The following is a 144,179-nucleotide window of genomic DNA, read 5'->3' as shown; positions in this document are numbered from 1 at the left end:
TCTGCAATCTTTGTCCCGTTGCTACGGCCAGTAGCGTGACCAGTTTCTTGGATAATTGTAATATGGTTAATACGCTATTTTGCTCCAAATAATTCAAAACAACGTGTGGATCCCACGTTAATTTATATTTGGGTCGTGATGGCCTAATCCTAAATACTCCTTTTAAAGATCTTTTAATTAAAATATTCATACTTCACCTCCTTAGATCGCAGTTCATCCTGTAAAAAAGATAAAACTGCTGGAACTCCTGCATCAAAAGGTGAAAATTTTTTCAATGAGCAGAATTTCCACCAGTATTTAAAAGTAGAGTTATATTGGTTCACTGTAGACTTAGATAGAGATTTCAAGGTAGTCTCTATTGTCTCCTCAGGGTACCCCTGTCTTCTGAGTGCTTCCCTGATAACCTCATTGCCACCAGGGTAAGGGATGAATGTAGAGGGTGATCTAGCCTGCAAGGAGAAGAAAGAAGTGTTACATTAGGTTGAAACTTTAAGATTTTTGATACAATTAGTTCCTGCAGAACTGGATACCAAGCTTGGGATGGACAATCTGGTACAAGGATAATACCCTCAGCTTTATCTAATATCTTTTTTAATGTCCTCAATATTAATGAAAACGGAGGGAAAGCATAAAAATAAAATTCTCCCCAATCTATTGTGAACGCATCAGGACACATTGCACTTGTGATTTCCTTTCGATGCAAATAAGTCTATATCTGGTTTCCCTAACTCATCTACAATCTTTGTAAATGCCCAGTCTGACAATTCCCATTCAGTCTCTTTAGGTAATATTCTAGACACCTGATCTGCTTTATTATCAGCCGATTGAACATAGGACGCGAATAACCAAATATTTCTACTTTCACACCATTGCCAAATTTCCCTAGATATTTTATTTGACTCTGCATGCTGAATACTACCATCTTGTTAACATAGGCGATAGCAGTGGTATTGAGCGTCATAAAGTTAGCGAAACGGTTTTTTCAAAGTCGTTATTTTGACTTCTACCATAGCTCAAAAAATTGCACCTCGTTTGCGGATAATTGCACCATTCAAAATTTCATTTGCGGAGTTTCCGTTTTCGAGATATAAGCAAATCAAAAATGGAGATTTCGGCGCAGAGCTAAAAATTAATGTCGATTTTCAGGGTATAAAATGCCGTAAAGTCACTAAATAACCATATCAAAAAATTGCACCTCGTTTGCGGATTATGAATAAACTGGTTTTAATTGAAAATTGTGAAAATTGAAAATGTTATAAAGGAAAAACGATTTTAATGTTGGTTGCCTATACTGTAGGGGCAAAGGAATGCCAGAATAATTTTCACTTTTGGTAAACCTAAACTGTAAGGCTAAAAGTAGTATGTACCATAGTCAAAATATCTCCTCCTGACTTAAAGGTAATCCCTCCTTTGAAATTTCATTTGGGGATTTTCCGTTTTCGAGATATAACCAAATAAAAAGTTGAGATTTCGAATAAATTTTCATTTTCTGGGTATAAAAAGCCGTAAAATTGCTAAATAACCATATCACCTAATTGCTCCTCGTTTGCGGATTAAGTTGGATTTATAGTTTGACGTAGCGTAGACGTAGACGCAACGCAGACGGAAGAAACGGACTGGAAACGTAAGAAAATAATATGCCAATTTATAATTCGACGTAGCGGAATAATTTTTGCGCATGAGTAGAAAGAATGACTTAGTTCAACAACATAGCCTATGCCCTATGCCTATGCTATAAATTATACATTATACGAACCGTAAACAAACTTTGTGTTTATTTATTTATACTATTATTTATTATAATATATAGGTATCCGTTTTGGTGTTACATGGATTAGGAAATACACGAAGGTATGCTCCTTAGTGCCGTGGTATTTCCAACTATTTTGTTTCATTTCCTACTATTTAAAATATTTAATGTTTATTGGATTTACCTATCGTATATGTGTGGATACCCCAGAATTAGACTAATAAACAACTCATGTTTATCTGAAATATTGAAACTACACCATGATATATTTTTTATTAAATTAATAACTTAAGGCCCGGTCTTTTCACCTCCGAATAACTATTTATTGGGAAGTTTATCCGGCAGATTTCATGTAAATCTGTCAAATAAACCTCCGAATAATAGTTTAATAAATACTTTTATTCGAAGGTGAAAAGACCGGGCCTAATTGTAACAAATAATTAACAAAATTCAAATATGTTAATAAACACCTTAACCTTACAAAATGGATGAGGGCGTGTCCACTTTGGGCTTTGGGTGACAGAACAAAATTCTTGATTTTGATTGGCCAGACATAAGAAACGCACTGTAAAAGATGAAAGTTGGTCAACTCTTCCGTTACGCTACGTTTCTCTTACGTTCCGTCAGGCGCTTGCGTTCATTTATAAACAAGAGTACACAAAACTCGGTGTTGAACTTTTCCAGTGCGTCTACGTTACGTCTACGTCTATGCTACGTCAAACTATAAATCCAACTTTATAAATAAACTGGCTTTAATTGAAAATAATGAAAATTGAAAATTTTATAAAGAAAAACGATATTAACGTCGGTTGTGGTTGCCTACACTGTAGGGGCAATGCAAAGGAATTATTATTCATAGTAGTGATGTTTGATTATAGTTACTTTCGAGGATTCGTTACAAATCGTTACTTTTGTATAAAGTAATCATTTACAGTTACAGTATTCGTTACTTTGGATTACTATGATTACTTTTGTATTTGAGTACCGGTAATCATATCGAGAATCGTATTTCTCTCAGTAGGTAGATATTTTGTATAGGTATTTCGATATAATAACGACCTTCACCGATCTGTTTAAGGGATAAATCGTTACTTTTGTATAAAGTAATCATTTACAGTATTCGTTACTTTGATTACTATATGATTACTTTTGTTACTTTTGTATTCGAGTACCGATAATCATATCGAGAATCGTATTTCTCAGTAGGAAGGTATTTTGTATAGGTATTCTGTCACACCCTTAAAACGCTTCATACCGATAACGATATTCCATAACACTCGTAAAATACCGGTCCCGTCCGTTACTCGCTAGGATACGATTGGTATTTTTTTTATAGAAAGTAATCAAGTGTACTGGTTGTAGATACAATAGTCGTTACCCGCTCTGATACGATTGGTACAAAGTAACGAAGTAATCAGAGTAATAAAAGTAACGATTTGCCTCTCTGTATAGTAATCGGTACTTTCGGTATTCGTAAGTAACGAGTACTTTGTAACGAATAGTTACTTTTTCAACATCACTATATAGGTACACCATGGCCAGAATAATTTTCACTTTTAACTTAACACATTTAATTTCTCCTGGTTTGAGGATTATGAATAAACCTGGTTTTAACTTAACTAAAAATCCGCTGTGTCTAGGTACACGCTAGCGTGTACGCAAATAAAAAAGTTGTCTATTCGGTTGACTTACAACGGTTAGGAATTAATAAAGAAACAAACGAATCGGCAGGTCGATTGTAATATTTTAGGTATACCAGTTAAGCGTAGATCTCGGGTGCGTAGAGGGTCAATATCTATTTAATTATTAAATTTTTAGTAATTTTTTTTATTAAAATATAATAAACAAGATAACTTAAGGAAAAATAATCAGATGGATAATAAAATACAATGCACCCTTGTTAGAAATACCTTTCTTAGCAAAAACTTAATATGTACTAAATTAGAAGAGACTTCCTTGAATAAAAGAACAATTAGGATTCACCCGCAAGTAATATTTTAAATACGAAAAAATATATAGATTAGTGCCGATTCGATATGCGGTCTAGAGCAGAGTAGCTAATTCGTTATGTGGTCTATCATCATCATCAGTAGCTCGACAACCCTTTTGGGTCCTGGCTTATTCTAAGAATTTCCTCCATTCTGTTCTGTTCCTTGCTTTGTTCTTCCAGTGGGTAATCTCAAGTGTTTTCAGATCTTGTTCCATGTATCTAAGTTTGGGTCTTCCCTTTGACCTTCTCCCTACTGGTGTTTGCCTCATTATATGTTTTGGTGTTTCGGTCTCCAACATCCGTTCAACATGGCCTACCCAGCGCAGACGTCCGATCTTTATGGATGTTATGACGTCAGATTCGTTGTATTCTGCGTATAGTTCAAAATTATATCTTCTGCACCATACGTTATTTTCTTTCACTTCCTTATACAGGGTGTCTGCGTAACTTGGAACCATATGGGAAACTTTTTTAATATCAATTTCACGAAAAAAAGTCATTCTTTATAAAATGCTCTGCATAGTCTAAAACCTAAGATGCAATCATCAGATATCAAATTTTGTCAACAGTATACGAGGTATGTCAAAAACTATGAATTTCGCTCAAGAGCAAACTACCTTTATATTTCAAAATATCACAAAATTTTATTATGAAAAGTTATTTGTAATTAAAAACCATATTCAAATATGCAATAACAGCCTTCTACTTGAAAAAAAAATTCTGAAATGTTCCTAAATTACCGATTCCGAACATCATGTTTATTTATTAGACATGTAATAACTCTTTTATTAATAATTTTAGGAAAAAAAGTTATTCTTCATAAAAATCTGTGCATGGTCTAAACTTCAAGATGCAACCATCAGTTATCCAAGTTTGTTAATTTTATACGAGGTGTGTCAAATAATATGAATTTAGAAATTCTTCCTTTCTTTGACACACCTCGTATAAAATTAACAAACTTGTTACTGATGGTTGCATCTTGAGGTTTAGACCATGCACAGATTTTTATGAAGAATAACTTTTGTCCTAAAATTATTAATAAAAGTGCTATTACATGTCTAATAAATAAAAATGATGCTCGGATTCGGTAATTTAGGAAAATTTCAGAATTTTTTTTTCAAGTAGAAGGCTGTTATTGCATATTTGAATATAGTTTTTAATTACAAATAACTTTTCATAATAAATTTTTTTGATATTTTGAAATATAAAGGTAGTTTGCTCTTGAGCGAAATTCATATTTTTTGATATACCTCGTATACTGTTGACAAAATTTGATATTTGATGATTGCGTCTTAGGTTTTAGACTGGGCAGAGCACTTTATAAAGAATGACTTTTTTTCGTAAAATTGATATTAAAAAAGTTTCCCATATGGTTCCAAGTTACGCAGACACCCTGTATATGTGTCTGAGGATTTTTCGTTCAAACGTACCTAATAAGTTCTCATCGCTTTTCGACAGTGTCCATGTCTCTGATCCATATATAAGGACCGGTTTTATCAGGGTTTTGTATATTTTGCATTTGGTTTTTCTCGTGATGTTGTTAGATCCTAGATGTTTAATTAGTCCATTATGTGGTCTATCACAGAGTAGTTATTTCGATATGCGGCCACCACTAAATAATGTTAATGCATTTAGTAAATTTTGCATCTACTCGTATATACAGTAGGGTGCAAATGAAAGGAATAAATTTGTTATTTCGTAAACCGATGACATTAGGGAAAATCCCGAAAGAGGCCGATTTTTGTTTTTAAATTATATTTTGGCATACATATCATACTAGTGTCGTCATCCATCTGGGTGTGATGACGTAATCGATGATTTTTTTAAATGAGAATAGGGGGAATTTGGTGACATCGGCAGAACAAATTTATGGCAAGTCCTACATAACATAGGATTCAAATTTAAAAAAGAGGATAACAGAAAAGCGCTTTGTGAAAGAAGTTCTGTTGTACACAAGAGAATTGAGTTTCTGAGAAAATATAACAAATTTAAAGAAAAAGAGTCAACTTTTATATATTTAGACGAAACATGGATATTTTCTAAGGGTGCTACCAAGAGAATATGGTAAGATGACAACATAAAATCGATCAAGCATACTAGTGGAGAAGGGAAGCGACATATAATTCTGCACGCGGGAGGGAAGACAAGATATATAAAAGGTGCTAATTTAATATTTTCGTCTACATAAAAAACAGTGACTATCATGACAATATGAACACGGAAATGTTTGTGAAATGGTTGCGTGAAAAACTTCATCCCGGATTAAGTGAGCCCAGCGTAATTATTTTATACAATGCGCCTTACCATTCAGAAATACTAAACAAAGGTCCAGCAAATTCGTGGAATGTAGATAAAATTAAAGAATGGCTAACAAATGAACGCATATCTATTCCACAGCTTATATTAAAGTCTGAGTTGTTACGTTTGGCAAAAGAACATGCGAAACCAAAAATCTTTCTGGTGGTTCAAGTTATTGAAAGTTACGGGCATCAAGTTTTACATCTTCCACCACACCACTGCCAGTTTAATCCCATCGAAAATATATGGGGAACAGCAAAACAATATTACGACAACCATATTATGGTCCTAGTGGTTATACTGACACTGACGAAACGGTTTGGGAAACTTGGCGAGAAGCACTTTCAATTGCAACTCCAGAAGTATGGCGGAACTGTATATCCAAGTGCGAAAAATTAATTAAGGATTGGTGGATTCGTGAAAATAAAATTAACGAAATAAACCCAATCATAATAACAATTAATGGTGACCCCAGCGATGAAGATAATAGTGTGAACAATAAAGACTAAATCATTTTAGTAAAAAAAATTGGTACGTATATTGACTTAATAATATTTAGGAGTTTACTTGAATATTTGATGTTTATATGATGCCCTGCTCTAGGATTTCCGGATTCTTTTCAAGGCGTGATCATTTTAGTAAGTGTGATTTGTTTGAAATTGAAACTATTTGTAGATATTGTAGTTACATACATATTATAATACTGTTTTTAATAATTTTTATTTACGGGGAAAATACCCCATTATACATAAAAACTATTAAATATACATAACTTACATAGAAAACTTATTGACTATAGGCTGCATTGCGGCCGCTTTAATATATCACTTAAATTGATTGTGACTTTATATAAAACCATTTTAGAGATTAAATTAAAACATCAACAATACAGCAACGTTTAGCCTTCTACCTTTTATAAGTTAGAATTTGTTTTATTTTTATTATGTGGATATTCATGCAACAATTAAAATTAGGTATATTGATTTTTTGCTACGGGTAATGAACTGTTGTAAAGAATCATGAAATTATATCGTTTAGGCTTGTGAGGCTAAAATTTTAAAATATTTCCCTAACAACACAAAACATTCCAGGAATGTACTACTAAAGTTCTATCAATATTTGAATGTCCTGGACATTTAGGGAACATTCGGTGAACATCTGTTTAAATTATTCCTGGAATGTTACCATAAGACATTCTGTGAACATACTACCAATGTTCCTATATTTTAAGTTGCGAAATAATACATACGTGTAACAGATACAACATTACTTATAACATACCAGACAAACTAAGTGACATTTTAGGCCTACAGTGCAATAATATGTCAAATTTAAAGAGTTTCCCAAGTTCAATTAACATTTTATACAATATTATAAACATACAAATGTAATAAAAATTATTGTTCGCGAATATCCAATTTGGAATGCGATTTTGTTAATAAAAAAAATACTTATAACTTGTGCAAAACCCAAGAGAGGCATTTATATTTATTTCTTTTGCGTTCATTTTCAAATTCGCCGTGCATATATTTTTGTGCATGGCGCTTGAGAGGGCATCACGTGACTAAAAACGACCAACCAACGACCTCGCTTCGGCCATCTTGGCATCTTCATCTTGGCCACTTTGCCTTGCCGTGGATCGTTGTTTGTATTATTTGTGCTTTTTAAGAATATTTTTTTAATTCGGATACTTTTATACCCACATAACAATTTCATGTTCTTAGTAGATTCATAGAACATACTTTTCAGAAAAAGTATATACTGAGAATGTGCGTAATTACCATTGCGAATGTGCAGAGCAGATACTGAGTATATACTACATTACAGTACTTAAACGTTCTATGTATATACTTAGAATGTACTACCGCACTTCTTTTCAGTATATACCAAGAATGTTCTTTTTAGAACATTCCAAGGACGTGCTATAAACCTTCTATGTGTATACTTAGAACATACTACCGCACATCTTTTTAGTTTATACCAAGAAGGTACTTTTTAGAATATTCCAAGGAAGTGCTATAAACCTTCTATTTATATACTAAGAACGTACTACCGCACATCTTTGTATGGGAAGAATATTATATTTTTAAGAATATTCTAAGAAAGTGCTATCAAGTGCTATATTGCTTAGAAGTATGTTTTCAGCATCACCTAATCTCATCTTAGGTTCTACCAAATATCTATTTACATATTTTAATTGCAAATGAGAATGTAGTTAGTACCTACATTCTACAATATTACTTAAAAAGTAAGTACATATTTATAAATTTTAGTTATTTATATAAATCATTATATAATATTTAGCTAAACTAAACTATGCATAATAAGTAACTAAAATTTATATAATACTTATATGTACTTACCTATTTAAGTAATATTGAGTTATCAAAATAGATTATATGTATTTTGAAGCACCGCAAACAAAATAAACAGATTATGTATGTTCTTTAGTCCTAGTACTACATCATTCGCCTTCATCCTTAACACTGCATAGATCCATAGATGATACAAATAATGAAATAATGCCTGTTTTCTTTTTCATATTTTACGGTTTTTTCCTATCCCTGATCCATTCAGGTAAGAATAGAAATGGTCAGAATATGATGGGGGGGGGTTATGAATGTATTGTGGAACAACAAAATCGGTGGTCAGTGTTGCCAAACGGAGAGAAATTTCCCTTTTTGCGGGAATTTTCAACAAAAAAGGTGATAAAGGGAAAAAGTTAACTCAAAAGGGAATTATTGTTCCAGTCCAAATTGTAAAATATTAAGAAAAAATCAAAATATTTGAAAATAATTCAACATATCTTCTCAGATTTTGTAAACAGGAGGGAAGTTTTTTTTTATAAAAGTGGGAATTTTTAAGGTAAGTTGACGGAAAAAGCTTACTCGACGGTTGGCAACGCCAAAGCCTTTGGTTGCTTTGGTTGTGCAGTTTGGCACGTTTTGGTTCTGCGAAATGGCCTATTGAATTGAATGTACCTAAATTCAAATTCCAAGGATGTAAAAATACTAATGATTCATGATAAACTCGAAATGGTAAAGTCATTTCAATTATGAAAACGAATTTTTAATAGTATCTATGTAAACGTTAATACAATTAATGTTTAAACTTTTTTACCCTACAACAATTTTGAAATGAAATTCGTCCAATACTACCTACATACATAAATTTTATTAATTATGTATTCTAAAAAATAACGAAGTTGATAATCTATAAGGCTAATATTATACTTCCTATACATACAAATTATTTTTAAGATATTTTAAAAGTATCTACTTATAAGTATGTGTTAAGAATGTACTTATAAGTATGTGTTAAGAATATTCGATAAAGGTATATTCTAAGAATAAACTTTTACGAATATTCCGAGATCCTACGTACACGAATATACTTAGTATATTCGGTACGAGAATATACTTTGAAGTATATGCAAAGAACATGAAATTTAGAATGTTTTTTAAGGTAGATGCTATGCTTGTACTACACATATACTAAAAAGAATATACTCCGACGAATGTTGGTAGTATATGCTTAGAACATGATGCGAACATCATTGTTATGTGGGTAATAGCTTTAATAGTATTATTAACATAGTGCATAAAATGGTGTCCTGTTTTTAACGCAGTTGGAGTAGCAGAAACAAATGTAGATAAAAAAATCTGCAGGAATAACATTTCAATTATAACCGAAGCTCGAAACAAATGACTGTGAATATGAAAAGCCCTATTCAAAGCCATTCAAAGGTTAGTATGCAAATATGTAAACGAAAGGCATGCCCTGTATTTCAGAAAATAAATTAATACTATTAATACCCTAATAATACTATTCATAAAAAATCTTTTAAGTAACGTAGATATAACAAAGTGAATAAAAGGCATAAATCAGAAGAATTATTATTTTATTTTATAAGTTAATAATTGGTCATATCCATTTATTATTTTAATAATAATTGTGAATAAGCCCCAAACTACAAACTTCGCTTATTCCTAACTAAAATAGTAAATAGAGATAATAACAAAAGGATTTGTAAAACTAAAATAATTCTTTTTGCGTTTTTGCTAATGTATGCGTTTATAAATAGGATGGTAGACCACACGCTATAATATGCAGTACCAACTAATGAATACACAGAATATTATAGTCAATTTGCTAAACTCAGTCTCAGTACTACTGAGTCTCAGACACAACTGGCTAGTGATTTTAGTAAATAATTTTGCCAATTTGGTAAAATTGGCAAAAAAAATAATAACTAAATAGTTAATAATTACTGTAATTTTGCAAAATTGGCCAAAAACAAAAAAAAAATTATCTACTAAAATCACTAGCCAGTTGTGAGTTTGGGGAACCGACTATACTAATAAACAATTTCTAAGCTGTTTTATAATATTTTGTGAGTTCATTAATCATATTTTTTATTTAAAACTAAAATTTGTTAGTAATGCATATATTTTGTATTTTTAGCTTTCCAGAAGATCCTGCGAAGAAGACATGAAGTATAGATCAGATTTGTTAATAGAGGAGTATGTTCAAAACACTTTTTAGAAAAAGATATTGACAGAAATTCACTTTCATCTGTGCGTTTGAGAGACTGTACAGTTCCAATAGCTTATGTCACACAGGTATGTGCATAACCTAATTAATAATACAGTCTGTACAATATAGATACTGTTGTAATTCATTATCTACATCGGAGATCTAAGTTGACATTGTTGCCCAACTACAAAAAATTTTTGAATTCATTTTAAGTCAAAGATATCACATAATTTTTGCGAAGTAGATTATACAACAAAACAGATTAATATTCAATGTAAATAAATAAAAACATCAGAAATAGAAAACAATAATTAAGGTATAATCTTATGTTACAGTTATTAAGGTACCAAGGGTATTATAAGGATAATAACGCTTGAGGTCAATGGTGTTTTTAACAAGGGCCTTCGGCCTGAGGGATATACGTTGACCGAAAGCGTTATTATTATAATACCTGTGGTGCCTTCAACTTTTAATGTCCGTCTAAATTATTCTTTATATGCGAAAAATTTGAATTAATTTTGAATTGATTAGTTTTTAAATAAGTTACCAGTAACAGTAGTAACGTAATTGTGGTAACCATAGTTTTACTTAGGTTGATATTTGTCAACTTGACAGTATCTAAGTCATTATTTAAATTTAATGCCCAAGGGCGTTATATCGTACTTAACAGACTTCGAAATGTCATTATTTGTCAAATAATGTACCAGTAGGACATTAAAGTAAATAATAAAAACAATAAATATAATGAATACTAAATACTTATTTGTTTGTGAAAAATCGATTTCTTTGTGGCTTTTTGTAATTAACGATTCTAATGGGGAAATAAGCCACAATTTACTTGAAAAAATAATTTTATTAAGGTTTCTACTTCCACATCGGATGTCGTTGTCAAAATACAAAATGTTCATTATTATTATTTTATTTATTAAATATTATTTATTATTTATTTAAATATTATTTAATATTTATTTTTTTATTATTATTATTTATGCGTATTATTACCTGTAAATAATATTTCTTCTAATTGTTAATTGTAAAGGATAGAAAAATTACCTTTTATTTTATTTTCTTTTAGAATCAGCTGAGAGAAGTGGTCTACAAAAAACCAGAAAGGAAACGGAATATGTGGCTACGAAAAGCAAAAGAAAGGTTTACAAAGCAAATGTGACACATTTTTTTATAATATTTAGGAATGTCAGTAAATTACATTAAAAAATGTATGTAAAGATTTTTTGCAATAAAAATGTTTATATTTATCAAGGATGTATTATTTGGTATGGCCACATATCGTCAGTGATGTGACAATACCTCCTATCTGTTTTTTTCAAGAGATTTGTAAGATAGACTAAAAACTTGTTTCGGCCACCTCCTGTTTTCATATATTTTTTTACTTGTTTTGCAGTAAATTTAACTATGTATTTACTACAAAAAAAGTCAGAATACGTACGAAAACAGAAAGTGACCTTAAAAAATGTTTTTCGTCTCCTGCAAACCTCATGAAAAAACATATAGGAGGTATTGTCACATTACTGACGATATATTTCAGTGAATGTCTAAAAAATATACTGTGAATGTTCAAAGAATGTTCGTAGACATTCATGAAATGTTCCAACAAGACATTCAGTCTAAAAAATATACTGTGAATGTCCAAAGAACATTCATGGAATGTTCCAACAAGACATTCAGTCTAAAAAATATACTGTGAATGTCCAAAGAACATTCGTAGACATTCATGGAATGTTCCAACAGAACATTCTAAGAATATTTAAAATGCTGACACAGCACTTTCCTGGGACTTTCCAGGGACATTCGTGTGCATTTGGGGACATTCCAGGAATGTTTTCAATGTCCTGTGTGTACATTCTAGGAACATTCATGGAATGTTTTGTGTTATTAGGGTTGATTTATATAAGAACATCCCCTCAAATAAAAAATGACTGCGCCAATGTGTAAATAGTCAAACTACAGCGGACCAGTCAATTCGTTCATTTCTTTCTTAATCCTTGACCGGTGTAATGTAACGGAACGTTACTTAATGAAAATATTTTAATTAAAAATCAATAATTTAATATTTATAAAATGCTACTTTTCCATCTTGCAACACCGCCAACACTGGACATTAGTTCCACGAGTAGCCGCTGTCGCAAGTATCAAGAAGAACTGTCATTTTTAAAAAAGTTTCACTGTTAGCTGAACCTCCAAATAAATAAGTTCCAAGTGGTCGGTGGCTTTTTTGAACAAAAAAAGAATCACCTTTTAGTTATTTTTTTATACGGAAGCTATCGTAATTAAGTTGAAGGAGGAGAAAGTTTTGTTTTGTTGAAGAAGAAAAGTATTAATTTGGTAAAAATTTGGGATGATTGCTATCGGGTAAGTTGTATTATTCATTCATATAGGAAGCCATATTGGTGACCGGAAAATTTATAATTTCCATAAATTCTTTTCATTTCTTCTTGTCTTTATTATATATTTCGACTAACTATCTATACATACAATTTTTAATATCATTCCTAGCTCTAAATCCACATGTTTCTATATAAAATTCCATAAAGTTATTCAAGGTCAAGTGGAACCTATGTTTTTGGCACAGAAAAAAAACAACACTTCTTTTAATGGATCCTGACCAGTTTTTATTGGAAGTTTAACTTCCAACTTATTTCCTAATTCCATAAAAATTGATTACCCAAATTAACAATGGGTTTGTATCTTTTAGCCACTTGGAACCACTTAAATGTTCATCCCACTAACATCAGGGATGAAATAAAAAAAAACAGCAGCAGTCACGGGGTAGCCTAGGAGCTGGAATCGTCTTTTGAGTTGGTTTTTGGACTATCATTATTTTGTTTGGAACTTTGGAAAAAACTTTACGTTAGTTGGTGTTGGACAGTGATTAAGTATTTTTTTTATTATTATTCTCAAGAACATTAATTTTTTCTAAATAATTGGAACATTCAATATCTATTAAAAATATAAAATTAAATAAGTTTACATTATACTCCACTAAGTTATTCATAATTTTTTTCAAACAAAAACAAAAGAAATAATTTAAATATTTTCAATTTTTAATAATAAATAATACCTCCTCTTCAAGGCTTCAAATTTGCATTTTTCTAATAAATTAATTTCTTTTGTTTCTTTTCTCACGTGTAAAGGTAATTGAGCTCAACTATCCGGAGAAAATTTGGTAATTTTTTTTATATATTATAATTAATGAACCTTGGCTTTCGTCCCCCTCAGGGTAATTGACCATTTAACTTGTTTTTTATTATTGTAACCGCACATGAAGTTAGAGTTTTACCTCGAGTAGTGTGTCGGTTCATTTTTGTACCATAAATTGGATTTGACATTTCAAACCAATTTTTAGGGGTGGACTTTGTTCCTCTTTTGTTTAAACTACTCTGTAGACTGTAAATTGTACATACTTTATTAGTAAAACATTTTTTATTAATTTTAGGGTATACCTTGTTGGTACATATACGAATTTTTTGTACATATAAGTAAAAGCTAAATACACTATTGATTGGGTTGTATAATATTTCTTTTATTACCTAGTGGTTGTCATATGTTTCTAGGTTTACTAATTTTATTGTCATAGCAACTAACTAGTACGAGTGCAGCAGTATAGGATACCTGGTAGAGCCATAGTCTACGCTCTACTGGCGCCCACGATTTATTGTTATTTTTCTATATTTTCGAGTCTTTGTTCATCTTGATATTCCCTTTATATCCATCATCTATATTCTGTAGATTTACTGTCTTTGACGGCGCGAAAATTGGCCGAACTATCCTTGAGTATCAAGGGCTCATTCTCTTCTATACCCTGCTAGCTTAACTACATTCAGTTTCATCCATCTACTTCTGTTTCTGTCAATAGTTTACCATCTGACTCTTTCATTTCACATTCCCATACAAGTACTACTTGTACGCTAAGGTAGTATTTGTTACATTTGCTTCCCAACGTAGAAGCCCCTTCATTCCAATATATTTGCTTCCCCTTCTTTGCCTACTTCGGTTGGAGTTTAGATATTTCTCCCAACGGTTACTCAAACAGAAGTACCCCACATTTTTGTTACAGTGGCGCCCAACGTGGGGCCATCTTAGGTCAAAGACAGTATTTTCTTTACGTCATATTTTCTCTTTTATCTAAGTTTCTGTATTATTTTCTGTTGGTATTCCCTCACATCTTGTTGTTGGTTTATTTTATCCCTAATTTTGTTATTACTATTTTTCAGGTACTCTTATATTGCTGTATTGTTAGATAAATATTTAAATACCCTATTTTTTGCTTATAGTTGTACAGCTGGCAGTCTATATTGGAGTTTATAATTTATTAGGAGTTTATATAATATATATTTAACCTAACAATAAATAACTAAAACATATATTATTCTATACATTTGAATACATTCAGACAATATTGGTATATTTTTAGGATCAACTAATTGTTGACCAAATATATAGGTACATATTTTTTTCAGAGCTATTTTTGAACATAACTGAAAATTATTTTCAGTACTCACATTCACATTGATAACCTGATTAAATTTATTGGTGAGATTTGTTGACTCTGTTGGTGTGTTGCTAATATTTTCTTCATAGATACTTTTACAAACTTAAATATACCTTGCTGGTCACATTTTTATTTTGATCGTACTTTTTTTTCTCCTCTCATCATGTGTGCTTTTAAAGCAGATCACCTCTTAGTTAAAGAAGTGGATTATGAGTTGAGGATAAGGGAGGTCGAAGTTGAAGAATCTGCCAAGGTCGAGGCGGAACGTAAACTATTGCGAGGTGCTCTTCAACAAGAACAAGGGAATAGAAGTTTCCGACAAATTTCTGCTGCAGCTATTCCTTTTCCTGAACAACAACAAGGGATAAACGAGACAATTGAGGATCTTGCTAAAAAGATATCTGAGTTTAGAGGGACTGTACATGATAGCATGTATTCTAGGTACATCTCACGTCTTGCCCATATCTCTGGTCGTGTTCATTTACTAACTTGTGCTGATGAGGAACAACAAACTTACAAGCGCTCTATGTCTGTTAGGATTCTCGGGTTAGAAGGCGAACTTGATTCTCGAGTAAGTCCTGTAGCCACCTCCACTCCTACTTCTTCTGTTCAAGTAGCTAACTCTTTCTTACACCCCAAACCTATTCACATACATAAGTGGGGAATTTCATTTTCTGGTCAAGGTCACTACGATCAAGTAATTACATTTTTGGAAAGAGTGGAATGTCTCCGTATTTCAAGAGGTGTGAGTGAGGATGATCTTTTTGCAGCTTCTGCTGAATTATTTACAGGTCCTGCATTTACTTGGTATATGAATAATCGTAATAGTTTTTCCACTTGGTCTGAGTTAGCTCAGAAATTAAAATCTGATTTTCTCCCTTATTCTTTTCAAGATGACCTCTTAGACGAAATAAAGAACCATAAACAGAAACCAAATGAACCTGTGACTATGTTTATTAACACAATTTTAGGCATGTGTAGTCGACTTGAGACTTCTCTAACAGACTCTGCCAAAATAAAAATCATTCTCAAATGTCTGTTACCTTCTTACCATAAGCAATTAGCTTTGATGGACATTCAAAGTATCACAGACCTCACTGAAAAGTGCAAACGTTTGGAGGAAACGTTATCTTGGTCTTCTCCACCTTCTTCCTCATCCCGACAATCGCCTATTTCTTCCTCTCAGCCAAATTCTTTTAGACACCGTTCATGGCAAAATAAGGGTCCTGAACGGAATGTTTCGGCATTGAGTTCTGTTGTCTGCTAGAATTGTCATCTTCCGGGTCACACGTTTGTTGGGTGTGAGATCCCTCAAAATCGTATTTTCTGCCACGGTTGTGGTCGAGAAAATACCCTCAAACGGAACTGTTTCAAATGTTCGGGAAACGGAACGTTGGAGGTCCGTCCCCTGAGCGTTTCTCCTTCCACTTCCCTATCAGGGAACCAAACCCCAGCATCAACAGAATCTGCAAGTCCAAGCACGTCAAGCAACACAAACCCATCTCCCAGTCGGAAAGGGAAAGGGGTGTCATCAAAAAGATCAGCACGCACCACAGATCAAAATCAATCAACACAGTAAGCTCTAATTGTGATATATTAAGTCCACATTGTTCAAGTGATCATAGATGGTCATCCATAAATACTCCTTTAGTTGATAGTGTTGAACATAATGGTAAGTGTAGTAGTGAAGTAGTTCCCTTGTCTATACCCGTTTCTAGTTTTGTTAGTAATGATAATATGTCTGTGTTGTTACCCCATAATTTTGATAACCAAGCAGATCCTTTAGATTTTGATATAAATTCTTTATTAGTCAGAAAACACAATGATAACCGACCGTATCTTGAAATTGAGATATTAGGACAATCATGCTTAGCTCTATTAGATAGTGGCTCAAATATTTCTTTAATAGGTTCTTATTCATTAAAGTTACTAGAAAATACTGATATTACTATTATGCCTATTTCTTCTTTGCAAGTGTCTACTGCAGATGGTACAGTTCAGTCAATTACAGGTAAATTTGAGACAGACATCTTAGTTGCTAATATTCGGAAAACAATTACATTTTATATCATACCTTCTGTTCGAAACTCCATAATTCTTGGCATGGATTTCTTAAATACATTTAACAGCACATTGAACTGTTCTGACTTTTCAGTTTCTATATCATCATTCAATTTGTCAACCCTCAGTGCTATTCGTGAGTTTTCTAGTTTGTCTGTCAGGGAACAAAAACAACTAGAGAATATCATTTCTAAATTTTCATCGATTTCTTCTAAAGATAAATTAGGCCGTACTCATCTAATGTCTCATACTATTGAAGTGAATACTTCAACCCCTTTTCGACAATATCAGTATCCCATACCTCAATCATGGCAGGCAGATTTAGAAAAGGAGGTTGATTCGATGCTCTCCTTAAATATTATCGAACCGTCCAAGTCTTGTTATTGCAGTCCGCTTTGGCTCATAAAAAAGAAGGATGGATCCTTTAGAGTTTGTTTCGATGGTCGAAAATTAAATAGTATCACTACTAATAGGGACGCTTATCCTATCCCCAGAATAGATGTTATCTTAAGCAAACTTCAGAATGCTAAATACATCTCTTCCATTGATCTATCTAAGGCCTTCTTACAAATTCCTTTGAGTGAAGAGAGTAAGAAGTATACCGCTTTTGCTGTCAGTGGGAAAGGGCTATTTCAATTTGTTACCATGCCTTTCGGTCTTGTTTCTGCTCCCCAGACAATGTGTCGTTTAATGGACTTGGTTATCGGTCCACAACTTGAGCCATATGTCTTCTATTATCTAGATGATATTTTAGTTGTTACTCCTGATTTTGATTTACATATTGAAATATTAGGCAAGCTATTTTCACGCCTTAAAGAGGCTAATCTTACGGTGAATTTAGATAAATGTAATTTTTGTCGTCCTAATTTGAAATTTCTAGGATACGTTGTTGATAGTCAGGGTCTTAGGACAAATCCGGATAAAGTATCTGCTATTAAGGACTTCCCCATACCTAAAACCACCACCCAGTTACGTAGGATCTTGGGAATGTGTGGATACTATCGCCGGTTTGTGCCTTCTTACTCTACTTTGTTGTCACCTCTTACTGACCTTCTTAAGAATAGGAAAAAGGGCCAGACTATTACCTGGACTCCTGAGGCTGATGATGCTTTCCATCGCATTAAAGAAGCCCTTACCAGTGCTCCAGTCATGACCTCTCCTGATTTCAAGGAACATTTTTACCTCATGACTGATTGTTCGAATACAGCTTCAGGTGGTGTACTCTTTCAGATGAAAGACGGTTCAGAACACCCCATAGCTTACACAAGCAAGAAGCTGAACAAGGCTCAGAAAAATTACTCCACTACTGAACGTGAACTGCTTGCCATCATTCATGGCTTGGAGGCATTTTGTTATTATTTGGAAGGTCGTAAGTGCACACTTATAACTGATCATAGTTCGTTGTTGTGGTTGCATTCTATGCGTAATCCATCCCAACGATTATCTCGTTGGATTTGTAAGTTATCAGCGTTTGACTATAATATCGTACATCGCAAGGCTAATGGTGTTGTAGTAGCTGATGCACTGTCTCGAACGTTTGATGTCAACCTTCTTGACATATCCACCTTAGTTCCGGATACATGGTATCAGAATATGTTGGAGAAAGTTACCCAAGAACCTGGTCAGTACCCTGATTTCAGAGTAGAGAATAATGTCCTATATAAACATGTTATCAGTCCTATAGAGTCACTGTCGAATATGTCTGACTGGAAAATAGTAGTTCCCACACCTAATAGAGAAGAAGTCTTGAGAAATTTTCATGATGATGTGACATCAGGTCACTTCGGGTTTTATAAAACTTTTTGTAAAATAGCTGAGTTATATTACTGGCCTGGTCTGCGCAATTCGGTCAAGAAATACATCTCTAGATGTAGAGTTTGTGCAACCTGCAAGCCAAGTAACCTACCTCAAGCTGGACTCATGGGTTCCTTCAGGAACATTAATTTTCCTTGGCAAATGATATCATTAGATCTTATTGGACCATATCCACGTAGCTATAAGGGTAATACATGTTGTTTGGTAGTTGTGGATTATTTCACTAAGTTTCCCTTAGTTTTTCCTCTTCGTCAGGCCACAACTCCAGCCATTTTAAAATATTTAGAAGAACAAGTTTTCTTACTATTTGGGGTTCCTCAAATAGTATCATGTGATAATGGACCACAATTTGTGTCCAAAGCTTTTAAAGATCTCTTGAGTAAATACAAGGTCCAAAAGATTTTTTATAATGCTGCCTACCATCCGCAGGCAAACCATACTGAGCGTGTTAATCGCAGTATCGTAACTGCACTAAGGTCTTACACTGATATGGATCATAGAGCTTGGGATCAATATATTCATTCAGTCGCTCAGGCCATTCGTACTTCTGTTCATGAAGTCACCCAATGTTCTCCAGCCTATCTTAATTTTGGAAGAAATGTTCCATTGTCTGGTGACTATTTTGGATTAATTTCTGAGAATCGTACTACTCTTCCTCAGATTTCGGAGAATCTCCATCATCTGGAAGATCTCCAACAGTTACCCCCCATTTTTGCTGACATTAGGAAAAGGTTAAAAACTTCTTACCTCAGGAATCAGAGTCAGTATAATTTAAGGAAACGAGATTTGCGATTCTTTGTTGGTGATCGGGTCTTAAAGCGTAATTTTGTAAAATCCAGTAAGGGTGATGCCATTTCTGCAAAGTTTTGTCAGAAATATATCCCGTGCACGGTCGTGAGGGTATTATCTCCTTTAGTGTATGAATTAAAGGACAATTCGACGAACAAACGAATTGGTCAGTTTCACATAAAGGATTTACTGCCTGATAATACCATGGACGAGGTTGGTTCTTCCTCTTCAGATGAAAATTAGCTAAACAGAGTTGTTTAAGCTAATATATTCCTCTGTTGTCTTTAGCTCGATTTTTACTGCGGTTTGTTATTTTAATCTAATGTTGTTTTGTCACCAGATAGGTTTTAGTTACATGGATTAATTTTTATCTTTTGGCAGTTTTTGGAGACTTCAATTTATTAGGTAATTATTGGATATGTAGTACCATATGTGTGAGTTCATCATTTTTTTTGTAATATAAATTGTGCATTTTAATTACTATCAGTTAATAAGCTTACTAGGTACTAGTCCTGTCATCAGCAATATAAAATAAATAGGGACTCAGACTTATTTCTTTTTGTTCTTTTTGATATACATCCATTACATAGGAAGGATGATTTATATGTTTATATAATATATCTGGCAATGTAGACTCATACAACTACTCATATTTAACTGCAATGGGACTACGTTGTACACTACTATATCTTGACTTGTGTGTTACCTTTTGATATTTGATTATCTGCTATTTGTTTTATATCCTGTTATTGGATTTGCCATATTGGAAAGATGTTACAGTTTAATTTGCTATTGGTTTACCTTATCTATGTTGTCACGGATGTCCTAAATACTTCACAATAATTTATACCCTTATTAATATACAGTATGAACCTGGAATTAGTTGTAATTTAGATTTAGGTATGGATTCTTGTGTCTTTCATATTATTTCCTCTAAGAATTAGTCTGTGTGTACTAGGATTTAGTGAATACGTGGGTTCGAAGTTGTTGTTCGGTACGTGGCCAGTGCTGTTCGATTAAATTTCGTAATCTATGTCTTTCATGGCAGAGTACACAGATGTTTATTCGTCATAACCATGTTCAATCATGAAATGATTGATCCTTTTTTGTTGGATAATGACAACCATTTTTAGTGTAATTATCTAATTATTCCAGTTACCTTGTTACAGGTTGATAGGGAAGTTTTTTAGTTTATATTATGTCTCTTATTCATAGAGTTTGTGCTTTGACTATCCCTATACCTAGCAAGTTCATTTGATTCCATATTTAGGGTATTTAGACAGATGAGTTGTTATTGTCATTATATTGTTACTTCTTTCCTTAGGCAAAAGTTGTTGTTTAGATTCAGGTATATTTCCTAGATAATCCTACATATGTGAGAACATATCATAAATCTACAGTTTTATTTAAAATTGTTTGCTTGTTCTCGACATTTTTCTGTTACCCAGATAGTGGTATCACAGAACAGAATATTAGTTCACCACTTTATTTTTACTTATTATTGTGTCTGGTTATTGGCATACATCTGCTGTAGCAACATGCTATAACTAGCGAATACCATCACGAATCAATTTTATTTAGTCACTGAATTCCTTTAGTCGATATACTTTAGGTATTTATCTTATTATCGGTTTAATTGATTACATCTCTGTTGGTTAGTATGGATAAGTGTGACATACATTACCTCACACTTTGTTCATTTTTTTTTGTTTATTAGATTGGGTTCATGGATGCTATGGTAACTCGATATAAGGATGGAATCGATCTATGGCTGTCCTTTTGTTCTAAACCATAAATTCTATATCTATATCCAATAGATTAGTTTGGTATAAGGTTTAGGTAGACCTAAGTTATTTATTTTATATAGTGTTAATGAGAATTGGTCCATAAATCTTCCTGATCGTTCTTCTCTGGATATGCTTTTATGAATCTGGTGTCCATTGTTAGTCCGATTTTGGATAGCGTCCGATTGCTCACTTATTTTGTGTTAATTATTTCCTTGTTATATTAGTATTATTTGGTATTAGTGAGAATTGTTCCAAAAATCTTCCTGGTTGTTCTTCTCTGGATATGCTGTTATAAATCTGGTGTCAATTGTGAGTTCAATTTTGGATTAAGTGTTCAATTCTTCATTTTCTTCAGTCAATCATTACTATGATTTTATTTTAGTATAGCTACTAGTTCCTTATTGTGCGAATTGGATCACATTTTGCCTGGTTGTTCGTCCTTGGATATGCCATCATAAATTTGATGTCCATGGATATTTCAATTTTGGACCTAGTGCCCAATTCGACACTTATTTGTCACTATAAATTTATTACTATAATCGAGTCAATGTTTTGGTTTCTTCACTAATGGTTTATACAGACATTTAATATGACTTTGAGTCATCTTATGGAATCTGAAGAAGTCCATACTTTTTTCTTGATAAAATTGTCTTAATCTTGTTAATCAATGTGTAATGAAGAAATAGAACACTATGGTTAGTGATATTTAAGTTTAGAAAAAAAAATTTGTACCTGAATTTTTTTTCATCAAGTTGGAGGGGAATGTAACGGAACGTTACTTAATGAAAATATTTTAATTAAAAATCAATAATTTAATATTTATAAAATGCTACTTTTCCATCTTGCAACACCGCCAACACTGGACATTAGTTCCACGAGTAGCCGCTGTCGCAAGTATCAAGAAGAACTGTCATTTTTAAAAAAGTTTCACTGTTAGCTGAACCTCCAAATAAATAAGTTCCAAGTGGTCGGTGGCTTTTTTAAACAAAAAATGAATCACCTTTTAGTTATTTTTTTATACGGAAGCTATCGTAATTAAGTTGAAGGAGGAGAAAGTTTTGTTTTGTTGAAGAAGAAAAGTATTAATTTGGTAAAAATTTGGGATGATTGCTATCGGGTAAGTTGTATTATTCATTCATATAGGAAGCCATATTGATGACCGGAAAATTTATAATTTCCATAAATTCTTTTCATTTCTTCTTGTCTTTATTATATATTTCGACTAACTATCTATACATACAATTTTTAATATCATTCCTAGCTCTAAATCCACATGTTTCTATATAAAATTCCATAAAGTTATTCAAGGTCAAGTAGAACCTATGTTTTTGGCACAGAAAAAAAAACAACACTTCTTTTAATGGATCCTGACCAGTTTTTATTGGAAGTTTAACTTCCAACTTATTTCCTAATTCCATAAAAATTGATTACCCAAATTAACAATGGGTTTGTATCTTTTAGCCACTTGGAACCACTTAAATGTTCATCCCACTAACATCAGGGATGAAATAAAAAAAAACAGCAGCAGTCACGGGGTAGCCTAGGAGCTGGAATCGTCTTTTGAGTTGGTTTTTGGACTATCATTATTTTGTTTGGAACTTTGGAAAAAACTTTACGTTAGTTGGTGTTGGACAGTGATTAAGTATTTTTTTTATTATTATTCTCAAGAACATTAATTTTTTCTAAATAATTGGAACATTCAATATCTATTAAAAATATAAAATTAAATAAGTTTACATTATACTCCACTAAGTTATTCATAATTTTTTTCAAACAAAAACAAAAGAAATAATTTAAATATTTTCAATTTTTAATAATAAATAATACCTCCTCTTCAAGGCTTCAAATTTGCATTTTTCTAATAAATTAATTTCTTTTGTTTCTTTTCTCACGTGTAAAGGTAATTGAGCTCAACTATCCGGAGAAAATTTGGTAATTTTTTTTTATATATTATAATTAATGAACCTTGGCTTTCGTCCCCCTCAGGGTAATTGACCATTTAACTTGTTTTTTATTATTGTAACCGCACATGAAGTTAGAGTTTTACCTCGAGTAGTGTGTCGGTTCATTTTTGTACCATAAATTGGATTTGACATTTCAAACCAATTTTTAGGGGTGGACTTTGTTCCTCTTTTGTTTAAACTACTCTGTAGACTGTAAATTGTACATACTTAATTAGTAAAACATTTTTTATTAATTTTAGGGTATACCTTGTTGGTACATATACGAATTTTTTGTACATATAAGTAAAAGCTAAATACACTATTGATTGGGTTGTATAATATTTCTTTTATTACCTAGTGGTTGTCATATGTTTCTAGGTTTACTAATTTTATTGTCATAGCAACTAACTAGTACGAGTGCAGCAGTATAGGATACCTGGTAGAGCCATAGTCTACGCTCTACTGGCGCCCACGATTTATTGTTATTTTTCTATATTTTCGAGTCTTTGTTCATCTTGATATTCCCTTTATATCCATAATCTATATTCTGTAGATTTACTGTCTTTGACGGCGCGAAAATTGGCCGAACTATCCTTGAGTATCAAGGGCTCATTCTCTTCTATACCCTGCTAGCTTAACTACATTCAGTTTCATCCATCTACTTCTGTTTCTGTCAATAGTTTACCATCTGACTCTTTCATTTCACATTCCCATACAAGTACTACTTGTACGCTAAGGTAGTATTTGTTACATTTGCTTCCCAACGTAGAAGCCCCTTCATTCCAATATATTTGCTTCCTCTTCTTTGCCTACTTCGGTTGGAGTTTAGATATTTCTCCCAACGGTTACTCAAACAGAAGTACCCCACATTTTTGTTACAGTAAGCCTACCGAATAGACAGTAACTTTTTTATTTGTGTACACGTTAGCGTGTACCTAGACACAGCGGATTTTTAGTTAAGTTAAAACCAGGTTTATTCATAATCCTCAAACCAGGAGAAATTAAATGTGTTAAGTTAAAAGTGAAAATTATTCTGGCCATGGTGTATATAGTGATGTTGAAAAAGTAACTATTCGTTACAAAGTACTCGTTACTTACGAATACCGAAAGTACCGATTATTATACAGAGAGGCAAATCGTTACTTTGATTACTCTGATTACTTCGTTACTTTGTACCAATCGTATCAGAGCGGGTAACGACTATTGTATCTACAACCAGTACACTTGATTACTTTCTATAAAAAAAATACCAATCGTATCCTAGCGAGTAACGGACGGGACCGGTATTTTACGAGTGTTATGGAATATCGTTATCGGTATGAAGCGTTTTAAGGGTGTGACAGAATACCTATACAAAATACCTTCCTACTGAGAAATACGATTCTCGATATGATTATCGGTACTCGAATACAAAAGTAACAAAAGTAATCATATAGTAATCAAAGTAACGAATACTGTAAATGATTACTTTATACAAAAGTAACGATTTATCCCTTAAACAGATCGGTGAAGGTCGTTGTTATATCGAAATACCTATACAAAATATCTACCTACTGAGAGAAATACGATTCTCGATATGATTACCGGTACTCAAATACAAAAATAATCATAGTAATCCAAAGTAACGAATACTGTAACTGTAAATGATTACTTTATACAAAAGTAACGATTTGTAACGAATCCTCGAAAGTAACTATAATCAAACATCACTACAATGAATAATAATTCCTTTGCATTGCCCCTACAGTGTAGCCAACCACAACCGACGTTAATATCGTTTTTCTTTATAAAATTTTCAATTTTCATTATTTTCAATTAAAGCCAGTTTATTTATAATCCGCAAACGAGGAGCAATTAGGTGATATGGTTATTTAGCAATTTTACGGCTTTTTATACCCAGAAAATGAAAATTTATTCGAAATCTCAACTTTTTATTTGGTTATATCTCGAAAACGGAAAATCCCCAAATGAATTTTCAAAGGAGGGATTACCTTTAAGTCAGGAGGAGTTAAGGCCCCGTCTCACCATCAAATAATTGACAGTTATTTGATCAAATTTGACAGTTAGTGACACAAAGTGACAGTTAGTATGTATAGTTTGTGTCACTAGTCAAGTTTGACTGTCAAGTTTGATCAAATAACTGTCAATTATTTGATGGTGAGACGGGGCCTTTATTTTGACTATGGTACATACTACTTTTAGCCTTACAGTTTAGGTTTACCAAAAGTGAAAATTATTCTGGCATTCCTTTGCCCCTACAGTATAGGCAACCAACATTAATATCGTTTTTCCTTTATAACATTTTCAATTTTCACAATTTTAAATTTAAACCAGTTTATTCATAATCCGCAAACGAGGTGCAATTTTTTGATATGGTTATTTAGTGACTTTACGGCATTTTATACCCTGAAAATCGACATTTATTTTTAGCGCTGCGCCGAAATCTCCACTTTTGATTTGCTCATATCTCGAAAACGGAAACTCCGCAAATGAAATTTTGAATGGTGCAATTATCCGCAAACGAGGTGCAATTTTTTGAGCTATGGTAGAAGTCAAAATAACGACTTTGAAAAAACCGTTTCGCTTATTTTATGACGCTGTGGTATTGTCCATTCTTAACAAGATGTCAGCATCTTTCAAGTTTTTCGTAAAACATTTTATTGCATAATAAGCTGCAAGCAATTCAAGATAATTAATGTGTAGAGACGCTAAAGGGCTAGTCCACCATCCATGAGTAGTATTCCCTTTACAATAGGCACCCCACCCAGTTTTCGAAGAATCTGAATATATTTCCAAATTAAAAATATCCTGTCTTATATTATTCTTTGCCAGAGGGGCTTGAACTTTCTAGCAAAGGAGATCTTGTCTTAAACTATTTCCCAGGCAACCAAGTGACGTCATATAACGTTGAGGAAACGTCAGTTAATGGTTGAATATAACACGTGTTTGAACATTACGTCATATAGACGTCTTTTGTAGGTGATTCTAAATACGTTAGATTAATGACGTTAAAATTACGTTTAAAAAACGTTTTAATTTCAGGCCTAAGTCTGACGTCACAAAATTGGAAGGAGCTTGCTTGTTTGTATTGACTCCAAACAATTTCGTTTAGGTATAGATAACGCTAAATGTTCATAAGAAATTTCTCATTTATTGTTTACGTGGTTTTTGCCTTGTGTGATAAAATAAGACTTTTCATTTAGATATTTAGTTGAAGAAACGTGTAAATTAAGCGATTTTTATGTGTATTTGCTCAGTGAGTTAGTTTAATGCAGTAATTCTTCTTGACAACTAGTTGAGGTTATGTTTATTTGTTTTTAATTAAGCGTTAAATGAAGATATTAAGACAGCGTTAAATTAAGATATTAGTATGCTAGATAACTTGTTAATAAATAATTTATTAGTTTCATATATATGTTGTTTCAGTTTTGACACAGTAAGTAGGAATTCTAAAATGTGAGGGCTGGTACAATCATGCAGAATCAATGATGCTTCTAGCCTAGCGCACAAGCGATCTTAAACAAGTGGTAGTACTTATATCTTCGACACATGGGACGTAGGCCTATAGGTTTCATGTTATGTACCTATTTTTTATACTATTTTGAAACATCTGAAAGAGGTCACTTTTTGAAAGTATTAAAGACGTGATTTTACCGATGTGAAAAAAACGTAGATACGATTACGTTTTAAAATCGTCAAAATTATGACGTCAAGTCGATGAGACAAATACACGTGATTTTCAACGTTAGTACTACGTCATAGAAACACGTCAATTGGTCATTTTTATGACGTGTTATCTACGTTATAAAAACGTCGTTTGGTTGCCTGGGTTGTTATTGACATTACTTTATTAAAATTTTGATTGTTTCTCTTTAGAGCGAGAAATTTCTTTGTCTCAAAAATTTTTGTATAAACTTTACCGTACTTAAATCCTGGACAAACAGAAATCAGAGTACCAATAAATTGTGCAAAATCCCTAATTTTAATGGAATATTGACCTTTCAGTCTTGTTATCCATTGGATAATTTTTTACGCTTGTCTGGAGTAATTTCAGTAGTCATATCTAATAAATTAAAATTAAATCCCAAATACACACATTCTTGGGCTGGCTCTAAATAACTTTTTTCTTTATTTACTATGAACCCAAGCTTTTTTAATAAGTCTAAGGTATAATTCACAGATTCTTGGCATACAACTTTAGAATCTTCCATGATCCACAGATCATCAAGATATATAACACATTTAATACCGTGTTCACGTAATTTTCTTACTACTGGCCTCATGAGCTTTGTGTATAAGACGTGTATGCAGCTTCACTCATTACTACAGTGAGTGATATTATGAGATATATTTTAGTATATAGGTCTGGATCCCGCGTATGAAAAAAAAGTTGATTAATAACAAGCTGAAAATTTGTTAATAGCTTAAGGGTGTCAAGTCGGACAAACTTTGATATATGGGAACACTGGAACAGGGGCAGTTTTAATTGTGGAACAGGTTAAAAATTTGGAACGGTCAGACCACGAAAACGGCACATGTATTTTGTCCGACAGAACAGACTTAAACTCTCCGAACAGAGATTAAACTCTCATGCAAAAATCAGACTGCTATTTATCACCAAATGGGCGTTTTAATGAATGGAACATGTAGAATATGTTAAATGACAGGTGATAAATAGCAGTCTGATTTTTGCATGAGAGTTTGATCACTGTTCGGAGAGTTTAAGTCTATTCTGTCGGACAAAATAAATGTGCCGTTTTCGTGGTCTGACCGTTCCAAATTTTTAACCTGTTCCACAGTTAAAACTGCCCCTGTTCCAGTGTTCCCATATATCAAAGTTTATCCGACTAGACACCCTTAAGCTATTAACAAATTTTCAGCTTGCTATTAATCAACTTTTTTGTCATACGCGGGATCCAGACCTAATAGCTCCCCGTGCGTGACAAGCTTAACACAAAAATTTTTATAAGGTTGTCAAACATCTTAACTTCAGTAAATTCAATAATTTAGCTTATTTCTGGTCTATATGTACTTATAGCAATTCATTTTCAAAATTGTCTTCATTTTCATCTCTCTCTATGTTATAAATATATTGCTTCAGTGTAAGATGGGACAATTGAATCAATTTAATTGTTTTGTTTTCTGCCATATACAAAAAGGGATGTATTTGTGGACTCGTTAAAAATGGTTACAGGAACGATCAGAATCTCCAAATAACAACCCATTGCTATGATCTGAATTTAAACAGCAATAATACAGAATTATTTATATTTGGCACAAAAAATATTAGTAAGAAGGTAATAAAATAAATAATAATAAAAGGTAATAAATATTTAAAACATATTCAGGGAGTATTACGAAATTGTCAGAATATAAAATCAGTCTTCCTCATATTCTATAGATTTATTGAAAATTTTGAGAATTTCATGATACACCCAGTATGTTTTGGATACTTAACTCTGCAGCTTTTTTTTCAAGGTAGGTATCTACTGTTTTTAAGAACCATGTGCATACATAATTCTAGTTACTATATATCAATACCTTTCATTTTGGAATCGTAAAATATTTGGCCATTCAAAGAAACCATTCTTTTAAAAATGAGAAAAATAAACAATTTTTTAACAAAACTAGAGGTAAACTTCCCAATAACTTTTATTCGGAGGTGAAAAGACCGGGCCTTAAAACAATAATTAAAGACAAGTTGTAACTCATTTATATTTTTTACGTACCATCTGTGTATTTTTTATACAAGAAACTATCAAATTAGAAAAAATAGATTTGATTCACTTTTAGAACGTGTAAAGTAAAACAACATAATTGATGGATTCGACCGTTACTTGATGGAAGTTCATTTTATCTAACAATAAAACACTGAAAACGTTTGTTTTCTATACTTCCACAAAATTTATTGCAACTATCTGACTACAGCTGTTTCGGCAGAGTGCCCTTCTAAAGTGATATAGTTTACAATAGAGATCAAACTGAAAAACTATGACACCGTCACTGTTTTCTTCGTTATAACATACAGGAATCTCGCTCATTTTAATGCAAGTAAATAATACTTTAGTAAAATACTTTAAAACTGTTTTCATCAAAACGTACAACAATAAAGGTACGGATAGATGTTACAACCCATTCCGCTGTGTTGCCAAATTTTTAATCAGTATCGAAACGCGGCAGATTTAAAAACATGTCAAAATATGTTGTTTTATCTAACAATAAAACACTGAAAACGTTTGTTTTCTATACTTCCACAAAATTTATTACAACTATCTGACTACAGCTGTTTCGGCAGAGTGCCTTTCTCAAGTGATATAGTTTACAATGTGTTTGCTTTTTTAAGTCTTTAACTGAAGATGTTGAGGAGTGGGGAGCTGTTTGTCTCGAGTTGGTCATTCAAGGCCGCGTCCCACCATCAAATAATTTGATCAAACTGGTTTGAGCAAACTGAAAGTGACAGTTAGTGATGTCACATCCTGAGTGTTCATTGTGGATAATAATGAAAAATTTTAATTTTAAATAAAGTACAAACAAGTTAGACAAACTCAATTCAAAAAATTTGATCAAACTAGACTGATAGTGAGAGCACATATTTTTAGAATTTCAAAAAAACTGCAATTGTGACGTCACTTTGACGTACTTCCGGAGTTTGCTCAAATTATTTGATGGTGAGACGCGGCCTTCAGAATTATACCTGTATTTTTCAGTTTTAGACCAGGGCGCATATGTAAAAATATTAGTACATTTGGACGTTGAGAGGTGACTCAAATTTTTTTGCAGAAATTGCTTGAAAATAACTCAAATAATAATATTTGAGTTATCCTCCCTCTCAAAAAGGTCCGGAACATTGTTTAAATAATCAAAATGTCAAAAAATGAAGGAAAAATTCGATTTTTTTCTTCGTTTTTTGATTATAACTTTAAAAGTATTCATTTCCGAGAAAAGTTGTACCCACATAAAAGTTGCGTAATTAAATTTCCTACAATATAGAATTGGTTAAAAATTTAAAAAATAGTCACCCTTGTTGCAAAATAGCAATAATTGCGAAAAAAAAACATACAAAAACAAGTATTCGCATTTTACGTTTTTCAACCATTTATGCTAAACTTAGGACCTTCATATTTCACCCAGAAAAACTTTATGATACAGTAAAACAATACTGTAAATTTCATTAAGATCGGTTTAATAGATTTTGCAATCCAGCTTTCGCAAAAAAATTCATTTTTTCAAAATGTTACAGGACTGAAAATAAAACAGATAGCAAGTTGAATTTTTTTTGCGAATAGAAGTGTACTGTGCCTTTCATTTGCAATTTGCAAAATTAAAATCGATTAACTACCACGGCGTCATGAATTTTTTAAAATAAACAATAATTATTGGTGCTACGCGCAGGACAGCGGATAGTTTGCTCTGATTGGGCATTCCAATGACCTTTGATAATGATTGATACATTTTAATTTTTATTACATTTCGATATAAATAAATAAATTTGTTTATTGAAAATAAAAACACATACTCTATCCTTTGAAATCACACTTTTTTTAGCAAAAACTTTCTTTGTTCATATATTTTAACTTAGAAAATAAAAGTGCATTATTTTTAAACATATGCAATTGTTTAAACAATTTTTTACAAACAATAATCAAATTAGTTTGATTTTTGTGGAATTAAAATATTAAAATACAACAAAATATAGAGTAAAGTCTCTCTTATGCGATTGTCGCATGCGATTGACGCAAGCAGCAGTCGCAAGCAATTAACGCAGTGATTGGGGTGGTCTCTCTTGTGCGTTTAGACGCATCAGATAGAACAGCTGACGAAAAGCGGGAATTTTAAAAATAATAGGTTATGTTATATTGTATTATCTAATAGCACCCATAACATTGATTCATAGTAATTTAGAATAATATTGATATTTAGTATTTTATAATAATGGTAATACTTAGTAATTAATAATAATAGGTATATTTAGTAATTTATAATAATAGTAATACTTAGTAATTAATAATATTCATTAGTAATTTATAATTAGTAGTAGTAGTAATTATTAGTAATAGTAGTAAGTAGTAATTAATTTAGTGATAATAATAATTAGTAGTAATTATTAGTAATAGTAGTAAGTAGTAATTAATTTAGTGATAATAATAATGGAGCATCTACAGAGACAGGTTTATCTTCACATATTGAACGAGCAAGAATTGGAGGAGAACATTTTAAAAATGATGCTCTCAGATGAAGATAAACCAAAGAGTAAAACTGATGAAATGTATGTGAATAGGGTTGAAGAAGGATACCAAACTGATATGTATTGAATTAAATAGCGTACTATGATGAAATTGACTTTATTTTAGATCACAAGAGATACATGGTTCTTAACCTAAAACCTAAGAAGTAAGCGCGCTTTTCTACCTTTCATCCTCGACATCTGTCATCTGTCACGACTCGCAAGGTGGGTTCCGTTATACACAACATTTCTCCCCTTCTATAAAGAAAGCTTGTTGGGTGGTTTCACAGCTCTCCCATATCTGGTAACCACTGGCAAAAGTGTCTGCTCAGATTCTAGAAGAGGGGAAACAGGGCTTCTAGATGTCGCATCAGTTTGACTATGCCTAGGTGAACTACTAGTAACAGTGTCATTATAACTAGAATGTGGAATTGCAGTATTGTTTTCCTCCACCTGAAGGTCCATGTCATCACTTACATCAATATTAGGCAGGCGGGTGGCTGCAGATGTGCTCTCATCAACATTTAAAGGCGCTATTTGAATCACTGCACTCTCACTCACTTCACTCACTTCACTTCTAGGTTTTTCCTTAGCTAGACGTATGCTGTCAGCATGCACAAATTTTATAACATTATTAACATTTACAAGGTAAGTACAATAACTTAAAACTTTAACTACATTTCCCAAGTCCCATACATGTGTACGAGTATTTTTGACATATACTTGGTCATTTGTATTATACAATTTAATATTTCGAACTGGTTGATCAGAGTTTACAAAATTACCATTTTCAGATGGTCTTAATAAATCATATCTGGTTCGAGGTCTGATTTTAAACATACACTGAGCTGGAGAAATGCCTGTTGTAGTAGAAGGAGTATTGCGGTAGGTGAAGAGGAAATTAGTTAACTTAATTTTCACAACAGTTAATGTTATATTTTCTGAACATGAAAATAAATTGCGCTCTAATGCTTTCTTTACTGTTTGGACCCCTCTCTCTGCTAGTCCATTTGATTGTGGATGATATGGTGGGGATTTAATTGGTTTTATTCCATTACTCTGACAGAAGGAAACAAACTCTGCTGAATTGAATGGAGGCCCATTATCAGAAACTAGCTCTACTGGTAATCCAAAAATGGCGAAAACATCCCTTAGTACCATTATGACCTCCCTAGCTACTGTACCATTTTCCATTAACCTGACTTCTATCCATTTAGACTTATTGTCCACTAAAATAAGGAAGGTAAAATTTTGCTTCTGGAAAAAATCAACATTTACCCTATAAAAATTATGGGGTGCTAATGCCCATGGTATGCCATTTGACCTATTAGGAAAATTCTGAGTAGACTGACAAACATTACACGATTGAACAAACTTATCAATACTTTCATTCATTCCAGGCCACCAGCAATAGGATCGCATTAACATTTTTAGTCTTACTATGCCTGTATGTTGTTCATGGAACAAATTAAGTACTCTAACCCTGAGTGAGAATGGAATTACTACTTTAGTACCTAAAACCAAACAATCTCGTTCAACCGAAAAGTTATTTCTAAGTTTAAAATATGGTTTTAAATCATCTCCCTGTACATAGTTTGGCCAACCAGATAGGGTTAACTCAACTACTTTGGACAATAAATTATCCTGCTTGGTTGCTTTGGCTACATCTTCAAAGTCCAAAGGGACTTCACTTAACATGTTAAATGAAAATATTTCACCAGACACCTTAGTACTATCCTTACAAGGTAAACGGGAAAGGGAATCTGCATTGGAAATTGAACTTCCCTTCTTATATTCTATGGTATAATCATATGCTGACAATGTAAGGGCCCATCTAGTTATTCTTGACGCGACTGTTACTGGAATGCCTCTGTTAGCTCCAAAAATGTACTGCAAAGGCTGATGATCACTGACAAGGGTGAACTTCCGACCATATAAATATTTATGAAACTTACGAAGAGCAAACATTATAGCTAATGCTTCCCTCTCTATATTTGAATACTTTTGTTCTGCTGATGATAAGGTTCCCGAGGCAAAACAAACAGGCCTATCCTCCCCATCTACTCTGTGACTCAGTACAGCTCCTACTCCAAAACCACTACTGTCACAAGTGACATATATTGGAAGTAAAGGGTTATATAAGGTGAGTACTTGGTTTGACAAAAGCAGTACCTTACTGTTGTCAAAAACCTTCTGACAATCTGTTGACCATACAAAAGAAACATTCGACCTACATAACTTGTACAACGGACCTAGTTCACAGGACAGCATAGGCAGAAATTTAGAATAATAGTTAAGAAGACCTAAATATGATTTAAGTTCCGTTAAGTTATGTGGGGGTTTAGCTTTCTTAATACACTCTACTTTTTCTTCCGTAGGGTGTACCCCTGACTCATCAATTCTATGGCCCAAAAATTCAACACTTGTTTCAAAAAATTTAAATTTTCCTTCATTAATTTTTACATTAAATTCTTCTAGACGTGAAAGAACATTAATTACATTATTATGACAATTTTCAAGAGATTTACCATAAATTAATATGTCATCGATATAGCATTTGGTGTTTGGTATACCTGCAAGAATATTTTCCATTACTGTCTGGAAAATTCCAGGTGCTGAACTAATGCCATATGTTAATCGATTAAAAGTAAACAACCCTAAATGTGTGTTGATGGTAAGTAATTCTCTTGATTTTTCACTAACTTCTAGTTGCTGATAAGCTCCCTTTAAGTCTTAGGGCCGGTTGTTCGAACGCTAATCAACAATGATCATTATCAAATAATTAATTACTGTCAATGTCAACTTTGTTTGGGTTGTTAAAAAGTCTGTGGAGTCTATAATCAATTAATATAACAATAATTATTAACATAATTAATAATAAATCTCATAATTGTGATTAATTATGTTTTCAGCAACCCAAACAAAGTTGACATTGACAGTTTTGGTGACAGTAATTAAATATTTGATAATGATCATTGTTGATTAGCGTTCGAACAACCGGCCCTAAGACTGTAAAAAATTTATTTCCCGACAATTCTGAAAATATGTCCTCTGGTAGAGGTAATACACAGTGATCTGACTCAATAACCTGATTTACTGTTTTCTTGAAATCTACACATATTCTAAAAGATGTTTTCTCTCTCTTCGGAACAACCACTATAGGACTGGCCCACGAACTAATTTTAGTTTTAGTTAAAATTCCTGACTCTACCATCCGATTCAACTCCTCCTCTACCTTAGACTTAAGGGCATATGGCATATCATATGCTCTATGAAAAATAGGACGTACATTATCTTTTAGTTTAAATTCAACTTTAATATTTCTTATATGGGAGTTGGGGTCATCTTTAAATACATTGGAATACTGTGACTTCAACTCTGATATAAGGTGACTTTTATGCTGATTATAACTACAATCATTTACAACATAATTTAGTTTTGATTGCATGTCTGACTTTAACAAATTCTGATCTATACCCATTAAACTTAAATTATTCTTACTTCCATTATTTTCACTGCTTGATACACTATAATCAAGTGTTAACTGATTAAACAAGGCTGTCTTCCAAGAAGGATTGAAAACATTTAGCCAATTCCTTCCTATCAAAGGCAAAAACCTATTTGAGCTTTCAATAACTAATAATGGCAACAAGGTTAACTGGCTTTTATACAAGACATTTACATAAATTTGACCTACAACTGAAATGTTATTGCCAGTAACTGCTCTTAACTTAACATTAGTACTGTTCATCTTGCATTTACTAAAATATTTTGAAAAATCACTTACGTGGATGACTGACTTACATGCACCACTATCGATTTCCATAACTAAGGGCACACCTTCAACTTGCACATTCACTTTCCAGGGCTTTTCCATACCCGTTCACTTCTACCTGATTAACTTTTTTTCTTTTACAGACTCTACTGGTGTGTCCCACTTTTTGACAGAAAAAACATTCCCAATTAACTGCTGGGCATGTTTCTGGTTGATGTCGTCTTCCACATCGAAAGCATGGTTTCAACACTGACTGGTTCCTGGACTCTGACTGACTTTTGACTGACTACGATATTGCTTACTAGACATTTGTAGTTTGCCTACTGATACTGCTGCCACCCCTTGAACAAGCTTGCTTTGACATTCAGCTGCTTCTTGACTTAAGGCTTTCTTACAAGCATCTTCAAACGTTAGGGTCTCAGCTTCGCTAAGTAACTTAGTCCGAATATTAGTATTACTAATACCGCAAACTAACCTGTCTCGTAGGGCTTGATCGAGGAATTTCTCAAATTTACAAGACTTTGACAGTGCTTTTACTTCTTTTACATACTGCTCTAGCGATTCTTCTGCTTGTTGGTTTCTACTATGAAATTTGTATCTTTCATAGATTACACTTGTAGCTGGTGCATATCTGGCTTTAAGTATCGTTACTAACTGATCGTATGTTTTCATTGCAGGGGTATCTGGGAATAAATATGTTTTCAACGTATCATACGTTTTCGCACCCATAAATGTTATTAAATTTGCTACATTTTTTTCATTTTCAGTGTCGTTCACTATGAAATACTGCTGCAAGCGCTCTTCCCAGGCTTCAAACGATTCCTTCACAGCATTAAACTCGTCGAACTTTGGCATATTGACTACTGTCCTGAACACAAAATTTGCAATGACTTATACCTGCTTATACCAACGTGGCGTTCTTTCCGAATCGTCGCCAATATGATATGTATTGAATTAAATAGCGTACTATGATGAAATTGACTTTATTTTAGATCACAAGAGATACATGGTTCTTAACCTAAAACCTAAGAAGTAAGCGCGCTTTTCTACCTTTCATCCTCGACATCTGTCATCTGTCACGACTCGCAAGGTGGGTTCCGTTATACACAACACAAACCACTTTAATAAATAAATATATGGTTGATATTGGGTGCATTCAGCAGACTCAATCGATGACTAATCGCTTAGTGATTTTCTGCTGAATGCCACATAAATTCGCACCTTGAAAACCATAGGGCAGTAACTGCAAAAATCATAATATCGAGTTATGAGCATTTTAAGTTTTTGTAAAGTTAATTTTATTTCCTGTAGTTCCAAAAATTAAGCTACAAACCTGATATTTAGTATAATTGTCTTTAATTTTGCATATTTTTATATGAATTAAGAAGTACATAAAATTTCCTCTAGGAAATAGGTATTTTAGCACATACGGCCGTATGGTTTTAAAAAATATATCAATTTTCGCAAATGACGCAGTAAAAATGCATATCAAATAACCGTTTTTTTATTTAAGATTGTACAAATTTTTAGTGTTAACACTTAATCAGAGTCTTGCATATTATAATCTGTCTGTTCGGTTTCTATTGTTGCATTGGTCACGTGTAAATCTGCATAAAACCTATGATAGTGCTCTTGAATAATATTAGCCTTACATAGTGAGAGTCTACGTCTATATCTTGTTTTCTGAGATTGCATATTCCTGGTGGATGCGAATATGTTTTAGTTAGTTCCATATCAGCCACCATCCCTCGTTGCCTTTACCTTATATTACTGGTTCTGAACTCTGTATCGCTGAAGCTTGCCTTAACGACGTTCTACACCTTCGTTGCGGGTTATGCCTCTCAGAGGAAAGGGGGGAAACTTATATGGAAGAGAAAGTTGGTAACAATGCATTTATAGCAGAATACTTAAATCATATGTTTCAGTATTGAATACTTTATAAAAATAAATTATAATAAATTACGAAAATTACGGAATAAATTACGGAATTAATTATAATAAATAAATTAAAAATAAATGGTACGGTACACAATCCTCATTTTTTAATATGTTATTCCTTACAAAAAAACCTTTAATTTAAGCACAAATAATTAAAATTCGTAAATTTGGGTCAAAAGTTTTTAAGAATTCCCATAAGAGCCCATGTTAAAACTTAACTTTGACCCTTAATAGTAATTAAACGGCACGGTAAAACAATTTTTAAAAAATCAAGTCTTAGTTTTTTGAAGTAAACTATAACATACCAAAATTTCATTCAAATCCTTAATTCTTTGCCGAAGGTGTAGAACGTCGTTAACCTAAAACTTATTTTTAAATGTCTTTTCCACCTAGCTCATCTTATGTCATTCCAGACGATCTGATTTCCTTCTTCGTCAATGTTATAATTGTTCCCCATTTCCTTACATCGTTTTTAAAGTCCAATATATCCGATGTACACCTTTTATTAATTTTATATAAGGTTCACCTGGCTTTTTCGCTGTTTGAACTACTGTGAACCATTGCGCAGCCACGTAAATTGGTCATCTTTTAAAGCCTTTTTTTGTTTCTCAATCAAAGAATTCACGTTGTCTCCTGTATTTTGGGAGTGGCCCGTTATCAAAAATTTGTGGGTGGTTTTAGGTATGTTCAATTTCTGTTCTGCATATTGATAAAGATAGACAATATATTTGTTCTTATTTTGCCCATAGTAGTTATCTGAGTATAATATTATTTCTTTTTCCCTGGCATGGTTCCTCAGAAATTGTTACAGGAACGACGCTATTTCATTTGAATCACGATTAGCAATTCGCTCGAACCAAAGACAGAAGTGTCCTGCATTTGTGGTTAGGTAAAAAATTGTGAAATTAAATAATGTTGATAACCTCCTTTTGTAATAAAATAAAGAGACTTCACCTGAAGGCGTCGGTAATAATGATTGTAAATCAAAACAAGCAGTGATGCAAGTGTCGGATTTTGCATATTTTAAGTCATTTATTTCTCTTTCCTATTGAGTTCCACTTCCTGACGGTGAGTATTATAGGCTCTTTCTAATGTCGATTTATCTAATTAATTTATGTAACTTTCTCACAGCAACCAAAGGTATTATAGGGCTTAAAGAAGTCTATAGTAAATTCCATGTGAAATATGGTCATCATCGTAGCGTAATTTCCGAACACCGAACCTTTTTCTTTGCAAAATTTTATATAATCGCGATGAATATCAGCAAGAGTTTTGTCATCGCTGACGAATTATCTGGTAGTTTGTTTCCTTAGTTAGTGAGATTCCACTCTAGGAATGGACTCGATGTAAATCATTATGTTTTTTTCACGACTTCGTTGATTCTTTTTCCATTCTTACGAGTTCCTCGCTTTTCTTTTGGGATAAACCCATCTGCAGTACGTCGTTGTATATTAATTTGTTATAGTCTTGTCGCTTATTTCCAGTGTTGCAATGAAATCTCTATGCAGCACTCTATGTTTTGTTGCATTCAAAGGATTTTTCCTTAGTACATCTTGCTTTTATTTTACGAGCGTGGGTCACATTTTGCACATATATTGCCATATAGATCTGAGTTTCTGTTTCAATTTTAGAACCGTAGAGCATCAACTGCAAATAATGCCTAATGGTATAAAAAGAAGAATCGATTTTTGAAAAAAGCCATAGGGATGTATCTTTCTGGTGCCGAACTTAAAATGTTTTCCAGATGCTGCTATATAGCATTAAAAAATATATTTTTTTCCTATTAGACTGCATTCAAAGGTCATTTCATGAAAAAATTGCAGTTATTGCCATATGGTTTTCAAGGTGCGAATTGTCGATTAGTTATCATTCGATGGCTTATCGGTCGCCATTTTAAACATCGGTTTTGAAATATGATTTCTTAGCAAATCAAAATAAGATTGACGTATGACGTGTGTCTAACACGTATATTTTAAGTTATGTATCTTAAAAAAACATGAATTGAAGGCAAGGAAGGCTGAAAGGCATATAAATCACGCTGATAAATATCTGAGCTGCTTTGTTGGATAATTCGTATGTACCTATTAGGTTTACCTATGTCGCAAGAAATTCAAGAATTTGAAAATATGTATGAATTAAATGGGGTTATTTATAAATTACCATTTCATAATAATTTTTATTTCTGTTCTTGGGGTGTCTTTCACGTATTTGCAAATCATTTTGAAAAATGTGACAGTTGTCATAACCTATTTCGTATGTACAAGAAAGTATACCATTCAGAAGAATCGTTAGCGATTACACATCGCTAAGTAATCGATTAGTCATCGCAGTTTTCTGCTGAATGCAGCCAATGAAACCAAGTTCCATAGTTTCTTTCGCGTGACGAAGAACCAGTTCCATTTCTTGTTATGTGCTATTAAGGAAGACATAACGAAATCTCCTACAAGAATGGTAAGGAGAGTGATAACACCAGAAGAAAAACTTGGTGTCACCTTAAGGCTATGGGTACATAATTCGCAAATATTTTACGTGTATCCCTACTTTATCTGTCTTTACACGGCAAATTACGTGTAGTAAAATTCACACTGGTATGGATATGTAAACATTACTAAAATGTCATTCTACTTGAAAATGTCATCATTAATTTAAAGAGATGGCTTTTGAATGTTTTTGGATAACTGTTATTTTTATAATTGCAAATTATTAATTCAGTTAAAAAATGTGATAATTTTTTCACTAACTATGTATTCAGTGATTGTAATAATTTATTTGTACAACAAAAACTAATACTCAATCGAGAAAAGAGGAAAAGTGTTAAAGTGATTTTTTAATAATATATTGTTATGGAACGCTTACAATTTTGAACATCTTTAACAACAAAATACTTGGATCACAGAATATATTATTATCCTGATGTATTCTCTGCTTGGATCTTCCACAAATAATGCACAATAAATAACTTTTTATTAAGTTCACGTATTAAATCAATTATCAAATATATCAATAATATTTAATCAATAACTTAAAATATTCCCGATGCTATGTCAAATATTTAAAATTGTCGTGATTGTCACTGATTGTCAGTGTCTGACTGACAATATATGCTGACAATATTATATTCGGCTGAGTGCGTTGTAAGACAGAGATAGATTTGGAAAATATTACCACGGCATTGTGTTCATTTTTTTCGAATCCTGAAAAAACCAATAAATATTTTTGAAAAATTTAAACGCAGAATGAAAGACTAAATTATTACCGAGGGCCGAAAGTCCCTTAGAATAAATAAAAAGTTTATTTTGAATGAGATATTTGGAATTAAAAATCACACTAAATTTTTTCTTAGTTTTTCACCCCTGTAACTTATTAAAATAAACATTATAGAAGTTCTCAGGGACTTTCGGCCCTCGCTAATAACGTAATCTTTCATTCTGCGTTTAAATTTTTCAAAAATACTTATTAATTTTCTCAGGATTCGAAAAAAATGAATCCCCATTTGAATAGCATTGCAGCCGAAAATACGTACCGATCCTCTTAAGGTTAGTTAGTTATTATGTTAGTAATTATGAAAACAACAGCATTGCTTATTTATATCTGGAAATTACATATTATTAAAATATTAATTAATGCTTGTGTCTTGTTTCAGATTCTTGACAACAGGAGAATTGTTCCATTCTTTGAGGTTTCAATTTAGAATATCCCACAATTACATAAGTGTGTTTGTCTCTGATGTACTAACAGCTATATGTAAGAGACTAAAAAATGTGTTAATGCCTGCACCGACAGAAGACACATGGAAAGCAAATTCAATAGAATTCTGGGAAAGATGGAATTTTCCAAATTGTGTCGGTGCAATTGATGGAAAGCATGTTAGAATAGTGTGCCCTTCCAAAAGTGGCTCTCAATTTTTTAATTATAAAAATTATTTTTCAATAGTTTTGTTAGCCATAGTGGATGCAGAGTATAAATTTACAGCTGTTGATGTAGGCTCCTATGGTAGAGAGGGTGACAGCAGCATATTTACTAAGTCTGCATTAGGCAAAAGTTTGTATGAAAATACAATTAATTTCCCTCAAGATGCTGCATTACCTGGCTCACAGAAAGTGTTACCTTTTGTAATTGTTGGAGACGAAGCCTTTCGGCTTCACAAAAACTTAATGAAGCCCTACAATAGAGTGCAGGCCAAGGATGACTTCCAAAAGGCAATCTTTAATTACCATCTATGTAGAGCCAGGCGGGTTTCTGAAAATGCTTTTGGAATTCTCTGTCAAATATTTAGAGTGTTTCACACTCCAATCGCTGTTAAAGCAAAAACATGTGACTTTATAATTTTAGGTGCATGTCTTATCCATAACTTAATAAGAAATGATGCTCGAATATCCTCGCATCAGAGCAACGAAGCTGGTAGCAGTACAAAAAATATGATTCCTTTGAATAGAAGTGGAGGTTTTGCCCAAAGTGAAGGATTTAATGTGTGAGATGCATTTAAAGAGTTTTTTGCAGCTGAGGGTAAAGTAGAATGGCAGGAAAGAAAAATAGGAAGGATGGAAAGAGAATAAATCAATAAAATATTACATGATAAATTGTTTTTTTTTTTAATGTAAGGTAAACGATGATTATTACAAGTAGAAACTTTTAATACCAACTACTATAGGTTACACAGAATAAACCACAATATTTAGAATTATCTTTTATTCTACTTATCAGTTTTCAGTTCAGAAATTGTTATCAAAATAAAAATTCAATAAACTATATTTTTATGTGATAATGATTTCCTATGTGGAAATTAAAATATCTAATAAAACATAATTTTGGATATTAGTTTTGTTTATTCCTAGTAAATATTAGTATTTACTATTAAACAGATGGGCAGAGTATTTCAGTATGGACTATACAACAATAGTGAGACCAACAATGTTGTATACATGTGAAACAGATAATGAATTAGAAAGAAGAAAAAAAGATAAGAGATTTGTGAGATAAAAATTTTTCGTGGTACAAAGAATGGGGCTAATGGTGCAGAACAAATCAAGAGGTAATGGAGTAAAATAATACAGAAAATCAGGGGGGTGCAGAGTTAGATGGTTGGGATATATGTCACAAATGGCACAAGACAGAAACATTCTATGAGTTTTGTTATCAGGAGAACAAGGTAAGAAGAGGGGGACCACGAAGGGAGTCGTTTGATGCTGTTTGGACACTATCACTAATACGCAATAAATAGTGTTGCAAAGACAAATTTTTTATTATTAAAATCTACAAATTAAATATTTTAAATTAAATTACTTACTATATTTTTATACTTATATTACACTTATTATTATACTATGTACACTAGATTACACTTATCTACGTTACTATACAGTGATGAGTACACTAAGAACCGGCAAAATAATGCAAGAGATAGAAAACATAATACATTGTGAAATAGACAGAGATGAAACTGTAGATGTGGGCAATTATCAATAAAAACCAATAAATGTACATTATATTGACAGTTTCCCACCTTTAGACATATCGGAGGAGTTTGACAACTCCCACTGTGCAGGAGAATTTTATAATATTCTCTGTAACAGTTTGACTCCGATACGCCTAAAGGTGGGAAACTCTCAACTTAATATAAATTTATAGGTTTCTATTGATAATAATTCCCCACCTCTAATACTTTCATCTCTTTTTATTTTACAACGTATTATGTTGTTATTTTGCAGGATATTAGCACATTCATCACTGTATTTTTATACTACAATAAGAAGATTTTCAATCAAATATTTTTAATTCTAGTATAATACACATTATATATATACCGGGTGTCCACTTATATTTTCCCCCATTTTAACTGCCTATAACTTCTAAACGGCTCAAGATAGAAATATGCGGTTTTCGCTGAAATGTTTTATTTTAGTAAAAGTTTTGTCTGAATGGATTGAATTTTTTATATCCCTTTCAAATACGAAAATAAAAATGGCGGATTTTTGAAACAAACGTTGTTGACTTTTTTTTTAATGGAACACCCAGTATATTTTTTTGTAAATTGAAATAAAGGTCATTCACCTATCCAGCGATATAAAATTTTTCAAAATCGGTTGTCAAATCACTAAGTAATTAATTTTTAAAATGAGAGGTGCAACGTGGATATCACATACCTAAATAACATAACTAAGCAAATTGATATTATGGTATGTGATTTCCACATTGCCTCCTTGTAACGGTCACGTTACGAAATTAGCTCTTTAATTATTATTATAATTATTTTTCCTCGGTCTCCATTTAAATTCTCTAATTTCTCGTATAGGACTACTGGGGTGACGTCATACCTCGGTGATGGAACGTACTCCACCTATCGAGAATGATTTCGTTTTCTGAGAGAATTTGACGTTTACCTTGGCGGAGAAACGCCTCTCGTTCTTTACTTGACTGTGAGCTGTGGTGTCGAATAGATATACCATATAGAATGGCGGATGATTTCCTCCAACTTATTTTATCACATAATAAATTTAACGTAAAGTAAAAAGTTACCACCAGGGATTGTCTGGAGTGAGGAGACATGTGGGTGACAACTCCTGTTGGAGTATAAATAGGAATCATTCGGTGAGATCTACTTTTTCATAGTAATTTTTTTTGTATAGCCTTGGTTTTTGTGATGGAACCTTTGAGATATTAGGTTCACTGTTAAATTTCTTAGTCAACTCATTATTTGGATTTTATGTAGATTATTTCGATTATTGAATATTCATTCAAGGAAAATTATATATTAATATATTTTTTGGTTAGGCATAACCAAACATATGCAATTCTCAATTAATATTAGAAATAATTATCATTTCTCTGTAGGTTTTAAATTATTCAACATCCAATATTTTATAAATTCAATATATTTTTACAGATATTTCCTCAAATAAATCATTTCAATGTCATTTGTCCATGTATTCACACTCAAAACAGTTCAAGGTTACCTGAGATTGGTTTTTGTTCCAGTTTTAATGGTCGGTTTTTCTATACTATTGCTTCTAAAAAGTTCCTCAATTATTTCTTCTTCCCTTTACTTTTTGCTCATGTTTAAAATGAGAAATAAAACTGGGAATGTTTTTTAGCCATTTGGGAGAAACCCTACCATGAAGTCATAGACCTTATTTGACCACCTAGAGAAACCACTACAGCCACAGTCAAGTCATCATGGGAATACGTCTTTTTGGGAACAAGCTATGGGAGCGTTCCAGCTCAATTTTCGTCTTGGCACCTGGGCCTACAGGAGTCATGGGGTCGCACCATCCTGGTGCATCATTTTCTAGGATGTAACCGCAACCTCGTTTGGGAACATTTAGTGAGGTGTTTTAGTAACTATTGTTTTTTTTTATATTTCAGACTATCTGTTAAATACACTATGTTTTTTTTCCAGATTTAGGTTACCTCTGGTTTTTTTTTGACATATTTGTATATTAGATTATTTGGTTCCCAAACTTTGTATATACGGTAACTTCTTGTGCACAGGAATAAGCCTAGAGAAAATTAGGTTTTTAATACTTTATTATTGCTTTGATATTGGTTTATGTAATTCGGGTAAATTTATTTTGTAATATTACTAGCTTGTTTCCCAAATATTTTACTGTTATTCGCTTTATTCCGTTTGTTCGGTTAATTTAGGTCATCGTCGGTATTTATCTCAACTTCATTTCTACTTTATTCATTGTATATCTAACTTTGCTTAATTCATTTAGTATTTTCCCTTAGTTAGGCTCATGCCTATTTACATATATTTATTTATATTACTTTTAATATTCATTGGTTTTCCTTTAGTTGTACGTAGCAGGCGTACTATAACCATTTGGTAGAAGACTTATGTAATTTTGTACCCTATATGTTAGTGAAAGGTATTTATACCTGTAATTTTGTAACAGGTAACATTGTTGTTATCTTAGGTTGAACATAACTTTTGCAAACTTTTGTCATGTTAGAGTCACATAATATGAACTTGTTTAACTCAGAGATTGTTAAAAATCTGGTAGTTCATTTTAATAAATGTTTATTTATTTTGTATATCATTTATTTTTTTATTACTCCTTTATGTTCATTATTACAGGTTTAATATATTTAATATTTGACAGCAGTGTAAGATACGTGGGAGAATGATCGAAGATCATTTTCATGGCGCCCATGATTAGTTAGTTTTATTTATTTTGTTCGTTTTTAGTCATTAGTCATCTCCATTCATTTTCAGTACATTATTCTTATTTTATTATTTCATCTTTTAGTCATCATTACTATCTATATAGAGCTACTGTTCTTCGACAGGCATGCAAACGAGCCGTATCCATCCTTGAGTGTCAAGTGGTTTTCTTGCATCTCTTGCTAGCCAACTCTATTCCGTTTGCCTCTGTCTCTTCCCACTCCTACTTCTATCCCTTCTAATTCCCCTTTCTTCAGTACTGCACTTTAGTAGTATTTTTTTTTATTTTTCCTATTGCGGCTTCTCAACGTAGAAGCCATCTCACCTTTCTCTTTTCATCCCAACTATTTAGTTACTTAGTCTTTTTTTTTCCTTACTTCTGTTGGAGTACCTATATCTTTCTTTTTACTTTCACTCCAACAGAAGTTTTCTTATTTTTGTTACACTGGCGCCCAACGTGGGGCCAACCGTTTATGGTTTTAAGACAGTAGTCCTTTTAGTTCATTTTTATTTTATTGGAATTTTTGTATTATTAACTTTTTGATATCTTTGTATACATGTTACTTCTGATTTATTTTTGGTCTTTAAAATTTTATTAATACTAAACAGGTAGACTTATACTGCTCTTGGTTTTGATTAATTTATTTCGATACCTCATTTTTAGTTTTAGTGGTACAGCACATATGTTAGTTTGGATTTTGTATTTTTATTGGAAACTTATTTATGTATTTAGATTGAGTATACATAACTGACATTATGTTCTATTAGTTAAATTTTTAGTCCTTCTACCAATGGTAGTATGTTTGCACGTACAATTAATTATTGACTATATGCATATATTTTTTTTCTAGTGTGGTTATATTTTACACCTAACTAGAAATTATTTTCAGTATTTAGGTATTTTATTTAATTTATTGATTTGATTATTTATATATTTTGCTGGCATTTTGATTTGTTGGTGTGTCGCTAATATTTTCTCCATATGTATCTTTGTCTTAAACAAACTTTAGATTATATTTTATATTTGTTATTTTTGATATTTGGGTTGTTTGGTAAGACAGGCACACACCACAAAGCAATATCGGTCCACAACATTAGCTTCTATACATGATACGTTGAATTCGCATGGTTCGGATGATTATAGATCCAATTTTTTTTCATCCCATTTTTTTTCTTTAATTGGTAGTGTTAAGATAATCATTATTGTATAGTAAAGTAGTTCCATTATCCATCTCATCTTCTAGTTTGTTAATGTTGATAATAATATTATATCAAGGTGGGTACCATAATATAATGCTTATATAAATCAGATGCTTTGGGTTGAGATTTAAATATAAATTTTTGTTAGCTAAGAAGCATTGATAATAGTCCTTATTTGTCTATTAAGTTTTAGAACAATACTCAGAAGAAGATTGACTTAACAGTGGTTGAGCCAATCTCTTCTTTGGTTTGCCTTTAGCTCAATTTTTATTGTTATATTTTAATCTAATGTTTTTAATCATCAGGTAGTGCAGGTACCTACATTACTCGATTTCATTTTTGGCTTTGTTGTCGATGACTTTTAATTTATTATTTATTAATTTAATTATTATGTAGTACTCTGGTTTATGAGCTTATCATTTTGTTGCATTATTAATGGTGCATTTTTCAATATGTAAGCTCAGACAAGTACGTTGGTTTAATATTGATATTTTGTATGGAACTATGGAACTTATCATAATGTACACTACTATATCTCAGTTTATGTGTTATATTTTGAATATTTGATTACTTACTATTTTTTTTATATTATTTCTATATCTTGTTCTTGGATTTGCCATAGTGGAAAGATGTTGTGGTTTATAATTTGTTATTGGGTTACTCTATTAACATTTGTCTCCAATATCTTAAACACTTTATAATAATTTATATCCTTATATCCTACACACTATGATTCTGGAATTAGTTTGGAAGTTTGAGGTATGTACGGATTCTTAAGTCTCTAAGTCTGAATGTATGCATGGTATGTGGTTGTATGCATAATGTATGTATGTATGGATGATGTATGTAGGTATGGATAATGTATGTATGTATGAATGAGATAGGTATGTATGGATGATGTATGTATTGATTTCTTCTTTTGGACTAGTTTGTCATTACTCTGTTGATACTCTGATTTGTGAATGCGTGGGTTCGAGGTTGTTGCTCAGCAACTGATCACTGCTGTTCGATTGACTTCGTGATCTATGTCTTTCATGGCTGAGTACGCAGATGTTTTTTTTTTCATCATAATATTTCTGGTCAGGAAATGTTGGCCACATTTCCTAACCATTCTTCTGTAATTAGTCCAATTATTCCAGTTACATTTTTACCATTAGATAGGGAAGTATTTAGTTCATATTAGGTCTTTTACTTCATAGTATGTTTGTACTTTGAGTTGATGAATAAACAGGGATAAATATCTTGCGCACTTGTTTATAAATCAATGCATAGGCCATCCCTATACATAGTAGGTTCGTTAACTCAGTATTTGGAGTGTTTAGACAAATGAGTTGTTCTTCAGACCTATATTCCCATTTCTTTCCTTAGGCATTAGTTTTGTTATTTAGATTTTGAAACACTTCCTGAATAATTCCATGTATGTGAGAATGCATGAATCTGCAGTTTTATTTAAAACTTGTTGCTCGTTCTCGTCAATTTTTTTTCTTATCACTTATCCTATTTTTTTTCCTATCACCTATCACATATTTTTTTTTCCTATCACTTATCATAGTGTCATAGAACTTATGAGTTCATCATGTATTCTTTTTCTTTCTTACTTATTCTTACGTTATTAGTACTTTATCTGTGTCTGGTTATTCTCATACATCTGTTGTAGCAACATGCTATAGTTCGCGAATACCAGCATGAATTAAGTTATGTATTTTCTAGAATACTTTAGTCAATACACTTTAGGTATTTATCGTACCCTTGATTTAGTTTGGTTACCTCTCTGTTACTTAGTCTGTTAGTAATTTTTTTTTCTGACTTATTTTGGATGACTTACTTTGGATAGGTTCATATTACCGGATGAGGGTGTATGTAGACCTAATTTATTTATTTTGTTCAGTATTAGTTACCATTGGATCCAATAATTTAGTATATTTAGTATTAGTAAGAATTGGTCCATAAATTTGCCTGATCGTTCTTCTTTGGATATACTCCTATATAAATCTGGTGTCCATTGATAGTCCGATTCTGGATAAGTGTCCGATTCTTCATTTATTTTGTGTATTTGGTTGGATAGGTTCGTATTACCGGATGTGGGTGTACGTAGACCTGATCTGTTTATGTGGTTTAGTATTGGTGTGAATTGGTCCATAAATTTGCCTGGTCGTTCTTCTTTGGATATGCCTTTTATGAATCTGGTGTCCACTGATGGTTCGACTTTGGATTACGTGTCCGATTCCACATTTATTTTGGTTATTGAGTTTTGGATTCCTTTGGTATGTTTATTATTGCTATTATTTGGCATTAGTGAGAGTTGTTCCATAAATCTTCCTGATTGTTCTTCTCTGGATATACTATTATGAATCTGGTGTCCATTGTTAGTTCAATTTTGGATTAAGTGTTCAATTCTTTACTTATTTTAGTTACTGATTTTTTTATTCACTTTGGTACATTTACTTTTGATATGGTTCGAATTGGCTCACACCTTTCCTGGTTGTTCCGTCCTTGGATATATCCTTTATAAATCTGATGTCCATGGATAGCTCAATTTTGGTTTTAGTGCCCAATTCGACACTTAGTTATTATTATGAACTTTAGTACAATATTTAGTTTGTTTGGTTTTTGAAGCAATATTAATATTGGTAACAGAGAGTAACATAGTAACATTTTAGTATGAATTTGAGTCATATATTTCTTGCGTATATAGTAATCTTGCGAATCAACGTGGATTGTTAGACTATTGTAAATTTAGTCGTTAATATTTTGAAGTTTAGAAAAAAAATTTTATGGATAAAATTTTTTTTTCCCGAGTAGAAGGGGATTGTAACGGTCACGTTACGAAATTAGCTCTTTAATTATTATTATAATTATTTTTCCTCGGTCTCCATTTAAATTCTCTAATTTCTCGTATAGGACTACTGGGGTGACGTCATACCTCGGTGATGGAACGTACTCCACCTATCGAGAATGATTTCGTTTTCTGAGAGAATTTGACGTTTACCTTGGCGGAGAAACGCCTCTCGTTCTTTACTTGACTGTGAGCTGTGGTGTCGAATAGATATACCATATAGAATGGCGGATGATTTCCTCCAACTTATTTTATCACATAAGAAATTTAACGTAAAGTAAAAAGTTACCACCAGGGATTGTCTGGAGTGAGGAGACATGTGGGTGACAACTCCTGTTGGAGTATAAATAGGAATCATTCGGTGAGATCTACTTTTTCATAGTAATTTTTTTATTATTTTATTAAATTTAAAAATTAATTGCTCAGTCATTTGACAACCGATTTCAAAAACATTTATATCGCTGGATGGGTAAATGACCGTTTTTTCAAGCTACAAAAAAATATACTGGGTGTTTCAATAAAAAAAGTCAACAACGTTTTTTTTCAAAAATCCGCCATTTTTTATTTAAAAGCGATATAAACAATGGTCATTTACCTAAAAACTTGAAAAACGGTCATTTACCTATCCAACGATGTAAATGTTTTTAAAATCGGTTGTCAAATGACTAAGCAATTAATTTTTAAAATGAGAGAGGTAATGTGGAAATCACATAACATAATATCAATTTGCTTAGGTATGTGATATCCACGTTGCACCTCTCATTTTAAAAATTAATTACTCAGTGATTTGACAACCGATTTTGAAAAATTTTATATCGCTGGATAGGTGAATGACCTTTCTTTCAATTTACAAAAAAATATACTGGGTGTTCCATTAAAAAAAAGTCAACAACGTTTTTTTCAAAAATCCGCCATTTTTCTTTTTGTATTTGAAAGTGATATAAAAAATTCAATCCATTCAGACAAAACTTTTACTAAAATAAAACATTTCAGCGAAAACCGCATATTTCTATCTTGAGCCGTTTAGAAGTTATAGGCAGTTAAAATGGAGGAAAATATAAGTGGACACCCGGTATATATTATAAAAATTAAAAATTTTTGATTATAAATCTTCTGATTGTATGTATATAATTTCCTCTGCTGCACATTCCTCTTGCAGCTCTTGCAACATTACCAACGTACGCATTTTAGCTTTTGTTTGCGCATGCCTTGGTAATTCTTTTATGGAAATGGCAATGCTGTCAAAAAAATGGTCTATATCATCTTTTTTTTGTGTGGTCGAAATTGCCTCCAGGAGAATCTGCCGTTCATTTTTTGAGCTTTGCAAGAGCCCCATCATGGCTTTCCGGGAAGGCGTCTTCAGTACCGATCCAGAAGGTGTACTGGTCCCACTAGTACCAGCTATGGCCCTGTCTCCTGCCGAAGAGGGTGCACTAGTCCCACTAGTCTCACTCTCTTCAATAATAGTTTTCCCACTAGTCGAAGTCCCACTCTCTTCAATAATTTGTTGTTCTTCCTCCTCCACATATTCGGCGTTTGGTTCCTCACCTAAATTTCCCATTGTAGTTCTTTCTTCAGAAACATTGTCTAGGAAACCTAGGTAAGGAGTCAAATGCCAAAGCTTTCTTTTTTTGGGAACAGCGGAACCAGTTTTAAATTTGCCTTCCCTTTTAAGGCACTTCCAAGTATCCCTAATGGACCTCCACCGCTTTTTGCAGTCTTCCCCTACAAGATTAAAAATAGTTATTAAAATGTGCATAATTTAATACATTTTTAATTTATTTATTTATTAATTTATTAAATGGTAAAACCTTTTTTTTACAATCATACATAAAATACTGAAATAGAACATACAGAAATAGTTAAAAGACTAGAACAAATAACTAAAAAGTATTACAATATTTGTCAATACAGTGTAACACATGGTTAGGTATTGGAAATTGTATAATATACTTTAAGATAGATAATGAATATTTACAATTATAAAATTGATAGTTTATTTATTTAATTACAGGCAAGCCCAATTCAAAAAAAGATTAATTACAAACAAAATATTACAAAGAAAAAAATAGTGTCAACACAAAGAACAAATGTTACAATATGTATTAGATAACTAAGCTATTAACACATTGCGTGCCACGCTAAAATTCAGGATACTACTCGCAGGGACCACATATCCACAGCCATGAAAGTTAGTCATAGGTGTATATCAAAAATGAGTGACGTGGCCCTGGCAAAATATCTGTGTCTCTCATATATGAGCGACACGGCAAGCAATGTGTAAACAAAGAATGTGAACGTTAACAGAAGGGTACTGCCCTGTAATGCTTCAGCATAGGATTTTGTGCACCTACTGAGTAGGTGCATGTTGCCTGATAATGACTACGGTATTTTCAAGGGACAAATAAACGTGACCATCTGTTCCATTCAAACTCTTCTTCTACGAGAGTATATATTCTTTGCTATTCAGTTGAAGGAAAAAAAGACAAGAGACACACAATATAAAAAACAAACAATGGTTGTAAAGGAAGAACGGTTTGTTTCAAGGTACCTACAATAATACCACACACTTGCAAAAATGCAAACAAAATGAAGGAAATAAATGAATTGCCTATAAGAAATAAACATAACCCATTACAATATATTGTAAGGCAGATAATGAATATTTACAATTGTAAAATTGATAGTTGTAAAGGAAGAACGTTTAACAGTTTGTTTGAAGGTACATACAATAATACCACACTTGCAAAAATGCAAACAAAATAAAGGAAATAAATAGAATTGCATATAAAATGTAAACATGACCCTTCAACCACGTGCATCTTCTTTTAGGATTTACAATATTTTATTTATACTCAGTAGTTTTATTTATTGGTGTGGTGTGCTACAAAGCACTGACTGCGTTCACCAGATGCAAACACACTGGCTGCATTCAGCAGAAAACTGCGATGACTAATCGATTACTTAGGCTACGGCTCCACGGGCGGGAAATTGACGCTAGCAGTAGCAGTAAAATGAATTTAAGGTTCCGCGGAACGGAATAGGGATAGCCGAACTGTACCGACTACAGGACTTGTGCGTAGTCGGTTCAGTTCGGCTATTCCCATTCCGTTCCGCGGAACCTTAAGTTCATTTTACTGCTACTGCTAGCGTCAATTTCCCGCCCGTGGAGCCGTAGCCTTAGCTATGTGTAATCGCTAACGATTCTTCTGAATGGTATACTTTCATGTACATACGAAATAGGTTATGACAACTGTCACATTTTTCAAAATGATTTGCAAATACGTGAAAGACACCTCAAGAACAGAAATGAAAATTATTATAGAATGGTAATTTATCGATAACCCCGTTTAATTCATACATAGCCCCGTATTCATAGTCGGTACTCAACCCGTACTTGAGGTCGTGCTCAGCCAAGTCGAACTGGGAGAGATTAAATGTCCAGCAAACGACGGCACTGTTGCCAGATTTACCTTTTTCCTTTTAGCGGGAATTTTAAAATTAGTCTAATGCCACTTTGATTTTAAAAGAGAGTTCGTATTCTTAAATTTTAATATAACCTTACTTTTACAAGTAATTAGGATTATTTTATTTACATGTAAATATTGAAACAAGTATTGTACTATGTCATAATTTAAAACTCATGTTGCAGTGTTTTGAAAAAAAAAATGAAGCTCAAAAGAAATATACAGTACAAATTATTTTTTAATGGGAATGGAAATTTACGATTTCAAAGGTGAAAATGTGTTGGGATAGTATAGATGGACACTTTTTTATTTTAGTATTAAGTGGTTACATAATTATTCAGAATATTAATAAAATTACTAGTAATTTGAATTAGTTTTAATATGTATTATAATAGTATTATTTCTCATCATGTATCTGGCTAAATAGCTAAGTGCTAAAGCCGCAAAATAAAAAAAATTGAAAAAAACATTCTTAGTGTCCTAGCACCTTTACTTTGCCTGGGGGCGAGGCGAGTTAATAAATTCTATTTTCTTATTGCAGTCATTTTGTGACGGCTTAAGAAGTTACATAAATGATGTCTTTAGGCTGTGAAATTTTAACCGTAGAAAGACATCTTTATGACTTGTATTTACATGATATAGGGCTTTTCACTCAGTCATTTGTTTCGAGCTTCTGTCATGTGTTGTCTAATATTAATATATCTATGTCATATGTTATTGATATTGCCAATGATACAAACCAAAGACATATGATGTAGATATATTAATATTATGTGACACTTGACTGAAGCTCGAAACAAATGACAATCGATGAAAAGCCCTATTCAATAGGGTATTTCATTCAGTCATTTGTTTCGAGCTTCTGTCATGTGTCACATAATATTAATATATCTACGTCGTACGTTATTGGTATATACCAATGATACAAACCAAAGACGTATGATGTAGATACATTAATATTATGTGACTCATGACAGAAGCTCGAAACAAATGACAATCGATGAAAAGCCCTATTGGCGTCTGCATATCAGGATCCGGTAATACTATATTATTTATCTATGATCAGGATATTGCTAGGTGTACACAAGTAAACAACACTTTTTTGATTAAAAGGTTTATTTCATTAAATCAAAACTTACATGGATACAATTTAAATAAGATATTTTTTCTATTGAAGGCAATATAATATAAGATATATATTTTAGTATAACTCTCCTACATTAACAAGCTTTAACACATTCAGTGGCCATGACGTATGGGTAGCATCACGAAGGTTTTACGGAAGGTACTGACGACACATAAGTTATGTGAGTAGTACTGTGTAACTAAATAAATGATTTAAGTATGTGGTACCAGCCAAGTGGAGCTTGTTCGAGATGGGCACCAAACATGTTAATCTGGTCATGCACAGAGACTTATACTATAATATGTTACATCTCATATTGCTCACTATTGTAATGAGTGAGCCTGCATACACGAACTATAATATATTATTATGGTTCGGTGTATGCAGGCTCACTCATTACTAGGTACTGTAGTGAACAATATGAGATGTAATATTATGAGATATACCTATTATATATTATGGTATAGCTCTCCATGAGTGCCAAGTTTTAAACTTAACTGATAACAACTAATGGATACCCTTTTATCCAAAATTTTATGAAAATTTTGAATGGTCATATTGGTATTAATTCCACAACCCCTTCCTATAACAATAGGCCCATTGTTGGATGTTATTGCAGTAGTTCTACTGGAAATACTTACTAAAATTGTATGTATCTGCATCACTTAGAAGTCTACCCAAAAAGCTATTAATACTCTCTAAACCATCATTAATACATCTTGTATACATAATAGGATTTTTTTCAGAATCAGATATTTTATTAAGATTTACTTAGCATGCCCTATTTATGTGCCAGGCACTTAACAGTCTATTAGGAGCAATACCCATTACATTTGACGAGGCATTGTAAAAGGTGTCGCTTATGCCTGATATGAAAACATTTGACTATACATATAATACCAACACAGACATGTATTTAAAAAAATTGGTAAATTAAAGTAGGTATCTTTTCTATTTGAAAATAAGAAAGCAGTACAAAATCCATTCCCAAATTCATCTTTTACTAATACTGTCATAAGTTCAAAGTCATAGGAATTGAGCCCATGAGTTCCATCGATTGCGATAAAGGATTTACCAAACTTTTGGCACAGTATTAAGGAACATAAGACAAAAATCATAAATGTTAAATTCATAATGAATATCCATTAGTATGCCCTGTTGTTTGTAAAATAATATTGGACATGAGTCTGTAAGCATTCAACCCAAAAATAAACACTGGTTGCATCATCATTGTACATATACCCATCTTTCAAATCAATGCCATAAGAGAGTTTAATGTTTGTGATATCTTTTCTTGTAAGTAAATCAATTCTTTTTAATTCGCCTCCTATGCTATTATGCTATCCTGTACAGTCTGAAGTTTACTAAAAAAGTAAAATATAGGTATAGGATACTCAAACACACTAGTTTGAAATTGTAAACTCTAGTAAATATTCATGAGTAATATTTAAAAAGTGGTTTAGTGGTAACATTCTTGTTTTAAATTATATTGTGTATATCGATGGCGGAAAGGCAGGACCTCATAATATAGTCTGTTCTCTAAACTCAGACGCAACTTTCTAGATATTTTAATCGGTAATTTTGCCAATTGTAGTAAGATTGCCAAAAAATAATTACTAAATAGTTAATAATCACTAAATAGTTAGTAATTTTGCAAAGTTCTGCAAAATTGGCAAAGAACAAAAAAATTATCGACTAAAATATCTAGCCAGTTGGGTCTGAGTTTAGCGAACCGACTATAACTGAAAAATTTGTATAAAATGAGTTACTTCGGTTTTCGCTTTAGAATAAGTGTATCAGCACCTATTAAACAGCTTTTAGAGCTGGGAAAGCCTTTTGGAAGCCTTCCGGAAACTTTCCCAGCTGTAATCGCTGTTTAATAGCTGCCGATACACTTATTCTAAAGTGAAAAGTGAAGTAACTCATGTTATAAAAATTTTTCAGTTACGAAGTGCTGCCTTTCCGCCGTCGATATGCAAATATTTTACTTACATTTTTGAAGAAAGTCTCAAAATAAACTTTGAAGAGATATTTATCTGATTTTGGTATTTATGTAAGTGCTCTACATCATCCTCATGCCCATAAAATAGTTTCAATATTTTTAGATACTATTATTCGACTAGTACACCAAATAAACATTTTGCAGGATCCTTGGGATTTTAAAGCTTTCTCTATCTTGTTTTGTAAAATAATTTTTTGAGGATCACATACATATACAGTGGAACCCCGTTAACTCGGATTAATTGGGACCGCGGCCGATCCGGGTTATCGAAAATCCGGGTTAGCCGGAGAAAATGGTAAAAATTAATAAAATATGGTATGCTTACAGATAAACTCCGTTATAATTGTCACACAGACACTGGTAAACCACGTTCGCATTCCACACAAAACCACACATACAAAGCGTCGTCAAAAGTCTCATTCTTAGCTTTATTAGCTTTGCACCGATTGTCCAAACTGTCTTTTGTTATCATTTTGAAAAAAAAAAAATCTTCGATTTTAGTTCTATTTTTCTTCCAATCCGATACTGTAGATGTACCGACACCATAATATAATGCTGCAAGATTCACCTTTATCAATTCTACTTAATGCTTCTACTTTCTTTTCCATTGTCACTACAACATTTTTACGTTTTGTTGCCCTTATAGACAAAAGACACGCAAACACAAAATCTGAATAAATTTACGAACGATTACAAAACACGACTTTACTACACACAATACCGTCTCTGATGTTATGTTACATATTTAATAATAGTGATGACTAAGACCATTGTTAAAAAAAGAATTTTAATAGTCTTTTCTAAACAATGTTTCAACTAAGACAGTTTCAAATAAAGGATAATACAGGTGCCTGTTGTTTTCGACAATGAATGTGGTGTGCCATGAGTAATTTTTACTATGGTATATGTAGTTCAATCCGGTTCCATTATCTCTCAAATATATTACATAGAGTTGGTACAAAACCTCGTGAACCTTGAAAATGCGTATGTATAACCGAAATAAAATGAAGCCAAAAACATACGACTATTTTATTTGCTGCGAATTGCGCGACAGGGTCCCATCTGCACCCTGATATTTTCAGTAATGTCGGATTCATCAATCGTTTCGTTCGTATATTGACGTCACCAAATGAATGAATTAGGTTCACGAAATTTTGTAACAGCAGTACATTTTTATTGTTGAAATGTTTGTCTGATAAAAATCGGTCCGGGTTAGCCGGAGTTCCGGGTTATCGGGGGCCGACTTATCGGGGTTCCACTGTACATTTATAATAGGATGTTTCATGTTCTTGTACTCTTGTTTCTCTTCCTGTGCCATCCATACAGTGCAAATCTAAAAAAACAACATAACAGGTGATTACATGGGCAGTTATACTACTTACAGCTTACTTTGTATCTAATCTATTGTCTAGTATTACTCTATTAGTATCTACCTACATAAAACTTTTGAAATCTAAATTTTGGATATCAACATCAACCTTAATACTTAAAAAATAAATAATAATGTGGTTACGCCCGGTTTCATAATCAGTTAAAGTGGACTTTAAATTTTAAGTTGGTACCTTTATCAATGCAATTCATATGGGTAAAATGTCAACCTTAAAGTGAACTTTAGTTAATAGGGAGTTTTTGTTGCTACGTAACGTACGCATCTCCGTATACGTAAAGCAACTAACGTGTCGTAGAGGATGAATGTTAAAATAGGTAGTTTTTGTAACTGCCTTAACGTAACGTAAAGCAAATCGTAAAGTCATTTTTAAATTCCGTTGACATTCAAAAAAATAAAACAATGTTCACACAATATACAATTAATATACAAATGTAAAAAAAGATAAATGAATGATGAAATTGTATGGTTTTAATTGCTTCTATTTAAATATAAAAATATTATTAGGTTAAAAATTTTTTATTTTTGTTTATACCTACTTTTTAGTTGTAAATTATTGTATACCTACATCAGAATTCCAGTAGGTATAATGTAAATAGTGTGGTAATATTTATTTGAAAATTTTACTGAAACTAGGTCATTTGTTTATCTAGTTATTAATTGTGGTGATCACTGTATTTCTTAAATTAATACAAGATTTGTTTGTTTTGCTTTATTAATAGACAACTTAAAAACAATAAAATTTTAAATCTATTATGAAGTTCCAATTACAAACACAGAATAATTTTACTCAAATAGACTAAACCAATAATAACCAATATAACCTTAAAATGTTTATAAACGGGTAGTACGCTGATGAAATGTTCATTTGGTAGGTAATCGGTCAAGATCCTCGTGTGCATTCGGTGACTTTCGGCTCGATAGGGATGCGTATGAACCTAACGTACCAGCCCGTGACCTTAGGTAATACGTATCGCGATACGGGAGTTCAACCATTAATGCGCAAGCGTATATGTCAAAAAGATGCGTTACGTTTACGTATTTGTGTGCACAAAAACTCCCTAATGTTCACTTTAAGTTGATTATGAAACCGGGCATTAATCTCTCCCAGTCGAACTTACGGTAGCGTCGTACTCAAGTTTTCGTTCTGTTTCATAAACGATACTTCGGGTTTTCTCGGGTAAGGTTGTGCTCAAGCATTGAAATTGACATAGGACACCAAATAAAATGCAGAATCTGTCATGTCAATCATCTTTGACTTTGCAATATTTTTATTTACATAATTTGTTTTTTGAAAATAAATTATTTAAATGCTTAAGTTAAAGAAAATTTATTATATGGGTGGGAAGATAACATTTTTATTTTTTCTAATTCAATAATGTGCTATTATTTCAGAGGTTATTGGTAATCGGTATATCCGTAATCTCTTATAGTTTTCATTATTATTTGTGTTTGTGATAAATGATTGCATTGTAAATTTGGATCTTTAAAACAATGGTTTTATGTAAATAAAAGCCCTAACCTACATGTAAATAATGTTCTGTTTATACTTATGTTAATATAAATATACCTATGTATCTATTTTTATTTTGGAGTTAATGTAGGTATTCAAGATAAATGTATGATATTGAAAACATGAATCTGTTTTAAATTCCAAATGTCAATGCTATTTGTGGATATTGATAATAGAGAGATATCGCAAATGCATTTTTATCGCACGCTAATAGCGGAATACGCTATTTTGACATGTACGCAAGCGCAGAATGAATGTTACGCTAATACCGGATAGCGTGTCCCGCTATTTAGGTTGAAATAAGGGACGGTAATAACGTTAACGCTAATTTGACATTTGGGATGAAACATAAAAATAATGTATAGAATACAAATTTTATAAACTAAATACTGTGAATCATCTTATGTTGAGAAATACGTGCACTTTTATTTTGTCTACAATAGACTACTTTTTGTGGTTAGGATATTATTTATTCAGATATTTTATATTATTTTTATACTAACCATTAAAATTAAAATGCATGTCAACCAGCTCAATATCCAAATTCATTTTTCAAAAACAAACAATTACAGTATTCCTCAAAATTAATTTCTAGGTTACATTGTAATACCAAACGTCGGTTGTCATAATAACGTTAAGCCCCGCCCCAGAACATTTGCGATAACTCTCTTGTTGCCTGTGCTGAAATAGAACGTTATACGTTATTTACGTCTTGACACGATATTATCGTTTGCATTTGCGATATCTCTCTATTACCCCACTAAAAATGACAAAATAGTGTGATATTACTTTATTTTTGTTGGGGAGTAATGGGTACTAATCAAATATTCAAAGAACATAGAGAAAACACTAGGAGATACCCTTTATTTCTCACTGAAAGGAAGGAAAAACTTTGGTGCTTGATAGTATGTACCTACCGTTTTATTAGGTTTGTTCTAGCATCAGTTTCAAACGGTTTGAAACCATCAGCGAATAGTGGACCAGCGTGAGTAGAGGGGATAGCACTGGTGACTATTATGTTTTCTCACTGGCCAACTGTTTGCTGGTGGTTTCTGACTAGTTTGACTGTTTGCTAGAACAAACCTATAATGGTGTCAGCTTTCTTCTGTTTATATACTTCATCAGACTTAACACTACAAAACAAAGAACTAACGAACAAACCATGACATTGGAACATAATATAAAATGCAATTTACAATTTCCGTGGGAATAAGTCACAATTTAAGTTTGAAATTAAATTTATTTGATGTTTAAATTTTTAAAGACAAATCACATGCTATGATTTTTCTGATGGATATTCTTAAGTTAAATTTGATTTTATGTAATCGAATGAACTATCTTTCAATAAAATCGTCCCTTGTCAATATGAATGAGTCAGATAAATTTAAATTATTAGAAGGATTTTGTACCAAGCACCAAAAACAATATTGATATAAAATATTAACAATCTTACCCAAATAACAGCACAAAAGTATATATTTGTGAATATTACCCCAGTATAACAAAATACTGTGATATTACTTTATTCTTGGTGGGGAGTAATGGGTACTAATGAAATATTATTCGAAGTATGTACATAGAGAAAACACTGGGAAATCTCCTTTATTTCTTACTGAGCAAATAAAACTCTGGTGCCTAAATCCACTAAAAATTTCTTACAATACTTTTCTTTTCTAGATGTCTACTTTCATTTCATCTTTCTTATTTATTGTCCAATTGTCACAATCATATGAAGCCACTGGTCAAATGCCTGTTTCATATATTACCTACATATTTGAATTATAGCTGCCCTACATACATTTTTGACTTCAATCTTATACCATTGTTCTGCTTCCTTTTCTTCTTATTGTGCTGTCTTCTAACGAAGGTTGGCAATCACTTCTTTAAACAGTTCTCTATCTTTTGCAATATGAAATATCTGTTCAACGCTGAGGTTAGTGCAATCTCTGATATTCCTCAGCTATGCTTCCTTTTAGAAGTATGTTTTATATTTCTTCTTCCTTCTTCTATATTTATCAATTATTGTCACTCCCAAACACTTGAATTGAAATGCCAAATACTGGAATTTTCAATTCTGCACCTCGGAGGTAAACTACACTATGTTGACATGGTGTTATTTTAAACAAGTTCCTTTAATCCACTTATTTTATTAGTTGGATTATACAAATTGGTAATGTATTATCATTAAAATATGGTCATATTGACTTTCAACCAATTATGGGATATATCACATCTTTATTAACATTCTAAGTGCTCGAAATGACATAGTGTAGTTTACCTCAGAGGTCCAGAATTGTGTATCCCTTTGTTCCTGTTTTTAGTGTGACAAATTTATTCTATTTTATCTCTCCACACATTTCAATATATTTTGTTCTGGTTTCGTTTGTAGACATGCATTTTCTTTCTTCACCTTTCAAGTTCCTAACAAACTTCAGTTTTTTCTTATTAAGACAACAATGTCATCTGCATAAATAGTATGGGCCATTCCACGAACATACACCTGTTTTGGATTACTTCGACAACGAATATTTTACTGTGCAACATAAGAAGTACGAAAGTAAATGGCGCTAATAATTATTCCAATAAACAACAATGTAATTTGCAATTTACTTTCGTTCTTCTTATTTTGTACAGTAAAATATTCGTTGTCGAAGTAATCCAAAACAGGCGTATGTTCGTGGAATAGGGTATATATTGCTGTTTACATGCATAATTAACTTTATAATTGGTAAGGAAAGGTTTAACACTTATTTAAAAGGAGGGAAACTCATACTCATTTATTTTAAAATAAAATATAAAAATACATATTGAGAAATAAAATAAAAAGAATGTAAGTATCTAACATAATACAAGGATTCAATAATAATAATATATAGGAATCAATAATATATTCTCAGAATAAATAAACAAATTCCAGTTGAATGTAGAACAAGAGAAAGACACAAAATTACTTTCCAGTTTAGCTCTTGGATCTGCTAATGAACTTGGATCAAATATTAAGATGTCTTGATAAGTGTTCTTGAAAAACAATATACATAATCTCCCTTCGAGAACCTGTACATTAGGAAAATGGGCAACCTCATAAAACTGGTTATATTCCTCTAAGTAGCATACAATCTTTGTTGTTAAGTTAATGCTCTGATGAAATTCAATATTAAAACTCCATTGGATTTTAGATATAATTTTATCACGAATTTGTCCGGGCGATTTTCTTCTTCAACACAATCAATAAACTCTAAAAATTCTTCAACTTCTTCATACATTTTTTATTGTAATTAGAAAAACGAAAAATATGGATTGGAAGTAGAACTGAATTGGAAAAAATTAATATTCAATCGAGATTCAAACATAAACAAACAAAGTTAGGTTAGAAACGCATACATAAGGTAGGTCTATCTATGGAGACCTGTAAGAAGGAGTGGAACATAGAAAAAAGTGTTGTCTGATTTGGTAGAATGCGATCTTATCCTTCAAAAAATATGTCACGTATTTCAGCACCTGGGAAATTGGAAGGATACTACAAATCTGGCCTCCACATAAGTGGTCTGTAGCTTCAACATGATAGGTGTGAAATTTTAAACGTTCTTGCTGTTGATTGGATAGGAAGGGTAGCGTTATCTAGCCTCCACGCTAGGTACACCATAGCCTCCATACGGTACTTCCAATATTTAATATTATTTTATTAAAGTGGCCAATAAAGGTAAAACACAAACAACTTTTGTTTCTTAATTATTTATTTATACAATAATGTGACATTTTACATAGAAATATTAGTATTTAATTTCGATTAAATATATGTTTACTTGTTGAATTTATCGGCTGCACACAACAGCTGATCGGCCATTAGACCCAACAACAAAACGCGAAATAAAATGTGTATTTTAAAACTGTTGGATAAACAGTACCTACAATCAGAAAAACTTACCTTTAAAAAGGTACTCGATTATGAAATAACAAAAATATCAAAAAACACGACTGAATATCAGCTTTTTATGGTAACACAAACACAAACCAAACACCAAACACATCACATCATGACCGACCATATAAAATAAGTGAACGACAACGAACGAACGAACACGAACACAGATTACAGATTCACAGATAGCGCACGATTTGTCAAAAGTCATGTTCGACCAATCACAATGCCGACATCAGCGCCTCTGACTAAACGGAAGGAAAATAAATACGATTACATGTTTTTTATTAGAGTTAGCGGGGCATGGAGTGGAAACGCAATGCATCGTTTGTGGGCTAACTTTTCAACATCTAATTCAACTTTCAACAATCGCCGCTAGAGGCGCAAGTGTTCGAATAGGTGCTACAAATACATTAGCTCTTATGGACTTATTTAATATTTAACTCATTTTATTTTTGTTTTTAGCGTAATTAGACATTAATTTATTGGTGGATTGTAGCTGAATATGTTTTATGCCAAAAATAAATTATTTTAACCTTATAACATATCGACGTGTGGTAAAAAGTGTATTCTTTTTATACCATTGTAGATGGAGATGTGACTTCAAATTTAAATTTGTCATTACTTTAATATGTAGGACAGCTTATTTTGAAGCGGAAATATTTTGTCACATTATCTAACTGCCACGTTATATACCAATGGTATTTCAACTGCAAATTGATTTTTTAATATCTTTGTAACTGATATCAAAAAGTTTGTTAGTTGAAAAAATTGACAACTGTACGTAATTGTTTTTAAAAAGTTTAAAAAGTTATTTAAATAATTTGAAGTTTATTGATAATTTTTTTTTAATTATTCTTTTTATCAAAATTTAAACTGCTTTTTCTTTTGAATACTTCATTTATCTATATTCTGAAAGCTTACCTATCAGATGTTTAAATTTAGTTAATAAAAATATATGTCTATAAACTACGCAGCCGATAGTCTGACTTTTATAAAATTAATGTTAATTTTTGTGAAATATTTTGTCTCAAAAAATGCATTGTTTCGACAGAGAAACTTTCCAAGATCCTCCTACTATTATCACTATAATTTTCAGGTTAAAATAAAAACCAATAGGCACAAATTTTATTTACACAGAAGGAAATAACATACAAACGAATAAACCAGTGATATGGGAGGGAGACTCCCTCCCATATCACTGAACTAAACCAAACAACAAGAGCTGTCAATAGTGTCAATGAGACGCACAACATGGCCGAAGTGATCCCATCCTCTCTTTCCTTGTCTAAGATCCCATCTACCACACCACATGTCATATCCCCTCCCTCCCATATCACTGGAATAAACCATGGTACAATAAACTTTCGGCAGGTATGGCACGTAATATTCCAAAATCGTTCGCTTTCGCGCATGACGTAGTAAAGATCTTTCTTCACGCAATATTTGAACGTAGTTTTATAGGGGACTTTTTAATTATATTTTTTTAATATAATTTGGCTAATTTAATTATAGTAATTATACTACATTCGCTCTCGCGAGATTTTTTTTGACACAGACGTTAGTAATTTCTTTTTTGAAAAATTCAGTTGTCAGAAGTGACTGGGAATTACTACAAAACCAACGCACCTGCTCATATCCAATATTATTAATAGTAAACAGACATAAAAATAACATAAACCTTACGCCAATCAATATTTATTTATTTAAACCATTATAATGTATTGATAGCAAATGAGAAAATTATTTATTGCACAAAATAAAAATATTTTGTAGAAATAAACTTCACAAAATTTTATGAGATTAGTAGACACTCCCACTATTTCTAATAATTCTTCTTTTTTTAATGAAAGATTAAGTTGATTTGAGTTGATTTTAGCAGTTAATAGTGCGAGGTAGGAATTTTTGTGTTGTACGTTTCCTATTCCGAATGTCTCAAAAAAAATCTCGCGAGAGCGAATGTAGTATATAAAGAAATGATAAAGTTGTGTTATTATAATATGTAATAATAAAAAATATTTTGTAGCTAATTTAATTTTGTTGATTTTCGGGTAGTTATTTTACCGAGGTTTTGAAACTGATATTTTAGAAACTTGTTATTTTCTTAGCATAGATATCCATTATAAAACATTTTTTAATTATTATTTGTTTATTATACATACAGGTTGATCAAGTGGTATAGGAAAGGCTGCAAATATGGGCTGGTCTTGTAATATGGGCTAGGTGGGTTTCACAGCTATTCGTTGCAGATCTCTACATTTTGTCTATTGCAAACGGTATTTGACGAAGTTAAACTATCACCGTAGCGATGGCACCACTGTGGTAGATATTTCACAGTTTATAATAATTGTTTGTCGGTTGGTGCGAGTGTCAAAACTTTTTCGAGTAAGTTGATAAATTCCAGTATTTAAAAATAAACACGAATTTCAAAAAAACGTCTGTGTCACGTTGAAGCTCTATTATTAGTCTTTGATATATGCTAATGAGTTTTCTTCAAATTGTCTGCTTTTAGACATAACTTCTTTTGTTGTGCAAAGCAAGCGTGTTTACAATATGGGCTATGCCTCTGTTTTCATTATGGGCTAGTGGCCCATATTTAGAACAATGTAGCAATGTAGGCAAAACGAAGTAGGAAGAGGCAAAGAAAAAAGAAAAGGAAAAGAAATAAAAAAAGGAAAACGTAAGCAGCTCTTACCAAAGTCACAAATAACGAGGATGAGGAGGAATATGTGCCTGCAGATGATGAGAGCGATTACAATGAGTTTCCTTCTACACAGCCTCCACAAGACGCAGCTGACGTAACGTGTATGTTTTGCGAAGCACTTTTTTCATAGGATAATCTTGGTGAAATATGGGTCATGTGCTTATGTTCCATTTGTGGGTGCATAACGAGTGCGCTGGGGCCGAAAAAGAAGAATATGTGTGTGACTTTTCCAAATAGTTTTAGCCTATGAGTTATTTAATATATTTTTTGTATTTTAGATAATAAAATATATTTGTCACGCATTTATCTCATTTCACACAAATTTAAGACACATTTTTCGAGGTAGCCCATATTTAGGATCATTATTCAAACGGCGCAAAAGTACAATTTTTCATTATTTATACATTTAAAACAGTTGTATATTTTTTAATCAATTTGAAATCTTTTTAAACAATAAGTAACTAAATGTAGGTATTCTTGCATACCTTTGTAAATAAAATAAAATTTTTATTCTTTTTTTACAAAGAAAAATAAAATGGGTAGCCCATATTTGCATCCTTTCCTCTACTCCAGAGTTCGATATTCCAATTGTTTAAAGATACAAAAAAAGGAATATCCTCATAAAAATGGGTTAAGTATAGCTACAAATTTTAAAATTATTTTCAAATACAGGGTATCCCACTTCTTAATTTGGTAATGATCACTTTATAATTTAAGTACTCAAAATTTGTAGCTATATAATAAACTAAACACAAAATCGAAATAAATAATTATAATGTTGTTCTGAAGCTATTTCCTTGTGGCATTTTTATGATTAATTATTTATATGGGAAATAAGCCACAATTAAAATGAAAAAATTTTTTTTTTTCATTTTAATTGTGGCTTATTTCCCATATAAATAATTAATCACAAATAATTATAAAGTAAACTTTATTTAGATCGGATGAGCTAGCTGGCCATCGAATATGAGCACAGCGACGTCATGCAATATTACACAATGTATTATATGAAATCTTTTATAATTTTGACAGTTAAAATTATCTTGGTTTTGTTTAAATATACGTTCGAAGGAAAATTAAAAACTAGATAGATTTATTCATGTAAATTTCTACATTATTACATTCGTTAAACATAAACTATATAAAAATAAATAAAAACGAATACATAGTAAAATTTCCATTCATTATTCATCTAACATTCTTCTAACAATCATAGAGAATTACTACTCAATTCAGATATACATGAGACAGATATTCATCAACAGCGGTGAATAGCCTTTAACACTACGTTTAAATGATAGGGTAGGTGGGGGCAAAGGTACGCATTTTCTAAATTTTCATCTCTAGTGAATCTCCTAATGCTTGAACTGGCACAGAGTATAGATGAAAGTGAAATTGATACATTTTATAATCATATTAGGCAAATGGAAATTCTTCAATATTATTTTTGTAGTGTTGATAACTTTTTGAAAAAAAATTGTAAATGCGGACCTTTGCCCCACCCAATGGGGCAAAAGTACGCACGTGCGTACTTTTGCGGGTTTTAGACATTTTGCAATTCAGACAAAATTAGCTGATAGAATATCAAGCTCAACTTGATATTCACTTTGAAGATTGACTTGAAACATGCATTTGCCAAGTCTACCTCACTGGGGGCAAAGGTACGCACTGCGAACGTTTGTCCCATTTCAACGTTCGCAGTGCGTACCTTTGCCCCATTTGTGTGAGTACTTTTGCCCCATCCGGCAACCAATAATATATCTAACTTCAATATGAAACTATGCACATATGAACTTCAAACTGTTATGTAGAAGAAGACTTCTAACAATAAATTTTCAACATGCCTAACCAATAATAATCTGAGTTTGAAAGATTAAGAATTAGAATCAATCAATTTTTAAGAAAAATTAGATCAAAAGGTACAAAAATAATTTTCACCGTATTTTTGTTGTTGTGTTCGCCCTGATTGCGCCAAAGTTTCTCATCCAATGCTACTGAGTAGTACAAACATATGCCACAAGATGTTGTCGCCAACATATATGAAGTTACTGAAAAATGTAGGTGCGTACCTTTGCCCCGTGCGTACTTTTACCCCCCCCTACCCTAACTGTTTATAATAAAGAATTCTGGGTCTTCGTTAATCTACAAAATGGAAGACATATCATCATCATCATTGGCTCTACAACCCATGGTGGATCTTGGCCTGTCCTAAAATTAGCTTCTACTCCTTCGCCTTGGTTTTCCAATTTCGTATTCTTAATTTAATTCTCTCTGTGGCCTAGCCATCTGTTTATTTTTATAGACCTACCCATACGAGGCTCAAATTATAGCTTCTACCGTCTCGAGGATTGTACGTCCAAAACAGCTTAACCGTTCTTAATCACTTTTTGTCATTGTCCATCTTTTTGACTAGTGAGGACGGGCTTGATTAGAGTTCTGTATATCAATATTTTTGTTTTTTTTGTGACTATGTTTGATGTTGTTTCTTTAATCCATAGTACTTTCTATTTGCTAGATATATACATCTGTTAATTTCTGCAGTTACTGCATCACTTTGGTTGATTTGTGAGCCTAGATAACTTTTTTACGAAATATATGTTCCAACCGTGATACCTTCGGGTTTTTCTAATGACAGTAGTAGGTAGCGGGTCCAATGGAAATTCGTTTTAGTACTAAGCACATTCTAGTCTGGTCCAAATGTCGAGCTGCCAAACACCCACCGATGATTATTTAACATTCATCGGATGTCTGGTGGATTTCTACTTCTATTATTGTATTTTAGGAAATAAAAAATAAATTTTTAAAGGAACTTTATTTCATAATACATTAATTTATTATTTTAATAATAATGAAATACCATAAGCTCAAGAGATCAACACAAAAGGATCACCTGAAATTTGTCACAATTAGTTAATTTGATATTAACACACCAATTCGCAAAACTTCCCAATAATTTCTGTAACCAAATACATACAATAATCAGAATGATATAGATCTAGAATAATTCGAAATAATTTTATGTCATGTGCATATGCCAAAGACTTCACAATCAGTCAATGATCTGATAGCATCATCAACAAAAGCTGCAAAGCGAATAGGTACCAAATTGGCATCTTGGACCACTCCAGAGGAAAGTATTCAGTTGAAGTAAAACCCTTCAGTTTGACACACAAAGATCAGTCTTGCATATAACTTTTCAATCAGTAAAGAAGTTTGCCACACACTCCAAAAAATTTCAGTTTATGCAATAAAAGGCAATGATCTACCCTTTCAAATTCTTTAGACAAGTCAGTATAAACGTACCCATCCGAGAAATTCCAATGCATTTATAATGTAATCAGGGTAATAACTAGTAGATTAGTAGAAGTTAAACAATCAGGCAGGAAACCATGCTGACCAGTATGAAGCTGGCTCTTCAGATTAACTGTCAAAAATTCAGTTACTGAACCCTCAAAAATTTTAGGAATAGCAAAAAGAATTGATGGAATAATAATAAGAAATATATGATTTATCACCCGATTTGTATATGAGCAAAGACTCTTAAATTGTCATAGAAAATTACTTTTGTTCAGAAATTTATCAAAATCAGCCACAGAGGTCTAATGTCACAAATTTTAATAGGTAAGGAGTGAATATGGTTGTGTGTGACTGACTATGGCTCTATGACTCCATTTGTATAGACAGCAAGAACAGGGATTGTGACGACTGTGTGTGAACAATTGATTGTGGCTTACTAAAACCAGAATCATTCAACTTCATGCAATATGGAATATTAAAATTATTTCTCTTACAATTAAACAAATTCTAAAAAGATATATTGTAATTTAGCGATTCCAATATAAATTTGGCTAAATAACATCAGGTATGCAGATGACACCATAGTATTTTCGGACAACCTAGAAAACCTATAAGTCCTTATGAACAAAATCATGTATTCCGGTTAACAATATGGACTGAATATAAACGTAAAGAAGACAAAACTTATGATCATTAGCAAGAAAAAGATAGATAACACAACATCAACTAAACCCCTGTAGAAAGAGTGATGCACTACAATTACCTTGGCACCATAATTGAAAAATGGACCAACAACCAAGAGATAAGAGCACACATCAGAAAGGCTAGATCCACCTTCAACTGAATGGGGGGGGGACCTTCTTTAAGAGACACAAACCCTCGCTTGGCATGAAAGTGAGAATACTGCGATGTTACGTTTTTTCTGTCCTTTTTTATGGTGTTGAATTGTGGACCTTGATCGAAGATAAGTGCAGAAAATTGGAAGCATCTGAGATGTGGCTGTACCAGAGAATATTTAAAATTCCGTGGCTGACCGGGTCACAAATGAGGAGGTCCTCCGAAGAATGAAAAAGAACAAAGAGGTAGTGACCAGTGACCACCATCAAATCTGGAAAGTTAAAATACTTTGGATACATTATGTGAAATGAATCCATATATGCCCTCCTACAAGCCATCCTATGAGGAAAAATATTTGGAAAGCAAGGTCCAAGAAGAAGAACATCCTGGTTAAAGAACCTCAGAACCTGGTTCAACACAATATCTATGCAACTTTTCTGCACTGCTGCAAATCAAATAAAGATTAATGATGATGATCACCAACATTCGTCACAGCACATTAAGAAGAAGAAAACAAGCATTACTTTAAAATTTTTGAAATTTTTCTTTTGGTTTTTGTCTTACTGTCCTTTAAATTAAGATTCAATTCCTTAATTCTAAAATACATTCGTGACCTAAAAAAAAGTGTCTTTATTTTATCATCACAATCAACATCATTTGCTGATGTTAATAGCCTTTTTAAGAAATTCTTTCCAGGTTTAAGCCCATTTCCATGAATCTGGTTGAAAATTCTCTCCAGTTCAACTGTTTTTGTAACCATTTCTTCTGGTGGCTTTTTTAAACCTCCCTCGGAAACCTGGTCTGTCCATGTAAAATGGGAAGTATCCGTTGATAAAGGCAGTTTCAATTAATGGCAAATATATCCACTTAGGTGTTCTACAGCATCATATTTTAGCTGATCCAGCTCGGTAGTTGTAATGACTGGATCTGGAACATCAAATGGATCTGGACCATCAAATGATTCAGCCAAATCAGCTAAAAATTCTCCACTTAAAATAATTTCGCCTAAATTTTGGACAGGTCCCTCATTGACTGTATCGGTCTCTGTATTGCCTGCATCTGTTAAGGCTCCTTCATTTTTACCTAAAATATAATTTTTCATCCTGCACCTAAATTCTATAGGGTCAGGATGATCGTGTAGGCCACCTCGTCGTCTAATTGAGGAAAAAAAAATTTTCAAGAACATCTTGATTTAAATTATACGTTAAAATATATTTTACATTAAACTTTTCCCTCATTTCTGCATATAAATTTTTTAGCGCAGTACTGGTCTGTATTATTCCTAAAACAAAGAATGATTGTGTTAAATATAGGAAAACAATTAATGGCAACATCACGCTTTTTTCTCAATAGTGCATTAAAAGAGAAATTTATTAGTTTATAAATTACAACTCACCCTTTTGGAAAGGCATCAGTGAATGTTTTCCTTTAACAGATAAATGGGCTATGGAATTACTCATTCTGTCAATTATGTCATACTGCACTTCAGGTTTTAGTCCAAAACCTTGCATGCGGTCTCTGCTGTCAGGGTAAGGCACTCTTACATTGAGGCAATCAAACCAGTCATTTACCTTAAAAGAAACAAGTTATATGAAAAGAAAATTAAAGTCGATTCCTCTTAAGTCAACAAAGAAAAACAGAAGAGACACTTTTACTTAAATGAAAAAGACAAGTGTGGTGAGCAAAAAAAAACAAATCATCGGTATTATGTGTCTTATATAAAGCTAGAATTATTTAATTAATAAATGACTATTAAAAAATTATTGTTAAGTATTAACAATTGAAAATTTGAATAAGATATAACAATACGTATATTCTAGGGTGCTCGGTAAAAAGAGCATAAGTCAAAAATGGTCAAAATATTATTTTTTTTATACTTCTTTTACCGAGCTCCCTAGATGAGTTTGATTCTTGAACGGAGAAAAAAAAATATATATATAGGTACAACCTTCTCAAAAATATGAGGGTTACAAAAAGAGACAGATATTAAAAAAAATTACCAATTTGAAAAAGTTGGCACACTCCATCCAGTTTTCTTTGTCAAAATAACCCAGAGTTCCACATCTGTTAATTGCTTGCGCAATGGTGTTCGAAAACAGTTTAGCAGCATACTTTACTTTTTGTCTTTGGGCTCCACTTACTTCTAACATTTCTCGTGTCAGTTTATATGTTATACGAAGATCTGACTGTGATGTTAATTGTAACAATTTAAATAGAATATCTTTATTGACCTCCTGCCCATTAATTATAAACCCATGATCCAAAAAATTGTTTCTTATCAATTTTAAGAGGTGCGGCGTATCACACAGTACATGTACTATGTGATTCGTTGGACCTGCAAAATAAGGTTCTTCTGGACTTATTTCAAGGCTATTGTGTAATCCCCTATTTCCTCCTCCTAGATCACTAACAATAGCCGATACATAAAAACCTGCATCTTCGACAATTTCAATGATTTTAAACAGAAGCTCTTTATCCATTTTTCTATCAAAATCAAAAAATATAGGTTGCTTCCATGAATCCAACAAACCTCTCAACATGGCAACCTCCACATAATTGTAGGGTTTCAAGAGCTCGTCATTAGCTTTGTCGAAGACATAGGCTCTTCGTACTTTCATTTCGTCGAATGACAGTACACAAACTTTCTGCCAATCTGTCAAGTCTGACCTCTTTATAATATTAATTACAGGTTTTATAACTCCCGGCATGATTTTAATTTTTCTTGTCCAAGTTCTCAACGTTGAAACAGCAGGCAAGGGATATCCTTTTTTTAATAGTAAACGGTAGGCTTTACTACCAGCTGAATATATTGTTATGGCTTGAGATATTTCTTCCACAGACCATACAGTACGGACTTTTGGATTTTGCAGACGTTTCAGTTGTATTGGTGTGAATAGTCTCTCTACTGCTGATTTAGTTTTAAGTAGTTCATTCACTTGTTGGTTTAAAAGTTTATTTTGTTCTCTCAAATGTATAAGTTCCAAAGCCTGATTGGTAGGATCAGTGTTTACCCTAAAAAATTAAGTGTATTAGCATTGTTTATATAGTAAAAGCTGGTCAACACAACACATAAATTTGTTTGATTCTAATTGAGATACATATTAAGAATAAAACAATATGAAAAAAAATTTTTAAGAAACGCTTTTCTTTAGTTTCTGGTGACTAAAATTAAAAATATAAAAAAAATCAACTAAAAAGCAAAAAATAAAAAAAAACTGAAAAAATCTAACACATTCGTTAAAGAAAAGCGTGGCGCGTCTTCATCGAATAAACGGTTTTTGCCCCACGCTTTTCTTTAACGAATGTGTTAGATTTTTTCAGTTTTTTTTTATTTTTTGCTTTTTAGTTGATCTTTTTTATAATATTTTTAATTTTAGTCACTCGAAACTAAAGAAAAGCGTTTCTTAAATTTTTTTTTTCATATTTTTTATTTTTTACTTTTAGTCTTACACTTTTTAAACATTAAAATATATCGTCATGTTTATTAAAATATGTATAAAACATATAATGTACTAATATGAAAAGTAGTCGGAATCGGCAAAAAATTTTAAACTTTATTGTTTATTTATGAAGCATAACATAAACAATTAACGTAAAAAGTGAAATTATGTATAGTTCATATCATTAGCTACAATCCGTCAAAGTTTCAAGTTTTTACATTGTAAAAAACAAGAGAATTTAAGCATTTTCCATTAAAATCGTTTTTTTATTTAAACAGTTAATAAACATAAAAAATTTTTTATTGATTATTCGTGTATTGTTCCCGTGAATGCTATTGTCTGCAAATTTTCATTCATTTGCATTGGAGAAAAGGCAGTCAAATTAACATCTAAAGATTTGACGCAAACTATTGAACTAAATAAAAGCGTTTAAAAATATGGAATTAAGAGAAATATGGAAGAATAGATTTAGAAATTGAATTAATGACATCATGCCATTATAATATGTATAATGTAGAGCTTAGAGTACTAAATATATTCTTTCATATATTTATTTTTCTTAATATGTGTGCAAGTTTGTGTGTTATGAATAGGGTGGTATACAACTTTGTGTATATGCATTTTGCATATTTTAGTTAATGTGTCACATTGCAATCCTGACAGAAATGGTGGTGAATGTTTCAATTATTAGAATCAAACAAATTTACCCATTGCGTTGACCAACTAGTACTATATAAACACTGGTATTAGTGTGCATATTTTTTTAAATAAATTTTAGAAAACAGTCTAGTTGCAACTGGAAAAAACAAACAACATACCCTATTGAATTAGATGTAGATGGTACATCTTTAATATCTGCTTGGCTACAGTGTTCTTCCTGAACTCGAACTTGGAGTTGGCTGAAAAAATAACACATATTTTTTTATTAAGACTAAAATGAGTAGTGAATTGATGTCAGCCACCATCATGCATTGGGCTCTGATGCCTCTGCTGTGAGATGTTTTTATCATTTTATTAGAAAGATACGTATACTACATTCGCTCTCGCGAGATTTTTTTTGACACTGACGTTAGTAATTTCTTTTTTGAAAAATTCAGTTGTCAGAAGTGACTGGAAATTACTACAAAACCAACGCACCTGCTCATATCCAATATTATTAATAGTAAACAGACATAAAAATAACATAAACCTTACGCCAATCAATATTTATTTATTTAAACCATTATAATGTATTGATAGCAAATGAGAAAATTATTTATTGTACAAAATAAAAATATTTTGTAGAAATAAACTTCACAAAATTTTATGAGATTAGTAGACACTCCCACTATTTCTAATAATTCTTCTTTTTTTAATGAAAGATTAAGTTGATTTGAGTTGATTTTAGCAGTTAATAGTGTGAGGTAGGAATTTTTGTGTTGTACGTTTCCTATTCCGAATGTCTCAAAAAAAATCTCGCAAGAGCGAATGTAGTATAACATTCTTTTAGAATAATGTAAAACATGGTACCTACTAAAAAGAAAAATGTACTTTTTCTTTCTAGACAGAAGAATTTATTGGTTTTTTATATAAAATCTAATAATAAAATATAAAGATGTAGACTTACGTTGTTGACTCAGAAGTAGTCAGAAGTTGCTCAACAATCTTTTTGGACTCTCTATGTTCAGCTCTTTGTGCCCGTTTCTTTTGGATGGCTGAAAGGGTAGCTGATTTAGTTTTAGGTAGATACAGTGTAGGTACTGCCTCAGGTTTGAGTTTTGGACCCTTTTTGGATTCATAATTTAAAAGTTCCTGTTGTAGGTTTCTTTGGAAGTCTTCAGTTTTGAAATGTTTGGAACAAATTCTTGCAGTATTGCAATTAAAATTATCCTGTCTACAACAGGCTATTATCCACAATTTCCTGGCCACACTATCTTTAGGAAACGTATGAAACCTTAAAGTTTTATCTTTATTGTCACTATTGCAACAAGCAACTGCACAGCGCATTTTGAAATAGCAACAAACACCAAACACAAAAACAAACAAATACACGAAAGCAAAACTAGATACTAACGAGTAATGTTCTTTAAAAATTAGTCTATACAAACTATAACACATACACTATCCAAAAAAAGGAAAAAGATCGCTAAAAACGAAGTAATTATAAGAATTTTGCAAAATAATCCACTATATAATAGTAACTACCATTACAAATAATGGCTCACAGGGATCTTTGCTACGTCACACGCTTCACCTTGAACTGTCAAATGTCATGCGCAAAATTGTACCATGAAACTTTATTGTACCATGGGAATAAACAGCTGCGGCTAAAACTCGCCCTGATGGAATACAGTGTTGCCAAATTTTGGCTGAGAAAAATGTCACTTTTGGCGGGTAATTCAAATTTCAATAAGTCACTCAAGGACAGTAGACCTTAAAAAATAATATTTTCATTTTCAGTATTTATGGAGGACGGAGGCTACTGATTGATAATTCCGTTCATCTTAGATGTGTTCAATTGTATGTAATTATTATATATATATAAAGGGTTGTCTACAGCTAATGCCGTTTCCCTTCCGTCAGCCAGGACTTCCATTTTTTTCGATCTTCCCAGTCTCCGTCTTCCAATCCTTTCTTAGACATGGCTTCGTCGACTTCATTTTTCCAAGATCTTCTAGGTCGTCCTCTTCTTCTCGTTCCTCTTGGGCTCCATTCTGCAACCTTGTTTATCCAAGTGTTTTCTGCTCTGCGTACGTGGCCGTACCATTTCAGTCTTCTCTCGTCTATATATTGCAGGGCATCTTTTTCCACTTGCATTCTTCTCCTTATCTCCTCATTTGTTATTCTGTCTCTTCTGGTGAGACCACAGCATCTTCTCCAGTATTCCATTTCGGTTGCCAGAATGCTTTTTTTTGTAATTATTATATGTATAATATGCAAATATTTGTTTGTATGATTGTTTATAGACTACAAATAACAGAGATATACATTAATTAAAGAATAGGATTGAAATAATTGATGTCTATAATTTTTTTTGTTGAAGTGTTCAAATGCCAAGAGCCAGGAAGGATGTATGTAGTAAATCTGAAGAACAAAAAAAGGAACACATGATATGGATTAATAGTAATAAGGTGTAAGGCATACAGAAAAATGAAACGAAAGCTTAAGAGATAACCAAAACAATGATAATAAATAACAAGGAAGGCCTGAACAACAGAGAAATAAAGTGCAATCAGATAACATTAAAAAAGTATCAACCTATGAATACCTAGGTAGGGAGTATAATTAATAAACTGACGACGGGAAAATAGACGCTGAAATAGGAAACGAAGGAAACAAATCGACATGAATATTTTATACCTTTAATAAACCCATACTAGGACAAGGACATACAAATGGAAGTGAAAAGGAAGATGCATACATAATACAATAACAAGACGACAAGACCAGTAATAACCTATGCAAGTGAAAATTGGACAATACAAAAGAAACATGAGTCAAAAATAGAAGCAATGGAGATGAAACACTTAAGAATGATTGCAGGAAAATGACAATGGGGTAGAATAAGAAATGAAGAAGAACAGAAATAGAGCCAATATTAAATCACATCCAAAATAAACAACTGGAATGGTATGGACATATCATAAGAATGAAACCAGAAAGGATGGCCAGGAAAATTCTGGAAATGGGAAACACAACAAAAAGGAGAAGAGGACATCCCCGAAAGAATTGGAGTATCAAATAGAGGATATAGTACATGTACGAGGGAAAACGAAAGAAGAAATGAAAAGCCTAGCCAAAAACAGAAAAGCGTAGAAAAATGGGTGAAAGAAACAAACGGACCATAATCCGACACTATAATAGGCATAAGGAAAAAAGACAAGAAGAATAGATAAACTGAATGAACATTCATGAAAAATTCTTGTTTTATGTAAATTCTATCTATAAAATTTACATTTATATTGAATTTAAATATATGGATTTGTTGATATGTACTTTTTTCAAAAAAAAAAGAAGTTTGATAAAGAAACAACAGTTCAGAATAATTATTTTATTTGTTCTTAAAAATATTACAAAACTAAAATAAAAATAAAATATACAAAACTACAACCACCCATTTAAGATGAATATACCTTGGGCCGTCCTTTAATGGTAAATTAATTTACAAATGCTTGCATGTAAGAACAATGTAAAATTGGTATGGCAGAGGATCACCAGGAAATAATACGAAATTAAATAGCATTTCAACTTATTTTTGTAACTCCACACAGAAAGCAAACATTTTGTTTTTTTTTTTAACTAAAACTTTGGTTTAATAGTTAAAGTTTTTAGGAATAAAAATTAAGAGGGACACCACTATCTGAACATAATCAGTTGCATTTATTTTGTGTATCTGATGAAACGTATTTTTTTAATACTTATAGACTTAAGTAACATCAATTTTTTGGTGGTTTGTCTACCTGGGGTAAAAACTGAACATACTTTTTTATGAGAAAATGGTGGAGAGTCTAAATTTGGGATTTAATATTGAAACAATGAAAAAGTGAAGTTGAAAGTTTCAAAATTTTATGTCTATTTTGTATAACAATGTATAATAATATGCCCTTAGACTACTCGTTAAACATGTCTTACAAAAACATATGGCAAATATCATCAAAAGCTAAACGAGATAAAAATATTTACTATAACTTTTTTTTACTCCCACAAGAAGTAAATTTAATGTTGTTCATTATAAAAATAAGATATTTATATTTTTAATTAAAAATATATGTTTTAATACTAGGTTAGGTACTACATACAATACTGGAAGTATAACATTTAAAATGAAAATAAACCAATAATTTTATTGCATCTATAAGCAAGAGTCCTATGATGGCCACATCTACAATAAATTTTAAATTAAGATGCAGTAGAAATAAACAAGTCAAGACAAGTTAAATCCTACTATTAGGAGCACTCCCGAATCATAATTTACAATGTATAAACTTTGGAAATCATGATTTTGGATTTACAATGTATATACATTGTAAATTATGATTCGGGAGTGCTCATAGTATTAGCATTTAACGTGTCTTGGTTTGTTTATTTCTACTGCATCTTGAATTTAGTATAGTATATTTCTATAAATATTTAGGTAAATTTAAATACCAAAACAAAATATAATATGTTATTACAGTAGACTCCCATAAGTTCGGCCACCTCGGGACCGGACCCTAGACCGAACTTAAAAGTGGCCGAACTAACCGATGATTATCTAAAAAATGCCCATTTATTGTTTGTATAGATCTAGCAAAAACAAAACACTTGTACATTAAGTAGAAGACAACACAGAGGAATACTCTGACATATTTAACATAATATATGAAAAGATAGACCGTTACATTACTATAAAACAATACTTACAGAACTCTAGGCCTAATAAAATTTAAAAATATTATTGCACATTGGTGGTTTGGCTTCTTAAACACTTAAAAAAAGTCAGTAATTTTTTCTGAATTTTCTTTTCTAATGATTTTTGATGTGCAAAGTGTGTGACTAATGCTCAGAGAGCCGGCCGGACTAAGCGGAGACCGAACTAACCGAGGCCGAACTTGCGGGAGTCTACTGTACCACTAAATGTAAAAAAGATTTAAGTACAGTGAAAACTATTAAAACTGTCTATTTTGTGAAAAGTTACTATTCACAAACTTTATTTAGCAATAATGTATCAAACCCGGTATTACCACATCTGCGAAAGACAGTACCTCCGTAGACTAGGGTAGGTTTGTGACTATGGCCACTAATATAGACACAATGAAATTCCAGGCTAATGTATGTAAGTGTAAATAATATGAAATGGAGATTTATTATTTTTATAACAATACAATAATTTCGATGGTTAAACACATTAGGTTAATCTTCATTGTACAGATCTATTTATTCTTATGCGATCTTTCCTTAGAACACTTAGGGCCGGTTGTTCGAACGCTAATTAAAAATGATCATTATCAAATATTTAATTACTGTCACAACTGTCAATGTCATCTTTGATTGGGTTGCTAAAAACATAATTAATGCTTACAATTATGAAATTAGCTAATCAATTATGTTAATAATTGTTATGTAAATTGATTAACTAATCTCATAATTATAATCAATTATGTTTTCAGCAACCCAACCAAAGTTGACATTGACAGTAATTAAATATTTGATAGTGATCATTGTTGATTAGCGTTCGAACAACCGGCCCTGTGAAATGAAATGCACATTGTTTCTCACTGGCCCTGGGAATAAAAATTATGGTTACTATTGATTTGTACACCAAAGTTACTTCAGGCAGGAAATATTTTATATTAACTATATACTTTGTTTCTATAAATGTTTAGATCAATTAAAAATGGTCTTCATTTGCCAATCTGTTAACATTTTTTTCAACTCATGTACTGAATGTTCCATTAATTTCACATCTTCCCTAAAACAATATCAATGTAAAATCAAAAATATTCCTTTCATGATTGCATTTATTTTTGGAACTTTACATACCTTATACTTACATTTAACAAGAGTAGAGACATGTTTACATTTTCCACTATTTTCTGCTTTACAAGAACATAACATTTAGCTAATGCTCATGCCATTTGTGAAAGATGGGGTTCCTTTAATTTCGTGGGGATTGGACCTTACTGAAAGAATAAACCACAGATTTTGATGGTATGCTCAGAACTTTCCTCTATTTTTCCAGCCAAAATAAGACGACAAGAGTTTAAAACTTGTTTTCCTTCTAAAACTTCTTGAATTTTCAGTACCCAAGAACTTCAAATATCCCACGATACTACTTCATGACTAAAAAATAGAACCAAATAGAAAATAGGACTTCACAACAATTTTGAAAACAAAACCAAACAAATTTGTTTTTGACAAAATGGGTGCATTCAGCAGACACAATCGCTAACTAATCGATTAGTGATTTTCTGCTGAATGCCACATAAATTGTGACATTCAGCATGTAAATCACAAATCGATTACTAATCGATTACTTAGCGATTGCGTCTGCTGAATGCACCCAATGACTTGAATGACAGACGATTTGTGACGGAACGGAACAGTAAATTTGGCAACACTGTATTCCATCAGGGCGAGTTTTAACCGCAGCTGAATACACGAGGCGGTGCAGACAGGATGGCTGCGATTACAGCGACACCTGCGGCAAAAATAGAAACTTTTCCATTTGTGTTGTTTTTGTCACAGAATAGGACCAGGTCACGTGACTTTGACAGCGCCGCCATTTGACGGGGGCTAACAAAACAAGCTTTGAAGTTTTCATTGTTTACTACGTATTCTCTTTGCTTTTTCTCGTTTTATTATTAAAAATCTGTGGTTTTAACTGCAAAAAAACTGTGTTTTTGTAGAACCAGTGATATAACATAACCTAATATTTAGCACAACTGATCATTTTGTTAAACATTTACTTATTTGACTTTCATTGAAAGCTACAAAAATGGAACTTTGTGAATATTGCGGTAAAACGTTTACTCTGAAAAAGAACTTGTATGCACATATCCGAAACCTTCATAAAGTGAAATCGGACTGTGTTGTTAATAAATTACGCTGTTCCCTATGTGAAACATATCACAAAGTGTATGAAGATTTGAGAGACCATTACATTAAAGTACATAATATCGAGATTTTTATGGAAAAGACTTCATTTTCCTCAATGGAAGGCAAGTTTCATTTTATATAAACAATTCAGCAATAACAGCAAATTTTATGTTTATAGATTTTACTTCATGGAAGGATGAAAAAGAGAAACAGTTACAATGCTCTTATGTGAAAGAGACAGGAACGAAAATTTCCAGTAGTGGAAAGAAATGGTACTACATTTGTCATCGATCAGGCTATCATAAGGATGAAATAAAATCAAGCAAAGCTTCAAAAAGGCAAGGAGTAGCAAAAATGAATTCGTTCTGTCCTTCAACTCTCTAATTACTAGAGGAAAATGGAAACTTCACTTCTTTTTTATATACTCCACACATTGGGCATGAGTGTTCCCTTAAACATTTAAATCTTTCAAAATTGGAAAGAACAGAAATAGCAAGTAACATTTTAATTCTAGATAATTACAGTAGAACCCCGAAAATCCGAACTAATTGGGGAAACAGCCTGTTCGGATTCCAGAAAGTTCGGATTATCCGAAAGTTAGCCTAACTAGTAGTTCAAAGCTTTCATTCTCGTTGATTTTGAGTCGCCAGCCGTTCTCGCAAGAGTGTGGACAATATTTTTGGACTCAAGTTGACTACGAGAGAACCGAAATAAGTTTATGTTTAACCTTTATAAGCACTATATAATTAAAGTACGTATTTATTTTTAAGAAAATTTTAAATGTCAAAGTCTTGTTAATCCTACATTGTTTAATTTTCTGGTTTTACACTGTATAATAAACATGTTTTTAAGTTTTTGTCTTGAATTTTTTAATTTTTTTCACTTTGCGTTGGTTCGGATTTGCCGAAAGTTCGGATTAGCGGGGTTCGGATTTGCGGGGTTCTACTGTATTGCTTATATAATAGTAACATATATTTTTAGGTAGAATTGCACAAGGAGTATCATTTGGCAAAATTTTGGATGATGTAAGAAACAGTTTAAATACTGAAAACTCATTGCAACGTATACACCTTTTAAGTCACCAAGATCTCTGAAACATTGAAAAGGAATTTTTATTAAAGCATGATTCCCAGCTTCATAAAAATGATGCTACAAGTGTAGACCTATGGGTGAAGCAAATGGCAAGATTTGATGATTGTTCGCCAGTTTTATTTTATAAACCTCAAGGTATTAGTGATACAGAACAACCGTTTGAAAATGTAGACTTTGTATTAATATTAATGACATCTGCACAAGAATCTTTATTCAAACAATTAGCATCAAGCAAAATTTGTATTGACTCGACACATGGTACTAATCCATACGACTTTCAGTTAACAACAATTTTAGTTGTTGATGAATATGGTGAGGGTATCCCTGTTGCATTCCTGCTTTTAAATCGAGTAGACACCATGACTTTAATGCATTTCTTTTCTGTTTTGAAGATTAAAGTAGGTGTAATTAAAACAGAAATTTTTATGTCAGATGATGCACCAGAATTTTACAATGCATGGATTAACATTATGAAAGTACCAACACATCGTCTTCTTTGCATCTGGCATGTAGATAGAAACTGGCGCAAAAATCTTCAAAAAGTCAATGGTGATCAAGCAACAAAGGGAATGGTGTATAAATGTTTAAGAATGGTTATGGAATCAACGGATGTAAATAAATTCCATATGTTGTTAAATTCTGTATTACATGAGTTATTGTCCGATGATGTAACAAGGCTATTTGGAGAATACTTTCAGGAATATTACTCCCATAGGCCCCAATTGTGGGCATATTGCTATAGAAAGGGTGTTGGAATAAACACAAACATGTATCTGGAATCGATGCACAAAACCTTGAAACATGTATACTTAGAAGGCAAAAAAGTAAGACGGCTTGATAGGTGCATTTCTGCTCTAATGAAATTAGTAAGAGATAAGTTATTTGATCGGTTGACAAAAAACATAAAGGGCAAACAAACATATAAAATAAAACAAATATTAGATAGACACAGAAAAGGGTTAATAATCAGCAGTGAGAATATAACAGTTGTAGATGATAACACTTGGTATGTGAAGTCAAATAGTGATAATGAGAAGTATTACACTGTGGAAAGGTTACTTAGTGTTTGTAATGAATGTGAACTTGTTTGTAAAACATGTAAAATATGTGTTCATATGTCTTCTTGTCAATGCACTGACTATTTTATAAAATGCCATTTATGTAAACATATTCATAGTGTTGGAAACTTAATGGTTAACTTAACAAAACCAGTAAGTCCTACATTGAATAACAAAGCTGAGCAAACATGTACATTGATTGTAGACCATAATTGTCAACATGATGATGTAATTGATTGCAACAAAAGAATTAAATCTAAATTAGACTTTCTATCAGCACATACAACTGATATGACTATCAATATTGAACAGCAATTAAAATTAGAAAAAGCATTAGATGTTGCAATTAGTTATTTGCAACCGACTTCACAGACAGTTAAAGAACCTGCAAATAAAAATATAAATCAACAACTACGTTTTGAAAGTACAAAAAAGAAGAGGAAACTTAATGTTGAATGTACTCTAAGTAAACCAACATATAGTGAAAAGAAGATGTTAGAGCAGGTTTTTAATATGGAGGAAGACAACTAATATATTAAATAAGTAAAACTATTTTACATCTCTTAACATAGAAGTAAAAACTCCTTCATAATAGGTATAGTTTTAATCAAGTCTTAAAAAATCCAAATGGATTACACAAAGTTCAAATGTTCAAAATGTTTTCGGATCTATCAGTCCATCCTCAGTGAACTCTTATACTTGCTTAATAGCCCTAGAACCAAACTGCTTGGATTTAAAATGCAATTTACATTGTTAAATTGTAAAATTGAAACGGCTTAAAACCAATGTTAAGGGATGACTTCTGGGAACATGAATAATCCCTACACGAAAAAAATCAAATGACCATCTTGGTCTACATATGTCTGTCAATTAAGGCTGAGAAGTAATTAACATCAGCTTTAAGCTGTTTCAATTTTACAATGTAACAATGTAAATTGCATTTTAAATTCAATCACTGTTTGGTTCTGGGACTACTATTAAGCAAGTATAAGAGTTCAATGGAGATGGACTGATAGGCCCGAAAACGTTTTGAACATTTCAACTTTGTGTAATCCATTTGGATTTTTTAAGATTTTAATTTTTGACTAAAACTATACCTATTACGAATGAGTTTTTACTTCGATGTTAAGAGTTATTTAACTGCATGGTATACAGCCAACTACTGAGAACTATCCCGTTTTAAAAAATTATTTTAGTTTATGCTGTTATAGTGCTGGATACAGCATACCAAAAAAAGTTTATCAATAGTAAGCTGAGAATGGATCGAATGGAACAGAACAACTTACAATGGGATCCTATAACATTCACAAGAAATAATACGATGAAAATATCAATACCATATATAAAAGGACTATCCGAGAAACTTAAAACAATAGGAAATTAATTCAACATTTCAACAACATTCAAAACAACAAACACATTGAGATCTATTCTATCTAAAACTAAACCTAACAGCGAACAAGAAGAACAAAGAATTGAATTTATAAATATCTTGTGAATGCGAACAATTTTATTTAGGTGAAACATCAAGACCATTAAACGTTAGAATAAGTGAACATCAGTCTTATATTAAAAATAGAGAATTTGATAGATCTCAAATATGTCAACACGCATGGGATAATGAACATAGAGTTCAGTGGAGAGATTCAAGTATAGTCCTGAAAGAAACAGATAGTAAAAAGAGAAAAATAAAAGAAGGAGCTCTAATTATGCTAAATGAAACCAATTGTGTCGCAAATTCCTCAGTAGAATGCAGTAGGATGTGGTTAACCATACTAAAAGGGGAAGTCAATAGAAAGAAAATACCACGATTAGTAAGTCAGTAACGTGTCGAGTCAGTACATATTTTATATTTTAGTATTATTTATATATCTAAGTATGTACTTATTATTAATATTATTTATAATTTAAAATAGCATAGGTACATATTATATTAAAGTCAGAATTTGGTATTAGTTTTGAGAGTAAACTAAATGTAGGACCAAATACTTACGATGTCGGGATAGTATTGCGAGGTTTTTTCCTGTTTCTCCCTGGTGATTTACTGTGGAATCTCTAACACGAGAATTTTACTGTCACCGTTGCATTTGGTTGTCTTTTTAAAGACAGATCACACACTATGTGGGGTTAATTTCATGTAATCGAATGAACTATCTTTCAGTACAGTCATCCAAGGAACGCAACTCATAAATATTGGCAGTATAATATATGCCTGAATTTCCGATACAAATGAGTCAGATTAAATAAATTATTAGAAGAATTTTTTACTTAGCAACAACATTTTTGTTTAATTTAGTAATATTTTGTATTTTGACAACGACATCCGATTTAAGCATCAAAAAGTTAATAAAATTATTTTTTCAATTTAATTGTGGCTAATTTCCCAATCAAAATAGTTAGTTAAAAAAATCAATTATAAGTTCTGTCTGACAAAATTCATGGGACGTTTTAGTAGTCCGACGTTCAAAACCTGAAAAATACAGACAAAAATGCTGGTAATAAATAGTTTTGTGACAGAAACACAATTTAATTAATTAAACTATTCCTTACAAAGAATTACTGTTATCCGAAAAAAATACTGGGTAAATTTCGTAGTCTGACACTTTTTAAAATAGGTTTCGAAATTTCAATAACGGGTCATTCCATGTCAAAATTACAATCGATGTCTTTCGATTTAGATTAAAACTTATTCTACTATACAAACAAATGGGTTTGCCCAAATTTCAGCCCTAATATTTAAAATTATGTCCCCCAAGGTTTTAACCATTTTGTGACTTTTTGGACTTAGTTGCTAATTTTTGAAATATTAAGTTCCAGTGGCTTAAACAATATATTCTACACATCATTTCCTATGTAAAACTTTCCGCTGAACACAACGGTGGGAGCAGGATTGATCTATGACTTCAGAAAAATCCGGAAATTCACAAAAATTTCAAGTACTTATTTTCAAAAAATTAACATCTTAAAAACACCATTTTTTGTTGCTTGTATTTTTAGGAAACACTGGTAAAATTGTATGTACTTTGAAATTTGCAATACTTTGAAATCTAGAAAGCAAATGGGGTGTTAAAAAAAGTTACTGCAAAATTTTTGTTTTTTGCCAATTTTCTAAGTTCTCTTAGAAGTTTCAATGATATATTATAATCTGCTAAAATATTGTAATAGCGCTAATAAAATTATACTATTAAAATTTTATGCTGTCATCTAAAAATGTAATATGAAATGTAATATATAAGTGAAAATAAATATTAATATTATGAAAAATGAATTATTTATTTTTTGTAGAAAGGTTTTTTATTATTAACCTACTTTAGGACATTTTAAAAAAAATTAGAAAAACATTTTTTATTTATGTGACGAAAACTGTAAATAATAAAAAACTAAAAGTCACTTGCATCCAGATTGCAACAAATTCCACCCAATATATACAGTGGAACCCCAATTATCCGTGCTCCTTGGGACCAGACGTGGCACAGGTAATTGAAAGGCACAAATAATGCGAACATTTATTTCTTATATATATGTATAATACATACATACATATATGTATCTACCATAAAAATATAACAGAAAAAATCATTCTTTCATTATGAGTCTCCCTCTCGGCATATAGAGTTTCCGTCGAGTGATTTATGGTGACGCTATTTGGATAAAACCTCAAAAATGCCATTTTGGTAACAGAAAATCATAGCACGGATAATCCGCACACAGATAATTGGAGTTCTACTGTACATATATTTAGGTATACTTACTTCAACGCTTTTGGAGTGTCCAAATATATGTATATACAAGTACAAGTATGTGAATATAAATAATGATATACATACAATTAAAACAGCTTTATCGGTATGTGAATAAATAGTACTGGAAACAAAAAGATTTTTTATTTATTTCCTTTTTATCTAACCTATAACCTTTGGGTTACAAATACAATACACTTCAGGACTATTATGTCTGTCTGATGTATAATAAAAACACTTTCGTTAATTACAGAGTTTTATTTAAAACTTAATGAATAACAAAGATTTATTGATCGCATATTAAATATACATATTATGCAAAGTTAGTGGGTTATAGATTAATTCCTTAACAATGGATACAAATGGTTAAAATGGAATGAAATTGCATATAAAACTGGAAAAGTATACGTGTTTCGCTTAATTGTAAAGCTGATTAGATATACTAGCTCTCTCACTGGTTCAGTAGGCATTAATTGCATCCATTTTTGAGTAATGCACTCGACCAATAACCCATTAAGTTTATTTCATATAGGTACTACCTATATGTGGTCATTAAAAATATATTTGTAAGTTTTATATAATATATAATAGTTTTATATTTTTATGATAAGACTAGTATTATCTACCTGTTGAGCTTTGAAATTAAGCGAAACACATCTTGTACTGTTTCAGTTTTTCATGCAATTGCAAATTGCATCTCAATTTAGGAACTGATTCACTTTTAAGTAGCACACTTGACCCATAAACCTTATTTCATTTGTGGTCACAATTAAAATCATATTTACGAAGTCTCGAACGTTCTTTTAATAAATTAAACATCACATAACAATTGGTTGCTTCTAGAAGAAGTTCTTCTAAATCTCATGATAAATTTTGAGAAATTTGAATTTCAACTTTCTGGTGAACTATTGATTATATAAGCTCCAAACTATAAGTAGGTTATTAATAAACATAACGTTATTTTATCACAATGATAATCACTTATATGGATAATTTTTAATGAACATGAACATATTATTATGGGAGCATAGATTTTTTTATTTTAGCAAGTAACAAGTAAAGCAGGTTATGTTTATTGTTTATATTTTATGAATTTGACAGTTGAAGTTGATTTGAAACAAATAGAAATGTTTCGATTTTTGCCGAATATGTCGCTGCACTCGCAGCCATCCTCTCTACACCACAAACCATACATACTTATAGACGTTTCACGACCATGTTAATCTTTTGGATCGAATTAACGCCATCTCTTGATTGGAATGGGAACTAAATTGACAAATTTTAGTTAGGTGGGAATTTCAAATTATAAATTTTGCGGGATTTTTGATGAAATTTCGCAGGAAATTAAAACAACAGAAAGACAATTCAATGTTTTACTGAAAACTTCAAATATTCCAATTTGTTTTCAAAATGCTAAACACTACTGCTATATGTCACGTGAAAGCACTGATGTGTATCGAGTTGAATGAAAATTTTTGAAAGAATCTTGTAGGATGATTGTTTAGATAAATACCTTATAATCTTTTACAAACTTCCAAAAATATATAGGCCCGAAATGTTGATGACACACTTGTCTATTGGAATAAACTGTTTCAGGATCTATTATATTGTTTTTTTAAATGTGGAGAAACACAACATGGGATGATCAATCAATGTAAACTAAAAATTCTACTCATAAAAACGGAGAGGAGGTTAGTACAATTGATTAAAATTGTGATTAAATCTAATTAAAAACGTAACACCACTATACACAATAAAATAATTAAGTCACAAACTGTAAAATAAAAAGTAAATAACAAAACAAATTAATTTAATTGTCAACTGTCAGTTGTTAAATATGACAAGAGAATTGACTGACAGCGACATCTCTGGATTGGAATGGTAATTAATTTGCTGTCTTGACCTTGACAATTTACGTGAAACGTCTATGAGTATGTATGGTTTGTGCTCTACACCGCTACGTATGAATCATAGAGTTATATATTAGCATAGAGAGAGTGTCATTCAGAGCGAAGTGACGACACCATCTTTTTTATTTGGATTATTGCTGTTTCACTCTTACGCATAGTAAAGCTGCTACAGTTGTCCTCCTCTTCCGTGCCTATCTTCACACTGAATGTCATCATAGATTTTCGATACAATGTGTTAGAAAGAGATGCAGCAAACCAGTCCATGGGATCTTGTCGTCAGGAAGCGCGGAAGGTAGGCTCCCTCTATGTTAATATATACCTCTATGGTATGAATACGGGCCATAGTTTCAAATTCTTGAATTTCTTGCGACATAGGTAAACCATAGGTACATACGAATAATCCAACAAAGCAGCTCAGATATTTATCAGCGTGATTTATATGCCTTTCAGCCTTCAATTCATGTTTTTTTAAGATACCTAACTTAAAAATACGTGTTACACACACGCCATACGTCAATCTTATTTTGATTTGCTAAGTAATCATATCGATGGCTTAACTTGCAAATCGGCTAACTCCATTTTATCGGTAAGTAGTTTTAATGAAATAATATAACTTTTTGTGAGAAATATCATAGTTATAACATAATATGTTGAGGATGGAGTTGTCCATTATTAACGTAACTATTTACTATGTGAATTGAGGAGTTACCCAATATACCAATTCTGTGATTTTAAGAAGTTTTTTTGTGTTCCTGTAAAGTTTTAAAAAACGGAGTTAGCCGCTGTGCAAGTTAAGCCATCGATATTTCAAAACCGATGTTTAAAATGGCGACCGATAAGTCATCGAATGATAACTAATCGACAATTTATGTGGCATTCAGCAGAAAATCACTAAGCGATTAGTCATCGATTGAGTCTGCTGAATGCACCCATTCACAAATGTTTGCGCTTTGATTCTAAACTTGTTGACAGCGAACTGAACGGTTGGTTGTTTAGGTTAAAATTTGACATTTTGCTTGCTTGGTTTGAACGTAACCTAAAATAAATTTTCTCAATAAATACGTTTTTGAATTTATTTTTTTTATTAAAGGAAAAAAGAAAATTTATTTAATAGATAACAACGTAGCAGAATGTCTTCAGTAGCCTTTATTTTATATATAAAACCCTTATCAATATATTTTACAAATATATACAATTTAAATTCCCGCCATATTTCAACACGTTTGCAAAGTTCAACTTAAATATCTTATGTTTGCAAAAATGGCGACCGCTTTCCAAACATGTTTGACGTTAGCAAGTCGTTCAGAACCATAAAGCGCAAACTGATTGCCAACGTTTGCATCTGGTGAACGCGCCCACTACTGCTATCATCACCAGTCGATGCAGCAGGCGCATGCGATTCCTCCCGTCGGACGCACAAGACAGACCGACCGTATAAAAGGTGCGTTCGCGGGTACAGTTGACGGTTCATTCTTGATCCGGACGTCAAAGAGTAAGGTCACTGCTTGCACACCCCACTCTTACCGACGAACAGCGAGAAGCCTGAGAGCACCAAGTGCTGAAGTAGCGGCGCACAGCTAGCCCTAAGCGATTAGTTTGGACTCAGTGTGAAAAACCAACGACGCTTGGCCGTGTAAACCAAAAAGGTAGACGGATTGCGGGGTTACAGAGGAATACTCTGGCCCTGGGCTCGAGTGGCAACGCTCGCCCCGAACTCTACCTAGTGTTCACATACGGCTCCAAGAACAAGTGCGAGTAAGGGGGACAAACTAATCACGAGAAAGGCTTTCAGCGAGGGACCCACCAGCAGCAGGGTAAACTGCACCCATCAGGTAAATATAGCCATTGTCTAAACGCCGGAAAAGCACGGAGGGGTGGACAATCCACCTTTATCCCTGGGGTTTACCCCCCAGAACACCTTGAGGCTGAGGTGCCCTCCGATCGCCAAACTAGCATCCTCCCAATCGTCATGCCTTCATCAGTAAGGTCCGTCAGCTCCACCCGGTCGCTTCGTCCTCGGACATCGACCTCGACAAACGTTGCCACCACTACAGCCAACCAATATGCCTCCTTGCAACAGGAAGGCACGGTACCTCCACACAGCGGCTACGACCGGCTCCAGGCGGAACTGGACCTCGCGACCCTTAGCGCGGAGATGCAAATCGTCCGCGATAAGTATCTCGAGGCCTACGGCCGCATCGAGCAGGAAGACGCCAATAACCCTTTTCTGCAGCGATATGCACGCGACTTTCCGCCTTTAACGCGACCAGCACAGGCTGGTCCTCAGCGTCAGAGCACTCACGTTAAGCAGGGTGCTAAACCAAAAATTCCCACTCAAACGTCCAATCAAGTATCTCAACAATCATCTCAATAACAACCCACGCAACAACAAGCACCCATCAGCGCAAACAATCCGCAACAATCTAACGACTTCGTCTTCCAAAGAAGACAACTAAAACAAATCTCATATGCCAATGCCGCAGCAAATCCTCGCCCAAAAAATCAGTCTAAAAACCAAAACGTTATCAATGCCATTAATGATCCGACTGTGTCCGAGTACCTTATCAAAGATCTTCCAAAAGATTTATGCAATAAACGCACCTTCTTTCGGCAAATAAATGCCACCACTCTTCTAGCCAATAAGATTCATTCATGCAAAGTTCTCTCTCGCGGCATCGCACACCTGCGACTTTTTAATTCAATAAATGCAGAGGAAATAGAGAAAGCAATCCGAAAAGCAACTGGCCAAACTATGGTTACGGTTCACAGCCGTAGCAAAAACCCCAACACTTCCTCTAGAGAGCCCACTTATCTCCTCTGCATCACCGGTATCGATGTGGATTATTCTGAGGGGGCCGCATTGCTCACCGAACAAGAGTTCCCAGTTGAAAAACTGTGGAGAGTCAAGTCCTACAAACTAGGCAAGGACTCTAAGGTGATCAAGGTGGTGACTAAATCCTTAGAAAAATTCACAACAGCATTGAGCCGAGGCATAACTCTCGACGGAGAAATCTACAATGCCGAGCTTCCACACGGCTCTGATCCAACTATCCCTACCCCAAAATATTGCAGCAAATGTTGCATCAACGGACACTCTATTGACGAATGCCCTCAAAAAGCATTCGTCTGCCCCCACTGCGGCGGCAATCATAAATCCAGCGCCTGCACAAAACAGCAGGAACCCAAATGCCCGAATTGCAGCGGCGACCACCCTGCATATTCCAATAAGTGTCCACAAAGACACACTATCCCCTCCGCCCAACACGAAATACAGCCACTATCGATCGAAAGATCATTCCCTCCATTTGAACTCCCAACGGAAACGAAGAACATCCTGTCTATCCAGACTGCTCTGTTGCTGAACTTGTTGCCCGAACTTCGCGAGCATATCGCAGCTATCACGGCTAATCTAATTAGCCAAGTCTACGACCACTCGACAGTGGTCCACGGGTACGGAAGCAATGTCACGGTGACATTCCGCTCCAACCACTAAACACCCTCCCTTTATGGATTTCACCCTAGGCACAGTCAACTGTCAGGGTCTCTCCAAAAAGAGACCCCTCATCAAGAATATCCTGTCGAAGCACAACATCCAGATCCTCGCACTCACAGATACTCTGTCGAAAAGCGATCCACACTTCGCAGGATATTCGATCATCCATCGAAGCCGCTGTCAGGTTTCACGCGGGAATGGTATTCTCGTTAAACACGGAATACCGCACACCACACACACATTCCCCCAAAATTTTCGTCCACCTGATGTGGACTTCCTGGCAATTGACGTGCATATCCCCAATAACGAAACCCTCACGATAGTCTCTTACTACAAACACCCGGATCAACCACTCAACAGGCATTTGATAGAGTATTTTTCAAGGCTCGGCAAGGCCGTGTTGATGGGCGATCTGAATTGTAGACACACACAGTTTGGTGATCACCGTCAAAACCCAGAAGGCATCCGCCTCACGGATTTTCTACTAGACCTTCCTATCTCTCGAATCACCAACACTGAATACACGTTTCTGAACGCTGCTGGGGCCTCTATTGTCGACCACATCCTAGTTACTAGTAACATTCTGGATCGGTTCGAGGATAGATGCCACATCGGTGACTCAATAACGTCAGACCACGTACCACTTCTTGTCAACACTGACATACTAACTCCAAAACAACCCAACCCTCCAAGAACTATAAGAGACTATCGTCACGCTAACTGGACTGAATTCCAAAATTTCATCACTCAAAATCTCCCTATGTTAGGCGAACTTGATACTAACGATAGTATCGACACCAGTGCAACCGAAATTGAGAACCTCATCACCGAGGCGATCACGCACACTATTCCACTTAAACAAATAACCTATACATCACCGGCACTTCCACAATACATCATTGCCAAAATCCAACAAAAAAGACGTCTTCTACGTCAATACAAGGCCAACAGAAATCCACTAATCAAAACAGAGTACAACCGGATCTGCGCCAGGATAAAGAGAGAGATATCTGACCTAACGGCTCGCCGGTGGGAAGCTACTACCTCAAAACTGGACTACAGAGACGGTAGTAAATTCTGGCACAAATTCAAAGTCCTAACAAAACAAAAACTATCTCAACCATCTCATCTGTTGGTCAACAATCACATAGTCAATTCCCCAGAAGGGAAAGCCGAAGCATTCAGAAATTCGCTTCAAAACAATTTTCAAACCCCAGATAACCCGAACTTTGATCGCTTATTCAAACTCCACACAGAATACATAGTAAATGTTACTCTCAACTACCACGTTCCAGTCTATGATCCAATCATGGACCCCCTCACAAACAGGGAAACGGAGAGCTTTTGCCAAATTGGCAAAAACAGCGCTTCCGGACCTGATGGCATCAACCGAAGGTGCCTCAAAAAACTTCCTGAGAGTATCATCCCTCTTCTAACTAAAATATTCAATGCATGTCTCAAAAATAGCCACTTTCCTACTCCTTGGAAAGTGGCCAATACCATCATGCTTTTGAAAAAAGGCAAACCCCCAACCGACGTGGAATCCTACAGACCAATATCTTTAATCAACACTCTGGGTAAGGTTCTTGAGCTAATCCTAAAAGAGAGGCTCAATGACTTTCTCCAAAACCACAACATCATACCAAAATTCCAATACGGATTCCAGTCTGGTAAATCTACTAAACATGCATTAATAGATTTCACAACTAAAGTTACCCAAACCATCAACGATGGTTCATTCGCCATAGCCACATTTCTGGATGTGCAGAAGGCTTTCGATCAGGTCTGGCACGACGGACTTGTTCGGAAACTTCTGGACATCGGGCTACCATTACAATTTACCAAAATTGTACACTCATACCTCCACAACCGAACTGTCAGAGTGAAAATAAGCGATCAAAAGTCCACCCCTTTCACTCCACAAGCTGGAGTTCCCCAGGGTTCAGTCCTAGCACCGCTGTTGTACATCATCTACAACAGCGATATCACCAATCAAAATATCCCAGGCACTCGGCTGTTTCTGTACGCAGACGATACGGCTCTGCTCACAACAACCTCTCGATACAACCCAAGACTCATCCATAGAAGAGCCCAGGCTCTGTTGGACGGGGTCGGAGAATGGTGTTGTAAGTGGAGAGTCACGCTGAACGCGAACAAAACAACAACAATTGTGTTTCGCGCCCCTTCTGTGTCACATAGAATCATAATTAATGAAGACGACCAATATCCATTGAGACTGTTGGGAGAAAGGCTTGTTGTTAGCCCGACTGCGACCTATTTGGGAGTACTGTTCACCAGGACTCTTAACTGGGACGCAGATCTAAAGGCAACTTTAGATAGGGTAAGGAACAGGGCCAGACTTCTCAACCCTCTCTCTGGACGAATTGGCAAGACACATAAGAAGACTCTCATTCACACTTACAAGACCTTTATTCGACCAGTAATAGAATACAAGTCATGTCTCTACACTCTTTGCTCAAGAGCAAAACAAGAGAGGTTGTTGCGAGCGGAACGTAGAATCTTGCGTGTATGCAACTACGAGCACTGGAGATATCCCTCAAACGAAATCCATAACATTTCAAACATCCCCAAAATCACCGAGAGAATAAACTCTCTGAACAGGAACTTCACAATCAAAGTAATCAACGATCCCCCCTCCGACACACAAGAAACTCTCAAATGTTCCTGTTCATCTTCCGGCCACGTACTCTACCGAAAGCCCAAACACAAAAAGATTCATTTACCGTCCGCTCTATTGCAAACATGCATTGACCAACTCCCGGTAGAGTACGAAAACATCCTCGAGGCTACCCCGTTAGCCTTCCGTACCCACCTTTAACATCTCCTCTTCCCTACCCCGAACAGGGAGAAGTTGGTTTTTTGCGGTTTCCCAACTTCATTGCACAATTATACCTGTTCGTCCCAAGAAAATAGCCGCAACTATTTTCTCCACTCGAACGCACACTGTCCACGCCGCGCTCAAAGCCACCTCCTGACCGCCGACGAGGGACGCAGGTTCGCCTGTCGTTGTACAATGGTTTCTAGGGAGACTGGTCGAGAGCAAAGCACGGACAGTACACATAAATGTCTATGGAACCAACAACAATCCATCAAACTTTCTTCTCTGTTGACTTCTTAGCCTTCTGGACACCACCGTCCGGCATAACCCAGATCCAAAAAACACCAGGATACGGCGCTTGCCCCAGTGTGTTTTTCGGACTGTTTGCTTTTGCTGCCAACATTATACATTCACTACAAACCCTGAACAGGACAAAATCCTAAACGGGGACAATCATTGATCGCATTTCCACATAGCATTATATCTATACACGCAAATCAAACAATGATAGTAGTAGTACAGTTGACAAATTGTCGCCGACAATTTCTAACCTCATTTAATATAAATAATATCGTTAATAGATAAATAAACAAGGTATATTTACTTTTAATTAATATTAATAACCAATTATTAAAATATAATAGGTAAATATATATTGTTATATCATTTTAAAGTGCGCATGCGTTTTGCTGCTAATTTGTCGCCGACAGGCACCCGCGAACGCACTTAATGTTTACATTTGAGGAGTGCACAGAACATCGCTTGCGACTGCTGCTTGCGTCAATCGCATAAGAGAGACTGCGCCTTAAGAAAATAATTTATTAGATAAAGATTGGAAGAAATTTTGGTGGAAATCAACTTATGTGAATTGAACACCGCTGTCCTGCGCGTAGTACCAAAAATTAATGTTTATTAAAAAAATTTCCTGACGTCGTGGTAATTAATCGATTTTAATTTTGAAAATTTCAAATTAAAGGTACAGTACACTTCTATAAGCAAAAAAATTTCAAGTTGCTATCTGCTTCATTTTCAGTCCTGTAACATTTTGAAAAAATAAATTTTTTTTGCGAAAGCTGGATTGCAAAATTTATATTGCAAAATCTATTAAACCGACCTTACTGAAATTTACACCATTGTTTTACTGTATCATAAAGTTTTTCTGTGTGAAATATGAAGGTCCTAAGTTTAGCATAAATGGTTGAAAAACGTAAAATGCGAATACTTGTTTTTGTATGGTTTTTTTCGCAATTATTGCTATTTTGCAACAAGGATGACTATTTTTTAAATTTTTAACCAATTCTATATTGCAGGAAATTTAAGTACGCAACTTTTATATGAGTACAACTTTTCTCGGAAATGAACACTTTTAAAGTTATAATCAAAAAACGAAGAAAAAAATCGAATTTTTCCTTCATTTTTTGACATTTTGATTATTTAAACAATGTTCCGGACCTTTTTGAGTGGGAGGATAACTCAAATATTATTATTTGAGTTATTTTCAAGCAAATTCTACAACAAAATTTGAGTCATCTCTCAACGTCCATCTCAAAACAGATGCGCCCTGGACTATTAATAATTTCCATAGATTCTAAAAAAGATAGCTTAAGGCCTTTATTTTGAATATGCAGAATTTGAAACTCTTCATTGAAAGAATGATTATGATCTAGAAGGTGAAGTGCGTATGTAGAAGTGTCTGTTTTTCTATTGTTGAAAGCCCTTTTGTGTTCTGCTATCCGTTTGTCAAAAGTTCTGCCAGTTTGACCGATGTACGTTTTCGGACAGTCACCACAAGTTAGTTTGTACACACCACTCTGTAGTTGCTTTCTATTTCGGCTTTTATTGTTCTTAATATATTTGCTTAAGTTGTTGTTAGTTCTGAAAGCTGGTGTTATTCCTTTCTTCTTTATGTATCTGGCTATTTTTGTTATGTTGCCAGTATATGTAAAGGCGGCTGCACAATTGACCGGGAACGGGAACGAGAACGGAAACTGAAAGCATCAGCAGATTCACAATTAAATGGTAAACAGCTGTTTTGTGTCACTGTCACTTGTGCTATTAATTATTTTTCTTCACAAAATAAATTTTGTGGAACGATCTTTTTCTAATTTTATTAAAAGAACATGTCTGTTAACTCTAAAAATATGGATTTATTTGATGACGAGCTTTTATAATATTTTCGTTTTTTTATAATCTTGGAACTAATTTACAGAATATGTGTGCAATCGCAAAGGTTTGTCAGCATAAAGATAAAAAGCATATCATTCAAATATTTATATTATTATTGTATCTAATTACTACCCAAGTAGCAATTTTTCGACGCATTGGTTGTCAGTACAAACAAATGCACTGTATATGACGTTGCCACAGTGGACTTTCAGTTGTTTCGGCCAACGACCCCTAACCCGACTGACATTACGATGTTACAACGTTAAGTAATATCTTTAGTTATATGGGCAACTAAGTTATTACTATTTGTGACAACTACATATTACAGTTAAGTTTTTTCAACAATCGCAACTACTTAAAAACGTTATAATGCTAAACTAATTTACGCCCGTGGGTTTTCTGGCCGACTAGGTAGTTGTCTCTCACGACCCCAGGGCCTTTACGTATAGTTCTATAGATGTGTGACACGTTTACGGCAACTTCAGGAGCAAAAAAAGAATTTACTTTATAACCGTACTTTTTTCTTATAATTTTATATTTTATTTTGCTGGAAATTTTCGATTTATTTAACAACCTGTTTATTTGTTTTTTATTAGCTGGTTTCTCCATTGTCCATTGTTTTATCAGTAGATTTGATAAGCTTAAATCTTTGTAACAGCTTTGCTAGACAGGGTTGCCAGGCCAGTTCTTACTCTTTCAGTACTATATCCGTTGCAAGATAATTTGGCTGAAACTCCGACAAAATATGTACTTTTTGTACATATTTTGTCTGAATTCCATCCGAATTATCTTGCAGCGGATAGTAGTTTTGCTTTCAAAAAATCAATAGAAATCAGTAGATTCTTTTTAGGCCCTGTAAATACAGTAAAATCTGTGTTAACGGTTACCTGTCAAAATCGCCCGGTTTCATAATCAACTTAAAGTAAACATTAAGTAAAGTTCACTTTAAAGTTGACATTTACCCATATATGAATTGTGATAAAGGTAGGTACCAACTTACTTAAAATTTAAAATCCTTAACTGATTATGAAACCGAGCGTTACAATCATTTTGAAAATTCTCCAAACCAATTATATGAAGATTTCCTTATTTAGATCTGGTATTTACCAGTTTCATTTCTCTGTCCATCTATTATCATCATCTACGTCCTGAATCTTATTTTCGGTAATGACATTGGGAAATTGTAACAAAATGTCTGAAAATTAATTTAGAAATGGGGCGAATACTATTAAAAAGCAAATTTTATTTTAGTGATAACAAAATATGGAAATATACCAAACATCTAAAAAAAAAATTGCCTACTAGAATTTTTTAAATAATATCAAAAATATACCAAAACAGTAGATATCTACTAAATGTGGCAACGCTGTTAAGGAGAATGATGCACTTCATTGCACTGGTCACATGACCTCTGTCACCCAATAAGAGGGTGCGTTCTAAAGTGGTTGGGATAGTCGGTCCAGGCCGTGTTTGGTCGGCGATTGGACTTCTCGGTTGTCTCATCCGTCTATGGTTGGTAATAAGGTATATTTTAATAAGGTATATTTAAATAAATAAGGAAAACCAAACAGCGGAGGTAAAAAGAAGGGTCAGATTAGCCTGGGCAGGATTTGGAAAATTAAAATGGGTCCTAAAAACTAAAAAAATACAACAATACTTAAAAACAAGAGTGTTTGACCAGTGCATACTCCCAATTCTCACATACGCATGCCAAACATTGACCTTGACCAAGGCAAACATGGATAAAATAATAAAGACACAAAGAGCCATGGAGAGAGCAATGTTAGGAGTAAAATTGACAGACAAAAAGCAAAACAACTGGGTCAGAAATAGAACAAAAGTCAAAGACGCAGGTCAACATATAACCAGGCTAAAATGGAGCTTCGCAGGTCATAACGCTAGACAAACGGACAATAGGTGGAATAGCACGATACAACAATGGAGACCATGGACAGGAAAGAGAGCAAGAGGACGACCCCAGATGAGATGGGGAGACGACATTAAAAAGATAGGAGGAACGCACTGGAAACAGAAAGCACTAAACAGAAGCGAATGGAGGAAACTGGGGGAAGCCTATGTTCAGAATTGGACGAATTAAAGGGCAAAAGAAGAAGAAGAAGAAGGTATATTTTAAGTAATATTGGTAATGTTGTTTAATGCACCATTTTGGTTTTTTTGGGATGTAAAGAAAATAAAAACACAAAATATAAAAAATGCAGGCATTTTCTAATACCTTTAAAAGCACCATCAATACATTAAATTTATACAAAACATCTTTAACATAAATTCTGGCTTTTATATTAAAATTAGATTTTTTAAATATACATATTTTTTGTTAAAAAGGTGATAAAAAATGAGCGCGTGTGTTTTTTAAAGGTGGAATATCCATATTTGACGGTAATCTGAGATGCGTTTATAAATTTCACATCAGGTAATTTTGTTTAAGTCCTTATTTATGTATTTATATAAATTTAAATACCTGATATGCTGTCAAAATAGTTTACTTTTTATATAGGTAAAAAAACATAACCAGCCCGACTCTTTGAGCAACCATTGCACGCAGTCACTTTTTATAGTCGCTTCAGTTGTCTTATGCAACGCTTAAGGTTGCCTAGGCAACGTCAAGACAACTCAAAAATCGTCCACCAAATTAGTGCAGAATTGGGTCGTCTTCTAGGCAATAACAACGTTGTAACAAAACGTTGCCACGCGGTAGACAACGTTGTCGCGTCGACAAATTGCTACTTGGGTATATAAGTACGTACTATGATCTACATCAATCATACGAATAAGGACATTTTTCCAATAAAGAAATCAATCGTTCGTCATTTATTTTAATGCAAAATGTATAAAAATTGTCACTAAAACTTGATCACACACTTCTAATAACAAATTTTTATTGGGCATTTGACAGTATTTTTAATACTGCCTTCTGATTGGTTCCGGGAATACAACGGGAACGAGAAAGTTAAAACATGGTCAACTTTCCCGTTCCCGTTACCGGACAGCTTCTCGTTCTCGGTTATTGTGCATCTACAACATTAATTTACATAAAGGTTAACTTTTTTCCCGTTCCCGTTTCCGTTCTCGTTCCCGTTCCCGGGCAATTGTGCAGCCGCCTTAAGAGAGCAGAAGGTACTGGGTTCTTTCTGTGGAGGTGGATACACTAATTTCAGGGCTTTCTTATGGAGTTTTTGATTTAAAATTTTGTTAACTGTTTGTTCGTTATAGCCATTGTTTACTGCTATTTGTTTAATGACGTTTAGTTCTATCTCGAAGTTATTTCTTGTCATGGGAATTTCTATTAGACTATGTATCATGCTATGGTAGGCTGCTAATTTGTGTTGTGTAGGATGGGATGATGAATTGTGTATAGTTGTGTCAGTATGGGTAGGTTTATGATATGAGGCCATTATTTGCAAAACTTGCTCTTTGCTCGAAAGTCATTTTTTGGGAAATCGAAAAAAACGATTAACGGCCGAGTAGTGTTTAGCTCACAACGTAAAGAGTTTTATTAATGTTGCTTATAGTTTTTAGCAATAGAAATTAGAAGTTTGTAGCCTAAAATATTTACAGATTTTTAGAAAAAAAATAATGTTTATTGCAAACAACCAGTTTTGCAAATAAATATATAAAAAAATAACAAACCGTATTTAGTTCAATAAAAAACATAAGGGATTTATTCATGAAAACTTTTTTAGTCATATAAGGAAAATGTTTAAACAAAAAAAATCAAAAGTAATATCAATCAGTCATGCTCAAATCAAAAAACAGTCATTTTCTGCATTTTGGCAATTTTCCAAACCATCAACGGTTTCTTCTGGTGACGTAGAATCTGTCTTCAAGTGCTCTTTGTAAAAATTTAGTTCAGGAAGGCTTCTCCAATTTTCTCCATAGTGTTTGGAAAGGAGACTATTAATAGTTCCTTTATCCCCCTTTAGTTCTTTTCCCAGTGGTAATTTCTTAGGAGCCATTGAAAAAAGAGAAAAATTTTTCTTACAAACGCTTTTAGCTTTTCCAACGTCATTTCGGCAATTGGGTTCACCTTGGACTAGAACATTGTTGGCTTTTTTGTAAAAAATAAACCGCTTTGCCTTGTTAAATTCAAAGTGCCATGAACTAGGCAGCTTAATAACTCGTTTTGTTTGTGTCCTCCAATCAAACACATCCCAATCAATACCGATTTTCCGTACAGTGGAATGCTTTCTGATTAAATCGTCGTAGCCACTAATCTCCACGATAACATGCCTTTTTTTAATGTCTTTTTCTATAAGGCCGAAGATACGATCAGGTGGAATAAAGGAATGACCGACGATCGGAAAAATTAATTCAATTTGTTTAATATGATTCGGCGATTCTTCTAGAAGCCAATAAGCCAACATTGCCATCATATTCGAATTTTTGTTTTGTCCGCCGCAACCATCAGCGAACAAACGTACTGTTTCTATGCTGACATCAAAATCAAAATTCTTTAGAGCATGTTGCAAAGCTGACGCTATTGTATTAGAATCTTTTCGAGAGTCAATTTCTGTCCACACGTAAGAAAACACATTTGTTGGTCTTAATTTATCTGCAGAAGTTCCAGCAACAATTGTAAAATTATTATAGTTTATTTGCTGGCTGAAATATGCTGCTTGATCAGGCAGTCTAGGCAGTGCTAAGTTTTTTTGCAGTCGAACGAAAAGTAAGTTGTGTTGGGTTTCGGATTTTTAAGGAGTTTGAAAAAAGTCTTTGCTTTTACGATATGAACACGATGCTCAGTGGTTAACTTTTGCCGAACAGCTAAAGAAGTTGCTACTTTCAACTGCTCCTTTGTTCTCAAGCAAGTGGAGCAACAGTCAGTCAGCGGAGTTCCAAAAGCGATGTTGTAGTTAACATTCACATACTTTCGAAAATAACTACCCTAATAGCACACGACGTCCTTTGGACGTCCAAAATAGGTCCATTTTTGGTCCTTACGTCCATGGACTATAAACGGACGTCCTTTGGACGTCCCATGTTGGACGTCCTTCGGAAGGAATAAATATGGACGTCCTTTGGACGTCCGACGTTGGACGTCCTTCGGACGGAATAAATATGGACGTCCTTTGGACGTCCGACGTTGAACGTCCTTTGGACGTCCATACTGGACGAAATACGGACGTTTTATGAACGCTTATATATTTTATATTGGACACATTATTACGGGATCAAATAGCAAAATAATTCAATAAAATATTAACTTACGCGTTAACTTTACGTTAATGAAATACAGTCAAACCTGTCAGTAACGGCCACTAAAATGAAAGAACTATTGGCTGATATTGAAAGGTGGCCTTTATTGCCAGTTTTTGTAGTCTAGATATACAGTAAAACTTGTGTTACTGGCCACCTGATAAAATCGGCCACCTGTACTAACGGCCAGTTTAAAAATTCCCCAAACCAATTATATCTAGACTACAAAAACTGGCAATACCGGTCACCTTTCTATATCGGCCAATAGCTTTTTCATTTTTAGTGGCCGTTACTGACAGGTTTTACTGTAATTGGTTTGGGGAATTTTTAAACTGGCCGTTAGTACAGGTGGCCGGTGTTTGCAGGGGGCCGGTAACACAGGTTTTACTGTAGTTTAAATCGAAAAGATTAAATCTTAATTCAAAATTGTATATACAATTATTACAATTATAAACTATATATAGTTTAATCCAAAACATGTTTTTGATTTTATGTAATGTAATGAAAATCTTATTTGTAAATTATTGGTTACAGATGTTTAACAATAGGAAATATTCAAGAATAAATAAAATAAAAGTTTAATCCTAACAACACAAAACATTCCAGGAATGTAGGTACTACCGTTCTATTCCGTGAACATCTATCTGATTAAATTATGGGTGGAAAGTTACCACAAGATATTCTATGAACATAGTACAATGTCTTCCTGGAGCGGTAAAATTTTCCATTACAAGATTTTAAGAGAGGCCATTTACTATTCAATTTGCGTTCATTTTCAAATTTGCCGCGCGAGTATCTATGTAGCGTCGCGTGGTCATTGGTCATCAAGTCATCAATTATTTCATTTTCATCATAAGATAACCTAAAAATTTAGTAAGAATTTTGATGTGAAAAAAATGCATCGATAAGGGGGTGAAAAATGGAAATTAGTGGCTTTTTTTTGCTGTACTCAACTGTACTGTTTAGTATGCTAGTTTTGGCTATGGCTGGATCTCTTGAAACAATTATGTAAGTATTATAAAATCCGTTTTCAATTTTCTTTATGAAACGAATCATTTATGCATGTATTACCTGTAAATATTTTGATTTTTAATTGTAAAGAATAGAAAAATTACCGTTCATTTTAATTTTTTTTAGAATCAGCTGAAAGTGGTCTACAAAAAACCAGATATAACCAAAATAAAGATATAAAAAGTGTATTGGCTAATTGGAAGAAACTCAACATTGTCCGTGCATAATAAGTTATTACTTTATAAACAAATATTAAGACCTAGGAATGGAACCTGGATATAATCATCAAGAAGATAGCAGGAATCCCGACAAACAACTTAAATAAGTACAAGAATATTGAGGAAATCCAGCTCCTCGATACTACTGGGCAAACTAGAAGATTGAAGAGGACAAAGCCTTTTGAACTAGTTTGAGTGATATGTGATAGTGAAAAGCAGAGCATAGTGCGTGATGTGGCTGTGTATGTTAGAATAGTGCACGATCTTGTTAGATTAGATAAGAGACGCTACCCTAATAGCACAAGGACGTCCAATGGACGTCCATTGGACGTCCTTCACGGACTTTAGGGACGTCCTTTGGACGTCCGTTTTCGTCCGAGGAACGTCCTTTATACGTCCTATTTTGGTCCAAATGTCGCGCTACCGAACGTCCATTGGACGTCCATCTAAGGTCCGAGGGGACGTATATTGGAACTTAATCGGACGTAAATTGGACCTTAATCGGACGTCCTAGGGGACGTAAATTGGACCTTAATCGGACGTAAATTGGACCTTAATCGGACGTAAATTGGACCTTAATCGGACATAAATTGGACCTTAATCGGACGTCCTAGGGGACGTAAATTGGACCTTAATCGGACGTAAATTGGACCTTAATCGGACGTAAATTGGACCTTAATCGGACATAAATTGGACCTTAATCGGACGTCCTAGGGGACGTAAATTGGACCTTAATCGGACGTAAATTGGACCTTAATCGGACGTAAATTGGACCTTAATCGGACATAAATTGGACCTTAATAGGACGTAAATTGGACCTTAATCGGACGTAAATTGGACCTTAATCGGACGTAAATTGGACCTTAATCGGACGTAAATTGGACCTTAATCGGACGTAAATTGGACCTTAATCGGACGTAAATTGGACCTTAATCGGACGTAAATGGGACCTTAAGCGGACGTAAATTGTACCTTAATCGGACGTAAATTGGACCTTAATCGGACGTCCTAGGGGACGTGAATTGGACCTTAACAGGACGTCCAATTTTGGTCCAAAGGCCAAGTTGCCAAACGTCCAATGGAGGTCCACCTAACGTCAGAGGGGACGTTCGGTGGACGTCATTTGTGCATTCATAGGATGTCCCAGTTTGGTCCAATGTCTTGCTGCTGAACATCCATCTAACGTCCTGGAAGGTCATTCGGTGGACGTCTAGCGACGATATTTAGACCTGTGGAGAATGTATTGTGGGAAATAAAAAATATATTTTTTAAGGAACTTATATTTCATCTTATATCAAATTACAATTATTGGATATTACATTATTTACATTAAATTACAATACACTTCTCCAAGAAATTAACGCACCACCTTAAATATGGGGTATATTTGATGTCTCGTATTTCCTAAACCTGTTGTCCCATCTAAGTGATGTTTTTATAATATTATAGCCTAGGCTATAGGTTACCTCCTTAAGCTTGTCATGCACAGGGAGCTATGCTGTAATATATGTATATTATATCATATCGCTCTCTATAGTAATGTGATATAATATATATTACAGTATAGCTCCCTGTGCATGACAAGCATAAGGAGGTAACATATTCTAGGGCCTAGACTAGAATATTATAAAAAAATCACTTAGATGCAACAACAGGTTTAGGAAATTCGAGACATCAAAAATGCCCATTTTTTAAGGTGGTGCGTAATGGGCTGTATTTACAGGGTGTAACAAAAATACAGGTCATAAATTAAATCACATATTCTGGGACCAAAAATAGTTCAAATGAACCTAACTTACCTTGTACAAATATGCACATAAAAAAAAATTACAGCCCTTTGAAATTACAAAATGAAAATCGATTTTTTCGATTATATCGAAAACTATTAGCGATTTTTTATTGAAAATGGACATGTGACATGTGGCATTATTATGGCAGGAATATCTTAAAGAAAAATTATGGTGAAATTTGTGCACCCCATAAAAATTTTATGGGGGTTTTGATCCCTTAAATCCTCCCAAACTTTTGTGTATGTTCCAATTCAATTTTATTATTGTGGTACCATTAGTTAAATTCAATATTTTTGTTTCTTAGTATTTTTCAGATAAGGCAGTTTTTATCGAGTTGCGACTTCTTTTTTAATATGTCCACGTAAAAATTTTATGGGGGTTTTGTTCCTTTAAACCCCCCAAATGTTTGTGTATGTTATAATTAAACTATTACTGAGCTACCATTAGTTAAACAGAGTGTTTTCAAAACTTTTTTGCCTCTTTGTATTTTTTCGATAAGGCACGTTTTATCGAGTCTGGCTTCTTTTTTAATATGGTTCAAAATATACCTAAAAATGTAAAGCATAAATAAGTTTGCATATTATTACCAAGTCTCCATAATCGTACTTAACCATATACAAATATGTGGTGGATTTGACAAATATTCAAAATATTTCGATAAAAATTGACTTTTTGAAAAAGCAATAAGAGGCAAAAAAGTTTTTAAAACGTTGTTTAAATGGTAGGTACTACAATAATAATTAAATTGAAACGTGCACAAAAGCACATTGTTTTCGATACATTGGAAAAAATCACTTTTCATTTTGTAACTTCAAATGAGTGATAAAGGCACAGAGACTTAGATCATGAGGTCACATTGAAAGGATGCCAAAAACGAGGACTCCGAAAAGGGTACTAAACTACACTATAGCTTCAAGAAAGAGAAGAGGAAGACCGGAAAATAGATGGAAGCAAGAGGTCGAAAAAGATTTGGAAAGAATGGTGTTACAGGGTCAGAAAAGAAAAATGAATAAGAGGAAGGAATGGAGAAAAATCACATATCAAGCCAGAGAAGATCTCAGTACATAAAGAAACGTGAAAATGAAGAAAAAAACAAACTTTTCAAGCCATGGGCCTCTAAGGCCCTTGGTGCTATTAATATATAACTTCAAAGGGCTGTAACTTTTCTTTTGTGCACATTTGTACTAAGGTAAGTTAGGTCCAATCAAACTATTTTTGGTCCCAGGATATGTGATTAAATTTATGACCTGTATTTTTGTTACACCCTGTATATATATATATAAAGGTTATATTTGGTTCTTGGGACATCAAAGTATATTTTTTAGACATTCCCTGGATATAGTCACTGATGTGACATACCTCCGATTTGTTTTTTCATGAGTTTTTTTAAGAGAGACTAAAAACTTTTTTTATGGTCACCTCCTGTTTTCATATATTTTTTGACATGTTTTGTAGTAAATTCAACTATCTATTTACTACAAGACATGTCAAAATTTACATGTGAAAGCAGGAGATGATCCTAAAAATGGTTTTTCATCTCCTACAAAATTCATGAAAAATCAGATAGGAGAATTTGTACATTGCAATTCTCTGATGTTTGGGAAAAAGGGCTTAAGTCAGAAATGCACATCGATAATGTTTTGATGATTTCTGGACCAGAAAAATCGGCTCTTTTTATTGGTACATACAGTTTACGTCTACAACAGTTTTTTGCTGGTCCAGAAATCATCAAAACATTAGCAATGTGCAATTCTGACTTACGCCCTTTTTGTCAAACATAAAAAAAAGCAATCTGGTCATAACTGACCAATGAGCAATTTTAATTTAACCTAAATTACTACTGTTTCTTAAAATGAAGAGCTTACCCGATAGCGTCTCTTATCTAATCTAACAAGATCGTGCACTATTCTAACATACACAGCCACATCACGCACTATGCTCTGCTTTTCACTATCACCTATCACTCAAACTAGTTCAAAAGGCTTTGTCCTCTTCAATCTTCTAGTTTGCCCAGTAGTATCGAGGAGCTGGATTTCCTGTTGTTTGTCGGGATTCCTGCTATCTTCTTGATGATTATATCCAGGTTCCATTCCTAGGTCTTAATATTTGTTTATAAAGTAATAACTTATTATGCATGGACAATGTTGAGTTTCTTCCAATTAGCCAATACACTTTTTATATCTTTATTTTGGTTATATCTGGTTTTTTGTAGACCAGTTTCAGCTGATTCTAAAAAAAATTAAAATGAACGGTAATTTTTCTATTCTTTACAATTAAAAATCAAAATATTTACAGGTAATACATGCATAAATGATTCGTTTCATAAAGAAAATTGAAAACGGATTTTATAATACTTACATAATTGTTTAAGAGATCCAGCCATAGCCAAAACTAGCATACTAAACAGTACAGTTGAGTACAGCAAAAAAAAGCCACTAATTTCCATTTTTCACCCCCTTATCGATGCATTTTTTTCCAATCAAAATTTTTACTAAATTTTTAGGTTATCTTATGATGAAAATGAAATAAGATGACTTGATGACCAATGACCACGCGACGCTACATAGATACTCGCGCGGCAAATTTGAAAATGAACGCAAATTGAATAGTAAATGGCCTCTCTTTAGAGTATGGAAAATTTTACCCCTCCAGGAGGACATTGTACTCTTTTCATAGAATATCTTGTGGTAACTTTCCAGCCATAATTTAATCGATGTTCACGGAATAGAACTTTGATAGTAGAATTCCTGGAATGTTTTGTTGTTAGGGGAAACTTTTATTTTATTTATTCTTGAATATTTCCTGTTGTTAAACATTGTAACCAATAATTTACAAATAAGATTTTCATTACATTACATGAAATCAAAACATGTTTTGGATATTAAACTATATAATTTATAATTGTAATAATTTAATATACAATTTTGAATTAAGATTTAATCTTTTCGATTTAAACTACAGTAAAACTTGTGTTACCGGCCCCCTGCCAACACCGGCCACCTGTACTAACGGCCAGTTTAAAAATTCCCCACACTAATTACAGTAAAACCTGTCAGTAACGGTCGCTAAAAATGAAAAAGCTATTGGACGATATAGAAAGGTGACCAGTATTGCCAGTTTTTGTAGTCTAGATATAATTGGTTTGGGGAATTTTTAAACTGGCCGTTAGTACAGGTGGCCAGTAACACAGGTTGTACTGTATATCTAGGCTACAAAAACTGGCAATAACGACCACTTTTCTATATCGGCCAATAGTTCTTTCATTTTAGTGGCCGTTAGTGACAGGTTTGACTGTATTTCATTAACGTAAAGTTAACGCAAGTTAATATTTTATTGAATTATTTTGCTATTTGATCCCGTAATTGGTATAATGTGTCCAAGATAAGCGTTCATAAAACGTCCGTATTTCGTCCAGTATGGACGTCCAAAGGACGTTCAACGTCGGACGTCCAAAGGACGTCCATATTTATTCCGTCCGAAGGACGTCCAACGTCGGACGTCCAAAGGACGTCCATTTTTATTCCTTCCGAAGGACGTCCAACATGGGACGTCCGTTTATAGTCCATGGACGTTAGGACCAAAAATGGACCTATTTTGGACGTCCAAAGGACGTCGTGTGCTATTAGGGAAACTAAAGCAAAACCTGTGTTTCCGGCCACTTGCCAACATATAGGCCACCTGTACTAACGGCAGGAGCGTCATTTGAAATTTTGATAGGGGGGGCAAGCATTATATATACAATACATTTATATGCAAACATAATACAAAATTGATCTATTTTTTGTAAATTTCAGTAATTTTCAGGGTTAGGGGGGGGCAAATGCCCCCCCCTGCCCCCTATCAAATGACGCCCCTGACTAACGGCCAGTTTAAAAATTCCCCAAACCATTTACAGTAACGGCCACTAAAAATGAAAAAACTATTGGCCGATATAGAAAGGTGGCCGGTATTGCCAGTTTTTGTAGTCTAGATATGGTTTGGGGAATTTTTAAACTGGCCGTTAGTACATGTGACCAATTTTGGCAGGTGTCCGTTACTGACAGGTTTTACTGTATTCATTAACGTAAATAAGTTAATATTTTATTGAATTATTTTGCTATTTGATCCCGTAATTGGTATAATGTGTCCAATAGAAGCGTTCATAAATTGTCCGTATTTCGTCCAGTATATATACGTCCATATTTATTCCATCCGAAGGACGTCCAACGTCGGACGTCCAAAGGACGTCCATTTTTATTCCGTCCGAAGAATGTCCAACGTCGGACGTCCAAAGGACGTCCATATTTATTCCTTCCGAAGGACGTCCAACGTCGGACGTCCATATTTATTCCTTCCGAAGGACGTCCAACGTCGGACGTCCAAAGGACGTCCATTTTTATTCCGTCCGAAGGACGTCCAACGTCGGACGTCCAAAGGACGTCCATATTTATTCCTTCCGAAGGACGTCCAACGTCGGACGTCCAAAGGACGTCCATTTTTATTCCGTCCGAAGGACGTCCAACGTCGGACGTCCAAAGGACGTCCATATTTATTCCTTCCGAAGGACGTCCAACATGGGACGTCCAAAGGACGTCCATTTATAGTCCATGGACGTTAGGACCAAAAATGGACCTATTTTGGACGTCCATTGGACGTCGTGTGCTATTAGGGTATCGGGTAAGCTCTTCATTTTAAGAAACAGTAGTAATTTAGGTTAAATTAAAATTGCTCATTGGTCAGTTATGACCAGATTGCTTTTTTGATGTTTGGCAAAAAGGGCGTAAGTCAGAATTGCACATTGCTAATGTTTTGATGATTTCTGGACCAGCAAAAAACTGTTGTAGACGTAAACTGTATGTACCAATAAAAAGAGTCGATTTTTCTGGTCCAGAAATCATCAAAACATTATCGATGTGCATTTCTGACTTAAGCCCTTTTTCCCAAACATCAGAGAATTGTAATGTACAAATTCTCCTATCTGATTTTTCATGAATTTTGTAGGAGACGAAAAACCATTTTTAGGATCATCTCCTGCTTTCACATGTAAATTTTGACATGTCTTGTAGTAAATAGATAGTTGAATTTACTACAAAACATGTCAAAAAATATATGAAAACAGGAGGTGACCATAAAAAAAGTTTTTAGTCTCTCTTAAAAAACTCATGAAAAAACAAATCGGAGGTATGTCACATCAGTGACTATATCCAGGGAATGTCTAAAAAATATACTTTGATGTCCCAAGAACCAAATATAACCTTTGTATATATATACAGGGTGTAACAAAAATACAGGTCATAAATTTAATCACATATCCTGGGACCAAAAATAGTTTGATTGGACCTAACTTACCTTAGTACAAATGTGCACAAAAGAAAAGTTACAGCCCTTTGAAGTTATATATTAATAGCACCAAGGGCCTTAGAGGCCCATGGCTTGAAAAGTTTGTTTTTTTCTTCATTTTCACGTTTCTTTATGTACTGAGATCTTCTCTGGCTTGATATGTGATTTTTCTCCATTCCTTCCTCTTATTCATTTTTCTTTTCTGACCCTGTAACACCATTCTTTCCAAATCTTTTTCAACCTCTTGCTTCCATCTATTTTCCGGTCTTCCTCTTCTCTTTCTTGAAGCTATAGTGTAGTTTAGTACCCTTTTCGGAGTCCTCGTTTTTGGCATCCTTTCAATGTGACCTCGTGATCTAAGTCTCTGTGCCTTTATCACTCATTTGAAGTTACAAAATGAAAAGTGATTTTTTCCAATGTATCGAAAACAATGTGCTTTTGTGCACGTTTCAATTTAATTATTATTGTAGTACCTACCATTTAAACAACGTTTTAAAAACTTTTTTGCCTCTTATTGCTTTTTCGAAAAGTCAATTTTTATCGAAATATTTTGAATATTTGTCAAATCCACCACATATTTGTATATGGTTAAGTACGATTATGGAGACTTGGTAATAATATGCAAACTTATTTATGCTTTACATTTTTAGGTATATTTTGAACTATATTAAAAAAGAAGCCAGACTCGATAAAACGTGCCTTATCGAAAAAATACAAAGAGGCAAAAAAGTTTTGAAAACACTCTGTTTAACTAATGGTACCTCAGTAATAGTTTAATTGGAACATACACAAACATTTGGGGGGTTTAAAGGAACAAAACCCCCATAAAATTTTTACGTGGACATATTAAAAAAGAAGTCGCAACTCGATAAAAACTGCCTTATCTGAAAAATACTAAGAAACAAAAATATTGAATTTAACTAATGGTACCACAATAATAAAATTGAATTGGAACATACACAAAAGTTTGGGAGGATTTAAGAGATCAAAACCCCCATAAAATTTTTATGGGGTGCACAAATTTCACCATAATTTTTCTTTAAGATATTCCTGCCATAATAATGCCACATGTCACATGTCCATTTTCAATAAAAAATCGCTAATAGTTTTCGATATAATCGAAAAAATCGATTTTCATTTTGTAATTTCAAAGGGCTGTAACTTTTTTTTATGTGCATATTTGTACAAGGTAAGTTAGGTTCATTTGAACTATTTTTGGTCCCAGAATATGTGATTTAATTTATGACCTGTATTTTTGTTACACCCTGTATATACAGCCCATTACGCACCACCTTAAAAATTGGGCATTTTTGATGTCTCGAATTTCCTAAACCTGTTGTTGCATCTAAGTGATTTTTTTATAATGTTCTAGCCTAGGCCCTAGAATATGTTACCTCCTTATGCTTGTCATGCACAGGGAGCTATACTGTAATATATATTATATCACATTACTATAGAGAGCGATATGATATAATATACATATATTACAGCATAGCTCCCTGTGCATGACAAGCTTAAGGAGGTAACCTATAGCCTAGGCTATAATATTATAAAAACATCACTTAGATGGGACAACAGGTTTAGGAAATACGAGACATCAAATATACCCCATATTTAAGGTGGTGCGTTAATTTCTTGGAGAAGTGTATTGTAATTTAATGTAAATAATGTAATATCCAATAATTGTAATTTGATATAAGATGAAATATAAGTTCCTTAAAAAATATATTTTTTATTTCCCACAATACATTCTCCACAGGTCTAAATATCGTCGCTAGACGTCCACCGAATGACCTTCCAGGACGTTAGATGGATGTTCAGCAGCAAGACATTGGACCAAACTGGGACATCCTATGAATGCCCAAATGACGTCCACCGAACGTCCCCTCCGACGTTAGGTGGACCTCCATTGGACGTTTGGCAACTTGGCCTTTGGACCAAAATTGGACGTCCTGTTAAGGTCCAATTCACGTCCCCTAGGACGTCCGATTAAGGTCCAATTTACGTCCGATTAAGGTACAATTTACGTCCGCTTAAGGTCCCATTTACGTCCGATTAAGGTCCAATTTACGTCCGATTAAGGTCCAATTTACGTCCGATTAAGGTCCAATTTACGTCCGATTAAGGTCCAATTTACGTCCGATTAAGGTCCAATTTACGTCCGATTAAGGTCCAATTTACGTCCTATTAAGGTCCAATTTATGTCCGATTAAGGTCCAATTTACGTCCGATTAAGGTCCAATTTACGTCCGATTAAGGTCCAATTTACGTCCCCTAGGACGTCCGATTAAGGTCCAATTTATGTCCGATTAAGGTCCAATTTACGTCCGATTAAGGTCCAATTTACGTCCGATTAAGGTCCAATTTACGTCCCCTAGGACGTCCGATTAAGGTCCAATTTACGTCCGATTAAGTTCCAATATACGTCCCCTCGGACCTTAGATGGACGTCCAATGGACGTTCGGTAGCGCGACATTTGGACCAAAATAGGACGTATAAAGGACGTTCCTCGGACGAAAACGGACGTCCAAAGGACGTCCCTAAAGTCCGTGAAGGACGTCCATTGGACGTCCTTGTGCTATTAGGGTAAGCTTCACATGCATAGGCTGAGGCACTCTCCGAAGATAATGGTCGAAAAGTTTCTTAAAATTCAAGTCACATGGCAAGTAGACCCTCACGCTTGTCTTGCTTCTACAGTAATGAGATTCTGTACATGTTATGGATTCTATAAATTTTTTGATGCAGTTTGTTTTTTATCATTTTTTGGACCCACTCTATTGCCACCTCTACGTTCCCTGGGTAGCTCCTCAGTTATAACAAAATTTCTTACAACTCTTTGTATGCGGTCCTTGCTTAAATTTGTGATTCCTAGAAATGACTTGGCACATACTCTAATCATCTTACCTTCACTCAAACGTACATGGTATTTTATCGACACTGCAGCATGATTAGATTTCGCTCTTTTCGGTTTCTGTCCCTAACAACATACCAATATCATAAGATCTTGTTTAATTTTATCTTTTGACTCATAAAGGTAGGCATGAAAATCTATCACTTGCTTCATCGTGAGTGTGGTACAATAATACGGCAATCCGGGTCGTCCGTTATGACCACAAGTTGGAAAGGCCGGCAGTGCTTTTGGTGCATTTCTGTAACAATACAACTCTTTTAATAAACTTTCTGTGTAACCCTACTCAAGGTTAAAACGTGAAACACAAGCGAAACTGCATAAAAAATCAAATGATTGTCGCACAAGTCTAAAATCATAAATTTTAATATGAAGCACTTACCTAGCAAGTTTATCCAATTTCCTTTTATGTGTTTCTGGCTGAAGAACTTTTTTGCGTCCTTTTCCCTGTGGACTAGGTTTAACAGAACAGCCATTTTCACTTATTAACTCCATAACAATAAAAACACTGTTCCTAATTCGCCAAAATATAACCGTTTAATCGCTTGAATAATAATTACAAACTACTGAAAATTCGTTTCTTCAACACAGCACACAGCTGTTGTAATAACGTGTTTGTCACGTGAACCAACCGGCAAATTTCATTGGTGGTTGAGCAAACAGCGAGTTTTGCAGATAAACGTTCAAAGCAAAGAGCGAGTTCTGCAAATAACTGTAGTTTCCTCGACAGCATTTGTATGCTAAAGAACAAATTTTGAGAAATTCTGATTATATCATTCGATTCCTATTTAAAATTAAAATAAACTTTACAAAAAAAATCATTTTCGAAACTTTTGTCGATTAACGAGTTTTGCAAATAATGGCCTCATATACAGAGAACTCATGTTTGTTGTGTAGTCTGGTAATCGTTACATCTAGAAAGTTGATGGAGTTATTCTGTTCTGTTTCTATTGTAAACTCAATATTACTATAAAGTGAATTAATGTATGATAGAAATTGGTTAAGTTGTCTGTTAGTTCCTGTAAAGCATACTAGTATATCATCCACGTATCTCCACCAATATAAGAACTGTTTAAATACGGGATGTTTAGAAATTGTTGTTTCAAGTTGGTTCATAAATATATCTGATAGCAATGGACTTAGAGGGTTACCCATAATAAGTAAGGGGTACAATGGGTAACCCTCTAAGTCCATTGCTATGAGATATATTTATGAACCAACTTGAAACAACAATTTCTAAACATCCCGTATTTAAACAGTTCTTATATTGGTGGAGATACATGGATGATATACTAGTATGCTTTACAGGAACTAACAGACAACTTAACCAATTTCTATATTAATTCACTTCATAGTAATATTGAGTTTACAATATAAATAGAACAGAATAACTCCATCAACTTTCTAGATGTAACGATTACCAGACTACACAACAACATAGACTAACAGAAATTCCCATGACAAGAAATAACTTCGAGATAGAACTAAACATCATTAAACAAATAGCAGTAAACAATGGCTATAACGAACAAACAGTTAACAAAATTTTAAACCAAAAACTCCATAAGAAAGCCCTGAAATTGGTGTATCCACCTCCACAGAAAGAACCCAGTACCTTCTGCTCTCTTACATATACTGGCAACATAACAAAAATAGCCAGATACATAAAGAAGAAAGGAATAACACCAGCTTTCAGAACTAACAACAACTTAAGCAAATATATTAAGAACAATAAAAGCCGAAATAGAAAGCAACTACAGAGTGGTGTGTACAAACTAACTTGTGGTGACTGTCCGAAAACGTACATCGGTCAAACTGGCAGAACTTTTGACAAACGGATAGCAGAACACAAAAGAGCTTTCAACAATAGAAAAACAGACACTTCTACATACGCACTTCACCTTCTAGCTAGATCATAATCATTCTTTCAATGAAGAGTTTCAAATTCTGCATATTCAAAATAAAAGCCTTAAGCTATCTTTTTTAGAATCTATGGAAATTAATAAACTGAAAAATACAGATATAATTCTGAATGACCAACTCGAGACAAACAGCTCCCCACTCTTCAACCTCTTCAGTTAAAGACTTAGCCCCGTATTTATAGTCAGTACTCAAGACTGATCTCGAGATCGGTCTCAGCCAAGACGATCTTACGGCAACGTCGAGCTCAAGACCACGTTCTGTTTTATAAACGAGTCTTCGGCTAATCTCGGCCAAGATTGATCTCGAGGCTGGAAAATTATGGATTTTAAACAATTTTGACATAGAACACCAACTAAAAACTGTCAATCGTCAAGTTAAATATCTTTGCAATGTTTTTATATTTAATTTGTTTTTTGAAAATAGATTATTAAAATGTTTTCAGTTAAATAAAGTTTATTTTATTGATTGAAAGTTTACATTTTTATTTTTTCTAAATCTTACATGCTATTTTTTTAAAGGTTAATGATATCTCATAATTTGTTTCCATTATGAGATAAAGGATTTCTTTTCTTTGTGGTAAAGGATTGCATATTAAAGGAAAGTATAAATATATTCCTTGATATTACCCCAGTATAACAGAATACTGTGATATTACTTTATTCTTGGTTGGGAGTAATGAGGTTTAATGAAATATTCAAAGTTCTAAGAGAAAGCACTGGGAGATATCATTTATTTCTTATGAGAGAAAGCAAAGCAAATAAAACTCTGGTACTTCCTAGTATCACCTGCCTTTTTATTAATGGTGTAAGCTTTCTTCTATGTTTATATTCTTCATCTGACTAACAACAAAGAAGAAACCATGACAGGTGGAACTTTTATAAAATGCAATTACTATTTTCATGGGAATAAGCCTCAATTTAAGTTTGAAATTAAATTTATTTAATGTTTAAATTCTTAAAGACAGATCACATGCTATAAATTTTTTGTGACGGATACTATTGAGTTAAAGTTGATTTTATGTAATCGAATTAACTATATTTTAATAAAATCGTCCCAGGAATGCAACTCATAACTATTGGCGATATTGTTTTAAAGTCATCTACTCTAAAATGTATAAATATATGTCTGAATGAGTCAGATAAAATTAAATTATTAGAAGAATTTTTATCAAGCAACAATATTGATATAAAATATTAACAATCTTACCCAAATAACAGCACAAAAGTAAATATAGCCTATCCATTTCTACTGGACATTAACGCTCCTCCTCCAATTCTACACTTCTATATCATCCAAATCTCCTTACTGCTTCGAACAACTCTTTTCATGGTCTTTCTCTTTTTTTTTCCTCCAAAAATAATCTCTTACATGTCGCTCTTACATTCAAGTAATGTTGACCTAGCCACCTGACTTGCCATATCTATTATTTTTTGCCAGTCCTAACTCAGAACTGCCAGCCCCTACCAGTACTATTAGTCCAGAAAGCCACTGCGCATCCGCTAGGAAAAATATTCTAATTCGGATTTTTTGCACAATCTTACTCAAAAAGGACTCCTTTTAACAAATTTGCATGTTGCCAGGACCAAAAGGTGGTCAAAAATTTTTTAAGCGTTTTTTTTTTTGTTTTTTTCCTAAAATTATTATTTTTGCATGGAAAAAAGTTTTTTTAGGTTTTTTGGATCATTCCAAACAGAAAAGGTCTTTAGTGACTTTTCTCTAAAAATGATAGTTTTTGACATATAAGCGATTAAAAATTGAAAAATTGCGAAATCGGCCATTTTTAACCCTCAAAAACTATGTGAAAAACTGAAAATTTGAATGTTGCCAAGGTCGGTAGATATTCTTTAAACATCGATTGATGAAATCCCGAAGAGTTTTTTGCAATACAATATTCAAAACTCCTTTGTTTTTTAATTGCTAATCAAGCGTGCGCGACACTATTTTCCACCGACAGTATGGTGCAAATGAAAGGAATAAATTCGTTATTTCGTAAACTGGCGACTTTAAGGAAAAATCCCGAAATAGTTCGATTTTTATTTTTAAGTTATAATATTGTGGCATATATGGTATACTAGTTACGTCATCCGTCTGGGCGTGATGACGTAATCGATGATTTTTTTAAATGAGAATAGGGGTCGTGCGGTAGCTCATTTGAAAGGTTCTTCAATTCTCTATTCAGTAATGTAAACATTTACATAATTATTTATACAGGGTGTCCTTCTACTTCTTTTTTGTCAAATATTTTAATTTAATAAAAATTTTTTGGACACCCTGTATAAATAATTATGTAAATGTTTTTATTACTGAATAGAGAATTGAAGAACCTTTCAAATGAACTAGCACATGACCCCTATTCTCATTTAAAAAAATCATCGATTACGTCATCACGTCCAGATGGATGACGTCACTAGTATACCATATATGCCACAATATCATCATAACTTAAAAATAAAAATCGACCTATTTCGGGATTTTTTCTTAAAGTCGCCGGTTTACGAAATAACGAATTTATTCCTTTCATTTGCACCATACTGTCGGTGGAAAATAGTGTCGCGCACACTTGATTAGCAATTAAAAAACAAAGGAGTTTTGAATATTGTATTGCAAAAAACTCTTCGGGATTTTATCAATCGATGTTTAAAGAATATCTTCCTACCTTGGCAACATTCAAATTTTCAGTTTTTCACATAGTTTTTGAGGGTTAAAAATGGCCGATTTTGCAATTTTTCAATTTTTAATCGCTTATATGTCAAAAACTATCATTTTTAGAGAAAAGTCACTAAAGACCTTTTCCATTTGGAATGATCCAAAAAACCTAAAAAAACTTTTTTACATGTAAAAAAATAATTTTAGGATAAAAACAAAAAAAAAACGTTTAAAAAATTTTTGACCACCTTTTGGTCCTGGCAACATGCAAATTTGTTAAGGGGAGTGCTTTTTGAGTAAGATTGTGCAAAAAATCCGAATTAGAATATTTTTCCTAGCGGATGCGCAGTGGCTTTCTGGACTATATGTCTATTTTCATTTCATCTTTCTTAATTATTGTTTCAAGTGCCACAAGCATACAATGCTACTTAAAATAACTGCTTCATAATACATTTTTGCATTATAGTTGTCCTACATACATTTTTGACTTCAATCATATACCATCAATCTGATTACTAGCTTACTCTTAGTAGTATCTTTTCTATTTCTTTTTCTTCTTCCCATTTATCAATTATTGCCACTCCTAAATACTTGAATTTGTTGATATTTTCAATTTTGTATGCCTTTTTTCCTGTTTTTAGTGTGAAAAATTTGTTCTATTTCATCTCTCCACACATTTCAATACACTTAATATTTTATTTTTGTTTCATTTATAGACATGCAATTTTCTTGCTTCGCCTCTCAAGTTTCTAAAGAACTTCAGCTTTTTTTCTTGTTAAAAGGACTGTCATCTGCATAAATAATGGTATACAGTGATGAGCGTGCTATTAACTGGCAAAATGACACAAAAGATGGAAACATATAGTATGTTGTGAAATAAAAGGAGATGAAACTAGTAGAGGTGTACAATTATCAATAGGAACCTATAAATTTACATTACATTACACAATTTCCCACCTTTAGACCTCTGTGACAGTTGTCATACTCCTCCCACACATCTAAAGGTGACGAACTACGTAATGTAAATTTATAGGTTCCTATAGATAATTTTACATCTCTTTTTATTTCACAACATATATTTTCCATTTTTTGCACTATTTTGCTGGTTATTAGAGTGCTCATCACAGTATTGCTGTTTACACGCGTGGACCTCTCCTAATAACACAAGACATTCCAGGAATGTTTCTAGAAGGTACACACAGGACATTGAAAACATTCCTGGAATGTCCCCAAAAGCACACGAACGTCCCTGGAAAGTCCCAGGAAAGTGCTGAGTCAGCATTTTAAACATTCCTTGAATGTCTTGTTGGAACATTCCATGAATGTCTACGAATGTTCTTTGAACATTCACAGTATATTGTTTAGACTGAATGTCTTGTTGAAACATTCCATGAATGTTCTTAGGACATTCAAAGTATATTTTTTAGACATTCTCTGAAATATATCGTCAGTGATGTGACAATACCTCCTATATGTTTTTTTATCAGTTTTTCAGGAGACGAAAAACATTTTTTACGGTCACCTCCTGTTTTCATACGTAAGTTTTGACTTGTTTTGTAGTAAATAGATAGTTGAATTTACTACAAAACAAATAAAAAAATATATGAAAACACGAGGTGGCCCAAACAAGTTTTTCATCTCCTACAAAATTCTTTGGTAGGTATTGTCACATCACCGACGATATACCAGAAGTACAGTAGGAAAAATGAAAGAATACCCATGAACGAACATATAAAACACGCTGTATTTTCCTGTCACCGTGTCACACAAAAAACTGGTCAGCACAAGTACATGTAATAATTATTGTTACTTGCACTGGACAATTTTCTTTGTGACACGGTGACAGGAAAATACAGCGTGTATTATATGTTCATTCATGGGTATTCTTTCATTTTTCCGACTGTATATGTAGCCATACCAAATAATACGTCCTTGATAAATATAAACATTTTTATTGCACAAAATCTTGTCATATATTTTTTTCCATAATCATCACTACGATGACGATTCATTGTATTGAATTGTTCATTAGAATTACAATCTGGTCATAACTCTGACCAATGAGCAATTTTAATTTAACCTAAATTACTACTGTTCCTTAAAATGAAGAGCTTACCCATAGCGTCTCTTATCTAATCTAACAGGCACGTAAGCACTATGCTCTGCTTTTCTAACCGCACTATTCTAACATACACATGCACACAAGCATTATGCTCTGCTTTTCACTATCACTCAAACTAGTTCAAAAGGCTTTGTCCTCTTCAATTTTCTAGTTTGCCCAGTAGTATCCAGGAGCTGGATTTCCTCAATATTCTTGTAGGTACTTACGAAGTTGTTGCTTGTGACTTCCAACTTTACTCCAACTTTAAAAACAAATCCAGCTGTAAAATATTTATATGCCTGAAGGCTTTTGTATGCTTTCATCTATAATATCTATAATAGTAATTTGGTGGAATGCACTTTATGGTAAAATCCAATTCTGACTGAATTGTATATGGATCTAAATCCCCAATTATTTTCAGCTTCAATAAATATCTAAAACAATAAAAGAAATAATGTTATTGCTTGCAAACTTCATCAATATTGATAAATATCAGAGAAAAATGAACATTGATAAAAATTGTTTGCCCTACCTTTCTCCAAACATCTGGTGTCTCCAATAATAATTTCCTTAAATAATCACTTTGCAGTGTGGTAAAGTTTATAAAGTTCACAAAATACAGCAAACGAAATCCAAATGAATCCAAAATATGACGATAAACAGTGAAATGATGAAATGAAATGATATTACAAACATAATCTCTGTAACCTGTATGCCATGCCAACCAGAACCAGAAGTCAAGTGGTTTGGATTGCCTAAATACATATACACGCGCAGCAAATTTGAAAATGAATGCAAATTGAATAGTAAATGGCCTCTCTTAAAATATAGGACATTGGTAGTATGTTCATAGAATGTCTTGTGGTAACATTCCACGAATAACTTAATCAGATATTCACCGAATGTTCCTTGAATGTCCAGTACATTCAAACATTAATAGAACTTTGATAGTACATTCCTGGAATGTTTTGTCTTGTTAGGGCGGAGGTAATCTACACTATGTTGTGTAGATCACCACTGACATGGTGTTTTTTTATTAGTTGGATTATACACATTGGTTATATATTATCATTAAAATATTGTCATATTGTCTTTCAACTAATTATGGGATATATCAGATGTTTATTAACATCCTAAGTGCTCTAAACTTTGTTGCAAACACACGCTAAACACAGTTGCTCGAAATGACATAGTGTAGTTTACCTCCGAGGTCCAGATGTGTAATTAATTTTATATTTGGTAAGGAAAGGTTTGTCAAATAAATACTTATTTAAGAAGAGGGAAACTCATACTCATTTATTTTAAAATAAAATATAAAAAATAGATATTAAGAAATAAAATAAAAAATAATATATCTAACATAATACAGATTCAATAATGTATTCTCAGAATAAATAAACAAATTCCAGTTGAACAAGAGAAAGACAGAAGGTTACTATATATTTATATCCAAAAAATATATGGTGAAAGTTCAAAAGTAGAGTAGCAGTAGACAGGTAGGTAAAATAAACGATGATAAATTGATAAAGCACTGGAAACAACGATAAAGCACTAGAATCAGGCTAAATAGCATCTAAAATATGAAGACCAGAGAAGATATAATTTTGAACTATACAGGGCATACCACGATCCATATACATTCATCAAAATAGGACCACGTTCTAAGAGGAAGGATGGAAGCATATGAAATATAATTTTGAACTATACAGGGCATACCACGATCCATATACATTCATCAAAATAGGACCACGTTCTATGAGGAAGGATGGAAGCATATGAAATATAATTTTGAACTATACAGGGCATACCACGATCCATATACATTCATCAAAATAGGACCACGTTCTAAGAGGAAGGATGGAAGCATATGAAATACTTTCTAAAATAAACACACAAATGTCAGCTGGACATATAACGAGAGAAAGACTATAGATTAGATAAAAGGAACAAATAGAATAAGACATTGATATTTTAAAAATAAAAAATTGTAAGAACAAATCCTGAAATAGACTGGAATGGAGCTGTATTCCTCAAGAGACCAAAACTCAAACAAAAAGGGTTGTCGAACAATGATCATGATGACATTTTGAGAAATATAATAGACAAAAAAATCAAACACAATAAGAGTAGGTATTCAATAATATATTCTCATGCAAAATATTGTTGAAAAAATGTCACCAAAAATTTAGAGATTGTTCCACATCATTAACATGTCTATTTACCACCAGATCATTATTTACCTAGATTGTAAGGTACTGCTGTAGCACATATTATTGCAAGACATGTATATAATTTGGTTTGTAGACCTTGTTGAAGACAAGGAAACTCTCTTTTCCAGGTTCCAAATAGCTTTTCTACATTTCTTGTTCTCACATGAGTACTATGGTAAAAATATCTTATTTTCTTGATCATTACCTAAAAAGATATTTATGTCTATTAAATAACCTACTATTTATTTAGCAATTATCAATAAATACCTGGCTGTAATACTGGGGTAAGTAGATAGTGTCTGCATGCATACCCACTACTGTCATCTATTCCTATTAATAATCCTGGAATTTCATTCTTTCCATTTCACAATTTCACTCTTAATGCTCTTAGATCAAATATTGAATGACTTGATAACCTTGTTGTTGAACAATAATATACATAATTTCTCTTCTAGTACCTACAAATTCATTTACATAATAAGAGCCTGAATAACATATATTGTATGTCTTTACAGTACCTGTACATTTTTGGAAAGTGGGCTTCCTCATAAAAACTGGTTATATTCCTATAAGTAGCATAAAACCTTTGCAGCCTTATTAATAAACACGGACTAACGCCCGACTAACTTTAGTCCGAGGACTAAGTCATTTTCCCTATTAATAAACAGCGACTAACGATGGACTATCTTGACGTTTTGTATTCATAACCTTACAAACTTGCTAAATGCATTATTTGCTTTTGCTTGCATGTATAATGCATTGTTATTATTGATAATGGAGAGATATTATTTTATTAATGATTAAAGATAATTAATAGACGAATTAAATGAGGATAGAAATCAGCGGAACGATATTCCTCTTGTGAGTCACATCAAAATATACAAAATTATAAAAAAATCTTTAGTTTAGAGGAATTAGAAGGTAAATTTAAAGTCAAATACCGATTTTCAAAAGGTACAGCAGTTAATATGAAATACAAAACAATAATACAATAATATAAAATATAAAACACCAGGTAACACCTTCTCAGAACGAAGTCCAACAAAAATTAACTAAAATTTATGCAGAAATGGCACCGACCGAACAGCTGTTCGGTTTAGAGGAAAGAGAGGTTAAATCCTCTACATTTTCTTCTTTTTCGCAAAATTCTCTCCATTTCTCTTCTTTTTCGCAAGGGTTACCAACATAAATTTGTTGTAACTAGGACTAAGGAAGGTTTAGTTAGTCCGTGTTTATTAATGACAATCTTAAAATGAAGATTAATTACTCGCTTAATCTCGAACTAAGTAGTCCGAGACTAACGTCGAACTAAGCAATTTTTATTAATAAGGCTGTTGTTGTTTAAGTTAATGCGCTGATTCGCTGATGAACTTCAATATTGTAATACTCCATTGTATTTTAGATTATATTTTTATCTTGAATATATTGCTTTTGTATACTTCCCGGGCGATTTTCTTCTCCAATATTATCAATAAACTCTACAAATGCTTTTACTTCTTCATACATTTTTATTGTAATCAGAAAAACAAAAAATATATGTTGGAACTGAATTAAAAATATTCAAAATTCAAACAATAACAAAGTTAGGTTAGAATCGCGGTCTTGAGGAAGGTCGATCGATGACGGGAGAGATTAAATGTCCAGCAAACGACGGCAATGTTGCCAGATTCCTTTTAGCGGGAATTTTAAAATTTTATAGCAGTTTGGTTTTAAATTTGACAGTTCTGTTTTCTCAAGTCAAAAATCTTAACCTTACTTTTACAAGTGATTAGGATTATTATTATTATTTTATTTACATGTAAATTGAAACAATAAATATTGTGCTGTGTCATAATTTCAAACTCATTATGTTGCAGTCTTTTCCAGTTGATAAAATTGCAATTCAAAAACTTTTAGGTAGGTACGTGTAACAGTGTAACTTCCACATTATTATTTATTTTTTAAGTATTAAGGTTGATGTTGATATCAAAAATTTAGATTTCAAAGATAGTTTTAATGTATGTAGATACTAATAGAGAAATACAGTAGACTCGCGATTATCGGAGTCTCGGTCATCCGAGCCCCTCGGTTAACCGAGGCAAAAGTAATAACAGGTGAGTTACAATTTTCAACCTTGACGCAACATCGCCGATTCAAAATCAAAAAGAGGAATAAAGCTTATGCAAAATCAAAGACTTTTAACAGTAATATTGATAAGGTAAATGTTTTTATCTTTTATAGACAGTACTCTATTTATTAATTTTGTCATTAAAATATCCACAGTTATGATTATTTACGTGTTTTTCTATCAATATAACCAATCTCAGTGTTAACCGAGTTTTTCCGTATCCGAGGTAGTCACGGTCACAGTTACCTCGGATAATCGCGAGTCTACTGTACTAGATAATAGATTAGATACAAAGTAAGCTGTAAGTAGTATAACTGCCCATGTAATCACCTGTTATGTTGTTTTTTTAGATTTGCACAGGAAGAGAACAAGAGTACAAGAACATGAAACATCTTATTATGAATGTATATGTATGTGATCCTCAAAAAATTATTTTACAAAACAAGATAGAGAAAGAGCTTTAAAATCCCAAGGATCCTGCAAAATGTTTATTTGGTGTACTAGTCGAATAATAGTAACTAAAAATATTGAAACTATTTTAAAACACATTATGGGCATGAGGATGATATAGAGCACTTACATAAATACCAAAATCAGATAAATATCTCTTCAAAGTTTATTTTGAGACTTTCTTCAAAAATGTAAGTAAAATATTTGCATATCGACGGCGGAAAGGCAGGACTACGTAACTGAAAAAATTTTATAACATGAGTTACTTTAGTTTTCGCTTTAGAATAAGTGTATCGGCAGCTATTAAACAGCGATTACAGCTGGGAAAGTTTCCGGAAGGCTTCCAAAAGGCTTTCCCAGCTCTAAAAGCTGTTTAATAGGTGCTGATACACTTATTCTAAAGCGAAAACCGAAGTAACTCATTTTATACAAATTTTTCAGTTATGAGGTTCTGCCTTTCCGCCGTCGATATACACAATATAATTTAAAACAAGAATGTTACCACTAAACCACTTTTTAAATATTACTCATAAATATTTACTATAGTTTACAATTTCAAACTAGTGTGTTTGATTCTCCTATACCTATATTTTACTTTTTTAGTAAACTTCAGACTGTTAAGGATAGCATAATAGCATAGGAGGCGAATTAAAAAGAATTGATTTACTTACAAGAAAAGATATCACAAACATTAAACTCTATTATGGCATTGATTTGAAAGATGGGTATATGTACAATGATGATGCAACCAGTGTTTATTTTTGGGTTGAATGCTTACAGACTCATGTCCAATATTATTTTACAAACAACAGGGCATACTAATGGATATTCATTCTGAATTTAACATTTATGATTGTTGTCTTATTTTCCTTAATACTGTGTCAAAAGGAAATGTTAATTAAGTTTGGTAAATCCTTTATCGCAATCGATGGAACTCATGGGCTCAATTCCTATGACTTTGAACTTATGACAGTATTAGTAAAAGATGAATTTGGGAATGGATTTTGTACTGCTTTCTTATTTTCAAATAGAAAAGATACCTACTTTAATTTACCAATTTTTTTAAATACATGTCTGTGTAAAAAATCCTATTATGTATACAAGATGTATTAATGATGGTTTAGAGAGTATTAATAGCTTTTTGGGTAGACTTCCAAGTGATGTAGATACATACAATTTTTGTAAGTATTTCCAGTAGAACTACTGCAATAACATCCAACAATGGGCCTATTGTTATAGGAAGGGGTTGTGGAATTAACACCAATATGACCATTCAAAATTTTGGATAAAAGGGTATCCATTAGTTGTTATCAGTTAAGTTTAAAACTTGGCACTCATGGAGAGCTATACCATAATATATAATAGGTATATCTCATAATATTACATCTCATATTGTTCACTACAGTAGTAATGAGTGAGCCTGCATACACAGAACCATAATAATATATTATAGTTCGTGTATGCAGGCTCACTCATTACAATAGTGAGCAATATGAGATATAATATATTATAGTATAAGTCTCTGTGCTTGACCAGATTAACATGTTTGGTGCCCATCTCGAACAAGCTCCACTTGGCTGGTACCACATACTTAAATCATTTATTTAGTTACACAGTACTACTCACATAACTTATGTGTCGTCAGTACCTTCCGTAAAACCTTCGTGATGCTACCCATATGTCATGGCCACTGAATGTGTTAAAGCTTGTTAATGTAGGAGAGTTATACTAAAATATATATCTTATATTTTTATATTATATTGCCTTAAATAGAAAAAATATCTTATTTAAATTGTATCCATGTAAGTTTTGATTTAATGAAATAAACCTTTTAATCAAAAAAGTGTTTACTTGTGTACACCCAGCAATATCCTGATCATAGATAAATAATATAGCATTACCAGATCCTGATATGCAGACGCCAAGAGGGCTTTTCATCGATTGTCATTTGTTTCGAGCTTCTGTCATGAGTCACATAATATTAATGTATCTACGTCATACGTCTTTGGTTTGTATCATTGGTATATACCAATAACGTACGACGTAGATACATTAATATTATGTGACACATGACAGAAGCTCGAAACAAATGACTGTGAATGAAATGCCCTATTGAATAGTGCTTTTCATCGATTGTCATTTGTTTCGAGCTTCGGCCAAGTGTCATATAATATTAATATATCTACGTCATACGTCTTTGGTTTGTATCATTGGCAATATCAATAACATAGATATATTAATATTAGACAACACATGACAGAAGCTCGAAACAAATGACTGAGTGAAAAGCCCTATATCATGTAAATACAATTTATAAAGATGTCTTTCTACGGTTAAAATTTCACAGCTTAAAGACATCATTTATGTAACTTCTTAAGCCGTCACAAAATGACTGCAATAAGAAAATATAATTTATTACCTCGCCTCGCCCCCAGGCAAAGTAAAGGTGCTAGGCCACTAAGAATGTTTTTTCAATTTTCTTTATTTTGCGACTTTAGCGCTTAGCTATTTAGCCAGATACATGATGAGAATTAATACTATTATAATATATATTAAAACTAATTCAAATTACTAGTAATTTTATTAATATTCTGAATAATTATGTAACCACTTAATACTAAAATAAAAAAGTGTCCATCTATACTATCCCAACACATTTTCAATTTTGAAATCGTAAATTTCCATTCCCATTAAAAAATAATTTGTACTGTATAAGTATATTTCTTTTGAGCTTCATTTTTTTTTTCAAAATAGTGCAACATGAGTTTTAAATTATGACACAGTACAATACTTGTTTCAATATTTACATGTAAATATTTGTTTGTTTATTTGGGTTTATATGACTGCGGACACTAAATCCATTCGCCAATACATGTAAATAAAATAATCCTAATTACTTGTAAAAGTAAGGTTATAAATTTAAGAATACAGGAACTCTCTTTTAAAACCAAAGTGGCATTAGACTAATTTTGAAATTCCCGCTAAAAGGAAAAAGGTAAATCTGGCAACAGTGCCGTCGTTTGCTGGACATTTAATCTCTCCCGTTTATAAAACACAAATTTGATTCAAGGTCGGTCTTGAGCATCGACGCTGTCTTGAGACTCGACTATAAATACGGGCCTTAAAAGGGCAAACACATTGTAAACTATATCACTTGAGAAAGGCACTCTGCCGAAACAGGTGTAGTCAGATAGTTGTAATAAATTTTGTGGAAGTATAGAAAACAAACGTTTTCAGTGTTTTATTGTTAGATAAAACAACATATTTTAACATGTTTTTAAATCTGCCGCGTTTAGATACTGATTAAAAATTTGGCAACACAGCGGAATGGGTTGTAACATCTATCCGTACCTTTATTGTTGTACGTTTTGATGAAAACAGTTTTAAAGTATTTTACTAAAGTGTTATTTACTTGCATTAAAATGAGCGAGATTCCTGTATGGTATAACGAAGAAAACAGTGACGGTGTCATAGTTTTTCAGTTTGATCTCGATGAATTTTGAATATTCTCGTGAAGAAGGGTACACTAATAAACAAAACACCAACAACGGTTAGTTACAAACAAAAATTCGTAAGATTGATTTGATTTCGAAAATTATCATATTTTAGAAAGCAGTGAGAGCATCACAATTTTGCAGTTTGATTCGATAATGAATGTGGCTAATGACAATGTCGAACAGACGATTAACGAAGTAGTTTTAGAGGTAGAACTTCAAAGCGATGACAATGACAAGTAGGTTATTTTTGTATTGAAAGATTTGTTGTTGTTTGTTTGGTTTTATATGACTGCGGACACTAAATCCATTCGCCGATTTTACTATTTTTTATTTTATTAGTCATTTTTTCGTATCTTATCCTAAAACTAATACTAATATTAATCTCTAATAAACAATTATACTAATAAATAATTATTTTTGTATTTTTTTAATATATTTTTTTTATTTATTTTTTTTTGTAAATGATGTTCTCAGAGTTCCACAGCAAAACTGCAACATTCTTCTTTAGCCCTCTACTTAATTCGAAAGCTATTTACTATGGACCGTCCAAGTTCGTCATTCATTTTTATCTACATATTTTTTTTATATATTTTTTTTTCTATTTTTTTTATGTTTTTGTATATATTTTTTCTTTCTTTTTTTTTATTTTTTATTTATATTTTTTTTCTTTTCTTTTTTCTTTTAATATATAACAATTTACAAGAAATACTTACTCTATATTTTACAATTACAATTTAAGTTTAATATCTAAAATATGTTTATACAATAGTCGGTATCCCAATTAATTATTTTCTAATGTTAACAAATAATTTAAATTAATGGGATGGTGGACATCAGTCAAAGAATACAGTGAATTTAAAAACATATTAACTTTATTAGAGATAAGAGAACAGGTCAAAATTTTGTGTTGTAGATTGCCCAACTGTCCACAAATACATTGTGGACTATCAGTTATATTAAGTTTAAATAAATATGATGGTGTAAGACAGTGGTTAAATCTCATTCTGCATATGGTTCTTGTCATATCTTTTGTCGACTCCATTTTAGAAAACCAAGGTTTATCTGTTATATAGTTTCTGATTGATCTGTAGTGGTTTCCTGTATTTATGTTTTCATCAATATACCTTTCTTTCCATTTTTTCTTAATCTCTTTGAATAAATCTGATTCAATATCTTTTGGCGTACAAAGATAATGGGTTAATACTCCTTGTGTCACCGCGTTTTTAGCCAATTCATCTACCATTTCATTTCCAGTTATTCCACAGTGGCTTTTAACCCATGCTAACATAACAGACTTTCCTTGTTGCTGAAGTTCTTTAATTTTATTTATGATATATAATTCAATGTAGTTCACTTTTGATTTAGGATTTATAGCACTAATTTTACTTAGAGAACTTTTACTGTCACTATAAATTATAAACTTTGAATGATTTATATTAGATAAATATTTTAGTGCTTTCATTATCGCTATTAATTCAGCTGTGTATATACTCATAATAGAATTTAGTTTAAACATTTTACTAATTTTATTACTGCTATCCCAATAGGCACACCCCACACCTTCAATATTTTTTGATGCATCTGTATATAGCATACAATAATCTTTGAACTTTTGTGAACTGGCGGAAATAAATACTAATTTTCTTAAAGATAGAGGCAAATTCCTATAGTCCCTTAAAAAGTATACCTGAACTTGTTCCATAGTATTAAAGTCAATATTATAATTTGGGTTTATGTCATATTTATAAAGTTGTTTATCATATATTGTCATTTTTGAATATAAATCTACTATATTTAGATTTTTCTTTTTTATCTAATATTTTTCTGTCAAGTCTGCTAAAAACAGTTGATGTATTTTGGAAATTAAACTTGCCTTTTTTTCATACAATCTAACTAAAAGGCTGATGCCAAGTTTTTTTCGTCTTATATCCATCGGTATTTCACAGCATTCAACTTGTAGATTATTTATCGGTGTACTTCTTAGGGCTCCTATACACAATCTAAGGAATTTATTAATGATTTTGTCTATTTTATTTAAATGACACTGGGATGCGTCACTGTATAATATTGATCCGTAGTCGAATATAGCTCTTATATTATTTTTAAATAACAACAAAGAAATATTTGGATCTGCTCCCCAACGTAAGTGTGATACGAATCGAAGAAGGTTTATTCCTTTTTCTGTTTTTTTAACTATATGGTCTATATGTTCTTTCCAGAGAAGCTGTCTATCCAGAGTAATAACCAAATATTTAACATAACTTTGTACAGGATAGGATATATTGTTTATGTTGTATAGGCCTTGGCACTTCAGCCACATTTGTGTATGTAGCCACAATTATGTACTTGTCAACAGTGACATCATAGGTTAGAAGAATATAGGTTAGGTTGCCAGAATCGACGTGGCTTATCATGTAATGTGTATTTAATAAAGTTTATTATTAAAATTAAACTAATAAGTCTTCCTTCAGTCTTAATTACAACATGGCGCTGCGAAAGGTCTGAACAAAGAAAAATTTTATTAATACAATTTAACAAAAGTGTCTATATAAGTATAAAATGTCAGAATACACTAGAAAACCTAGTACATTAAATCTCGAAGGCAGCCTGAGTGACAACTGGCGAAAATTCAAACAGAACTATAATATTTATATGGTAGCCTCAGAGAAGAATGAAAAATCTTCTGAAATTAAAGCGAATGTCCTGCTAAGCTTAGCGGGTGAAGATGCAGTAGAGTTGTTCAACACATTTGGCCTCGAAGATGAAGATAAAAAGGACGAGGCTAAAATAATCGAGGCATTTGAGTCTTATTGTAATCAAAAAAAAAATGTAATATATATGAAAGATTTAAATTTCATAAAAGGGAGCAGTTAGAAGGAGAAAGTTTCAATCAGTTCTTAGCAGATGTTAAAAAATTAGCGCAAACCTGTGAATTTACCACATTTAGAGATGAAATGATCAGAGATCGCCTAGTAATAGGAATAAGAGACACGCAACTGCAGCAAAGATTGCTAGGTGAGAACGACTTGAACCTAGACAAGGTAATAAATGCAGGTAGAACAGCAGAGATTTCCAAGAAGCAGGCAAAAACTCTTCAAGGTAAAAACGACTCGCACGTAACTCAGAATGAAAGCATAAATGTTATTGAAAAACGAACAAATGAAAAGAAATCAAACCATGCACTCAATTCCACCAATGTAAGTCCAGGAAAGTTTAAGTGTACCAGGTGTACCAGGATTCATGGCCTTAGAGAATGTCCAGCATTTAATCGCAAGTGTGAAAAATGTGGAAAATTAAATCATTTTGCTGTTGCTTGTCGTGTTCGAATGGTTCGTCAGCTGGAAGAGTCAGTGGAGGTAGGCCCAAATAATTCAAGCCAGGGAGATAATAATAGTGAGTTTTTAATGTATACTTTATCTGTTATGGATGTTAAATCCAATTCTTGGTTTGAAACTGTAAATTTAATAAATAAACCTGTTAATTTTAAGCTAGACACAGGGGCTGAAGTCAATATTCTACCATATAATGTTTATAGAGAACTTGGTGTAAATCAGCAACTAGAACCAACAATTGTGAAATTAGAAGCTTTTGGGGGGGCCATCATAAAACCAGAGGGATTTGTCTATTTAGAATGTAATGTTAAAAATGTAAGTACCATTGAAAAATTTTTAGTTGTCAAAGATATTAATTGTCCATTATTAGGGATTAATAGTTGTGTCAAATTAAACTTGATAAGTAGAGTAAAGGAAACTAGTATCAGTAATGAGAAAAAATTATTTATTAAAGATCACTTAGATCTTTTTGAAGGTACAGGGACATTTAAGGATAAATGTACAATAGAAATAAAAGAGGGTAGTCAACCAGTTGCTAATCCCCCTAGGCGTATTCCATTGTCCCTTAGAGGAGAACTGAAAAAAACGTTAAAAGAGCTGGAAAAACGTGGTATAATAGAAAGAGTGGAAAATCCGACTGGGTGGGTTAGTAACCTGGTGATAATTGAGAAAAAAGATAAAACACTTAGGTTATGTCTTGATCCAAAAAATTTAAATTCAGTAATTAAACGACCTAAAAATGTTTTAATCCCCACCTTAGAAGATATAACATATAATTTAACAAATAAAAAAATATTCACTGTATTAGACTTGAAAGAAGAGTTTTGGCAAATTCCTCTAGATAAAAAATCCAGTGATCTGTGTACGTTTTCAACTCCATATGGATGCTGGAAATTTTTAAGGCTTCCATATGGATTAAATATGGCTCCAGAATATTTTCAATATATTAATACAAAAAATTTCTCAGATATTCCGGGAGTACTTGTTTACTTTGATGATATACTCATAGCTGCTGAAAATGAGCAGGATCACGACTTAATATTGTCAAAAGTGATGACTAGGGCTAGGAATTTAGGTGTCAAATTTAATGTTAATAAAGTGCAATTTAAAGTTGGACAAGTTAAATATCTTGGTCACATGTTTTCAGCAAATGGCATGGAAATTGATACAGAACGCATAAGAGCAATTTCAGCTATTAAAAATCCAGCTAATAAGAAGCAATTACAGAGCATATTAGGCATGACAAACTTTCTCTCGAAATTTGTAAATAATCTATCTGAATTAACGTCCCCCTTAAGGGAACTTTTAAAAGAAAAAAATGAATTTTTGTGGCTACCCATTCACACAGAAACACTTAAAAAAATTAAACAAAGAATAACAGAGGCACCAGTGCTAGCTAACTTTTCAGAACAAAAGGAAATCACAATTGAGACAGATGCCAGTCAAAGTGGATTAGGATGCTGTCTGTTACAAGAAAACAGGCCTGTTTTTTATGCCTCGAGAAGTTTAACCAACTCAGAATCAAATTTTGCACAAATAGAAAAAGAATTACTTGGAATTGTATTTGCCACAACTAAATTTCATAATTTTATATATGGAAAAAAAATTAATATAATCACAGATCATAAACCTCTCGTTAGTATTTTGAACAAAAGGGTGTGTGACGTAGCCTCATCTAGACTTCAAAGAATGAAAATTAGACTATTAAAATACAACATTAATGTCTCTTTTAAACCTGGTAAATTTTTGCACATTGCAGACTTGCTGTCGAGGTCTTACTTGACAGATGATCATGAAAATACTGATGAATGGGTTAATGAAATGGTGCATTCATTAAGTGCAGGCTTAAATATAACTGATGAAAAAAGAATTCAATTTCAGCAAGCTACGGTAGCAGATCCATTACTTTCTAAACTCAAATATTATTTCTTTAATGGTTGGGCCAAGAGTAAAAATGAGGTTTCAGATAATATTAAACACTATTATAAACATCAAACAGAGATATCTGTTGAAGATGAGTTATTATTTTTCAATCGTCGTGTTATTGTGCCTGAGACATTGAGGTCATACATATTGAATTTATTGCATGAGGCACATTTTGGCATCACTAGGACAAAAGAAAGAGCAAGGCAAGCTGTATATTGGCCTGGACTAATGTCAGATATAGAACGAATGATTTCAACTTGTTCTGTTTGTGAGAGATTCTCGAACGCAAAAACTAAGGAACCGATCATGGAACATGACATACCTGATATTCCATTTAACAAAGTAGGTTGTGACTTTTTTGAATTTAATGGTAAAAGTTATTTAGTTATTCAAGATTATTATTCTAAATGGCTAGAAATTTTGCATGTTAATGATAAAACCTCCAGTGAGGTAATTAAAAAATTAAAATCAGTATTTTCCACACATGGAATACCTAAAACAGTAATTTGTGATAATATGCCTTTCAGCTCAAACGAATGTAAACAATTTTCTAACAGTTGGAATTTCCAGTTCAAGTTTAGTTCACCTAGGTATCCTAAAAGTAATGGTCTTGCTGAACGCGCAGTCCAAACATCTAAAAACATTCTTAAAAAATGCAATTATACTAAAACTGATCTGGAAACTGCCTTATTAGAATACAGAAACACCCCGATACATGAAATTAATTTAACTCCTGCTCAGTTGCTTTTTGGCAGAAGAGTTAGGACAAAATTACCAACTCATTCTAATTTACTAAAACCAGAAAATAGTAGATATGTACATGATAAATTAATTAAAAAACAAAATCATTATAAAACTTATTATAATAAGACTGCAAAAGTATCAAAAGAGCTAAAAGTTGGTGATAATGCACTAGTAAGGAAAAATAAGATTTGGGAACCTGCTAAAATTATATCCCAACATCATGCCCCTAGATCATTCATAATAAAGGATCATCAAGGTAATGAGTTAAGACGCAATTCATCACATTTGAAGCCTACACATAATGAGTTCAAAATGTGCACAGATCATAACTATAGTCATAATTTTAGAAATAGTAAGTTTGACTCAGGTAATGCAGGACCCTCAGTTGAGAGTTCAGCTCACATGGAGTCTGTTCCTCCTAAAGATGTGGTACGGGAAAACTCAGCTGAGGCTCTTGATCAGTGTTCCTTTGATAATAACAGTGTAAACCGTACAGAGATAAGTGAAAAGGACATGGGTGAATTGTGCAATAGTGAAGGTGAGCTAGTGACCAGATCGGGACGATCAATAAAGAGACCATGTCAGTACAAAGATTTCATTATGAATTTTTAGTTAAGGGGGAAGATGTTGTATAGGCCTTGGCACTTCGGCCACATTTGTGTATGTAGCCACAATTATGTACTTGTCAACAGTGACATCATAGGTTAGAAGAATATAGGTTAGGTTGCCAGAATCAACGTGGCTTATCATGTAATGTGTATTTAATAAAGTTTATTATTAAAATTAAACTAATAAGTCTTCCTTCAGTCTTAATTACAACAGTTTATTAAGATGTGATTGGGTATTTCTTTTCGTTTTCTTGTAAAAATACATAATTTGGTTTTGGAATCACGATATATTTGGTCCATGTAATTCACTCCATACTTTAATATGTTTGTCCCCTTCTTCAATGGATTTGACTGCATTTTCTATTTTAATGTTTTCTTGATAAATAACTATATCATCTGCAAATTGTAAAATTTTTATTGAGTTTAAATTTTTTTCTATATCAGAAGTGTAAATTAAATATAAAAAAGGGCTTAATATTCCTCCTTGGGGTAAACCACCCATAGTCTTGGACCAAATGTGTTATTATTTACCGATATATAAATTTTTCTAGTCATACAATTTTATTATTTTTTGACAGAAACATTCTGGCAGACCTATTTGTATCATTTTGTTATATAGTATATTTAAATTAACGTTGTCGTATGCTGCTTCATCATCTAATAAAAGAGTTATTACTGAAGAATTTTTCGTAAACGCTAAATTTATATCTGTTACCAAATGGCTCACTGCTTCCACAGTAGAATGATTCTTTCGAAATCCAAATTGTGTTTGTGATAATTTATTGTTTTTTTCTAGCCAACTTTAGAGCCTAAGTTTTATCATTCTTTCCAGTGTTTTTGTTATGCAGGAGCTCAATGAAATATCTCTATAAGATTCTGCTGAATCAGGATTCCGATTTGTTTTGAGAATAGGAATCACCCGCTACTCTCTCCAGTTATCTGGAATATCTTCTGATAGCCATATTTGATTAAAAAATTTTAATAGTGTCTCTTTTCCTTTTTGATGTAAATTGGCCAACATAATATAATGTACATTATCTGTACCTGGAGAAGTATTTTGTTATTTTAAGGCTTATTTCTAATTCACAGAAACTAAATGGAACTGAAAGTGGATGGTTAGAATTTTTCCTTTACATTACATTAATTTTTGAAAATATATTATCTGGACATAATTTTCTTAAAAACTCCTCAACTCATTCTCCTTCCGTCACTGGATTTACTTGTAGTTTAAAAATGTTTTGTAATCAAAAATGAATAACCATTTTCAATTTCCAGAAAACCAGAGAAGGTTCCCATTGTTTTCATTCTGGTGGGATATGTTGTATGCCATTAGAGTGAAAACTTAGTCTTTTAGTGTTTTGTAATCGTTTGGCTTGATTCCACATATGTATCTTTAATTGGTGTATTTTTGTTTAAAATTTTACAAAAATTTCTCCATGCATTACGCTTACACTCTAATAAAACTTTTTTGGTTTTTGCTACACATTTATTATAATTTATATAATTTTGTATATTAGACTGTAGTTTAAACTTGCGTAAATCTAGTTTTTGTTCTTGTATTATCTTTTTACAATTGTCATTCCATTAAGTTTTTCTAAATCGTGGATAAGTCCCTGTTCTCTTCTCCGGTATACATATCTTGCAACAGGGGTCACCAATTAGCGGACCGCGGTCCGCATCCGGACCGTGAGCTAGTTTTGTGCGGACCATCAATAAATTCAGAATATATCTAGTGTTTGGCAATTTTGAAAATGTTTGGCTATGCAATTGTGTACTATGTTTGGCTCAACTTGTGTTTCTTTTCCTTTTTGATGTAAATTGGCCAACATAATATAATGTACCGGGTGTCCCAATAAGAATGGCTCTCGGCCATATCTCAGGAACCGTTTATAATAGAGCTTCGAAATAAAAAATTTTATAACAAAAGTTGCCTCAGGAAAAGCCTGGAAATTATTTTCATAATTGTGGGTCCACCGCTAGAGGGCGTAATTGAATATCAAAAATAAAAAAATCTAAATTTTACAAAATTTTCCTAATAAAGGGGCACTGGAAATCCGATTATTGTATTCTTCATCAAATTCTGCGCATATTTGATTTAACAAGTTTAACTCTACCTTTGCAAATAAGAGGTGGGGGTGAGTGGGAACCTTGTTATGAAAAAATGGCTGTAAGTCCGGTTCTGCTAAATCAAATTTTGAAAACTGGGTCTTGTTGAAGACAGATCTTTTTCTTCAATGTAAGCGTGATAATTTTGAACCACCCTAATAAGTAATAAGCCAGCTGGGAGGCGTTATTTAATTTTTTTCAGAAATCTAGTTTTCTTTGAAAAATATTAAATACAAGTATGCATTTTTAATCATACTTTATAAAATTAGATTAAATTAGCAATAGAATAGCGAAAACCGCATGTCGATACCTTTTTTCTATCTCAAGATATCTTGAGAAACGTGTAAATTTTATACATAACTGTTACTATCACCGGTAAACTAAGTTAATGAAAAGTAGTGTGCTGTGGAAAAAAACAAAATAACATTTTCCAGATGTCAACGTATAAAAATATAATTAATTAAAACAACAATATAAAGAGAAGCAATACTATTAAAATTAAATATAACACAGAACAAAAAGAACTACTTAGTGACGACCTAAATATTCAAATTGTTGCCCATCATACACTACTCTAGAATACATTATCCAGAGAATACTAAACGCCATTCAAAGCATATCGAGAGCAGAAATTGAGACTGCTGTTCAATCTACTCTTGAAAGAGTAAATGTTTGCAACGAAAATGATGGGCAAAAATTTGAACGTTTATGTCATCACTAAATAGTTTTTATTTCTTTGTAATAGGGCTTTTCAACGCTTCTCATTTGTTTCGAGCCTCTGTCATATGCCGTATAATCCGTGTATAATATTAATATACGAGATATGAACGAGGCTCGAAACAAATGAGAAGCGTTGAAAAGACCTAATATACGTTGAGAGCTGGAAAATGTTTCTTTGTTGTTTCCATAGCACACTACTTTTAATGAATTATTTCGTTTACCGGTGACAGTAACAGTTATGTTTTTAAATTTACACGTTTTGTAAGATATCTCGAGACAGAAAAAAGGTATTAACATACGGTTTTCGCTATTCTGTTGCTAATTTTGTCTAATTTTGTAATATGGTATTAAAAATGCATGTTTGTATTTAATATTTTCCAAGGAACACTAGATTTCTGAAAAAAATTAAATAACGCCTTCTAGCTGGCATATTACTCAGTAAGTTGGTTCGAAATCATAACTTTTACATTGATGAAAAAGATCTATCTTCAACAAGACCAAGTTTGCAAAATTTGATTAAGCAGAACCGGACTCACAGCCAGTTTTTCATAACAAGGTTCCCACTCACCCCCACCTCCTATTTCCAAAGGTAGACCTAAACTTGTTAAATCAAGTATGCGTAGAATTTTATGAAGAATACGACGATCGGATTTCCAGTGCCCCTTCATTAGGAAAATTTTGTAAAATTTGGATTTTTTAATTTTTGATATTCAATTACGCCCTCTAGCGGTGGTCCCACAATTATGAAAATAATTTCCAGGCTTTTCCTGAGGCAACTTTTGTTATAAAATTTTTTATTTCAAAGCTCTACTATAAACGGTTCCTGAGATATAGCCGAGAGCCATTCTTATTGGGACACCCGGTACATTATCTATACCTGGAGAAGTATTTTTCTTATTCTTAAGGCTTATTTCTAATTCACAGAAACTAAATGGAACTGAAAGTGGATGGTTAGAATTTTTCCTTTACATTACATTAATTTTTGAAAATATATTATCTGGACATAATTTTCTTAAAAACTCCTCAACCCATTTTCCTTCCGTCACTGGATTTACTTGTGGTTTAAAAATGTTTTGTAATCGTTTGGCTTGATTCCACATATCTTTAATTGGTGTATTTTTGTTTAAAGTTTTACAAAAATTTCTCCATGCATTACTCTTACTCTCTAAAGAAACTTTTTTGGGTTTTGCTACACATTTATTATAATTTATATAATTTTGTATATTAGACTGTAGTTTAAACTTGCGTAAAGCTAGTTTTTGTTCTTGTATTACCTTTTTACAATTGTCATTCCACCAAGTTTTTCTAAATCGTGGATTAGTCCCTGTTCTTTTCTCCGGTATACATATCTTACAACAGGGGTCACCAATTAGCGGACCGCGGTCCGCATCCGGACCGTGAGCTAGTTTTGTGCGGACCGTCAATAAATTCAGAATATATCTAGTGTTTGGCAATTTTGAAAATGTTTGGCTATGAAATTGTGTACTATGTTTGGCTCAACTTTATTAAAAATCGGTAGAGATCTCACTTAACAGATGAATATCTTAACCCCCTAATGAGGCTCAGTTGCACTAAACTCACTCCAAACTTCAGACAGGTTGTACATAAAAAAATGTCAGTTTTCTCTCTGATAATGCCGGGTATAATGATAGTGCCGGGTGAAACAATTTTTCAAGCAAATTCAAAATTTCTTTTTTGCGATGCTTGAAAACTCTTATTTTACTAAAATGACAGATCCTTTTCTATTTAAGATGACCCAAAAATGCTAAAAACATATTTTTGCGGGCAAAAAAGGTGATGTTTTGAATTTGTTAAAAAAAATATTAAACAATTTAAGCTCAAAGATTTCGCCCGGCACCCTTCTGATTTGTTTATAGGGGATATTTTTAACAAGAATCCACAGAAAAACCGAATCAGATCAGTCGGACACAGGAAGCATAAATCCGGACACCGGAAGTGTCATAGGTTTTCGAAATGGACCGTCGGGGAAACTAATTGGTGACCCCTGTCTTACAATATTCATTGATTTAAAAATTGTTGGTAACTTAAATTATTATCAATTTCCATGAAATTATCAGTGATAGGAAGAGAAAAGAGACCAATCCGCTTTATTTATGTTCCATTGGAATTTTGTATTTATATATTCCGCTTTATTAACATTAATATTTGACTTGATAACAATAGCAAAATGGTTTGATCCTAATGTCTCGTCCACAACATCCCAATCGAAAAAATGCATCAAAGTTTCTTTACCATTATTTAAAATTACAATATTACAGTCCTCAACAGCTTCTAACAGATTTTTTCCTATAGTGTCTACAGTACTACAATCCCAAATATAATTGTGGCGCTATTAAAATCACCACCAATGATAAAAGGCTTCTCTAGACTATTAAAAAACTTTTTCCATTCATTTACTGTGATTTTAAGTATATTGAATACATGTTTTTGCCATATTGAATTTTAATTGATATGCTATTGCACATTATATCATTGATTTGGTGAAAAGTAGGACTGTTGTAAAATTTAATTAATTTTTTCAAAATGATGGCTACTCCACCATATCCATCATCTCTATCACTCCTAAAGACATTATAACCAGTAAAGTTAATAAAATTACTTTTTTTAACCAAGATTCTGATATTAATCCTATATCTATTTTATTGTCATACAAGAATTTTTCTAAATAACCCTTATTTATTTTAATTGATCTCGCATTCTATTGAAGAAATGAAACGTTAGCCATCACAAGGCAATAATAATTGTGAAATACATATTGTTTTTTAATAATTCCAACGTTGTTTGATCTAAATTGTGATTAATTTGATTTAATGTTGCTGAAATAAAGTTTACTATTATTTCACCTATATTATTTTGATTATCGTTTTGTGTTTGTGTTTTGTTAGAATAAATGGGATTATTAAAATTATAACAAAGCTGACTTTTTACTTTTGGTGTTTGCAAAATTTTTCTGCGTGCTTCCATTGTTTCTTTATCTACACTACTAGAATCAATACTACTTGATCGTTTTCGTTTATATATTGTATATTTATTTGAAGTATTTTCTTGTTCTTTACTTACTGTTAAATAATACTTTTTATATTTATTATTAGCTTCATAATATGTTATATTTTCATTATTCATAACTTTTTTAATCTATTCCTGTTTTTGTCTTTCTGTACAATCTGCTCCCTTGTCAGTGGCGCTGTGGTTTCCTTTGCACAATACACAAAGTAAATTATTCGGATTGGAACAATTAGATTTGTTGTGTTCTTCGCCACATCGTTCACACCTATCTTTTCCTCTACATTGAGCACTTATATGCCCAAATCTCAAACACTTTAAACATTGAATTATTCTGGGTGTATAATTTTCCACCTCGTATATCATTTTTTCTATTATTACATTTTTTGGTATAGACTGACCTTTAAAAGTGACAATCACGGTTCCTGCTTTTACATAAATAGTATTACCATTATCTTGAATCACTTTCCGCATAATTCTTTTTACATGTAATACTTCGAACTTAATTCCAAATATAGGTTTAATTAATGATAATAAATCATTATCTTCTATCTCTTTATCTACCAATTTTATAACACCTTTCTTTTGAGTAAAAAACGTTGGAATATATGCCTCGTACTGTTTATTTTTTAGAATTTCAGATCAATTAATTTATTAGCACTAGCAAAATTATTTAGTTCTACCTTGATTTTATTTCTACCAACAACTGTAATTTGTGTGATATTATTTTCAATTTCAGGTACTGAACTTAAATCAATCGGGCCGTGCCGATCCTGTGTAATCGACCGATGTTACCGTTTTTATTTTCTATAATATGTACTATATAAGGTGCATTATCTCCAAATTGATATCTATGTTTTATTCTTAAATTTATTACTTTATTTAAATTTTGCTTACCTGACTTATCTGTTTGATTTAAATTTGTCAAAGTTTCATCGTCATTGGAACTAAATTTGTTACTTACCTCAATAAGGTTACTTGTTTGGTTTTGTTTGTTTGTTACCTTATTGTTTAGCCTATTTTTATTTAATTCCTCATATTCCATCATCGCATCTCCTTCCATTTCTACATAAAATGTTCCTCTATCTGGAGGTTCGGGTGGTATACCTTCCATATTATTTGTTTTCTGAAATTTAACTTCTAGTCGCGAAATTTCACACTTTCTTGCAGAGCACTAGCATAGTACTTCTTTATACTACTAGTAATACTCAAAAAGTTAAGAAAAAACCTTAAAAATTAATAATTTTTAGGAGAACTTCTAAATAAACTGCCTTTCAATTTGACGTTATTTGACAATCATTGAAATATTTAAAAGTAAATTTTCTACATGACATATTATTGTTACAGTAAACTAATTGAAACTCATTCAACTTCTAAGAATACTAGAAAACGAAACAAATGTGAATCTAACTGGAAAGCTCGCGAAAGAAAACGCCTTTGTCAGAGTGGGAAATCTTACATAAGTGTGAGGGGAAAGGAAGTCAAAGAACGAAAAAGTGCTTATAAGAAAAATTGTCTTGAAAATTGTAAGTTTAAATGTGGAACAACCATTTGCGAAGAAGAACAACAGGAGTTCTTCAGAACTTATTGGTCGTTGTCGCAAAATGAAAAATTTCTATTTTTAAGTCAGGTTACAAGAGTTTTGAAAGCCAGAAGCACTACTAGTAGTGTGTATTTGTATGTCCAAACATGAGGAATATTAATTAGGTGAACATCCGCTACCGAGGGTGCATATTAATTAGGTAAGAGGGTGAATATTAAGTAGGTAACACCAACACTATTTGAGGAAAGGGACGGGGGAACATATGATATTGTACTAGCAAAATGAGCAGGGTCAACGACCTGACCATCTGGTAGTCTACTGACATCCTAAAATAGGGAGGGGGAATATATGATATTTTGTATGTAAAAAGAAAGTGGAAAGAGTAGGGGGAGGGTTATTGTGTATAAGAACCCGAGACGTGGAGACATGGATCATAATTCCAAAATGAGTGCTATATATCGAAACGTATTCCTGGGTGAACGCCGGTTTTACCTGAACCCATCGAACTCAAAATTTGTTTCTGTTTGCCTAGCACATGAATTAAATTTTGAACCGGTAGTTGTTATCAGTGGTAACAAACAAGATCGCGTTTTGTTTAGTGAACCCGAGTGGTTAAACTTTTTATCACATAAAAGTGTAATTGACAGTTTTATGGCGGGGAATCCCCAACAATCGATTAATGATGGTAAAGTACAACTAGAGTTCATGCATCTGTCCCACATGTCAGTGGTGAAAGTTACCAATGGTGAGTCACAGATAATTTTGGGTGCCAATTCCATTGCATCGCTGTGGACAACACTTCCAATAGTTAACTACCTTTTGGAAACTTTGAAAAAGGAAAACTTTATTAGTTCGTTAAAAATACTAAAGACGGAAGTTGATTCAAATAATCCTATTGAATCTGGGCTGCAAATAATGGAACCAATAAAGAATATAAATAAAACAACTTATGGTATGGCGCTAGAGTTAATTCATAGATACCCAGAGCTACTCTATGATCAAATTTAATGAAAATGTTCGTATTCACTACATTGAATCAACTTGTTCCTGCAGAACAAGGTACTGGGAGTTTGTGGCTGCTGACAGAGTAAGATTTCAAAGTAGAATAAAAGAACTTGCTAAAATTATTAATCCTGTATTAGATGTAAGCCATAGAAATAAATATTTATATAAAAATTGAATATATTAATTTACCACACCACTTCCACTACAGAAATAAATTATTTTATATGTAGGAGCACATCTTTTAAAAACTAATAGTCACATGTGTCTAGAAGACGAGTCAGACAAACTGAATAGTTTTTATGGAAGGTTATCCACATTTAAAAACTGGAGGGGGTTGGTTCCTTCGATTGAGTTAGCAGCATATGGATTTTACTATCTACAAAAAGAAGATATTGTAAGGTGCTTTTGGTGTCATGTAGAAATTTATCATTGGTTGTCTACTGATGATGTGTATACCTATAAAGAACACATCAAATTTAGTCCAAACTGTAGTTTCGCACAAATAATTCACTCCAAATTTCCGAAATACCAGATCACTAAAGAAATCCAAACCGAAAACAATCAACCAAATGGAAAAATTAATTTATATGTAAATGTGCTTCTTAGTGTGGTAC

The 144,179-nt window shown here is 32.9% G+C and overlaps 2 protein-coding genes and 4 long non-coding RNA genes across 7 annotated transcripts; 3 read left to right on the top strand and 3 right to left on the bottom strand.

Annotated features, from left to right (window-relative positions):
• The first annotated feature begins 31,626 nt into the window (after positions 1 to 31,626).
• On the top strand, positions 31,627 to 41,891 carry LOC126885473 (uncharacterized). The gene is made up of 2 exons (XM_050652046.1): positions 31,627 to 31,745; positions 41,060 to 41,891. The coding sequence occupies exons 1-2, from the start codon at positions 31,627 to 31,629 to the stop codon at positions 41,889 to 41,891; spliced, it is 951 nt and encodes a 316-aa protein (XP_050508003.1).
• A 12,173-nt stretch (positions 41,892 to 54,064) lies between these two features.
• On the bottom strand, positions 54,065 to 56,293 carry LOC126885161 (uncharacterized). The gene is made up of 3 exons (XR_007698316.1): positions 56,202 to 56,293; positions 54,627 to 55,573; positions 54,065 to 54,550 (listed from the first exon to the last, which is right to left on the bottom strand). It is a non-coding gene; the product is annotated as an uncharacterized LOC126885161 (long non-coding RNA).
• Positions 56,294 to 80,686: 24,393 nt separating this feature from the next.
• On the top strand, positions 80,687 to 86,968 carry LOC126885154 (uncharacterized). The gene has a single exon (XM_050651581.1). The coding sequence runs from the start codon at positions 82,044 to 82,046 to the stop codon at positions 83,544 to 83,546; it is 1,503 nt and encodes a 500-aa protein (XP_050507538.1). The 5' UTR covers positions 80,687 to 82,043; the 3' UTR covers positions 83,547 to 86,968.
• Positions 86,969 to 105,916: 18,948 nt separating this feature from the next.
• On the bottom strand, positions 105,917 to 110,449 carry LOC126885162 (uncharacterized). Its single transcript, XR_007698317.1, has 2 exons — positions 107,755 to 110,449; positions 105,917 to 107,625 (listed from the first exon to the last, which is right to left on the bottom strand). It is a non-coding gene; the product is annotated as an uncharacterized LOC126885162 (long non-coding RNA).
• A 9,679-nt stretch (positions 110,450 to 120,128) lies between these two features.
• On the bottom strand, positions 120,129 to 124,141 carry LOC126885158 (uncharacterized). Of its 2 annotated transcripts, XR_007698313.1 has the most exons (3): positions 123,022 to 124,141; positions 122,771 to 122,961; positions 120,129 to 122,708 (listed from the first exon to the last, which is right to left on the bottom strand). It is a non-coding gene; the product is annotated as an uncharacterized LOC126885158 (long non-coding RNA). The 2 variants fall into 2 exon arrangements; XR_007698312.1 differs by having other exon boundaries at positions 122,771 to 124,141.
• A 21-nt stretch (positions 124,142 to 124,162) lies between these two features.
• On the top strand, positions 124,163 to 126,109 carry LOC126885163 (uncharacterized). Its single transcript, XR_007698318.1, has 3 exons — positions 124,163 to 124,399; positions 124,961 to 125,251; positions 125,664 to 126,109. It is a non-coding gene; the product is annotated as an uncharacterized LOC126885163 (long non-coding RNA).
• The last annotated feature ends 18,070 nt before the right edge of the window (positions 126,110 to 144,179 follow it).

This window comes from Diabrotica virgifera, chromosome 5 (assembly GCF_917563875.1).
Source record: "Diabrotica virgifera virgifera chromosome 5, PGI_DIABVI_V3a".
Lineage (NCBI taxonomy): Eukaryota > Metazoa > Arthropoda > Insecta > Coleoptera > Chrysomelidae > Diabrotica > Diabrotica virgifera.
The sequence above is the reverse complement of the archived record's forward strand: the minus strand, read 5'-3'. Positions and strand labels throughout refer to the sequence as shown.

Excerpts from the sequence above, each read along its gene's own strand:
- LOC126885473 (XM_050652046.1), top strand. The coding sequence starts at position 31,627 with ATGGAGCATCTACAGAGACAGGTTTATCTTCACATATTGAACGAGCAA. Across the intron at positions 31,746-41,059 it reads AAGAGTAAAACTGATGAAAT|ATTCTTGACAACAGGAGAAT; the intron begins GTATGTGAATAG and ends GTCTTGTTTCAG.
- LOC126885154 (XM_050651581.1), top strand. The coding sequence starts at position 82,044 with ATGGCAAGATTTGATGATTGTTCGCCAGTTTTATTTTATAAACCTCAA.